Source organism: Dryas octopetala, chromosome 2 (assembly GCF_963921425.1).
Source record: "Dryas octopetala chromosome 2, drDryOcto1.1, whole genome shotgun sequence".
In the NCBI taxonomy this organism is placed as follows: domain Eukaryota; kingdom Viridiplantae; phylum Streptophyta; class Magnoliopsida; order Rosales; family Rosaceae; genus Dryas; species Dryas octopetala.
In genome coordinates this window covers 19,675,905-19,817,695 of record NC_141367.1, presented here as the reverse complement: position 1 = coordinate 19,817,695, position 141,791 = coordinate 19,675,905, and the positions used below count along the sequence as shown (strand labels likewise).

The following is a 141,791-nucleotide window of genomic DNA, read 5'->3' as shown; positions in this document are numbered from 1 at the left end:
GTGTGTGTTAACAGAGTGTTTTATATTAAGCTTGATATACATTAAAGAATTAAAGATTTTGGGATTTTGGGATCAACGGTAACTCAGCAGTTACAACTGCTCAGGGCAAAGAATTAAAGATGATTCCACAAGCATAAAACACAAAACAACAACTATAGACATCCAAAGAGGGATTGAGATTTCTTATTGAATATTTAGTGTTCCTGGATGATGGATCTCTCTCTCTCTCTCTCTCTCTCTCTCTCTCTCTCTCTCTCTCTCTCTCTCTCTCTCACACACACACACACAGAGGGGCATGGAGACACAGACAAATATGTTGAGAGAATCACTAAATAAAGTATCACAAAAGAAATAAAATCGAAGTTACACTGTGAGAAGAGGCTCCAGAACATACCATAAAGATGGTTGAATACTACTTTTGTGGCTCCAGTGGCTTCAATGCACTCCAAGAGAGCAGCAAGAGTGCTTTGGGCTCTGATTAGCACAAGTTCAGCCCCAAGGGATTTCAGGGACTGTTGCAAGTGAGCAAGAGATTGTTTCAGCCACCACCTCGAAACTCGACCTGGGTAAAACTCTCCTTCCCCTTCGGGGCACCATATATAAACAGGAAAGACCAAACCATCCCTAGCAGCAGCAGCTAAGGCAGGATTATCCTCAATCCTGAGGTCCCTTCTAAACCAAACTATGGTCCTATTGCTACCCATTACAGTAATTCAGTTTCTTCAGGATCAAATTTCAGCATCAAGTTCTATAAAACTCTCAAAATCCCAGCAATCAGATTCATTGGTGCTAAATCTAAAATACCCAAAAAGCAACCGACAGGCTTCATACATAGTACAGGTTGGAAAAACTACTAAACAGTCTAAACTGCACACTCTCCAGCTAAACAGGACACACAGAAACGCTAGCCTATCAGGAAGTCTATTTGGCCAAAAATGTCAATTTTCGTCTTTTACTTTTACAAAATTTTTACTTTGATCTTGTACTCTTATTTTTTAAAATTTTAATTCTGTATTTTTTATATAATAGTAATTAAATTTAAATAATTAATATTATTTAAAGTGGACGAAAAATTCAATGTATAAGCATCAAAGCATGTGTGAAAATAATATTTTGAATTTTTTAATCTATCTAGATGCATATTTAAGTCCTTATTTATTATTTAATATTCAGTTTGATATTAAAACTTATTATTTTTTTTTTTATTGATTGGATATAAAGATGGATATGAGTTTATATAAGTATCCTGGAGTAATATGTCTAAAATATCGCTCGGTGCAATGCATATCAAATTTTTTATCATTAATTTAAATGAGATTAAAGATTTTAATTTAATTTTTATCATATTAAAATTAAATAAATAGGACCAAATCACCAAAGTAAAAGTTTTATGAAAGTACAGAAATTAAAGTGTCAATTTGACAAGATATTTAATAGTTCCAACCTACCTCTAGACTAGTTGAGCCTTCCCCACTAACTGAGAAGTGAAAACCCACCCATTATCAACCAAAACTCTTGAACAGCACAAAATGTACTCTCACACCAATGACAAGTTGACAACATAAAGACTTGTGCAACCCCAGGTGGCTAACACTTGCTCAAGGAGATTCAGAAATAGTTCATGAATTTTGGTGCAACTTGTGTCCTTGAACACAATTCCACATGCAATAGAAGATCAGATTTCATGTGACTAAAACACAAATAGTACTTAATAATACGCAATAAAGAATGTTATCCGCGTTAAAACTAAAGTCTATAATATTTCAGAAAGACAATACTTAAAAAGAGCAGAAATATACAAGAGGGATTTATCAAATACCCAACCCTGTTTTAGTGGCCTATCCAGAGGATCTCAAATACCCAATTTGCAATCACCCCAAACAATATGTAATTCTATAATTATATATGATCATGTGTGCTTTTCCCACCTTTCCTGGACATGGGAAAAAAATAGTACATAAATAAATAAGTAAATGTTAAACAAAGTGAATGAAGGAAATGACTTTTTTGGAAGATAACAGAGAAATGACTTTATGTGAGTGTTTGATTATCCCATTTATGCAACATCACGTGGAGGAGATAGTGATGGTGATTATGGTGGAGGGCACATCTTGTCTTCTTGTGAACCCCACAATGTTAAAAGAGATAAGGCCTCCCTTTAACACGCCACTACAGCATCAAATAGTCTTTACCTTAACCTCAGTGACTCAGTCTCTCAGAATTGCAACTTGCAAGTGCAGCCGAACTGTTGTTTTTCAAAGACAACAGCACACGTTAGAGCTTTGCCAAACTTCCCCACTTTAATCTTGGTTCTGCTTCTAAATTAAGAGAGACTTTAGGTTTTGATATACATCTTTATTTTTGTGCAATTTGGGCCTCACAAGTCCGAATCAAGTAGTGAAGGAACAAGAAACAGGCGCTATCCATCAATCGTTATTTTGTTTTGTCCTGTTTCACTTGCATGCTAACCACATTGGTAAATCTTCATCTACTAGAGAATGGCCTACATGAATAAGACATCTTAATTCGATGTGGCATGACCACCCATACCTAATGTTAGACCATACTTCTCAGGCCTCATTCTAACATATAGATTCACTGATGTTTTCATCCATTTAGCAAGTTACCATTTGAATCCGAGTAATGTTAGAGACACCAAAACAAATCTACAAATTTTTTGGTTTATCATTTATTCAAGCTTTATTGTTACCTAACCGTAAAAATGCACGTTTTGGATCGGTCATTGGATAGGTTTGAATGCGTGAAGTCCAACCTTATGCCACAATTTCAACCCCCCAAATTTCTTAACCACATAGTGTGAGGCTTGAGCATGATTTAACTACATGACAAGAGACCATGAAAGAACTAAACTAAACTACCATCACAACGCATAAGGTAGAAAACATGGGGCCATCTACCATTCAGATTCATGCTACTGACCACTCTTAGGTGACTGATTTTGCACCAAGTTGACTCTGGTCCAATAATCTTATCAAAATCAAATTTTGAATGGTAAATTGATTAATTAAGAGCACTACATTGAACAAGACCAGAAGGCATTTTTATTTTGCAGCAAATGGGTCCCTTCAACTATCACGAATGGAGGCATCTACGTTAAAGCCAAAAATTCCTAGTGATCAAATCCATAACCAATCCATCTAGCTTTTAGTAAACTCAAAATGCACTACCCTGGTAAGTTGTAAATGCAATGCAAGGAGACACATACTAGATGGAATATGAATATCTATATAAAGAGGAGTCATATTATCATTATCCATAACCATACCCAATTTCACCTGAGAAGCATCATGGTATAAGGAAGCCCAAATTCCAGTGGCCAGGGGCCAGGGGCCCCCCCTAATCAGCCTTCCCACGTGCTGATTATTAAATGTATTAAACTATACCTAATTTTTGCCAGTAACATATAATGCACATATTCAGAAACCAGGAAAGAAGCCTAGGTGCTTGTTTAAAACAAGTGCTCAGTGTGCACGGTCCCTAAGGACTTCAAGGTCCATCTCGGTTGGGTCAGTTGCCTGGATCTCATAATGGATGCCATCCAGCTCCCTCCTGAACCTGTCCTTTGATGTTGCATAGAGCATCTTGGCACGGATCCGTGACACAGAAGGTGACCTGGAAAAAGAAGCATTGGTATCACAAGTTCACAACCAAAATTGAAATGGCAAAGCAACTCAAATGGGAGAGAAAAATAGTGTTGTGCAGAAAATAAGGAAAACACAACCATGCACAACATATCTTTGGATGTTACATACACTAACAGAAAACATCTTTCCTCTCCATTCTTCACATGGAGATCACACAGTGACTCAAAATGATCAACAAGATACATATTTTTTTTTCAAGTTTCAGACAAACCAAGTGGACTATGATTATGGACAGAGTGGAGAATCAATCCTTGAGACGACCCTTAACAGCACCAAACAATTAAACTGAACTCAACCCTAAAGAGCCTTTATTGATCCCAAAAGAACAAGAATTGTGCTTGGCTACATGAATCCTTATTTATTACCAATTTAAAAACAAATCAAACTCTAAAAAACCTAGAATAAACCAACACGAAAAGGGTCCTCTCCAAGTGCTTTAGCAATAAAGCAAGTGGGAAATGAAACTCATTTTTATACTTTTCATTAGCACTTTCCCCTCTAAAAATGAGGAATAGAAGTATGGCATCCCATGATTTCATTAAATAAACATCATCATCTCGAATTACACATATAACCAAAAGAAACGTCACTAACATCAATTAGCTTGATTGGAAGAATTGCACCCGCAGTTTGAATCAGAACCAGTAACTTTAAATTGATAATTCCAAAAGAACTAACCATGCAATGAAAAAGATCTTGCTCTTTTGGCAATTCTCTGAAGTGACAAAATCAAAGTCATAAATTGCATATCGGCAATCACTCTCAGGCAATGAAGAGGTGAAATCATCATAGCTTTCAGCCGGACCTCCAGTCTTTTCGACAACAACCTCTTTTTTCTTCTCATCAATTTTAAAAATCACATAGCGAAAAGCCTTCTTCCTCTGCAGTTCCAAGAACGTGCTTTTGCAGTGCTCAGCAACACCCATGCCAGACGAAGCATTTCCCTAAAATGAAAACCAAGTGTTAAATACTTGCTCCAACCAACATTAACAACCAGTTGTCATTTTTGGAGAGCATAACAAAATCAAATTGCACTTCGAAAGATCATTTAACAAAACCGTGCAAGTAGAACAAGCACCAGGCCACTATACAAGCTTAAATCGAACATGCATAATGCTTAGCTTAGCCTTCCCAAACTTGAAAGTTACCATTTGAAATCACACATGCATAACAAAGTTTGAAATTTCATGGAGCATAACAAAATTTAAAATTTGTAATTCCAATTGTGTGGATATTGAATTTCATTTTTAACATTTGGAGTCAACAGAGCCCAATGATCACTTCCAAAAGGCCAAAACCACAGGCATACGATGCAACCAAATGAAAAACTTCAATGATAATCCAATTTTTCAATTCAAAGTCCAAGTCCCATAACATGCAATGAAAGGAATCACATAAATTAAGAGTTTAAGCTTTCAACAAAGAACCCGAAATTAAAAATAATAATAATAATAAAATAAAAGGTTTGCAATAAGCAGATTACTAACAAGTGACGTTAAGTGTAAGTGAATCGATAATTGACCAACATTAAGTGCACCAAAAAGGAACAAACCCAGTTATAGATTCATAATCAACAAACCCAGTAATCAGAGCTTCATGGCACTAAAAGGGAGCATGGGTACGAATTCATAAACCCAAAAGAGAAAAAAGAAAACAGATCTGAACAAGTAATGGGCGGAACTTACTCCTCTGAAAGCCATAGCTGTTGTGGTCGCAAAGAGGGCGAGAGAAATGGTTTTTAGAGATAGAGGAAGAGAAAGAGTGTATGGAGAAGAAAGAAGGAAAATAGGCAGCCACTGAGAAAAGAAAAGAAAAAGAAGAGCAAAAAGGAAGGGGGAAAGGAAAAAGATTCGCGTTTTGAGGGGGAAAGGCTAAAAGGCGCGTCGTATATGGATATGTGTATATCTCAGTCTCAGTCCAAGACTCCAAGTGTATTTTTATTCTTTTTTCCAAACAAGGGACAATGACCCCCCTGGCCCCCTGTCATGTTTTAAAGAGGAATTTCTGATGATCTAAATTGTTTATGTTTTAGTATATGTTTATGAAGTTTTAAGTTTTTGGGGTTCAGAAATTATTTAATATGGTATCAAAGTCAGGTTTGTAAAAAATTCTAAGCTATTCTCCAATTATGTTGATTTTATGTTTATAAGTATTTGTCTGGTCTCACCCGTGTAAGTCGAGACTGTATGTAAGAGAGGGTGTTAGCTTGATATACATTGGTTGCCCATTCCAAAACAGTTTAAGCTTTTGGGACATATGGTTATCTAACATTGTCCACAAGAAACTAGGGTAATTTCAGTATTTATCGCAAATATTGTATTATCTATTTATTTTTTATGTCTTAATAATTTTTTATTTATTTAATTTTTTGAAGGATGATTCTTAAATATATACCTAAGAGGTAGAGAATTTGATTTTCAAACAACATACAAATGAGCTGCACAGTAAATCTCTTAAATAAGTTTATCTAAAAGAAACTTTTAGTCGTATTAGATTTTGGGATTGTTCATTACTGATCTAATTAACAACCATATTTATGTTAGATTTATATAGGAATCTTTGTGGACCATCATCCATTGTATAATATACATGTTTTTTTCTTTTTTACATGTTACAAATTTGTCTTTATATTTAAGGTTAAACTTTGAATCTCCCTCTCACCATTTAACCTCTTTTGTTAAAATATCATATTGGGTAATGTTTGTTTTCATATAAAGTTGAAACATAACTCTCAACTTCTCAAGAATCAAACGGTCCGACATGGAAGAAACTATTCGAACAAATCCAGTTTTGAGTTCAAGGCAAAACTAAATGATTGTCAATTGATCAGCTATTGTAAATATTACTTAGTTACATCCAACAATTAAATTTTGTACAAATGACTTTTTATTACTATTAGCCTACAATTTAATCATAAGGCCCAAGTAAAGCTAAACTTATAAAAATGATTATATTCAAGTCTTTATTTTTGGACTGAAATTATATTCAAGTCATTACATGCCAAGTTGTAGGGCATAAGTGTAGGCCTAAGCTATTTCGACCATCCTAAATTGCTGAGTCGACCACCTTATTTTTAAATTTTAATTTTACCCTTAAAATAAAAAATTTCAATTTTATTTATCAAGTCATTCGACACTTGTCTGTCAAAATGTTTGTAGTTATTCGGCACCTAACTGTCGAACATTGGCGGAGTTTTCAATAAGCAACCACTGAATGAAAATAAAAAAGGCATTCGACAGTATTCTGCCGAACATTGTCATTATATTCGGCAGTAAGCTGCTGAACTCCTTAGTATATTTCGGTAGCATGTTGCCGAATGGATTTGAGTGATTCCATAATTTTTTATAAGAAAGGGTAAAATAGAAAAAATTTGTCCAAAATATATTTGAGTGGTCAACTCAGCAATAGAGGGTGGTCAGAATAACTTCCGCTATAAGTGTATCTTTGCAGTTTACTAATAAGTTGTGGTTTGGAATGTACCGGGATAGACACTTGAGGGTACCAAACACCCACGCTCAAACAGGCCCAAGTTAATTACCCAAAAAAAAAAGCTCATTTGACACTCTAAAGCCTATTAAACACATAGACAAGCCCATGCCATAATTACCTACCAAAATAGTCCACTGATGGCCCGTTTGGTTCACGAAATTGATTTCTTAGGAAATCAATTTCTTTGCATTTTCTAGGGGGAAGAGAATGTGAAATTCTCTTTTCTGTGTTTGGTAATCTTGAGAAAATAAACTAAGAATTAGAAATGAAAAGTGTTAGTTTTCTAATTATACCTTCATCTATTATTTATTTTGAAATAATAGCAGGGTTAGTTTTGTCCAAAAAGAAGCAATAAATGTTTTCCAAATCAGGGGGAAAACAAAACTCAAATTGGAGCAAGAGTTTCATTTTTCTCCCAATAAGGGCATCAGATTCCCTTGAGCCAAAAATTGATTTCCTGTACTTACCAAACGTGGGAATGAAATTGATTTCTTATTTTCAGGCCTCTAAAACTTGAACTAAACAAGCCCTCAAAGTCTAAAGCTTAGTAATCCCTTAATTAACTCAAGCTAATTGATATTACTTGTTAATTTACAATAGGGTCATTCCGAGGAAACCTTCCATAGGACGGTCTTATATGTCCAATGTGTCGTCCCATGAAAAATTTTCTTTACCATGTCACAGACTCACAAGTCACAAGAGAATGGCTTTTTTATACGTTAATTTTAGCACTATTTCCTGCTAAGGCGATTTTTTGTTCTTCCCTTTCATTTATTACTGACTTGTCTGGGATATAACTTTTGTTTTATTTCTTCACAAGTGGGGTTAACAATGTACAATGGTCGTACATGCTGTCCTACCTTAGTTGAGAGTGTTACGCAGTAACCGCCCCTTTCCATTACCAAAAAAAAGAGATTACCTAGCAATTGATTGACTAAATACAGAATTACAGATGCAGTACTACTACAACCTACATCTAAAACACCCGTGTCTCCACTGTTCAAATTGATACAAATGGTTAATTACATGAAGAGGTAGATTAGAAGAGCAAGGGTGAAACTCATGGGTTGAGTGTCCAACTTCAGCCAGTGCATATTGCATTCCCTCTCTGGAGATTGTGTTTGAGCGCTCAGCATCATCCATATGCAAAATTAACTTAACAAAACTCTTTTTAGAGAGGAAGCATCAAACAATTGACTTGAACCTTATTTCTGAAGAGGTTGTGATAACCCAATTTAAAGCTTAGCTGACAGAACAGTCACTTTAATTGGATTTGGTTCCTTAAGGAAGAGATATCAGGAATTGAGGGAGGGTTTGGCAACCATGCAACTTGTCTACATATCAGAGGGAAACCAAAGGGAAGAACAGCAGAGAGGGATAAGAAATCATTCAGGCCTTCTTGTAAACCAGATTTTGATGAAGTAAGTTGATTCTGGTTTGAGCTTGAGATAGCCTCTACGGGAGGATTTGCAATGAAAATCTTGGCTGTAATTCAATCCAAGAAATTGTGTCTATATTAAACTTCAGCTTTTTAAAGCCCGACTAAAGTTCCTTTAGAATGGTTATGTTGTGTTTGAAGCATGCACAGAGCTTTAAGATGTAATTCATCATTTGTGTACTAATCTAGAGAATTATATCATCACTGTGACTGTCTTGAAGTGTTAATCCATGGACATTTGCAATATCAAAACTTGAATAACAACAATAACAAAACTTGAACTGCATTTCTAGATAGTATCTCAAACAGCAAAAACACCCAACTTAAGAAAATAGTCAAATACAAAAAGAAATTCATCTTAGAGTAAAATAAAGAAATTAAGAAGCTATCTAGGCAGATAAAAAAGAAACAACTAAAGCTCAGACGAGCCCACTGCTCACCCATTCCCTAATAATCCTCATCATCATCATCTTGAGCAGCAGAGTTGAAAGCATTCAACCTCTCAACCAACTTGGCCTTCCTCTCCTCATAAGTGAGCTTCTTGAGGTTGAACCTCTTGTGCTCCTTGGGCTTCTCCTTCTCAGTCTTCTGAATCGTTGGGTCAGCTCGGATCGCAGCATGAACTTTCTTGTACATCTCCTCAATCCCATCAGCCTCAATCCCCTTCTTGATGTACTCACTGAAATGGGTCTGGTACTTCTCTGGCTCATCCTCCATCAAAGTCCCCATATAAGCAGCAACATGTCCACCGTAGATGTACTTCCTGTGGACCTCAGAATCAAGCTGCTTGTTATCCTTGGAAAACCCAGCAAACCTCTTCTCGCTGTGAGGCACATCGAGCCCGCCATCCAAAGCCCCTTTGAGAGCTCCGAAAACGCGGTTCCCAGTGGTCGTTTTGATCAGACCCACATCGAGAAGAGCCCGGAAAGGCCTTCGGGTCTCACCCGGCTCAACAGAGAAGTCCTCACCGGAGGCCTCGACATTGCCCTCGTACTCAGAGTCCATCTCCAGCATCTTGAGGACTCGGCGAGCCAAGAGAAGTCCGGTGCAGTAGGCGGCGGCGTAGTTGGTGAGACCCACGTGGAGGCCGTAGCGGGGGAGCTCGTGGGCGTAGGCGGCGGCGAGGACTATGTCGCCGGTGATGGTGGCGGAGAGGATTTGGGCGACGATGTCTTTGTTGGTGAAGCGGACGACGAAACGGTACTTGGGGGTGTTGTACTTGTTCTTGTCCTGGTTGATGAGGCGGATTCGGGCTCGGTAGTCGGTCTTGCCCTCTCGCCTACGGCGGTACTTGACCTGGAACCGCTTGAAGTAGGCCCTGGATTTCTGGGACTTGACGAACACCATTGCAGAATAAGCTCAAGATCTGCGGCTAAGAGAAATGAGAGGAAAACGCTAGGGTTTCTAGCAGAATGAGTGAAGAGTGCTTATATATAGTTTTGTTTTTGTGGAATCGAGCTCAAGGCCCATAACAAAGCTATTCACAAACAAGATTGGGCCTAGCATAAGATGACCTAATTGAAGGGCCATACCTAACATTTGGCTGGTTGGAAAAAAGTTTGGAACAAAAAACAAATGGGCTTAATTTCATTGGAATCTATATTATTGGGTTTTTATATATAGTTTGGCAATGAGCAACCCATTCTCCTGTTGTTAATTTGGCTCGCATTTGAAGATTTCCTGGTTCATGGGGGATTTCCATGGTATTCTAGGATGAAGTTAGGAGTCCAAATAGGTGTTGGAAGGTTATTAATTCCTGGTGCGTTTTGGACTTCATTTTGGGCAAGTTTTGAGGTTTTCCTTGTGTATAAAGGAAACTTATTTTCTACTCAAAGTTAACTTTCTTCCTACTTTATCTAGGATTGTACTATAAGGCCTATGGTTATAAATAGGACCTTAGGGGCTTAGAAAAACGTGAGAGAATCAGATTAGAGTGAGCAAGTCCTTAGGATTCTTGGGAGGCACACAATCTAGAATTGGTGAGATCAAGATTAGGTAATTAATCTTGGGTGAGAGATCTAGGGTTTTGGGAAACACTTTGTGAAAGGGTGTACAAGGGATTTGGAGATTGGGTTATGTGATTTAGTCCAATTGTAATCTTAATACTTATTATTCTCATAGTAAAGAACGGAGATCTCTCCCGGGGACGTAGGCAGGAATTTTGCCGAACCTCGTAACAAATCTCGGTGTGATTGTGTGTGCTTGTTGGTTTATTATTTTCTGTTTTCTTGGCTGTGTTTGTTATTTATCTTTCATCGAATTATTGCTTGTACGCCGTGACGGTGAGAATTAGGATTTAATTCTCAAACTACATCAACATCTCCAAAATAATGGAATGGGCATTTTGAGAATTAGAAGTGAGGTTTGTCAATTCTATCCATTCTTACAAATCCAGTCCAACCTAGGATGCTAAGTCCCAAGCCCTAATAACCTGAAATTTGGGCCCAATTTTAAGCCTCAAAAGTCAAGACCTTAAGTAGCAAACCTTCAAGTACTGACCTAAAGCCCTTATTAGAGGCACCAATTATTGCTCTAACTTAAAAAAATATATATCAACTTATGTCGCAGTATTTCATTTATGGACCCACACTAGACCTCATTTATTTATGACAAGTAAGAAACTGATATGTTATCTGCCAAATTAGTTGGACCAAAAGTTGAGATAATAGTTGATACCTCTACTATTATTAAGCACCTCATGCCTCAAGCTTGAGCTTGAACCCATTTCTCTTAGCCTTAAACCTCAAACATTGAGACTTAAGCTTTGAACCTTGATCACTAAACATTGAGCCTCGAGCATTGGAATCTAGTCTTGAGCCTTGGACTTAGAACCCCAACTCAAATATCTATCGTTGAGCTACAGATTCAAAGGCGCAAAACTCAAGAACTAAGACCCCAAAGACAAACTTTGAGCACCAAACGTTAAACTTCATACCTTGATCCTAAAGTCTTTTACATTAAGTAAAGGTGTACAATGAGTTGGGTCTGCTCGTTTAAGTAGGCTCAATCATGCTTCGGGCCATGCTCGGCAGGTGTATTTAATAATTGAGTGTTGGATCCATTCAAATTCGTTTTGTGCTTGTGTCGAACCTTAAAAGGACACTCTGATTACTTGTTACTCTGATTACTCGTTTAACTAAATTGTATTTATTTAATATATATACAGGCTCATTCAGGTGCAGACGTCTGCAACCAGCGGCGAGCACTCGGCAGTGCCATTTTCTTCTTCTCCCAAAATTTCGGAGTTAAAACTTAACATAAAACCTTCACAAATCTCATTTCACACCCTTGGAGGGTATGAGGTAAACCGTCAGGAAAATATCCTAAAAAATCGGCGGCGGAAGCGGTGCCGAGCGTTGTTATAAAAAATGGACTACTGAGCGCTCGGCAGCACGTTCGTTCGTCCACACCTGGATAAAATTATATATATAAATACTTGAAGTGGGGTTTAATGTGATTTTAGGCCCTAAGAACACAAATGTAGTGCCATTAAACCATAAAGTCTCATTTGTTTTAAAAAAATATTTAATTAAATGACACATACGCCAAATATATTAATAATAAAAACGAAACTCAATCAATTCATAAAAACCACTAAACTAGTTATTTTATGAATTGATTGAATTTCGTTTTTATCATTAAAATAACAATTTGATTGTTTAAAAACGGCTCGGTCTAGCCTGACTTTGGGTTTCTAAATTGAAGAAAATAAACCTAAAAATCATTTCTACTTAGTTATTTTTTATATCTAATTAAGACTTTAAAACATGCTTTATGTCTCATGTGGTATTGGATGATGTAAGTTTTAGTGAAATGTCCATAGCAATATTTACATTTCACGTAAAGTTTGAGGTGTTGGGCTCGAGCCGCCCTCCATTGATGGGTTCAAAACCCTTGGCTCAATCTGACCTGAATGTTCGGGTTGTGCTTAGCCCAATTTAAACAGGTCGGACTCGTATCGGGACATGAGGTTGCCCATTATACACCTCTAACATTGAGTCGCATACCTTAGGCTTGTGCATGTGAACCCAAACCCTGGGCTTCGAGTCCCAAAGCCCTGAGAGTCTGAGACTCATACTCGAGTTCTACAGTAATTTTTAACACAATAGAATTTATTCTTTTCTTTAATTCTTAATTGAAGTCTTATTTTCACTCTCATTTTATTTTAATGGATCATGACTAGGCATGCTGCATGCATGAACCTAGATATATATCGTTAAAAAGATAGAAAAACATGGATTTCCTCATTTTCTTCATCCCAAACCATTTGACAATAATTTTTTATTTCGTTTTTTATTTTAAAGGATGAACACTTCCAACAAAAGACCACTAATTATGAATACGTCACTGTAAAGGACATTTTAGAAGAGAGCAGTTTTGCTCACCTCCTTTAAGTCAGGTGTATGTTCACCTCCCATCTAAAATGCTGCCATGTGTTTAAAAAATTAACCATGAGTTAATCTATTGTATTTAATTATTTATGATATTATAATGATGAGAGAGAAAAATAATTTGACAACTCTTTTCTACTTTTATCCTTATCTTTTATTACTCAACTTTTTTCCACTTATCTCTCTGCTGCTCACCTCCTATTAATTTTTATTTTCTCTTTTATTTAATTATTTCTAATAATTTTTGTTTCTTTTGTTTTTTTGCTCTTCTCCATTACGCCTCTAGTATCTAAAAAACCACATGCATTTAATAATTTTTGCTTTTGTTTTGTTTGCTCTTTTCTAGTATGCCTCAAATACCCAAAAAACCACATCCAATTTTTTTGGGTCTTCTCATGTATACACCTTTTATCTACTTTTTTAATTAATTAAAAAAAATAATCCAACAACACATTTTTTTTTGCCTAAGAATTCTTCTTTCTTGTCTCATACATGACCTTTTCAGATCAAACAAATTCTTAAGTCAATCCAAGGTGTTGCAGCATTTGAAGAGATAAGAATAGTTGCAACGACATAATTTTTTTTTTTTTTTGAACTCATGTAACTTTTTTATTGGATTTTCTATGTATGTAAATGAGTTGTTTTAGATTTTTGTTTGGCCAACATTTTAGATTAAACTTTGCAAATGAGTTTTTTGTTCGAATTGCAAATGTGTTGTTAGAATATTTTTATTTTTTAATTAATTAAAAAAATAGATAAATGTATATACATGAGAAGACCCAAAAAAAGGATGTGATTTTTTGAATACTAGAGGCGTACTGGAGAAGAGCAAAAAAACAAAAGAAGTAAAAATTATTAGAAATAATTAAATAAAAGAGAAAAGAGAAATTAACGGGTGATAAAAAAAAGTTGAGTAATAAAAGATAAGGATAAAATAAGAAAGGAGTTGTCAAATTATTTTTCTCTCTCATCATTATAACATCATAAATAATTAAATACAATAGTTAACTCATGGTTAGTTTTTTAAACACGTGGCAGTATTTTAGATGGGAGGTGAGCATATACCTGAGTTAAAGGAGGTGAGCAAAACTGCTCTCATTTTCAAAAAAAAAAAAAACCACGGATAAGATTATATATAGAACATTCAACACTTAGACATCTAGAATTTTTTGAATTCAAGAACAAATTTACCTAATGCCATTGATTTTCTCAATCGAATATCAATCAGTGGTTTGATTTGTTCTTCTATTTAATGCAGACACGTTTTTTCAAAATGCTTTATACATATATATAGTCTGTATGGTCGTCCTTGTACACTCTTTACATGTCTATATGCAGTTAATAATCAAATAGCTTTGTTTGGACTTTGATTGGTTCTCAAAATGCCAGTAGACGAAACATATGCATGCATATGTGATGGCGCCAAGATAAACGTACTGAATCATGCTCGATCTATAAAATAAAGCTTCAGTTTCTTCTTAATCGATTTGGAATTAATATGCTTAATTTGGTCAAAAGCATATATATCAATATGGTAAACCTGAATGAAATTAACCCAAAAGAGCATTACAATTTACAAGTCATCTTCTTTGTCCAATATGGTACAATACAGATTTCACAACTTATAAAATTCACTTGGTATCTAATTTGATGAAGTACGTACAATCTTGCTTTCATCCCATTTACAAGTCTCTTTACCCAACCATTGTACCAATTAAGACAATTAAATCATACACTCATGTTGATGTCACGCTCATCTCTCTAAGAAGTTTTTTCTTCGGAGTAGTTGTAATGCGACCATCTCTACCAAAATTGAAGAGATCGAGTCATTTATGTAAGAGAAGGTCGCGACTGCCCCTATTTAAGAATATATTGTCCCCTCGATCTAATCCCTGCTCACCAGATGAATATATCTCTATATATATCAAAGTAAACTTTAGGGCTTGGTATTCTATTCAAAATTTTTTTTTTTAAACAAAAAAATAAATTTTAGTCAAAAAAATATGTTTGGTAGACCATTTTCGAAAAAAAAATTTTGAAAAAAATTTAAAAACATGCATGATAAAACATCATTTTTTTTTATACTTCCTTCTTTCTTAGCTGTCATCATTTTTTAAATTTAAAAATTATTTTCAAATTTTATACCAAACAAGTTTTTAAATTTTTAAAATTAATTTTGAAAACTCACATTTAAAAAAAAATCTTAATTTTTGAAAAAAAAAAAATTTGAGTAGAATACCAACCGGACCATAATTTTTGTTGGGTCAAATTAGAACGGTGAATAGAAAAGCCATATATCCCTCTCTCTCTCTATATATATATATATATATATATATAAGATAAATCAATGATGTGATGGCTAGTAATGACCATAAAATATAGTTTTATAGTGCAAAACAAACGTGCCATACATGAAAGAAAGCTTTCTTTTATTTTCTCTCTTTAAGGTGAATGCATGCGTGTAGGTGTTAATATGTAATATATTAATTGTAGTGACTACTGTCTGATTGACTAGCAGTTTGCGAAAAGTCAAGGAAATAAAAGGGAATGCTATTTACAGTTTCCAAATACCTAATAGGCTAATACCTCCTGCACTTTTATGAAAGAATGAAAACAATATTGTTTTCATTAAGGTAGTGTTATATTTACAGTACTCTAGCTCACAGATAAGTACGAGAGCGCAAAAGAAGAATGCTTATAACGCAGTTAAAAAAAAAGGAACAATAATAAAATTCATTTGTATTAATTTTTTTTAACCAAATTGTTGATCATATTTTCTTTCTTATAAAGGTAAAATCTGCATAAAATCCACCTATAAATGCAAGTGGATCTCATTTTTATAAGAAATATAATTAACATTAACTATAAAAAGTGAATAACAATGTGATACGGTAGAAATAGCATTATTCTGGAAAAACAATCAGGCAAAATGTCTCTATCAGCTAGGTACGTAGACCAGGTTGCTTGGAAAAGATGGAGGCCGGAGACATTAAATGAATGACTGGTATATTCAAAATTAACGTAAATTAATAACGATGAAAGTAACTGGGCCATGAAGGACAAGCGAAAAGAAGAGCCATCAACTAAGTAATGAATTAATGATCGATGACTGACGAATATAAAATGAAGTTAGGGTTTCGTCAACATGAATAGATATTGAAGACTTGGCCAAAAAAAAAAAAGAATAGATATTGAAGAAAGTGGGATGACTAGGGCAACATTAAATTAAACAGGACATGGGAAATTGGGTAGAAATTAAATGCGCGCACTTAGTCAATTGAAAAAGTTAAACCTAAATAAATTATTTTCCAAACATGGATGGGACCGCAGTCTGATTTTCATACTATAAGTCTATAAGTCTATGAGACAGTTGATGAATCAAAGAAATTCGTGGCCGGATAAAATATCTCTAATAGTCAAATCAAATTAATCAATATTGGTATTTCTCTCATATACAATGTACCATGACCATGATGCCTTTACGTACAACATTGCCTACTTTTCTTTTAGCCCTGTCTCTTACTTACACAGTTACACTTACAAGATGCATCACTAAGTACGTACTATTTTTCTCTCTATATTTACTTAGTCTCTTGACATGTGTCAATTGACTCTTAAGTTGTAGTGAGTCTTTTAAAAAGAATTTATTTTTTCTAAAAAAAGAGTGGAGGAGCAAAGTGGGTGGCTGAAAATGAAGATATAATTTTGTATTTTTTTTTTTCAATTTTTAATTATTATATTGTACTATTTTGCCTCTAAAATATAAAATTTTTAAAATTTCACCATAACTACTTTTTTCTTTATATATTTTAGCCTCTTACCACGCGCTCTGTATGTGTCAATTGTCATTTTTTATTTAATGGTTGTATTTTATAACTATATTCTTATTTGTTAATTAGATTGTTTTTATGTGATTATTTTGTTGAATGAATGGTACTTTAGACAATCTTAATTTTTGTAAAATCTATAACACCAAACTATTTTTCTGACTTTATAATATTAAAAATAGATAAGAGTATATATATATATATATTTTTTTTTTACAAAATGATATACACCCAACATTGGATATCATGGAAAAATTGTTAATTTCGTAGATGCTGTTGTTAGTTTTATTTTTGTAAAAAAATTGTTAAAATGGAGAGGTATTATAGGAAAGTTAAAGAGTCTTTTAGATATACATCTATTGTCAATACTCCATTTTAGAATAGGCCTAGTAGGTAAATAAATGTGTGTGATAATTTTTTTTCCACGTCAGATAATAGTTTAGGCATTAATTTGTGGATATTTACAAAAGATGTCATTGCTCTAATTTGAGTAATATTTAAATGTCCATAATTTGAGGCATTTATTACTCCTAATTTTGAATGTTTTTATTGATGAAATTTCATGATTCATGCATCCAATTCAAAAAACATTTGTTACCAGTTCACATCAACATATAAATACTTAAATACAAAAAAATTAAACACCCAATATACATATAATATACCTATAATATAGATTATAAAAATTAATACAGTAAGCCTCCACTTTGGGTTAAAAAACAAAAAAAACAATAAATATATAATAAAAATATAACAAATCCATCACAATACAAATATAGCACTAAGATATATAAATACAAATACTAATACCTTGGACTTAGGTACATAAAACAAAAGAAGAAAAATAAGAAGATACATATCACTCAGGTCAAGAAGAAGATACCTATCCGCCTAAATCCAACCTCCTTTTGAGGTATATATACCAATGGTTTCATCACCTCTTACTCAGGTAGAAAAATGTGGAAGAAAAAAAAAAAACCAACAATCATAGAGGGCTTGGTGTTGAAAAAAAAAAAAAAAGATCAAAGAAAAAGATGGGAGAAAGAAGAAGAAGATCGAAGATTGATGATGAAAAAAAATAAAAGAAAAAGAAGATCAAAGAAGAAGAAGAAGGTCGAAGAAATCACAAACACAACAAAGCAAAATAATAAGTTACTTACCTAGAGAAAAAATGGAACAACTATTGTTTTTTGGCCGAGACGACATCTTGCAATGATAGTACTCTCCATTGAATTTTAGAATATTGCAATTAACCTAAAGAACATGTGAGAAGGAAGCTTAATGATGTTTGCAATAAGTAGAAGACGTTTCTTCTATATGGTAATACACTAAATTGGACAAGATTAGACCTATTTTGAAATTTGAAAACGAAAACTAGAAATGGAAAATCTTAATATTCAACTTCATAAATTAATGACAATTGATTGCAAAAACAAATTATGACAACACCTTGAAATAAGGCATTAATTGACAAAAATAAAATTTACCTTTTTTAACCCAAAGGGTAAAAGAGAAAATCACAAAATGAATTTTCTGCAGAAAATATATAATCCTATGTGGCAAATTCAAAAATGGGTGTATATCAAAAGGATGAGGTAATATCAAATTGAGCCTCATAAATAGATGTATCTCTAATTAACTCAAAGTTAAAACCTTAATCTTGGGTGTGAGAATAACCATTGGAACTATTAAGTTTTCACAATTTGGATGCTATTTGGATAAATAATCGAATAGCTTAAATGAGTGCTTTGGATAGATTACATTAAACAATATAGGTTAATTCTTTATAAGTTAATTCAATGTTTCATTTTTTTTTTTCGAGTCACTTCTTACATTCTTACATTCTTATAAATTTGTTTTCATGCATTACATTTGAGAGAATTAATTAGAATTTTGGACCAATCATATCAGACCCCCGTCATTCACTTTCACTGCTTGAACTAATTTCAAGTGACACTTTCATAATTTTAAATTACAAGTCAGTTAAAATAATATATGTAATATGAATCACCTAACAAGTGAACGAACCGTTAATTAATTAAGGGTTAAGAGATCGATATGCAAGTTTGAAGTTTCTATATATTGATGTTGGACTTTTTATGAACTAGATTTCCAAATTGACAGCGGCAGGCAGAACCAGATCGAATGTAACTATGTAAGTCAACGATATATTGAGACTGCTTCAATAATAGCTATTGAGACTGCTTCAATAATAGCTAGATGCGCAGCGCTGATTTCATTGAACAATACAACACAACACAGACGTACGTGTGCATCTTTCCTGTCATATATGTAGATTTGACTAAAGGCTAGATAGCGTTTTATATATACATATATAATTGCCACCAAATTTAAAATTCTTGAAGTTTCTCGTTGACCAAGCATGCAAATATTGGTTTTTCTATCTACTTGTAATAAATAAATAGTACGTTATATATATATAAATATGTTATTCAAATTGCCACCCTGGTGGCCGGCCTGGTGGGGCAATGAGCATATTCGATAGTACTGTTGCTTGATTTGAAAGATTATAATCATGAGATGATCAAGTTGCTTATTGAGTCATTGACCAATTATTTCAATGAAATTGGGTAGACAAGGTATAAAATTAATTTACTGTATTTCTAATTTCCAAAATTCAACTATACTTTTTCAAATGGACTCTCTCTCTCTCTCTCTCTCTATTCCTATCTATGTTTATCTATCTTTTTTTTTTTTCGCTTAAAATTCTGCTCAACATGCCAATTCTTATGCATAGATTGTCACCATTTGTCCGTACAGTCAATGTTTTTTTTTTTTTAAAGAACATAATTCTTTTTTTTTGGCCAGGAATTAAGAACATAATTCAAAATTGAACATTTAAAAAAAAAATTATTGAAGTTTATGTAAGCATTTGATCATCTTATAATTGAGTCATACATATATATTTAATTGTACGTCATTCATGAAATAGTCAAAACATAACATTGTGTGTTTTCAATTAAGATTATGTACGTATGATTTATGTAAGTATAACGTCATTTTAATATATAATTCACAGGATGGTGTAAGGACACATTACATATCTACAATACATACAAATGCACGCTTAGTTTCATTAATTGTATGTTCAAATGCAACATATCATACAACTTTCAATGATATGTAAAGTAGAGTGTTATTTGCACTTCTTAGATTACAATGACGTTGCTTAAGTTTACAAGCGTGTAGGAGTGTGAATTACATAATAGGAGAGCGCAGAAAGCTTTCTCCTCAAATTAATCCTTAGTTATGACCTCCATAATTGCATGAATGAAACTATATTTATATATATATTTGTATCATGCATATGTTCCATTTATTATTATTTTTTTTTGGCCAGGGTTTCATTCATTAATATTAATTGTATTATATTAGCTAATCGACCACATATATATATATATTGTTGAGAAAGAAATCTCACATTAAGGAAACAAAGAATTGCCTTATCAATTAATTTTATAATAACTACATGCTATATATGTACCATGAAAAAACATGAGGGGCCGACTTAAGTATCAGCTTATAACTAAAAAGAATATTAAAATGATTGATTGTTAGTAAAAAGATGATGAGTAAATTTAATACTTGTAAATGTAAGGATCGCCAAAAAAAAAATATTTTTGGTAGTTAGTAGTGTTGAGTAAATATATTATTTATATTCAGATTATCTGCATACACTTAGGGGGGTGTTCCCAACTCAGATTTTAAAGGAGTTTAATAAATTTTAAAATCCATAGAATCTATCAAAATCCATCAAAATCCATTAAAATCCTTCACTTAATGAAATCCATGACTTTTTGAGGACACCTAAATTTCATTGGAATCCATTAAAATCTGAGTTTGGGACACCTAAAGTTCATTGGAATCCATTAAAATCTAAATTGGGGACACCTAAATTTCATTGGACTTTTAAAATCTAATGAAATCTAAGTTGGGGATACCCCCTTAGTCTAAGGGAATTCTATATGAATTTTTTTTTTGTTAATTTTGTATAAGAAGCTAATTTGAAATGAGATTCTATTTAGAAATTTGAGATCTTATAAAAGAATTCTTTATGCATGAAAATTTTTTAGCATATGATTGACATAAATAATTTTCGTATAGTTTTATAGGATTACACGTTCAAACAAAGTGTGTGTGGATAAGAGAATGGCGTACTAGTGCTGGGGACTTAAGTGGCGCTAAAGTCCTGGGATTTAGACTTGAGAGCGCGCGCCATCTTCTTATGATTTACTGGAAGGTATTTGATCATAATCGTATGACTGAGTCACCCACCAATCATTTGTTTTTTCTTGTTTTTTATTGGACAGTACCACATACGCACTCACATGCGTCTTTCCTTGACCCTTGAACAATATAATAATGTCAGTCAACATTGTTGACTTTTATTTTTCTATCACACTAATTAAATTCAATGATAAATTCATGAAAGCTTATAGTTTTTGTTTTTTGTTTTTTTTTTTAAACCAATCTATTACACTACAAAATCCATTATCTTCATCAGAAGTTTTGAAAACTGGATCACATCATTCGGTTGAACTATTTTAAAATGTATTTTGTTTAGTGAATATTGTTTTTTTTTTATTAATTGTTTAGTGAAATAATGGTTGATTCTATAAATTTTCACCCAATAAATTACTCAATACATGTAACTCCTCTTAAAATTCTTCTAACTTCTTGTCATAAAAGATTTTTTAATTTCGGATTTTACCAAAAAAATTCATTTATATATCCCTTGTCGCCATAGCCTCCTTGACCATAGTTGTGCTAAAAGGACCGTGATAACAAAAGAGGGGAGACTAGGGACGGAGCTACACGTGGGCTTCAGCCCCCTTAACCCACATGTAACTATATACATATTTTAGAAATTTTTTTATAATTTTTATAAAAATTTTAAGAAAAATTATATAATGGCCCCCCACTTAATATTTTTGAATTCTTGGCCCCTCCAGAAAAAAATTAATGGCTCCACCCAGGGGGGGAGAGCCAAGGGAAAAGGGGAAGCTCTCCATATCAAGGGGGAGTGGAGATTCTACTCTCTTTCCTTTCGATCACGATGGCAGGGAAGGGATGAACTGAATTTGTTTTTCAAAAATTAAGTTAATAAGGGTAGAATTAGCATTATGATTTTTTTTTATTTTTTTATTTATTTTTTTTTTAAGTTAAGAGGAAATGAAGGGAATACGAATCAAACTTGTCTTGAATGTAGAGTAATAAGTTCTTTAATATCGGCCAATCACATTTGGTCTAGTGGTAGTATACAGCCTTTCTTTTATGAGATAAGGTCCTAAGTTCAAAACTCATAATTGCCTGTTGTTTTTTTTTTTTTTGCTTCGCATAACTGTCGGTCGTTGATGATAAAAAAAAAAAGACCATTCTGATACACGAAAGAAGGATATTTGTTGTCATTGGCATTATGGATTTGTTTTTTCTTGCCATGGGTGCAAATAGAACTACTCTCTAGCTAGTGGATCAAAACTAACAAAATATTAGTCTATTTAAATTGTGAATTAGTTGACTTGATTACGATTTATGAGAATTGACTGATTTAAATAAATGCAACTTGGGGTTATAAATGTTTGGAAACCTAAGCTCGATCTATCTGTTAAATATAAGATCATTTTCATTTTTTTATCTGATATAATGTGATTTATCATTAAGTCACTATTATTTATCAATCATTTTGAAAAGAATTAAAAATTATAATGTTTGTTTATATCAACAAAACGTACCATGAAAAGGATGATCGTAATGGATTAATTATTAAGAGGGATTAAGAAACCACTTGTACATCTGGAAAGAGTAGGCACAACCGCACAAGTGTGTTTATGTTTTTTAAAGAGGTTACTCAACAGTTTTGAAGATTGAAGTACTCAATATCATTTGATTGGGTTTCAACTCCCCATCTGATTTAAATTATGTTATTTCCTTTGTCTTGCTGTGAATTTAATCAAAGAAGGAAAGAGTTGCCTTGTTCCTCTGTTTCTTTGATTCCTTAATTACATACTTTGCCATTTTTGGACGCCAGAGCTGGTTCAATTTCCTTAACTTCTATACAAGTAGGGTACTTTTATAATCCAACTAGCTCTTCAACTTAATGGGAATACCATTGATATTTGATAGCAGAATGCTTATATAAAATTGAGTGGCATATAAGCTGTTCTTTGACCAATATGACAAGCTAATTATTTGAGTGGCATATAAGCTGTTGTTTGATATTTTATTAACCTGTCCATATGCATCTAGTATTTATACAACTGTATGCCTCATGAAGGGGGTACCAATGTACTCATAGTCTGACGACATAACAATGTTGTCAAACTATATCAAAATTTTACATATTGCCAGACTCTTTAACAAGAAAACAAAATCGACGTACTCTATTGTTATATCGCTATACGGTTTGTGAGCTACAAACAAAATTACATAAAAATTTGTACTACAGTACGGACCCATATGTAATATGAAATGTCGGATGTACAATATACGGTGTCAGCACCAAAGAAAGCCTCGTACAGAAAAAGGTTATTGTTGTTGATGCAAATTTCCGTGAGATAGATGCAGCAACTTAGAGATAGTGACCTGGCTGATCCGAAGTCTTGCTGGATGATGACGTGAGATGTTGATTGGGATCTTCCTGCAAATGAACACAAAACCAAAGGAGATGGACCGTTGTGGTACCAGCCAAACACGCTCCGATGATGAAGTCAGTGATGTGTGTTTGGTGGTGTTTGAATAAAAGTGAGAAAGAACAGGGGATGAACTTGGGAGAATGGGAAGAACAAGGCAAATGTTATGGGTTTTCTCAAAGGTTCAAGTGTGTTTTTGGTAAGCCAAAGTTTGTGCAAGTGTTTGTTTTGTGATGGCTGGGATCCTTGGCTTTGTGCATATAAGTTGGTTTATATAGACAAGGGAAGTTGTGGAGAGTAAGCTACCTGCATGTGGATGAATGGTTGAGGGGGATCCACGCGTTCGGTCATGAATAGCAGCATGCACAGCTACTCACCTCCTTTGCATTCAATGCTGCATTGAATGCAAGGATGGAAGATCAGGTGGAATGCCCCAATAGTCATGGCTGTGAGCTGGAATGTCTCATCTGTCAGAGAGTCATGTCAGGTGCACTTGAGTATGACGGTTTGCCCCAACGTGATCTTCTTTAGAATGGCGGTGGGAGGCCGAGCTGATCCGAACACATGTCCTCACGTGTAGACGTGAAACTCATGTATGATCGGATCGGATCGGATTTTAGACAAGTCGGCCAAGCCGATCAGGTAGGTAGTGCAGTGATCCCCTCAAGTGAAATCCGGCCGCAACTAGGATTTGAGATGATGATCACCAAAGCCGAGCCGATCCGAACTGGGAATGGAATGAACTGAGTTGATGTGGTGACGTGGAGATCCAAGTCTGATCGTGATCGGTCATTGGGCCGGGCCGAGCCGAACCAATGGTTGAGATGATCAGGTGGTGACAAGATTGTCGAAACACGTCTGATCATGATCGGTCATTGGGCCGGGCCGAGCTGAACCAATGGTTGAGGTGATCCGGTGGTGATAAGATTGTCGAAGCACGTCTGATCGTGATCGGTCATTGGGCCGGGCCGAGCCGAGCCAATGGTTGAGATGATCAGGTGGTGACAAGATTTGTCGAAACACGTCTGATCGTGATCGGTCATTGGGCCGGGCCGAGCCGAACCAATGGTCGAGGTGATCCGGTGGTGACAAGATTGTCGAAGCACGTCTGATCGTGATCGGTCATTGGGCCGGGCCGAGCCGAACCAATGGTCGAGGTGTGACTGGAGAAAGATGATCTCCAGATCCGAGCCGAACTGATGGTGCCGAAAAAGATGATCTCTCGAATTCTTAGTGGATCCCAATGTCGATTCGGATCGGATATGGGTAATTCGGAGATAAGAGCCGATCTCATATGTACATGCTGTTGGCGTTGCTAAGCTGAGATGATGATATAGATGGCTGGGTCTGACCAAGTTGACCATCAAAGAGTCTGAGCAAAAATGGGACCTGGTGTGCCACGTGTTGGTCTGTGTTTGACCATTGAATCCATGTGGATTTATCCACAAACAATTGTCAAAGCTATATATAGTACGTTTGGCTGCTTCAACCATGTAGCGTCACTGGATTACCTAATTAGCTTATTATTTTATGAGATCATGGGGAGATTTTTTGCGTCTGCTGCTCGTCCTAGCTTGGTGTACTTTTACTAGTCACTATATGACAAACCTTGTAATATCTACATATATATGCAACTCTCAAGCTCCTTCCTGGAAATTGCTACTGCTTTTGAATATCTCTCATTGTCTTGGTCCATTCAAAGTACACTGTACACCTTTATCTTAGCATATATAGAGCCAACCAAGCCTCAAAAATATTGAGCTAAAACTCAAAGTAAAATCATTTCTTTATCATTTGAAAGAGAGTGTGAGAGCATAATAGTTGAAAGATGGTGAGAGCTCCTTGCTGTGAGAAGATGGGGTTGAAGAAGGGGCCATGGACTACTGAAGAAGACCGGATTCTAATATCTTACATCCAAAAGTATGGCCATAGCAACTGGCGTGCCCTGCCAAAGCAAGCTGGTAATTAATTAATAATTACAACTACACTTCCAGTCTGGGTTTTTTTTTTTTTTTTTTTCTAGCTAGCTCCAAAGATTTCTAGGCAACAAACATATGATCAATCGCTTTAAGTACTCCACAAATATATATGTAAAAAGTAGAGGATTAGTTTTCCTTGTTTTAATGCATTGCGCATGATGACACTGATTTTGTACTGTTCTATAATATCCCACTTCTTGCATTTTTTTTTATGTTTATGTTTCATTTTGATGTTGAATTAAGCAGAATATCAATTGAGACACTTTAAATAATAGCCAAATTTTGTTTGGTGATGATTGGTGATTTGAGCTTTGGAGTACTCATACTTTTCATGACATGTATTTCTTTTAGGCTTGTTGAGATGTGGGAAGAGCTGCAGACTCAGGTGGATAAACTATCTGAGGCCGGATATTAAGAGAGGAAACTTCACAAGAGAAGAAGAGGAAGCTATCATTAGCTTGCATCAAATGCTGGGTAACAGGTATGTATATGCATCAACTTTTATTGCATGAAACTTTTGCAGGCTTAATTTACTTGCTGCCAAGAATCAACCATAATTAAGCATGAAAAAAAAATCAAATTCCTAAGCAAATTAAACCACTACTTTCACTTCTCAATCTATTCTGGTGTACAATACAGTTAGGTAAAGTACAATTTAGTATAGTTTAGTCCAGTCCAATACCGTCGGTTTAATACCATGTACAAACTAAATATATGGTCTTTGTTTTTTTCTTTATAATTTTGGCTGGATATGATTGGATATAGTTACCTATATATTTATCAAGTGAAATATTGGCAGTAGGACTAGTAGCCGGCCATATATTGCTTTGAAGCAAAGGATTCTACTCCTTTTGGCCTTAAGTGGGCACTGGCTGCTATAACCACAATAATTAATTTCAAGGAAACATGATGTAAACTATGTAATACTCGATCGTTTCTCGAACACATAAACAAAGGCAAGTTGTGATTCTATAAAAGAATAGCAAGTGGAGCCAAATTAAGATTCTAGCTCTAAATTGGAAGCCATCCACAATAAAAACTGTGAATCACATGAAGCCATGCAGTTAACAATTAATATCTGCATTGCTGTTTTGTGTCTCACAAGTCACAAGTTACAGTCACATATTGAAATACAAGCATCAGTTTTTTGTCCTTACATAAAAATTGCCAAACTCATACGCAAATATTGTATTTTATAATTAATTATATTAATTTATTCCAATTTCCAGGTGGTCAGCAATCGCAGCAAGATTACCAGGACGAACTGATAATGAAATTAAAAATGTATGGCACACCCACTTGAAGAAAAGACTTGATCAACACAACAATAGCAATACCAATACCAAAGCTCACTCTGCAAGTACATCACCAACATGTAGTTCCAATGTCACAATCCAATCTGCACAACCTGCAAATATGAGTCAAAAATCTGAGAGTCCAAGGCATACATCAGAGTTGTCACCACAACCATCCTCTAGTGAAGATTCCTCGGTCACAAATGCGTCACCTGCAACTGATCAGGACATGATCAAAGGCGAAAACACAGACGAAATGTTCCTGGAAATCGATGACAGTTTCTGGTCAGAGGCACTTTCAGCTGATAATTCCAGCATCCCCCAATTAGAGTTTTCAGAGGCCACATTTTTTGATCAAACACAACCCCAGTTTCTTCCAATGAGTTCAAACAATTCAGGGGATTTGGGAGATGGTTTTGGTCCAAAGATTGATGATGGCATGGACTTTTGGTACAACCTTTTCATTAGAGCTGGCCATGGGGGCACACCAGCATTACCAGAATTTTGATTTCTTTTTTTCTTACTTTGGAGGTTAGAAAAAGTTTAAATATATTACCTCTAATTTCACCATTAACATCACTAGGACACAAGAAATTTCCAATATGGGGGGCAAATTAAAGCTGTCCCCTTTGTCCAAAAGTTAGAGTGATATATCATATATGCATTGACGAAGAAACTAAAAGGGATACTGGTGGAGATTTAAAAGTGTAGGACAGATAGAAGAATAAAGTGAAAGCCAAAAAAATTAACTTGGGAACAGTTTTGTATAGATATTAGCTAGCTAGCTAGATTTTAGTGATTTTGGTGATAATCCTCCTTAGCATTTTAATAATAAGTCTATGCTTCTTTAGGTTAGCATGGTCAAGTTTGTGTGACGATGATGATGATGAAAAAAATGATGTAATTGAACTTTATTCTTTTCCCAAAGAATATATATATATAATTATATATATACATATACTAATATACATGAATTCATATTTAGATTTGATATATGTGATTTATATGCATTAATGCAACAATCTGTTTGGTCATATGCTCTACTCGGGAAATGGGATTCTCTACCAATAAAGCAAATGAAGACTTTTTTTTTTGGCCAAGAAGCAAATGAAGACTTGAAATAACAGAGTTTTAGCCACAAACACAGTATTTCTTTTTTTAAACAGAGGGTTTGAAGTCTACCAAAAAGTGGTATTGACCTCATACATTGACCACTAATTTAATAATCTCATCGGCAGTGTGAACATATAGAAGTCAAATATATACACAAATTTTGTGATCCAAAATCTTTTTATTCATATTACCCATTTTAGTTTGAATGCAGGCACTGAAAAAAATCGTGGCTTAAAGTTTTTGGCTCGTAGTGCCAGTCCAAGTCCATTAACCTATTTTCTTAGCATTTACTCATACATATTGAATTGATCTCTTTTTACTTTTCAATGAAATCACATTAAAGTGATCTTGGAAAAACAGAGCAAGTTCCGAACCTTAGTATTATTGTTTTGATCTTGTTTGCCATTACATTTTCAAAAGGAATTAACCTCCCCTTTTGCATTTCTGCACCCTCTCTCTCAGATAGATTCCGAGATAAAGTTTTGGATATATTATTGTCTAAAACTATGTAAATATGAAATTCTTTCCTAATATGAAATGAAAGCATATGCAGATTAACGTGAAATGTGAAAGAGTGTAAAACGCGCTCATAATGCTCTCTCACATATTGAGCCTTTTTTTTTGGTAAAACATATTAGGTATTTAGTTTAATTATTTTACTAAAACGACACCAAATAAATAATCTATTTCATCAATTTTCAATCTCATTCTAACGTGTTTCTCAATTCCCTTCATTCACGTGTCCCACCTTTGTCCATAGCTCTGTCCATAGTCCATACCAACATTAGCATGCTCTCCAAGCCTCTTCCAACGCAAGCCATGACTGGTAACTTGGTAAGTGATTTCTCTCTTCTTTTTTCATCCTTGTCTCTTTTCTCTCTTCATTTTTCATCCTTTTCTCTTTCTATATTTGTGGATGTGCTTTTTTATTTTCTTATTCTTACACCTATGGAGTTGCTTTGTAACTTTTGTTCCTTTACAAATCAACCGATGAAAAAAGAGAATTATTGAAAAAAAAAAAAAGGAAAAGAAAATGTTCCCCGTGGGTACATTTTTTTGGCTCCGTCAGTAGGACAGTGTCAGTTTTTCCAAATGATACTTTATTAATAGGAGTGGTCATAAAGGAGCTAGGAAATGCAAAAGTAGAACCAAAAGATCCATTAGTGGCCCTACATAGCCTTACTTTAAAGTCGTCAGAGAAATTTCTAGTCTTGATTGCTGCTTCTGTATGAAGCCACTAAGTAAATGAGAAAGACATTCAGTTCCACGAACAGTAACAGGAAGGTGTGATTTAGGGGAGGGTGGCTGGTCTTTATTGCGTTAAAACCCATTGATATCTACTTACAAAGAAGGCAAACCGTTTGGCAGCTCGATCAAAGAAGTTATTGAAAATCAAATTGGGTGATAGGTTCTGATCTATGATCCTAATAGATTATTGGGTCAATTACATTTTGCACCCTTCAAGTATAAGTTGTTTTCACTTTGTTATCTAATGTTTAAAACGTTTCAATATAAAACTTAAAGTTTATGAAAATTACAAAGTACTTTTTTGTTAATTTTAACTGCATATAGTATGTGTGAGATTCATTTACATTGATATGGATAATAAATTTACGCTACGTGAACAAATAAAATAAATAAACAAAAAAGAAATAAAAAAAAACAGCTAAATTATTATATATTAAAAAAAATTAAAAGATAACATTAAAACTAAATATAAAAAATGATCTCCTTCATCCATACCTCTCCCTCCCCCCCCCTCATCTCTTTCATTCCCAATTTTTCGTTTTTTCAATTTTTCAATTTTTAATTAATTGTTAGTTTTTTAACTTATAAAATTTTAACTGACTTTTTTAATTATTTTTTTTTTCGCATGATGTAAATCTACTGTTCACATCAGTGTAAATGAGTCCCACACATATATGTTATATGCAGTCAAAATTATCAAAAAAGTTAACAGAATGAGCACATTGCAATTTTCATAAACTTTAAGTATCACATTGAAACGTTTTGAACATCGAGTACCAAAGTAAAAAACAACTTATATTTGAGAAGTGTAAAATGTAATTGACCCTAGATTATTTGTAGACATAAAGAAGGTTTCAAATTTAAGACATCTTCCAGCATTGAAAAGAATAAAAGTATCCTCCGGTGTCTTGAGTCAATTCTTTTAGACCAAAGCAAGAGGAGAAATATTTGTAGTTAATCTCTTTTTGTTTTGGGCATTAGGCGTTGGCAAATAGACCCTTCCTCTGATTCTCATAATCACCCCATGTGAGTAGAATGTGATGGGTAATTGTGGAAAAGGGATGTATATTGACCACCCCACTGTTGAATTTTTTGGGCAGAGAACATACACAAGCTATATAGATAATAACTGTTCCCTTTCAACATTCCCAACTGCATAACTCACAATATAGATTGCCAAGGCCAAATAGGCCAGAGAGGTAATTTAAGTCGCATGCGAATTATTGGGACTGCTTGGAGTCTTGGTAATCATCAACATAACTAGAAGCACTAACAAATTGGAATCAAGGCAGATATGGATCATTTTACATCCCATAGACGTTCAAATAAGCAATTAACAAAGGAAAAAAAAAAAAAGTCAAATATCCGCACTTAAGGGATTCAACAGCAGTAAAATCCACAGAAGCAGCCTCTCCATCATTACAGTTCTCTCTATCTTAACAATGGCATTATTCAAAACTTTAACCTACTTCCATTCGACACACATCGCAGGGAAGTCAACTTACAACAACACTAAGGAATAGATGAGAACATTCAAGAGAGGCAAGAGTATGCCAAAGCTTTTTCCTCACTGAGCTCATCTGCGGTTGCATCCAACTTCTTCCTGGAGAACTCGTCAATAGAGAGTCCTGCACAATTGTAAATCCAAAAGATATTAGAACTCCAGATATTTCATATTCTGTTAAATTGTCAATGAATGCAGGAGCTGCAGGCTCTTACCTTGAACAATCTTCCAGTCTCCGTTACAGCAAGTGACTGGGAAGGAATAAATGAGACCAGAAGGTACATTGTATGAGCCATCAGAGTACACACCCATGGAAACCCAAGTGCCCTGAATGCATAGTCAAATAAATCATAAGCATGTATGCATACGAATAACATAATATAGTGAAGATCAGGCAGAATCACACAAACCTCTGGGGTTCCAAGTACCCAATCACGAATGTGGTCACAAGCAGAACTGGCAGCAGATAATGCACTGGACAGCTTTCGGGCCTTGATGATCGCAGCACCCCGTTGTTGAACAGTGGTAATGAATTCTCCTTTCAACCTACCAAAAAAGGAGTGCTTCAATATAAGTAAACCTAAAACAGGACTCAAGTGAAAATTAATTAATTAATTTATTTTTTTGCATTCCCATACCATGCATCATCAGCAACAAGCTCACGAACAGCTTTCTCTCCAGATGGTGTTTTGACAGTTGCATGGTTGACATCAGGATACTGAGATGATGAGTGGTTTCCCCAGATAATAACATTTTTAACATCAGAAACTTGAACATTCAATCTCTCTGAAACCTGGCCCAATGCCCTGTTATGGTCCAGTCTAGTCAGACAAGTTATGTTTCTCTCAGGGATAGATGGTGCAAATTCCTTCAAGATCAATGCATTAGTGTTTGCAGGATTAGCAACAACCAAAACCTGCAAAAGAAAGGAAATAGATTAATAGAAGGGAAATTTGTAAATGTTAAATCAATTTGAATTTACAATGCAACAAGAGTCTTCATGTTGTACAGTAAACCTAAAAACTCTTATGCCATTGATATGATGAGTTTGTTTGCATAGGGCCATAAAAACCCATCAAAACTTTTATTTTTTTTTTACAAAGGGGTCCTGATCACACCCCTCACGCAGAACACAACATTCACAATGCTGCATCTGCAGGACCACCCTCAGGATTTTTATTTAAGAAAACAATGAAGATGCATAAGATGCATAGCACCATTTCAACTTTTAGCTTTCATGGGTAATCAGTTAATGATTCGACATGAAGATGTAGTTGTGAATATAAATGGTGCAGAGATCCACAACCTAGTAACTATATTCCTAAGAACTAATCGCAGACCCAATAATCTTGTTGCATTTCAATTTTGTTGGGAAGAAAACCAGTTACCTTGCAGTTAGCAGCTGCATGCTTCTCTAGTGCAGAAGCCTGAGACTTGTAAATGGAAACGTTCTTTGTCATGACATCCTTTCTCTCCATGCCTTCTTTCCTTGGGAATCCACCAACCATGACAGCAATGTTGACTCCAGTGCATGCCTCCACAACATCAGTTGTAGCAACAACACCTGGGGTACATAACAACACAAGTATCACATCACAGTCCATGAGTACATATGTCGATGAAAGATCAGTTCTTTGATCCATCTTTACCTTTAAGAAGAGGGAAAGCAGCATCCACCAACTCCATCTTCACGCCATTCAAAGCCTCAGCAGCAGGTGGGATATCAAGCAGGTGCAGAATCACCGGTTGGTCAGCTCCCAGCATCACTCCCCTGGCGACCATCGGTACAAGAGCATATCCGATTTGTCCTGCAAATCGAACAACATTTATACTTTCACACACCGCTCAAAAATCAAAATCAACATCACAAACACATACTATACGATTCAAAAACATCGATCCAATCACTACTTCAGCGATCCTACTTGATCGATCTAATTACTATAGGATTTAACAACATCAAGCGCTAGATCTAAACTGTGAGTCAAGCATATGCAAAATTACAACCAAGAAAGCGATTAAAACTTCGTTTCCGAAGACAATCGTAGATCTAAGAAGATCAAAGAGCTAGTTGAGATTTTGAAGAAACAGTAAAATTATGGATGCGTTAGCGTTACAGTACCTGCGGCTCCGGTAACGAGGACGCGAACTGGTTCTTTCGCCATTGATTCTGACTGGGGAGCAAAGAAGACGAGCGAATCGATCTCAGATGGTAAAGTGGATTCGGAGAATGTGAGCGAGAGAGTTTCAGTGAGAGTGGGGAGGAAGTGGAGGTATTTATTAATTATTGGTGCGGAAATGATAATGCCAAGGAACTGCGATACGTACAAGGGGATAGGTCAAAACGACGGTGTCTTTATTGTTTGTGAAGGGGTGAGGAGTAAAACGAGGGCGTTTTTGCGGATTTGAAATTAAGTGGACGCTTAGACGGCGTCATGTTTGGACTTCGACCCGATGACTCCGTGACTGTGGAGGATGCATGGTGCGCGTGCTGCGGATGTGGATGACAGGATGAGGATGAGAAGGAATATTCCGTTGAGATTCGATCTCATGATTGATGTCCTAACGACAATCGGCATGATCCATGCGTAGCCCATAAAAAGTAGTTTAAAGTTCCTAACTATTGGTCCTTGTTAGTTGTTAGAGCTGACGGTGGTTAAGGCTACAACCAAGAAGTCAAAAGATGAGTGATAAACCAAATAATGATAACAATTGTAAATAAAATAAAAATGAAGAAAAAAAATGGTTATGTTCTTTGTTGGATTATTTTTTTCTGTTTTGTTTTTTCTTCAAAAGACAAGATTGTTTCATGGTGGTTAAAAATTTGCATCAATATTTGTGGTAAAAAATGTTGTCGATTTAATACATTTGCATTTTTATAAGGAATATAAAAAAAAAAAAAAGCCTATTTTAAATAGGTAAATATGGTGGTGGTGGTTTAGACGGTGGTAATTGTAGCAGCTATATTGGCATGAGTGATGGTTTTAGTGATGGTAGTGGTGGCGGTACGAGGATGGTGGTAGATAACTGGTGGCAATAGTAGTAGCAATATCAGTGATAGAAGTGGTGGTGGTGGTGGGAGCGAGGTTGTAACATTGTCGAGAAACTGGTGGTGGTGGCCAAGTGTCATGGTCCACACTTAGAGTTGTGGTTCCGTGACATAATATGAAGAATGAGGGGTTCAATGGCGAGAGTATGTCCATTTGGTGAATAGTGGTCGAGTTGTACTAGTAGAAGGGTATTTCAGTAATTTGGCAGTTTATGGATCTTCTTATTGGAATTTGAAAAATCTAAAAAATACTCGTGAACTCAAGGGATCAAAACGAGTCTAACACAATTAATGGATCGCTAATCGAAGTTTAGATGAATTGATTATGAGCCATTATGACTCCTTACGCAATTTGATGTTTCCTCATGATTTGTGAAGAAATGCTTATTAGGGGGAGGCATGGTGTAAGGCTCTCCACCATCTTCGACGCTAAACGAGCTACTATAGGAACATTTGGGGACTTAGGGGACGAATATATGACTTCCCCGAGGGCGGTCATGTATTTCCTTTGGAAATGAGGTTCCACGGACAATACAAGCAAACATGGGAGCTTGTATTGCAATGCGCGTGCGTGTTGACGAGGCTACATGAGAGATATGCTAAGGCAACACTATATGCACAACATGTGAGTTATATGTGAACTCTCGAAAGCTTTATGGTGCACCTTAGCCATGTAGTACTCAACGTAAGCATCAGCTTGGGTTCTGCCATGCACTATACATGATGCTTGCACGCATGGGAAAGGGTGACCTCGTGCTAACAAGAGAAGGCGAATGTGGGAATTGGTTATGAGTTGCTCACTCAGGTGGCATGCTTGCATGTTTGCTTGTATGTCCTACTAGCCCTTAGTGCCATGACAAATAGAGATGAGAGAACAAAGTGAGATTCGACGTAGAGAATGGAATGTCAGCAACATGAGAACCTATCTATAGGGAGAGTGTGTCTTGGCTAGTAACCTTGGAACAGGGAAGCAATCATATAGTTGTGATGAGCGAGAGTAGTTCTTGTCGGGAACCCTCATAAATGGTATCGGATTGGTCTAAATCATGAAAGAAGCATACGAGAGAGATAGGCTAGCCTTGATTAAGAGGAATCTTGACATTGCACGGTCATATTTCGTTGCTTGAAAAATTAGACTCTGACACCAAGCATAGAATTTGGTGGTAGTGTTGCCAAGAATTTAGTGGGTGCTAAATTCTCTTCATAGAATTCAATGGTTATTCTACTAAACACTGTCTATAACGTTTGGTTGTTTCCTACTAAGTGCTAAAAATGGACTTAAATTTGAAACCTTTAGTAGCCAACGAATAAGGAATACCAAATGTATGAATGGTGAATATTAAAGGTACAAATGATGAATATTAACTTTTGAAATATTGATTACTAAGGGGGGTATATTCAATTCAGACATTTAATGACTTTTATTAAATTAAAAAGTCAAGAGGTACTCAATAAAAACTTTTATAGACATTTTAAAAGTTTATAAAAGTCAGAGAATACTCAATCAAGACTTTTTAAAAGTCAATAAAAATCATATAGTACTCAAAATGTCAATACCTTTCAAATTAATAAATTTTAAAAAACTTTTAGCATTAAAATACAAAGAACAAACCTGTATTTCTCTTCCACTCCCCCAGTGACATTGAAAGACTTTTTAGTCACAGCCTGCATACTAGCTTTAAGGCCTGGCACAACCTTGCCCATGAAAGGACGGTGAGATACCTCTGGTTGTATGCACATTGAGGCAATTGCTGCTACCTTGGCCACATTATCCCATGAGACAAAAAGCAACAGAAAGGCATGGGCCCGATGGTTCGTCGTTACCATGCATGTTTCCCCACGGTATTCTCAATCCACACAATCACAGACTCTTCTAGAACCACCGAGGAACAACGTAAACGATTTCGAAGCTTTCTACGTACAAATCCCTTCTGTCCTCTACGGTGTTTGGGTTCGTCTACAACACTCTCCAACTAATCTCCAACGCTTCGAAATCGCTTTCGGTGTTCCTCTGGTTTACTATAAGTGTCTGATCCTTCGTGGTCCTCTTCCTGCATTTCACTTATGGCTACGGCTTCAGGTAAAGTTACAGTTCCCTTTGCCCCCAATTTTCTCGATCGCTGCATTTGAAATCAAAGTTATAACAAGATATATAATGCCGAAATGAACGAGTCATTCTTTTGCGTTATGATGGTGAATGATCAAAATTTCGTACAAGCCTTAAATTTTAGGCGGAATGGTGAAGTTTTAGGGAAGATTTGTCTGATTATGATGTTAGTTTGTTGAACCATAACATAATGACACGCTATTTATTGAAAATTAAAAAGTATTGGGTATTTTTTTTTTGTTTGAGATGAATAATAATACCATATTACCAGATGAAGATGGATAGGACTCAAAGCTTAGGACTTTTGTTTGTATATTATGATTTTTAAGATATGAGATTGCACCAATGCAAAACTGAAGTATGACTCCGAATGGGTAATGGGTATAAGCAGGATGAGATTGGAAATGGCATTTCAGTTGCCCACTTGTGCAATAGTTTGTGAATGAAACTGTTCTCATTTGCTACTTTTAAAATGTACTAGTTTTTCCCAATCAAGTTAGTTGCCCAAGTAAACACTCTTCAGTAACAATGTCATATCAAAATTTCAGTTTTATGTAATTTGGCTTGTTCTTTGGGGTTTTCAGTGGCTTTCAAATCAAGGGAGGATCATCGGAAGCAGATTGAATTGGAGGAAGCACGTAAAGCTGGGCTAGCGCCAGCTGAAGTCGATGAAGATGGGAAAGAGATTAATCCTCATATTCCTCAGTACATGTCATCTGCGCCTTGGTATCTTAATGCCGAGGGACCAACTTTCAAAGATTCCTACACCCTTTCTCTTACTGTAATGTCAAAACTGCATATGCTTACAGGGTGTTTTGTTTCTATATCTGTTTAGAGTTTGAAACATCAAAGGAAATGGAAATCAGATCCAAATTATACAAAATCCTGGTACGACAGAGGTGCAAAGATTTTTCAGGCTGATAAGTACCGGAAGGGAGCATGTGAAAAGTATGTTGACAATGTATTGCTTGCAATATTTTTTTCGGTACAAATATTGCTTACAATATTGGTTCTTGATTGTTTTTCCTACTATTATCTTGTGTTATCTGCACTAAGTTATTGCTAATTAAATCTTGAATATAATATTTTCTGTTGATCGATAATTGTAAAGGGTGTTTAATGATAAAATCTTTCCACTGGGGAAGTCATTCTATGCACAGTTGATAATTGGGAAAATGCTTTTCATTATAGGGAAGGACAAGATTGCTGATGGTGTGATGAGCTCAAGACATTTTTATATCCACCCATGTTCAACACTGGTTTGTTAACTGATCAAAGAATTTACTTGCATTTACTTAATAGTTTTCAAATTTAAATTCATGAATGCATTTTTATACTTATCTATTCTTCATCGAATAAAAAACTGTGATAAATACTGATAATTTGTTTTGGTATGGTGGTTTAGCCAATGCATATATAGCTGTGGTCCCTAGATTAGAATTTTATTACTGTATCAACTATTGACCCCATCTCTGTGTCAAATTGCCAGTCTTTTGTATGTGTCCAAAACTCATTGACAATTATAAGAGTTGGACCTCTGATTTGAAAATTTTATTGTCCAGGTAATAACTAGTTGCAAGAAATGCTGCATAGAAATTTCTTTTCCATGGACTGTGAGGCTCAGTCACCTTGTAGGACACATGTTTCCTTTCAATTGACTGAATTTATACTTTTAGTTGAATTTTCTTGATCCAAAATTGAGTTAGATCGAACCTAGAAGGAACTTGAGAACTACAGGAGTGCTCTGCTCCTTGCTCCATTGCCAATTTACCATTACTTTTAGTGGCTGTTGAGGAAGATGGGATGACTGCTCAATTTCCTTTTACTGTAGTTATTGAAGCATATATATGGACATAGTATATACCAAATCAAGTTTTTGTCTTGCTTTCTATAGTCATATAATTTTGCTTGCAAACAAAAGTTTGTTTATCTTCTTTTTTTATTTTGTGGACAGGATAAAAAATTTTAGCTTATGACAAAACAATTTAAACTCTTCCGAATAAGATCATGCCTTTTCATCTGTATTCTTTCTCATATACTGTGGTATAGTTGGGATTCATGTTTTACCTGGGTTTTTATCATTTTGCTATTGGCAGCTGTGGGGCCATGACGCATAATGCAAAGTCCTGCATGGAGAGGCCTAGAAAGAAAAGAGCAAAATGGACTAACATGTACATTGCACCTGATGAAAAGATAGAGACTTTTGAGCTGGATTATGATGGCAAACGGGATAGATGGAATGGTTTTGATGCAGCAACTTATGCTCGTGTCATTGAGAGATACGAAGCAAGGGATGAGGCTAGAAGGAAGTATCTGAAAGAGCTGCAGCTGAAAAAGTTAGAGGAGGAAAATAATAAGAAGAATGGCGAGGGGGAGGTTAGTGACGACGATGAGGATGAAGATGCTCTGAAGGTTGATGAGGCCAAGGTTGATGAAAGCAAACAAATGGATTTTGCAAAGGTTGAGAAGCGCGTTCGCACAACTGGTGGTGGAAGCACTGGCACTGTCAGGTGTGTATTGCAATTTTGTTTTCTTTCTCCTTGTTTTGTCATTTACTTGTATGTCGTTTAATCAGAAAATTTTAAATTGTGTGTATCCTTCCTCCGAAGGACTATGCAAACATAATATTTATTTTATTTTCTCTTGGTTTAGAAATTTGCGTATTCGGGAGGACACAGCGAAGTATCTTTTAAATCTTGATGTCAATTCCGCTTATTATGATCCCAAAACTCGGTCCATGCGTGAAGATCCTCTTCCTGATGCTGACCCGAATGAGAAGTTTTATGGAGTGAGTACCTCTGGAAATCATGGACGATAGTTGGAATATCTTTTTAACTATTTTCTTTAACATAGTGAGTGTACAAACAATTCTGAATTTTCAACTTGCCACTGTCACAGGGAGATAACCAATATAGAGCGAGTGGGCAAGCTTTAGAGTTCAGGCAGCTCAATATTCATGCATGGGAAGCCTTTGAAAAAGGACAAGACATCCACATGCAAGCTGCTCCATCTCAAGCCGAATTGCTGTATAAGAACTATAAGGTCATTAAGGAGAAGTTGAAGTCACGGATGAAAGATGCCATTTTGGAGAAATATGGCAATGCAGCAACTGAAGAAGAAGTTCCGAAGGAGCTTCTTTTGGGACAGAGTGAGAGACAAGTTGAATATGATCGTGCTGGCAGAGTTGTAAAGGGCATGGTATTAGGAAATTAAATTCATTCTCAAATAATCAACTCTGTTTTGTGATTTTTCCTTGCATTGTTTATTTTATCATATATCCTTACACTACAAAAAGGCTTTGCTTTAGGGGTGTGTGTGTGTAGCATCATTGAATGCTTGGGAAGGAAACTCACATTTCTTTTCTTCTGGTTTTCTTTTGAAGGAGACATCCCTTCCGAAAAGCAAGTATGAAGAGGATGCTTACATCAATAACCACACAAGTGTTGGGGGTCCTGGTGGAAGGATCACCAATGGGGTTACAAGTGTTGTAAGCAAACAATTCAGAACAGTTATTGCACTGGTGCTGCTGGAATTGAGGCGGCTGAGGCAGCAGTAGACCTAATGAAGGCAAATATTGCCCGTAAAGCAGCCTCTAAAGGTTTGTACCTTCATATACATTTTTGTTTAGTTTTTTAAATTTGTAAGAACACTGTTTTTATTGTCCTTCAGGACTACTTTAACCATATTGAAAAGTTTGTCTGATTTCGTGTATTGTGGTTGATTCAGCATTTCCTTTATTTCACTGAGCCTGAATGCATGCAAACATTCATATACAATTTTCGCTTATGATAGTGCTTCCCGTTTAGTTTACCCTCATATCTGTTGTCTCTTGAGAAGCCTTGTTACTTTGTTTATGTTTTGAGACAAATACTTACAATTTTGTTCTGATTGGATCTTCAAAATTGATGCAGAGACATCTGCTCCAACAGAGGAGAAAAGGCTTGCTACTTGGGGAACTGATGTGCCTAAAGATTTGGTCCTTGACCAGAAAAAACTTGATGAGGCTCTGAAGAAGGTGACTTTGTGGGCTTAATTTTCCAACATACTGCTTTTAGTGTGATTATATTTGTTTAAGATGAACTTGATGTGACGCAAAGTTCACATCAGCCTATACTAGCCTTTATGTTTCTGAACTGCGTTGGTTTTTTGCTCATGTGTGTTTTGCTTTTGCCAGGAGGATGAGAGAAAGAAGGAAGAGAAGGATGAAAGAAAGCGTAAATATAATGTTAGATGGAATGATGAGGTATACATATCTCATTATGCCTTTATTTGTGATATATCGTTTTATGTTATAACTTCTTAGTTTTAGGTTTTTTATTTTTATTTTTTGTTTTTGCTTGAGTATTGGGCTTCTTTGATAGATGTCTTTACACCATGCATTGCCTTTTGTAGGTTACTACTGCTGAGGATATGGAGGCATATCGGATGAAAAAGATACATCATGATGATCCCATGAAAGATTTTCTGCTCTAAGAGTCAACTGTGTTTGCCTTTCATCTGGGTACTGTAAGCTTGAAAGCCTTAATTAGCATATTCTTGATTAAGCTTGGAGAAACATTTACAAAGCCTGCTGTTGTCTGAGCTCGCTAGACATTGCTATATATTGTGTACATCTGTAGAGCAAGGAAACTGTAGAGAAAAAAGGAAAATGAAGTTAACTGTACTCTTTCTCATGGATATTGGATTGAGTTCTTTCCTCAATATTCAGAGTGATGCCAAATTGCCAATCGCTTCTAAATAGCTAGCTCATGTGATGTACTAAATAATTAGGGGTGCATAATACCATGGTAATTAATTGAATGATTTAAGATAGTGCCATATGAGCATCCTATGGTACTATAATAAACCAATATGTAGATCACAACTAAGCCAATAGAGTCTTAACTTTAATTTCAACAATTACTAATTAGTGGCAGGTCACGCCAATTAATTTGGATAGTTCTCAATAAACACGCTTGTCACGCTTATATGTGGTTCCTTTAACATCGCTCTCACAAATTTCACACAATTGATCATTAATTTGCCATGTCACTTCCAGCCTTGATATCACAACGACCACCACAGCAACCTTCAATGATTGACCTTAAACAAGTAATCAAGTAATACATTATAGACCTGTGTACTCTTTCATACGCACACACCAACATCTTTGATTTATATTTTCGACCAATACATCAATCCACAATAAATCATTCCATCTATATATAAAACCACAAGAGAGAGAGAGAGAGAGAGAGAGAGAAAAAAAAAAAGAACCTAAAGTTTCTATACATCTTCACACTTTCTGGAACCATTGCTTGATTCACTTCACTCGAAAGCCAAAACAAAAAAACTGGCAAACCTTCAAGCTTCTTGCATCACTTGCATATTTTATATAAAAAAAATCAAACAATAAGAAAGGCAAATGAATTAAATCATAATTAATGTAATCATTAGGAACTGCGAGCCAACATCTCTTGGAATTCAAGCATGGACCTCTCCTTCTGCAGCTTCATCTCTTGCCTAAACTTGTTAATGAATTCCTCTGCCCTTTCATCCACTACCCTTAGCTGTGGCGACTTAGCAACCACTTCCCTCCATGCATCTTCAACACTATACAAACTCTTTTTCTCACTTTTCACAACCTTGTTATCATTATTTTCATCATCATCAAGCACTTGCTTGCCTTTGCTTGTTTCTGCTGCCACTGCAGGTTCTGCAAAGAGCTCGTCTATGTGTATGGCAGCAGCGTTCTTATTATGAAGAACCTTGTTGTGGTGCTGGTAGCTAGAATTTCCCTGGGCATAGCCGATGTGGGATTGAAAGGTATCATAGTGGTGGTTGTAGTATTGGTTACGAGTTGAAAAGGTAGAGGTAGGTTTGGTGAGAGCGCGTAGTTTGGATGGGACAAAGAAGCGGAAACAGCGCGAGGCAAGGAGGTGTCTGGTGGTGGTTTTGATGGTTTTGGGGATGTTGAGCTTGTGAAGCTTTGATTGTACCTTGCTGGTGAAGCTCTTCAATGCCTTTTTAGCGCGGCTAAGCTTCCTTGACATCGAAGCATTGGGTTGTAATGAAATCATTGTTTTCTTCAAGAGATGATAGGGGTGAGAGAGAGAGTTCTAAGCAAAGATTTTGTTGCAAAAACAGGCAACGAGGGCATGAATTATGATGCTTCTTATGGAAAAAGCCTTGATTTCCTATTGTTCTATTTTGGTCTGCTGAATGACCTTATTTTTTGTTAAAATTGCTGTAATGCCATTATACTATAACAGCAGCCAGCAAATTAATTAAGATTCAGGTTGTGGATTCCAGTGGCAGAGCAGCGATAAAAGTTCAATTTTGAGGTGTTTGCTTTGCCAATGTGGTTTTCACTTTCGGCAGCCTTGGAGGGCCCAGCTCGGAGCTAACTTGGGTCCTAAGTTTGGTGAGAGACCAAAGCCAAAGCATGGTACTTGTAAAGCGCACTCATTTTGGTTTTTGGGTTGCATGGTGGGGTTTCCAGTATGTCACCTTGTGTTTGTTTTGTTATGAGCTCCTGCAATTGTGTGAATTGAAAATACAGGTCTTCTCTTCCACTGACCAACTAGTCGTATGGGTACAACTACTGTGGAATATTCTCTCTCCTTATAAGTTATATGGTAATGTAATGTTGTTGGATAATCTCGCATGTTTTGTTGTCAGGTTATCGCCAATGACCATTTGGTCTAGTAGATGACACTCAATCTTTTTTTTGTAGGAAAATGTCATGAGTTCAAAACTTATGGACGACAGTTATTGATAAAGAAAAATTGTTGTCAGTTATCAAACTGGACCATATATATAAATAAGAATCACTTTATCAATATTTAGATTGACGGTGACATAAAAAATTTCCCTAAGTTATATAATACAACGTTTGTGATACAAATTCTTTTCACATGCATTTTGGTTAGTAGAGAGTGAGAGATTTGGATATTTTACAGGAATTTTGATAGCCGAAGTAACATCTACTTCTTGATGAGGGTTGAACTACAAAGTTAATGAAAAAGAAAAGAAGAAATAGCAGGAAGCATTTTTTAGTTGGGATCAACAGCTAGCTTCTCTTAAATGAAATTTGATGAATACTATGCCCTCATCATTAGTGCAATTTAGCATAGAAATAAGATAGAATAACCCCAATACCATTCCTTCAGAACCATATACAGCTAATTCTAAACCTTAACTATAAGTCACTTTCCAACCAGGCAAAGGTGACGCCTTGTGTGCTTCTCTTCTTTTTTCTTTTAGCTCATTCAAATCTATGACTTTGGCCAACATGTATGGAGGGCAAGTCACTTTGCTTTTCTAACTTGTAAAGAATGCAACCCACCTTGAAATTGCTTTTCAAACTAAAGGAGTGGCCTGTGGCCATATATGGCCATTTTCCTTGAAATTGCTTTCCAGGTCAGTGTAGCTACTGAACAGAAAAGAAGAGACTTCATATAACTTTTCACACAATCTTTCTGTGATATCGATCTCATTGCTTTTTATATGCATAAAATTGCCAACTTAAAAGAAATTTTTTAAGTTGGCATGCTTTTGATGTAAAACGCAGGCAAGGCTTTGAATCATACTGTTGAGGTATGATTTAATTGTGGTGATATAGCATGTGTCAATTAGAGAATATTAATTAGTACTCCATTACTAAAATATAATTAAACTCTGCAAACCACCATATCAACCACGTACTGTAGCATATTTGTCCTTTTTTATGTGGATTTATGCATTAACTGATTAATTAACAATTTAGCAGATAAAAAATTAATTAACAATTGGAATACAACATTAAGGCATATATTTATTGTTTAATGCGATTGGATCGTGATCAACTCCATTGGATCTTCTTCATACCTTGATTACCTTCACCAATATTTGTCACCATTTTGTCATGCATTGATCACTTCCAATAGCAACTTTATTTTATCCTTAATTATTACTATTATTTCTTTCCCTTTTTCTAAATTAGACCGGTCAGAGACAGACAATCTACGCCGGGTCTAGGAGATTCACAATAAATTTTACCTCCTTTGCTGCCTAGTTCCAAGGGTTGAACTGGAAACTCGAACTCGGATGCCTGTATTTATAGCTACACCTCCGAACCAACTCCTCCAACACCTTGGAGTTTCTTTTCCTTTTTCAATGACATGGATTTGTATAAATTTGGATATAAAATACATAGAATAATTCTTCAATTCCTTAAATTAACACTTACAACTATAATTAAACAAGAAACACACCTACAATCAAATATATATTTAGGAAACGTTTGGCAATAGAAGCCTCATAATAAAATTTATTCTAAGAAACTAGTCATATATTAGCTATAATTTTTAAATTATTAAGAAATAAGTTGAAAATAAATTTAAACAAAGAAAGGTTCGTGTCCTTATAATTTAAAAATCTAAGAAACAAAAAGACCCCCCTGGCCTCTGCCCTACCCCTACTACCTCCCCATCTCAACCCGCATTGCTAGCCACAGGTAGTCGGCTGCCCCTCCCCCAACTCCCTTTTTCATAACAGAGACCTTAAGATGGTTTAGGATTTTGCTGGCTTCCAGATGGAAGAGTTTAAATCTAAGAAATTTTTTTGGGTGAAATGTTATTGAGCTAATCTTATCAAGTCTTAATCTTGACCCAAACCAATAACTAAGATTATCTTATGTGCGTTAAAGAAATTAGACGGGTTGAAATATTGAATAATATTACATGTATCACATTTATTGTAACATTTTTTTGGTTGAACATTTATTGTATCATTATTTCCAAAAAAGAAAACAACTCCAGTTCTTGGATGCTTCTCCTCTTTTGAATATTTAAGAGAGATATATGATATATATATATACTTATGCGCCCTTATTGCTAAATCTGTGTAGAGGTGTAATATTTTCTCCGGCCATGAAAGTAAACCAGCATTTTGTCTCGAGGAGGTAGGTTGTCCTTGATCAGAGGGTGGCTATGAAATTTGTTCATCCATGAAATGGTTGCAGGAAATTTCAGAGGGTCCAAAATCTGCATGGAACCTACTTCTTCCCAAACAGGCAGCCAGTAAGAGATCCACCCTATTGCAATGTCCAAATACCCAATGCTCTCCCCTCCCAAAACCTTCTTTCCCATCAGCTCTCCCTCTATGCGTTCCAAGGCTTCTATGGTTGAATTCAAAGCCTTTTCTTTTTCTTCTCCTATGTACACGATTAAAGCTCTATGTGCACCATTCAAAACCTATCTCGGGAGCAAGAAATTCAAATTAGTCAATATGGAGTTCAATATATAATCACAAAAACATTTGTACCAATTATTAATCTACTTTCTCATATTTATTTATGTAAGTAAACATTACCTTCGTCCAGGGCAGAGTTACATGTGACTATAGCAAAACTTAATGCGGTAATGTAATTGCAATTTTTTTTAATCAACAAGTACATTCATTTATAAAGTAGTTTTACTGCATTTAATTACTAGGTAAATTAAGTTGAAACAACCTAATGCTGGCATACTCACGAGTCTCGATCCTCTATATATTGATATTTTTTTTTAATATATATTTTTTGTGTTGATTTTGTGTTTATGTCTAAAATTGTTTGGTTTTAGACTTGTACATAAAGTTTTCTAAGTAAGCACAAAATTAACCAACACAGTTATTTGATTACTGACCTTCTCTTCAGCGAATTTAGCCCAGAATCGTACTGAGGCTCTTTCATAAGGATCTCGAGGCAGCAATGGCTTCTGTTTCCATGTCTCATCAATGTATTCAAGAATAATGTATGACTCGGCCACCACCTTGTGGCCATGAACCAGCACTGGAACCTTTTTGTGAACCGGGTTCAGTTGTAGAAGAAGAGGGCTCTGCTTGATGAAGATGTCTTCTTCTACATACTCATAATCAATACCCTTAAGCTTCAGAGCCCATTCCACTCTACGTGAAAATGGACTCACCCAAAACCCCAAAAGCTTAACCTCCTCGGATGCCATCAGATTCTAGTTCAATTAGATAATCATGGCTGTTGTTTGCTCTTATATATATATATATTTGTGCTGTTGTTTTTACTAGGAGACGCCATATTTGACTGAAAGGGAAAGGGAGTTGCGTAAACGTATCATATACTTCCATTATTTTTACTTTTTTAGAGGCCACGAACCCATAAATTTGGGGGTTGGGTGTCCAGAGATGAAGCTTTGGGTGTTCATAGAATTAGTCTATCTAGTTTCTTACACTGGGCTCTGATGCTATATGATCCATATGAGTCTATTGGGCCATTTAATCCAATTAATGAAGTCAGGCCCAAGTACCCAACTACCTCCCCTCGAAATCTAATTAAACGATTAGTGAGTTGAGACCAGAGTCACACAGTCTCACACTACTCTCACCTCCTCACAGAGCTTCATTTTGTAACGGTTGAATTCCGATAAGGCCGAGCAGCAACGGAGCAAGTCCCAGGAAGCTCTAATCTTCCGCCATGGCCTCGTCGGCCACCGTCTTTCTCTGCAACCACGCGGCAGCCGCAGCTCCGTGGCCACGTGGCAGCAGAACCAGGACCAGAAGCTTCCGGAGGCGGAGGAGCTCCGTGAAAGCAACTCTCAGTGCCGCACACGACCAGAAGACCGCGCTGCAGTACAGGAAACTCGGAGACTCCGACCTAGAAATCAGCGAAATCACTCTCGGGACGATGACATTCGGGGAGCAAAACACAGAGAAAGAAGCTCACGAAATTCTCTGCTACGCGTTCGAACATGGGATTAACGCATTGGACACTGCCGAGGCCGTAAGTACTTGGGAAATTACTGAACTGCCCTCAACATTCTTTGGTTCATTTCCGATTAAATTTTGAACCTTTGTTGTTGCAGTACCCGATTCCGATGAGGAAGGAGACACAGGGAAGCACTGATCTCTTTATTAGCAGCTGGCTCAAGTCTCAACCCCGTGATAAGGTATTTCATGGTCACTATTTCGTGAGTTCCACGCGAGATGATCAGTTAAGATAACAATACTCTATTCGTACTGATAAAACATACGGCTTAGCTCACTAGTATGTTTTGCAAATAAGGTGATTTTGGCAACCAAAGTATGTGGGTATTCAGAGAGGTCGAGTTATCTGCGTGACAATGCCAAAGTCTTGAGGGTGGATGCTGCAAACATTAGAGAAAGTGTGGAGAAAAGCCTTAAGCGCCTTGGGACAGATTACATTGATTTGTTACAAATTCATTGGTAAGTTCACTGACCAAACCCCATAAATGTACAAATTTACATGATATATTCTTAGCTGATTCTTAGCTGATTTAAGAGTGTTGAGAGTAATGTAGAGTAATGTGGAGTAATGTCCCACATCGGAAAACTAAAATTTAGCATATATGCTTATAAGGTCTTGGATCTCTCCACCCATTACCAATTGATTTTGAGTTGGATGCTCAAATTTTATTATGGTATCAAAGCATGGATAGTTATCCACGTGTAAGGCTAAACAGCCACACATGCTCCACTTCACCCAATACAATTTTACAATTTGTCCACGTGTTAGGCTCAAAATCTAGAACTTAGCATATGCACTTATAACGTCTTGAGCCTCTCCATTCATTGCCAATTAGTTTTGGATTAGATACTCAAATTTTATCAAAAAGTGTTTGCAATTTTTAATTACTTCTTTAATTTAACTGCAACACTGCAACTTGACATTGACTGCGCTTAAATAGCAAAGTTGTTTGTTTCTTGACCCATTTAGTACTATTTTGAATTAGATGTTTCTCTTAAGCTTCTTCTTAGCTCTACCATTTTATATGCATGAACTGGGATCACACTTTTCTATAAAACAAAGCAGAGTACCCTGGGAAGTGGGAAGGACTGCTTTTCATGCTTTTCCCTTTTTGTTTCACTTTTTTCTAATTGAGCAATCAAATCATTCTGTTCGAGGACCGTTTAGGTGCTAAATGGAAATTGGTCATGTGAGTATGTGACATTTATAATTTCATAAGAGCACTCTAGACATCATCGGACAAGTTTGCCAATTTTATGAATATTAAATGCACAAGGAAATCCATTGAGAAAAGTAAGTAGAGAATAATAATTTATTCTCTATTCTTTTTGTCTGAAAACCCTCCAAATTGATTCACAGTTCAGAAATCAAAGAATTTCTATTCATGAATCACTTAAATACAGTGGTAAAGGCAGATGAAGCAGTAAACCAACACTGCGGCTGCAAGGCATCCAATTTGTCTCATGATATGTTGGAATGGCACGTTAACATGTTTGTCTTCACTTTTCAGAAAAGAATCTGGATCTTAATTAATTTAAGGTGTTGGGTTTATGAAAATTAAGTGTTTTGTTTAATCCAGGCCAGATCGCTATGTGGCACTATTTGGTGAGTATTCTTATGATCCTTCAAAATGGAGGCCGAGTGTGCCATTCGTGGAGCAACTGAAGGCTTTTCAAGAACTTATTGATGAAGGAAAGGTAACAACTATGCAAACCAATGATGTAAATTGAAAAAAGTAGCATCATTATCATAGTGCTCTTAAGTTTAGGTATTTAAGTGAACTCCAAGTGGCAACTGCAATTATCTGGATGGAACATATTTGGGTATATCAGTAGGCACACTTATAACTGGAAGAAAAGTGAACCTTGAATTGTAAATTCTGGGATGATTCATGATTGTTGTTAAATAAACCAAGTGTCATATGTTCTGTATATCTGCTTGATGTCTCTAAGCTCCTTTAACTTACATGATATAGAATCCTTTTGAACCGTGTAGGTACGCTACATTGGTGTTTCCAATGAGACTTCATATGGAGTGATGGAGTTTGTACATACAGCTAAAGTTGAAGGACTACCAAAGATCGTCAGTATCCAAAACAATTACAGTCTGCTAGTTAGAAGTCGTTTTGAAGGTAAGCCAAATTCTGATGCTATGAGTAGAAGATTCAAAGATTACCTTTCTTCAGGGTAATATTAATAAGCTTGCCAAGTACTGTTGATATTTCTCTTTTAAATGGTTATTGGTTTGACAGGTTATCCATGGTGATGAATAGGCTACTTGGTACATCAGATTATGTTTTTGAAATACTCTGATTTATCTAAAATCGTAAGGGGATATGTCTTGATTTTCTGTGATTACTAATTTACAATCTAGGTCCTTTGACCCACAATTTAATTGAACAATATGATTTCAGTTAGATGTATGCCTGTCTGTTATTTTGTTTGTCTGTCTTTAACTAATCTTTGCTAAACTTGTTTTTTTTTTTTTTTTTTGGCCATTTGCTAAACTTGTTTAAATTAGGAGATTGGACTTGTTCGAGTGCTAAGTTATATCTGCTTCACCTATATCCTCTCTTTATATTGGATGTCGATATGGTTGGGCTGTGTATCCAACCTGTTTCTTTTAGTGGTCTGCACCAATGTTGTGTATTGACACTGGACAGTGAGATGTTTATGATGCTGTGTTTACCTTTTCCTTCCCTGTTTTTCTTATGTTAGTCTCTTATCTTGAAGGAGTTTGTAAATCTATTACTTGATTATTTGCAGTTGATCTTGTTGAAGTTTGCCACCCACAAAATTGCAACATTGGCTTACTAGCTTTTTCCCCACTGGCTGGTGGAGCTCTGTCTGGAAAGTACATAGATATCAATTCCGAAGCAGCCAAAAAAGGGAGGCTGAACCTCTTCCCTGGCTACATGGAAAGATATAACAAATCTATTGCCAGGGTATGTTACTATCTCAGATGCCTTGGAGTTGGGGATATGTAAATCATGTAGAACATGGCTAAATTCAAATTTAACACCAAATAACATGGACAACATGGGCTCATTTGGGAAGAACGATTTCAAATCTATTGATTTAGTTAATATTAAGGACCAGTCATTTGGGTGGTGATGAGTTTATGTTCTGAATGTTAGATTGCTGGGGAAAATTTCCATTACAGCTTGTTGGTTGCCTGCCTTAATGTTACTTATTTCTGTATTCAGGAAGCAACAATAAAGTATATCGAGATAGCCGAGAAGCATGGGATAACTCCAGTTCAGCTTGCACTTGGATTCGCTCGGGACCGGCCATTTGTGACGAGTTCAATCATTGGTGCAACATCTGTCGACCAACTGAAAGAAGATATTGATGCCTTTCTGTTGACTGAGCGGCCTTTGCCACCAGAGCTGGTGGCTGATATTGAAAGTCTTTTCAAGAGATACAAAGATCCTGCCATTCTTTGAACAATATAGCCTAGAAAGTATAATTATTATTTTCTTCTTGACACATCTAATTTATATGAAGATCAAAGGTCAATGATGTTCATACCCCTTGTTTTACCTGGGGACTTTCGATTTTGCAATGACCAACTAAACATCAGATTAACGAAGCTTCATCTTGCCCTTTTTGGATTACTGTGTATCTTTCTAGTTTCTTTTTTTTTTTTCTCTAATTTGCATACAAGTTTCAACAATATTATTGGGGGAACAATACTTGGGTCACCCCACCCCCCCCCCCTAAATTTTGATTTCGGTAATGCCGGTACATAATCGGAATCGTTCACTTTTTAGATCACTTATTATAGATCTTCTATATACTAAATCAGAAATCGTTTGGTTATATAACTGTTGTCGATTAAATAAAAAAAAAATCACTCTTTAATTAAAAACTATTTATTTATTTTATTTAATTAACAATAGTTATATTAGGGGTGAGCACGGTACGGTATGAGACGGTATGAGCCTCATACCGATACTATACTGAAATTTTTATTCAGTACGGTATGAACATTTTTAAAACTAATACCATACCATATCAGTGTTCTATAAATTCGGTATGATTCAGTATGGTTTCAGTATGTGCCAATATTTAAAACTTTTTTTTTTTGTCAAAAAACAACATTTAACAACCAAAAAGACATACTGTCAATCCCTTGCACTTTTATTCTTACATATTAATTGTCAATCATTTATTAGTAATTGTCTAACTCTAATCTAATATTCTTACATATTAGGTTAGTTAACTTTTTTACCCAAATGTCGCTGGGGATTGGGAATTCGATGTGGGCAAGTCTACTATAGTCTATAGACTTGCCCAAATAGTCATTAATATGGCGACACCTAATTAAAAGAATGTTAAATAATTAAATTAAATATAATTCGGTATGGTACGGTATATTACGGTATTGAAAGTTTCATATCGATATCATACCGATTTTGAATCGGTACGGTATGTAATCGGTATTGTTTTTCGGCATAAAATTGACACGGTACAAATAGTATAGGTTCGGTTTCGGTATTTCGATTTCAAATGCCCATCCCTAAGTTATATAATTAAACGATTTCCGATTGATTTGATTTTTTGTAGAGATGATCTTTAATATATTATCTAAAAAGTGAACGGTTCTGGTCATACACCGACATTGCTGAAATCAAAATTTGAAAAGGTGAAATAATCTTGAGGTACCCTCAAAAGGTGACCCAAGTATTGGTCTTATTGGGGACTCATGTCTTTGGACCTATTTATTATTGTTTTAGTCAGTCATGTCATTTATAAGTTTGTGTCAAATAAGAGAATAAGGACACGTGGTATCACACTTAGAGAGAGAGAGAAGATACCACTTGTTTCTTTCACAAGGACATGTAAGTTTTTCCCATCAAGTAATGTTAATATGGTGTTGAGTTCGACACGTGTTAACATATTATACTGAAAATTGTACCCTTAGCTGCAAAATTTTCTTTAAACAATGTATTTTGTGTTAATCTTTTATTTTTGAAAAGTAGTTTGTTTCGTTGGTGGACGTGGAGGAAGAGAAAGGAGTCGCGCCAATATCTCACCCCCCTTTCTTTTGAGCTGCAAACTTCCCTAAACATGTGATCGCTTACTGCCCTCTCATTTCGACTCTCTCTCTCTCTCTCTCTCTCTCTCTCTCTCTCTCTCTCTCTCTCTCTCTCATTCTCTCTCTCTCTGACTCTCTCTCTCTGATCGATCTGCCAATTTGCAAAACCCAATTCGCTCAGACACCCAGAAACTCAATATTCACATCTTCTGTAAAATTTCATGGTGAATATAATGTGGGTTCGTTTCCCTTGACATTTCTTCATGTGGGTCACTTCGCGGTTCGAAAAAAGCTATCAATTTCGAGAAGTTGGCGTTTAATCGGGGTTTCGAAGTTTCGAAATGTACATGGTATTTGTTCCTTAGCATTCTTATTTTGTTATAAGGATTACTGGGAATTTTGATGAGAGGCCAAAGTAGAAGAAAGCATATGCATCTATGAAGACTGGGGAAGGGAATTTGCCGATGCAGTTGTCGGTCGAGCTTGCTTGTTCTTCGGCGCTTAATTCCTTACGAGAGTTTCAGATGGAATGGCAGATCCTGTTAGCTATGGGAATCATGAGCGTGATATTGAGCAAGTCAGTTTCCCTATCACTGCCCTCTTTCTTTTTTCCTGAAATTTTTGGGTCTTTGTTTGCCTAGAAAACAGAGTGGCCCATACAAATACAATTTTTGGGTTTTGCCCTATTCAGTTTATTTGTGAAAAGAGGTTGTGTTGTTTTTATCAGCAATGATAAAATTATAATTATGTTATGTAGATCATGTGGTTGTCAAATAATGCATAGAAACCCAGATATGATAGTTTTAGAAGTCAAAGCATATGTACCATGGGAATAATACAAACATAATGATAACAAAAACCTTTTTTTTTTTTTTTTTTGGTACAAAGGAGGTCGTAGGGGCGGGGAGGTTCGAATTTTGGCCTTGGATGTGTGGGGGTAAATGTTCTCTACCATTAGAACTACAGCCCCCACAATGCTAATAAAAACTTAGACTATAGGACAACAATATAATTATAAATGTCATCTTTCCCTTAGTTTGCAACTAATGATGGATGACATAGGGAAGAAAGATACTTAGAAATGTGAATGTTGAACTGATGAATTGATGCACTACACATTCAAAAAGGACAAAAAAAAAAAAAAACAAACAAAAAGAGGAAGGTGTAACTAGCATCTATATGTACTTGAATGTTGATGTAAATGGCCCTTTTTCTCATGTATGGAGAAGCCTTCTCTTAAGTTACCTGCATTACTCAAACAATTTGTCTCTTAATACTGGATTTGAGAAGGGAATTATGAAAAGCCAACTTCATGGTAGGAATTTAGTATCTGGCAATGAAATATTTTGTCTGCATTTTCATAAAGACTGCAGTCTTTCAACACCATCACTTTTATTTGGTTAAATCTATTTGCTTTAAAAAAGGTACCCAGTTAAATCAATGTTTATCCCCTAATATTTCTCCCTCTTATGAAGGCACTCATTGCATTAAAAAAAGGTACCCAGTTAATCAAGTATAGCCGGAAAGGGAAGCCAAAGCTTTGTCCATTCAGAATTTCTACGGTGAGCTATTTCCTATACAGTAGGGATATTGAATATATATATATATATATATTTTTTTTTATACCAATGCATTTTTCATGTTACACATTCTGCCCATTTAGTTATTCCTGGCTTGTGCCATGTATCTTGGTGGCTCTGTACACATATATTTTGTATTGAGCAACTAACTTTTTCATCTATCTATCAGTGCATCTCCTTGGATAATTATTAATTTATTATATATCTCCACCGCTTGAATGATTTCAATTTTAGTATTATTAACAGGATGAAACTACTCTAATCTGGTTATCACATGGAGAAGAGCGAACTTTGAAATTATCTACTGTCTCGCGACTTATCCCTGGACAGAGAACAGTGAGTTAAATACCCCACTCCTATGAGCTATTGATATTATAGATTCCAGTTCTCTGGTCCTGCATTTCAATATAATTTTGAGCTACTTTTGTTTCCTAGTTGACAGAATATAAATACTCTTACTGTTTATTTATAGGCTGTGTTTAGAAGATATTTGCGCCCAGAAAAGGATTACTTGTCATTTTCTCTTCTATATAATAACGGTGAACGATCACTTGATCTGGTCAGTAAAATCAAGAAATATTAGTTTCAAGTTTTTCTATTATGGTTAGTTAGATGAAAAGTTTACATCCAGTAATCATCTTTATAGATCTGCAAGGACAAAGCTGACACAGAGGTCTGGTTTGCTGGCCTTAAGGCGTTAATTTCTTCAGGACAGCGTAACAGACGTACTAAGAGTGATATTTCTGATGTAAGTTTCTCTTTTAAGAAAATGAATTCTTGAAGTTTTATGTTTATTCTTGCTCTTTTTGTCTCTCAGTTCTTGTTCATTTTGCACAAATGAGTTTGCAACAATTCTCGAATTCTTTCCCTTATTTTGTGACATTAATTACTACTTTAAATCTGTAGTACTAGTGGAGTATGTAAGCCTTTGAATTAATATTGATGTTTGATTGGTTAATTTAGTAAAGAGTATACAAGGTTAGTTGATCTTCCCCCTCAAAAAGGGCTTAATGTTTTTCATGAATTACTTTAGATGGTTGAAAATATCTGCTCCATAGTTGTCTGACAACCCTTTTACATTTCTTAGGAAATTGGTTGTCTTTTATTCATATATTTACTAAATTATATGGTTTGCAGATTTGTTTTGGCAATTGTTTTGAACATGAATGCAGTTATTAATGTAGTATCCATAGTTCAACCTTGAAGAGATCTTCTCTTCTCAACTATGAATAACATTACTGCATTAATAACTGAATTCATGTTCAATTCAATTGAAAACACCTATCTACAAACCATATATAATACAAATATAATAAGAAAAGACAACTAATTCCCTAAGGGATATGAAACAGTTGTCTGACAACTTTGGAGCAGATAATTCTCAGCCATAGTACAACTTTTAACTTTTTAAGAGGTCTTCTCATTGTCAAGAATTAGATCAGTATGGGCAGTCCAGAAATTGCAGCATGAAACTTGGCCCTTTCAGCTTACAGGAGCATTAATTCTTCTTGTGGATAAGTTTTAAAATATGGAGCTGCCGAAATTTAAATTACAAAATTGAAAGGATAATTGAAAAGCCATGAAACCTGTGACCAAATATATGAATTGAAGTTTTTCTATGATATAAATTATATAGAAAATAACAAATTATTAGACTATATGGTACAATAGTGTACATTGTGATGTAATTAATTTCTACCATTAGTGCATTAATATATTGATTGTTTCCTTCACACAAGTCATGCATTATGAGAAACTGTTATCACTCGTTCACAAAATGAATGTTACCCAATTGACTTGGTCTACTCAGAATTATTCTGTGTTATCCAATCACGTTGTTTGTTTTTATTTCAGCTGCATGAAATTGACAGCGTTAATGGTCGTCCGTTTGGTGCGACCATAGAGTACACTTCAAGCGCTGCCCGTGGTAGGGTGTCAGTTGATTCTCGTGAATCAGTAAGTTTGGCAAGCTCAGATGTGGGTTCAGAACGTGCAAATATGCAACTAAGAACAAGTGCAGGAGATGGTTTTCGAATTAGTGTTTCAAGCACTCCTAGCTGTTCAAGTGGAGGGTCTGGACCTGATGACATAGAATCACTAGGAGATGTTTATGTGTGGGGAGAGATCTGGTCTGATGGAAATGTACCTGATGCATCTGCGTCAATCGGTACAAATACTGATGTGCTGATTCCAAAGCCCTTGGAGTCGAATGTTGTTCTTGATGTTCATCAGATTGCTTCTGGTGTGCGTCATGTTGCTCTTGTAACAAGGCAAGGTGAGGTTTTCACCTGGGGAGAGGAATCCGGTGGAAGACTTGGTCACGGGATTGATAAAGACTTTAGTCGTCCTCGCCTTGTTGAGTTCCTGGCAATTAATAATGTAGATTTTGTTGCATGTGGTGAGTATCACTCATGTGCTGTATCTACGTCTGGTGATTTATTTACTTGGGGTGATGGTACACATAATGCTGGACTTCTTGGTCATGGAACTGATGTTAGCCACTGGATACCTAAAAGGGTTACTGGTCCTTTAGAAGGACTTCAGGTTCTGTCTGTTGCATGTGGCACATGGCATTCAGCTTTGGCAACTGCCAATGGGAAATTGTTTACATTTGGAGATGGAACATTTGGTGTTTTGGGGCATGGAGACCGAGAGAGTGTTCCATATCCAAGGGAAGTACAGTTATTGAGTGGACTAAAGACTATAAAAGTAGCATGCGGAGTTTGGCATACTGCAGCTATTGTAGAAGTTATGGGACAGTCTGGTGTAAATGCTTCATCTAGAAAGTTGTTCACCTGGGGTGATGGTGACAAACATCGTTTGGGTCATGGAAGCAAGGAAACTTATCTTCTTCCCACCTGTGTCTCTTCACTCATTGACTATAATTTCCACCAGCTAGCATGTGGACACACTATGACTATTGCCCTCACCACATCAGGTCATGTGTTTACCATGGGTGGTACTGCATATGGTCAGCTAGGCAATCCATCTTCTGATGGAAAAGTACCTTGCTTAGTACAGGATAAATTAGTGGGTGAATTTGTTGAAGAAATAGCATGTGGGGCATATCATGTTGCTGTCTTGACATCAAGAAGTGAAGTACTCACTTGGGGAAGAGGTGCTAATGGAAGACTGGGACATGGGGACACTGAAGACCGCAGAACTCCAACTTTGGTTGAAGCTCTCAAAGATAGGCATGTGAAAAGCATATCATGTGGCTCAAACTTTACGTCAAGTATATGCCTCCATAAGTGGGTCTCTGGAGCTGATCAATCAGTTTGCTCAGGTTGTCGGCAGGCATTTGGTTTTACTAGAAAGAGGCATAATTGTTATAATTGTGGACTGGTTCATTGCCATGCTTGTAGTTCCAAAAAAGCACTGAGGGCAGCATTGGCCCCCACTCCTGGCAAACCACATCGTGTATGTGATGCTTGTTACGTGAAACTTAAAGCTGCCGAGGCCAGTTATTCTTCAAATGTTAGTAGAAGAGGTACAATCACCCGTTCAATGGATAGCAGGGAGTTTCTAAACAGGGGAGAGGTGAGATCTTCAAGGGTTCTGCTTTCTCCCACTATAGAACCTGTCAAATATCTTGAGATCAAGTCGGCAAAGCCTGGGGCCAGATCTGAATCTCCTTCTATAGTCAGGGCTTCCCAAGTTCCATCCCTTTTACAACTAAAAGATATTGCATTTCCAAGTTCATTGAGTGCTCTTCAAAATGCTTTGAAGCCTGTTATGCCAACATCGCCTCATCCCACTGTAAATTCAAGACCTACTTCACCATATTCAAGATCTTCTTCACCATATTCAAGAAGACCAAGCCCTCCACGGTGTGCAACTCCTATATTTTCTAGGAGTGTTATTGACAGTCTTAAGAGGACAAATGACATGCTGACTCAAGAAGTATCAAAGTTGCAAAGCCAAGTACTAGTTTTACACCTTTTGTACATAAACATTCTTGTTTGCATCATTATATTGATTTGTACTATAGAAATTTCATAACCAAGAAGCTTTCTCTCAGTAAAATTTCCTCTCTTCACTTCAGGTTAAAGGTCTAAAGCAGAAGTGTGATGCTCAAGATGTGGAGATACAGAAACTACATAAAAATGCTAAAGAAGCTGGGCCGTTAGCTGTAGAAAAATCTTCCAAGGGCAGAGCTGCCAAGGAACTTGTCAAGTCTCTCACAGAACAGGTTTCTAAAATTTACTCAATATTCCAAATGTCATTTTTTCTAACAGCTCACATTGTACAGAAGATGGTCCTGGCAAAAGCACAGTGGTAATGTCATCGTAACATTAATAATTAAGAATGTTAGATAAGGTTTCCTATATGTATAATGTACACAGAAAATTGTTTACTTATAATGCCTGCAAATTGGTTCTGTATCTGAAATATTTTAATCCAGAAAATGATAGATATAAGGACCATTGTTTTATTATGTAGTATATACACTGATACAAATGATTTGACAAGTAATAGAAAGAATTTGAATAGGTATTATAATCATAGGGTAAATTAGCTTTTCAATAAAGCAAAATCTTTGTGGCACAAACTGTATCATTGACAGGACTACAATGACATGGGAAAAAAAAAAAATCATCTGCTCTTTTTATGCCCCCCGCCCCAATTGATTCAGTTATTGTTGAAATATGTTTTTATTTGTGCTTGTGGTCCTTTCTTTATTGTGCAGATAAAGGAATTAGCAGAGAAGCTTCCTCCTGAGGTTTCCAGCAGTGAAACCTTCAAAGCATTGCATGCCCAAGCTGAAGATTTTATAAAGGCACATAGACCAAGCTTAGAGCCTGACCAACAAAAAGCAGGTGGTAAAACTTCCATGGTTGTTGAGTCTTCTAAAATGGAAGACAACAGAGTGGAAGACCAAGTAGAGGCTGAACATCAAAACAGCTCAGAAAATCCCCCGAGATCACCCGAATCATCAAAAATGAGGTCTGCAAGTCAAAAGGAAATCATTGAACAATTTGAACCGGGTGTTTATGTAACTCTTCTTCAACTACGAAATGGTGCTAGGGTTTTCAGGCGTGTTAAATTCAGGTAAATATTTGATCTTACAAAATTCAGTAGTTAGAAATCTGCACCTACATGTACATAGAAGCACAGATACTGATTGAAGCAAGACTTTTCTATTATTATTAACTAAAAATCCATTTTATTTTAAGGTTCTCATTATTTGCGTGTAAACCATTGCAGTTTCTTTGTCACAAAAAAGAAATTCATATATTGATTTATCATAAATAGTTCTTCTTCAACACACATGTGACTAAGTTCCTCTTTTGTAGGAGTCACATTGTCTGTGCCTGCATGTTTCATTCATTTCATAAGTTAGTTAAGTATTATGATACTGCAATGCACCCTAAAGTCTTCAGTCATTTATATACTGTTCTCTTGTAATTTTCTTGCACCTAATCTCCAATATTTTTTGCAGTAAACGAAAGTTTAGTTCGCAACAGGCAGAAGAATGGTGGACTAATAACAAAGATAGGCTGCTTAGGAGATACAGTCAAGCAAAGGCAAGTCCTGCTCCAAGTGTACCAACCAGCACTCCAGTAGTACCCACTCCAAGTGAATCAACCAGCACTCCAGAAGTTCCTGCTCCTGCTGAGGAAAACAGTGAGGCAGCCTCACCTTCCCAGACATAGTTTCATAACTTAGTCTCTTGATTTCAGTATGGTATAGAAAGTGGGTAAGTAGGATCAAGAATCTGCTTTAGAATCGCAGTGTATGAATCAGCTAGGTGTAAACTGTAAACATATCTTTGTTTGGAACAAATTAGAGAACCTTTTTGCTAGTGGAATGATAGATATGAGTTCTACTTCATCATAAAAAATGAGCATACTCATACTTAGAGGGACAGGAGAGTTATGGCATAAAAGCTTCATTGTGGCATTAAAATGATTGAAGACTACTAGAGGTCCTGTCCCTCTGAATCTAAAGACTTATTCCCTAACAGTTAAAACTGAACTGACAACTAGTGGTGCTGCCATGAATTTGGGAGTGGAAAAATTCTATTTGCCTATGTAGCATTAGATTGAAAAGCTGGAAAAATCATATTTGCCTCTAGATAGTTAGCACCTTCACATGGTGAGTGAAGGTGCTAACTATGTATGGGATCAGTTTCATTGACCCTTAATTTGTTATACATTGATCTTTTTTTTTTTTGGCCAAAGTTATACATTGATCTTAAGTATGTATTTGTGCTTGTCTGCCTGAGTACAGCTTGACTCAACCCAAAAACAAAAATTTCTAAAGTTGATGTGTTACCACAACCCATCCAATCCCTACCCCCACCCCCACCCCAAGGCCTAGCCCACTCCAGCCTTGTAGAGTTGTAGGCTAGCTCCACCCTTGAATATCAAAGCAGGTTTTATTACATGATTGGGCCAAGTTCTCGGAAAGGGGTGACCTATAGGCTAAAGCAAGAGAGCTTTAATATCCCGGACGATACTTCCAATTCTCTCAGGAATGTACCCTATTGACTAAGGAAAAAAAATTATATCAAGTTCAGGTATTAGGTATTAGGTAAGTCCATGCGTGTAAAATTAAAGTATTTAATTCAAAATTGATTGACGGTGAAGAAACTCAATATCTTATATTCTATTATGTGAGGCTTTATTTTCCTGTGTGGGATACTACTTTCAACAACTTGCGTCTGGTTCACTCACCTCAATTTGTAATGTCACAACACAAACTCATTAAGCAAAAAACATGCTGGAATACAAGATCTAAAAGGATCTAAAAACTTTCTCCAAAAATGTTGTCTTATCTTTGTCGTGCCAAGATGAGAGGGATCATGAGTAAATCTTTCTTTGCTTTGTGGTTTGATGAAAGCTGGAGAGATATCAGAGGAGTGCTAGAGGGTTGATGAGAGAGATGGGAGTGAGTTATGACTTTGGTGTGTGGGTTGGGACTTGGGACTTGGGATTTGGGACCTGGGAGGTTATGAGTTTGGTGTAGTATGGGTTTGGGAGTTATGAGTTTGTTGTGGATGGGCTGAGAGAATTATGAGTCATGATTTGCTTTTTTGGCATTTTGATAATATTAATTTAATAATTTGTTTAAAATTATAACTTCGAAAAGTTGATTAGCTTTACGCCTTTACCTAAAAAGTAGTTCTCTTTGAAAAAAAAAAAAAATACTCATAAAGATAAAAGATATGATATTTAGATAGGCCTACAAAAATAAGTATCTGCATATGATATTTAGAAATACTCATAAACACTCATTAGCTTTACCTACAAAAATAAGTATCTGCATATGATAGGCCTTTGTGCAATTAAAGATAAAACGTAACCTTTCCAACATCTTATCCATGCAAATTGGTATATACAGGCCTTAATCTTGTCCCATTATCCCATATCTCGAACATATTTTATATTTTTTGTTGTATTATTGGTGAGACTTAGATAGTAGATTCTTAATTAAAGATCACCTATTTTTCTGTATTAAATTTATATTCAATAACAATGTTGAGATTTGAATCCAAAATCTACATATTATTTAAAAGCAGGACTGACCATTAGTTTACAAGGTGGTTGGCAATGTCATTGTCACTCTCATTAGACCAACCATTTCTTGTCTAAATCATTATTAGGAAATTGTAAAAAAAAGAAAAGAAAAAAAAGGCTGTATTCACACTCTAAAAAATTCTTGTTAAAGTTCTCATGTCACTTTATAAGTTTATATCATATGAATTGATAGATTTAACACTGTTTCCACAGTTTTCTTTTTGCAATTATTATTTTCATGTTGTTTATCTAGGTTCTAGATATTAGATAATAAAAATAATAAAACGAGTATTAAGATTTTTTTTTTTCCTGAAGTGTAAAATGTAAATAATCAATGCAGTAAAAAATGTGACTTTAAATAGTTACGGCCTCATTGACTGTTAGATTTAAATATTTTTTTTGACGGTGTAGAATTAAATAATTATTTTTGTTGCGCGTTGGACCCTTAAAATTCTTCGTTGCTAAGGAACTCAATTATATTTCATCATCCACTTATTTTCCAGGGAAGCAATCCCTGATTTTCCTGGAAATAAATTAGTTTCAAATTTTGCTTCTCGTTGATTATAAACCCTAGGCTCCCATTTCTGCTTCAAAACCGTAAAGTTATTGCATTTCTTGGTGGGATTTGAATGGGGCTACAGCAATCCAAAGAGGAGCTGCTCTACGAGCAAGTTAGCTATGGAAGCATCGAAGCCATCAAATCCCTTTGCAGAGAAGGTGCAGGCCTTGAGGTAATAGAAAAAGAGAGAATTTTTTATAGTGATTATACTGTAATTATAATTTTGTTTATTGGTAGTGGTAATTGTGGAAAGTTTTGGGTTGTAATTGTTGAATTATTGATGATTTTGGTGTTTTTGGTGGTCAGTGGATTGATAAAGATGGGAAAACCCCATTGATTGTGGCGTGTATGAATCCCGGGCTTTATGATGTTGCGAAATGCTTGATCGAACTTGGCGCAAACGTCAATGCGTATCGCCCTGGTAAGTTTCAGTACTGGGTTTAGAGCTTTTCTTGCTTATCCTTGTATATTTTATTTTATTTCCTATAACTATTGATATGAAATTAATTACAATTTGACAATTTCTCTGTTAGTTTGAATATGTTGATTTTTAATGTACTTATATAGTGAGAAGAAAGAATGGTTAATGAGGATTAGAAAGAAAAATGGTATTTAGAGATCATAGATATTGAAGAACTTTACCAACTGCCAAGGTTGTGTTGTCACCAAGAACCAAGAAAGTATTAAAAGAGTGGTCAGGACATAGTTGGTGGCCACGCCTTTCCTCTAAATTGCAGATCCTAATTTCAAATCCTCCCTCCAAATATTTTGTGATTATGTGGAACTCATGTCAGATCCACATGTATACTGCAATCATAATGGCAGTAGTGTCTAGATCTTCAGTATTACAGTTGTACTGAAATTAATTCCAGGACAGAAAATGAAACACTAAGATTAACATATACTTCTAATTTTATTTCTTTCTGATCTCTCTCTCCTCTCTAGAAATTTTATTGGGTAAAAATGGCTGCTTATTGTGTTATACAAAATGTATAAGAAACTTCCCTTGTAATCCACAGTCTTCTTAATAGATATTATTGTTAACATATGCACCCTTAAATTTGGCTTGCTTCAACATTTTTATTCTTTTCCCTCTTCTCAATGCACTTTAGGTCGTCATGCGGGGACTCCTCTACATCATGCAGCTAAAAGAGGGCTGGAAGCAACTGTTAATTTACTCCTTTCACATGGAGGTATGCTGCTTTATAATCAATTCATCTCTGCAAGGTCTTATTTAGAATGAAGTTTAAAGATGATGATTTTACAATAACAAATGCAGTTTGTTTTCTTCTGCTGTCTTGATTGCATTAATGTATAATCTGTTGTCCAAATTTTTCAGCAAATGCATTAATAATGAATGATGACTGTCAAAGTCCTCTTGAAATTGCTAGGGCGAAAGGGCACATCAATGTTGTCCGTGCAATTGAGGTATATTCAAACTTTAGTATGAAATGTTACTCTATGCATATTATCCACATTCCAATGTTGCATTATGCTTTTCGTTTTCTTCTTTTAAGATGGTTCTTCACAATTTCTTTTTTTTCCTTTTATTTATTTATTTATTTATTTTTTTTTTGTAGAGGCATATTTGCATATTCTCCGGTTGGTTGCGGGAGTTTTATGGTTTTGGATTTCTTGAAGTACTTGCTCCTCAGTTGCTTTCAAGAAAAGTGTGAGTATTATGTACAACTGATGTCATCGTGAAGTATTTCTGTTTAGTTTTGCTTTTGTATCCATCTACGCAGTATGTTGTCTAAGCAGTATAGGCAGATTGCTTGACCTGCTTTGAAGAAATTTACACAGCTTTCACATATTTTAATCATCGCATCTTTGATTGAGTATTTCTCGGAAAATTCACATGATATTTATTTTTTGCAGTTGGGTTGTTGTTTTACCATGTGCTTCCCGCAAACCTACCAAGCCTTTCAAGTTGGAGCTTGCTATATATCCTAGTATGCAGGTATTACTAAGCATAACCTTCGATTTGTAGGTAGAGCAGGCTTTATATTTGATTTTTAATTTTTCTAGACTTTGTGCCTCTACTCATACACTGCAATCAAGTCCTTTTAGTGTAGGCTATGTCAAATGGTTGCTTTCAGATGATATCACTGGCACTGGGTTGATTTTAATTTGATCGCTGTTAATTTGAAGTTATATAATTGCTATCAATATTCTTTTCTTTTTCTTTTATACTACATGTTCTTAAAAATAATTTCTTTGTTGCCATCAAATTAATTGCTGAGCTCACGCCTTTTTTTGGGGGTGAAAATAAAAATGCTTTATCTTTTTTTTTCAATCTTGACTTGGGTTGATTTTAATTTGATGGCTGTTAAATTTTGAAGTTATATAATTGCTGTCAATATTCTTTTCTTTTTCTTTTATACTACATGTTCTTAAAAATAATTTCTTTGTTGCCATCAAATTAATTGCTGAGCTCAGGCCTTTTTTTGGGGGTGAAAATAAAAATGCTTTATCTTCTTTTTCAATCTTGACTTTTTCTAGTTGATCCAAAAGGCTGTTGAACATATGCATATGTCCCATTAGATTCCCATCTTCTTCCATCTTCAGTATATATGAATTCTGCTTCAAATTGAACTTTGTGGTTAAGCCTTTAATGCAGTTGTGGTGCAAAATATCAATTCATAGCGTTGTTGATAATGTTATTAACAATACCTAGTTAGATTATGTTAGCAGACCTAGATTCTATATCTTTCCAAGCACCGTCTGTCATCTTAGTAGTCCTACCTTCCTTTCCCTTAATGCTCTCACTAACCCTTGTGGAACTAGGATGGCTTTCACCATTTTTTGCCAAAGTGTGGAACTTCCCTTTCACCATCTTGAATTGTGAGTCAATATTCTTGTCATGACTAAACATGAACTATCAAATTTGAACCTTGGTCTAATACCATATGTTGGGTATAAACCTCCTTGTCACCACAAATAATGATGGAAATAATAAAGCCAAGACCAATAAGTACGCAGTATACTCAACTTCTGATGAGAGAGAACAAATTAGTATAAGTACATTTCCGTTTTAGAGTTACTCCTTAACTTGAACCTTAACCCGAACCCTGTATTACTCTTTCTCAAGTTCCAGTGAAGTAAACTCCCGCTCAACCCTTACTCTCAACTCTCTATTGTGATTCTTGGTTGAGATGCTTTCTAAGGCTAGCACACTTCCCTTTTGTAGCCTCTCAAAGTGGAAATTCATGGGAGTCCCCATTTCATTGAATAATTTGCCTTGGCAGATGAATTGTATCAGGTAATACCTGAACTAACCAAATAGACCTCCTGGAGAAAGCAAGACTCTTGTATTCTGTCAAGTTCAACCCCTCTGGCTGAAACATTTCCTGTGTGAATAACCAAGGAGGATCCTGACATTTCTGTGGCTTCTCCTTGGTTTCAAGTGTTCGCCAACTCCGGGCTATGTACTGTACCATCTTTGGCTCTTTCCTGAAATTTTGTCAGGAGGCGGTTAATATTAGGTCTGTTGTTTAGTATATGTTTTGATGTCTAACTATATGTTTTGATGCCAGTGACCATTTGGTCTAGTGGCACATAGTCTCCCATTTGTGGGAAGAGGAGATCTTGAGTTCAAAAATCATGGACGACAGTTGATGATTGATAAAAAAATGCTATGGGTTTCTATCAATTGCCACTAAAAGCCTTCTGTTCTGACTTCATATGTTTGCAAAGTTTCATAGCCATTGTTCCTTGATATTTAATTTATACTGTGTAGAAGACAAATAATGGGCTCTTGTTATGTGGTGTTTTGTAGCTTTATTTTCAGGTTTTGTATATTATTGTTATTTGTTTGTGTGTTTGTCTCGTTGTGTGTGAGCTTGATTTACGCTATTTGCTCATTTCCTATTGCCTTGACATTTTGATAGAATTAGTTGTGCAACATTATTTATATCTACCTTTCTCTATCTCGATTGATATATCTGGGGTGCACATTTTTTTTCTTCTTCTGTGTTCTGCATTCTTTGATAGTTTATTTAAGGTCAACTAATGGATCTCTTTGGTAGTGTTCTTATATTGAACTCTTTCTGAATAAGCAGGATGCCCGACCACGTATAGTTGTTGCATTATGGAAAGTCAATCTGGAAGAATCAAAGTCACGCCATTCTGATCCTTCAGTTATGATCATTGATAACTCCGCAAGTAATTCCTTGATTCCAAAACAATTCTTTAGGAGTAATTTTAAACCTTATTTCTGTAGGCCATAAATATGGGAGTTGATGTCACATTTGTTTCCTAGCCCTTTTTAATTGAATTCTATGTCCAAGATAGTCCCAAAAGGAAGGAGGCGGAGACGAAGCATTTACATCTCCCAAGAGGCTAGTTCTAGGCGTCAAACACTTAGGCGTAAGTATGTTGTCTGTTAATTACTTTCAATCAAAATAAATCATGAAAGTGCTTCTCAAGAAAACATAAATCATGGAAGTGATTGAAGAAACACTTAAACAGAAGAAATTGTATATCTTCTATTAAGTGCAGCAGTAATTTACTGATGTCGTTCTCCAGCCTCCTATATATATATATACTAGGCTTGACTTCTAGCTAGGAAGAAAATGAAGTTTAACTGTTGCGTCTGCCAATTAGTTTAGGCTTCTTTTTGTTAATATCCCATTCAAACTCAGCATGCCTTTTTTTGCAGAAACGCGCATTAAACTTGCACCTGCAGATGAAAATGACAGGCAACAGCTTAAGTGGTTTTGTGATGCATGCAAAGGAATTCCTCAGGTAAACCTCATATCCACAGATCTTATCTTCTGCCATGATAGTTCTTTTTTTTAATTTTATTTTTTTTTATCAGAATGGCCATGATAGTTAAATATGATAAATTTGTTGGTGGAACCATGGAAGTAATAATGAAGTTTTTCATGTAATTTTTTAAAAATGTTTGTAGATCTTATAAATAAGCACTCCTTTTCAAATTTTTTACTGTCACCAACACCAAAGGCTGTGGGTACTCCACTACTCCTTGTCACAATTTGAAACTCTGTAAACTTTATTGGTCAAAAAAAAAAAAACTCTGTAAACTTTATCTTGCAGACTTAGACACAGGAGTCCCTAAATTGTTTAGGTCACCTATATATATATATATATATATGTATTACATGCCAGTAATACAGTAACTATCTACTCTGCTGCTAAAACCATGTCTCTCTGGGTTTGGACATAGGATAATTTAATTGAAATTTCCCAATTGGAAGTGTTCTAAATCTTATATGATCGACTTCTTTTTCATTGAAGGAAAACTTTACTTAAGGATAGAAGAACTGTACAAGGAAATTTTGTTAGATTTCTTTTTGGATATGAAAAGAGATAAAGCATCCTTGGAGAAATTATATTTTTTCCCGCTGAGAGATACCTTGGGGTTAGCCCAAGGGGTGAGGGAGAGCGGGGGAAATGGGTTAGGATTAGGATATGTAAAGAGTTCAATCCCTTTCAATGTAACCAAAAAATAGTCCAAGAAAAGAATACAATTCAGCCTAAAGCCCATCTTTTGCCACTGAGAAATGTTTAAATTATAAAACATTTGTTTGGGATATATAATATCTAGATAGTTGAGCTTAATTATGCCATGACACGAAAATGCCGCCATCCCTTGAAAAGCTTTTATTACATTCTCAAACAATGGACTGGGTGATGTTGGCATTTAAGATTATGACCCCTCAATGAGAACTTTGTGCTAAAGCCAAGGAGACAGGCAAAATGGAATATGTGCAAAATAGAATTTTAAAGAGCTGAATGCCTCCCATATGTAGAATGGAGTCCTGACTTATTAGACAATGAATATCCTATCGTAGACTATTATGGTCTGTAGAGAAATATCTACGAACAGAAAAGCACTCAAAGCCATGTTTCAGAAATTCATCTCCAAGTACTCTCATCCCATCCTATTTCTGATAATCATTTTGATATGTACTCTTCATTCAATTATAGTCTCTGTATTTCTGAAAACGCCATGCTTGTCTTATGCTGCTTCTGTACGTGGACCATGTTCTGTTGACACTTTATTTACTAGATTAAGAAAAAATTCAGCATATCAGAAATGCATGTCTTTTACAATTACACAGAAATCAATCTTCAGCATGATGATTGGAAGGTTATTATAAATTAAATTTTTGGAAATTTTCAGGCACAGCCCGCATTTTTGGGTAGTAATAACCAGCCCCCAGTTCCAGCAACTGCACCACCAGATGCAGAAGATTTAGAGTTGACCGTGGCTATCAATGCTTCCATTCAGTCTGCTTTGCAGGAGAGACCACCCTTTCCTGATGCACACCCGACCTATGAAGCAAGTGCATCCGGTAGTGCGAGTACCTCCACAAATAATGGCCAATATAATGGTTGGGATGCACCAATTGCTGCTGCTTCGTCCAAAGTAAGTAGCAGTGAGTTGTCTAGGCATGAAAGTGGCCCAGGTGGTGATTCAACTCAGCACACGGAGATCCAGGACATCTCTTCCATCCAAACAACTCCCCCAGATTCAATCCCAACAGCTCCACCAGTTTCAGATGGTAGTCTAAGTGAAGATCCTATTCAATATCCATCAATTGATTTTAGTCCCATCGAAATGCCATCCCCAATTGTTGAAAGTACACCTGCTAAAGCTGATGAAAATAAAGGTGGAAGTTCTTCATGTGTGATCTGTTTGGATGCTCCAGTGGAAGGTGCTTGCATCCCATGTGGGCATATGGCTGGATGCATGTCTTGTTTGAATGAGATCAAAGCTAAGAATTGGGGTTGTCCTGTCTGTCGGGCCAAGATTAACCAAATCGTAAGGCTATATGCTGTATGATCATCAAACCAGAATGTAGTGAAGCTCTACATGGTTACTGCAACTTGAACAGCTTGAAGGATCTTTTTGTGTTTGTATTAATAGATGAAGTTTTATGTTTGGACCCGCACCTGAGGTTTTTGTACATATTATTACTACATAATATTATTATGTTTCACCATGCTTGCTTAATCAGGTAGCCAGCTGCTTCTCTTATTTGCCATTTTTCATGGTTGTGAGTTCTATATGTAAATATACGCATATCTACTTTCATATCCACTTGGGCTTCTAATGAATTCAGGTTATGAGATTTACTCTCCATTTATATATGCCCACATTTTTACATGTACTAGTGAAATTTGGGAGAACAAACTCTTTTCACTTTTGAAGCCTTAAACTAGCTAAATTGATAGAATTTCACCAGTGAAGGTAACACAACCTCAGACTATGCAGAGGGCTGTGATATAAGTACAACCACATTACATGGATAATAAATCTAAAGCATAAGGGAAAATCATTAGTAATTAACAGCTGGTATATAAACATGCGAAACTACTATTAATAGTAAAATTAACGACCAAAATTCCCAATTAATAGTTAGTATTATCCAAAGTATGAAATAAACTCTCTCAAGCCATGAATATTAACACAAATAAGCCCGACGAGCCACCCTTCATGTCCTGACTAATCAAAAATACCAAAAACTTATTCTAGCTGACGTGGTCTATTCTAAACCCTTGGATTATTGAATGATTCAGATTTTATGAAAGGTAGAGAACAACACACTTTTTAAAGGCAGGAGATTGGGATCCCTTATTGGCTTATTGACTCGTTCTCTTAACTGAAAATGAAATCTTTCTAGTTCCATAAGATGTGCTCATCACTAGTTTCCTAGAGTTTTTCTCTGGTAAGCATGCAAAATGAGCATAAGTGTGAGCACATAGCTTGACAGCCATTAGATCAGAAGCTATATAATGATCTGACGACTGTCAATTGACTGGCAAGCCATGTGCTCATTCTACATGCATGCTCACTAGAGAAAAACTGAGTCTCCTATATATCTTTCGTCACCCAAACTTTTCTGCCAAAGCACGTCCACGCAATATTGATCTATCTTTGCCAGTGCTTTCAATTCTGATATCTCTCTTGGCACTCCTGTATTGTAAAATGATGATTGTGTTTTGTTTAGATAAATATATACAAGACCTTTCATTATCAACAAGTGACTCTGTGGCCCAATGGATAAGGCGCTGGTCTACGGAACCAGAGATTCTGGGTTCGATCCCCAGCAGAGTCGCTTTTTAACTTGTTGTTTTTAGTTTACATTAAACAATACTTTAAATAAAAACATTATGAGGCTTTTAACCATATGTCAGGATGGCCGAGTGGTCTAAGGCGCCAGACTCAAGTTCTGGTCTTCGAAAGAGGGCGTGGGTTCAAATCCCACTTCTGACACTTTCCCATTGGTAATTTTTTGGGGCTTAGGATTCAATTTCTTTTTTGGTCCTCTTATTTTTATTTAAATAAAGTGAGGATTTTCAATAAAATAAATTTATTTCGTGGTAAATAATATATGTTAATCAAGAGAATGTGCCAAGAATATGCTAAGTAAGAGGATTTATCTTGTGTTGCAAACTTGCAAGAATATGCTAATTTATAAGATTAATTTTGTATGCCAAGAATTCTAATTAATAGTCGAATCTAGTAGTGCGGACTTATTACTAAGTAGGGATTAAAATGAAAAAATTATTTTGTATAACTGTAATATAGCTCGTGTATAACTAAACAATTGAATGTATGATGAGTTTATACTTGTAAATTATAATATTAATAATATTCATCAATATTATAACAAGTAGCTGTATTACTGCTATACAGAATAGTTTTTAGGACTATCTCGCGTGCCAAGCATATAAAAAGAACGGCAACTTTCTTAGGGTAAAATGTTTGGGGGACCAACTTTTATTTGTGTCAGACGATGGCTCCTGTCTGTTTCAGCAAGTGATTTCGAAGAATTAGAAGGGAATTGCATTTATTTTGCAACAAATGATGTCTAGAGTTTATCTTCTTTAGAAACACATGCGTCTCGTGAGGCCGGTGTATTGTACCTAAATAGTGGAAGAATTGAGCGATCATTTCTAAATGTGGACATGTCAATACGGTCTCAACTTAGTTGGTCGACTCCAAGTTTACAATCTCAACCTGTTTGGTTCACTCGAGTTTATAGTAGCTAGAAAAATGTTTCTTAAGAATGCTGCTTCCTTCTCAGTTTTTTTTTTTTTTTTTTTATTGGCTCATCAATTCTTATAGTTGTTCCTTGCTATGAAGAAAAAGAGTTTTAATGCAATAAATATTTTATATAACCAGTGACAATAATTTATTAATTTGTGATACCCGCATTGTTTATTAATTCTAACCTTCTTTTTTTTTTTTTTTCCGCCAAATGTCAAAAATTGCTGTTTTTTCTCTTAGTTTTGTGGCATCCTCTCTTGAATAGAAGCATGAGTACGTGAGGCTGGGGTTAAAGGGAAAAGAAGCCTAGCAGTCAAGTCATTGTACAGGGATAATGAAATCAGTTAAGATTTATCATGGTAGCTAGTCAATCCTTAAGTAGAGTAAACAGTCAGTTTTGTTTCCTAGATTTTAATTACAAGGTTACATTATGCTTAATTATAATATATGTTGCAGGTTTTGGTGATTTGCATTTATGTCCGAGTCTGATCAAAAGGGAAATGGTAATTGTACGTACTTTGACATAATCTATCTTAAGAAGCAGAAACATGCAATTTCTTTCTATGTATGGATTTAAACAAGTCAATGTTTTAGAAGAAGTCCAATATTTTCTTTTCAAATCTAATTAGCAGATCATTAAAATTCTAATTAAGTTTAGTTCTTCGAGCACCTTTTCTCTGCTTTAGGTGTTGGTGAGAAAGCTGATCTGCTTGACTTGACTTTTATATATGCCTTCTTTATTAAGAAAGATGTACACTTTGAGTTTCAATGTTTCATTCATAAAAGGAATATGTAGTTCAAAATGAAGAGACTTGGGTTGTGTGGCTCTATCCTCATCTATGTCCTCAAATCTGTGTTCTAAAACTTGTAATAGTCCTGCACCATTGCATAATTACCTTAGTAATTTCACTCTCAGTTCACGTTTGTTAGGGGAATAATCACAAGTTACTGAGGCTAGAAGTGCTATATAAGTAGACTAAGATGGAGTAGTGGCCAGATGGATCCACCATATATAGTCCACAGAGTAGTACAACACATTATGACTCAATAGCTCTAGCTTGCATGTTGATCTTCTTTTTCAGTCCAAGTTATAGACAGAATTGGACAAGCTAGTTAATCATCAATATAGATAGCACAAAAGCTAGCTAGCAATGGCATCAACAAGTATGAAGTTAGCAGCTAGCTAGCACTATGTCCTCTTCTTTTTCCCCTGCTTTGGTCCCTCTTCTCAGGTACATTAGTGCTAGAGGTTCTTGGATTTTTAAGCTGCATGCATATATAGTATGTATATAGCTACGTTGATATATTTTCTTTTGTCTTATACTCTTCTCTGCATAGTGATTGGCTGCTTAATTTCTCTCACAATCTGAAAAGAGTTTGTTTTGATCATGGGAACAAACAAATTAATGGAACTAAACATTTGTTCAAACCATATATTTTTCAAGGTTAGGCATATAAGTATATAACTATTAATTTTTTTTTTTTTTTTCCATCCAATATCATCATCACTTTTTGTAAATTCACAGGAACAGAACCAGGACCTAAATCAGTTCCAGTACTAGAAGTGATACTAAAAGTAATCATCTAATTCTCTCTCTTTTCTCACAAGTAAAATTTCATAATTTGACATCAAATTAAGTCTTTAATCGCAAATATATGCTAATGCCTAAATTAGGGTTGCAGGGTACTTGGTGTATTTGCTAAGCTAGGCACCCCAGCCTCAAAAACTGCAACATTGACTACCTTTGTGGAATGTTTAAAGAACACTGCAGAGAGACGCAAGAAAATGTTGCATGTTACTGTCCAAATACTTTGACAATCCATGCATCCTACCTCACGAATCTTTATTATAAGAGTGCTGGATGCTTCAACTGTGACTTTAATGGCACTGGCGTTGTCACCCTGACCAATCCAAGTAATTAAGACAATAATTAAATTTATTTATATTGTATATATATAAAGGGGCCTTCCAATAAATGATCCTTTATTTAGTGTTAAATGATGGATTCTCATGTGGGGCCTACATGGGTCGTTTTGTGTCAATCCGAACCTTCTATTTTTTACATCTCCATTGATAGATTATTTCTGTAAAAAATCAGCCAAATCAGAGACCGTTAAGATACCTAATTTAGATCAAACAAATGGATGAACAACAAATTCGTCTATAAACAGACCGCTTAATCAAATGAGTAAACGGTTTCCGATTTGGCTGATTTTTTGTAAGAATGATCTATCAATGAAAATGTAAAAAATAGACGTTTCAGATAGACACAAAACGACTCGTGTAGGCCCCACAGGGGGATCCCTCATTTAACACTAAATGAGGGATCCCTTATTGGAAGGGTCGTGTATATATATAGATTTGATCACGCGCAAACGTGCCGTGGATTCAGACCAAAAGAAGAAGTCCATTTTCTTTTCAATGTAATAGATCATTAAAATTCCAAGTTTAGTTCTCTGAGCACCTTTTCTCTGCTTTAGGTTAGTGTATGTGTTAGGGGGAGAGCTGATGCTTGACTTTTAAATCTATCAAACTTCAACTTAACGTAGCTCGATACAAGCTCCATTAGTTGTGTTTAGAATACAAGCTTATGATTAAGTTTTTTTCAATCTATGAAATCCACATTAGAACTAAGTTTGGTGGGCAAGGTTCACACTACAGAATACTTTAACATAAGTGCATTCAAGAATATGATGATGAGGATTTGGAGGCCCAAAAGGGAGCAGAAGATTTGGGAAATGGATGACAATCGGTTCCTGTTTGTGTTTGGAGACATGGAAGACAAAAAGAGAGTGTTTGATAATGGGCCATGGCATTTTGACAGAGCCTTGGTGGTTTTGGACTACCCAGATGATAATGGGACTACAAACCCATCTGCCATGAATCTAAACTATGTAGGTTTTGGGGCTCAAGTTCATAACTTGCCATTGTTGTGTAAGAATTTGGTGTGAGGAGAAAGATTGAAAACTGTTTGGGAAAATGCATGGTGATTGATCAAGGGAAGGGAGGAGATTTATGGGGGAAATATATGAGAGTGAGAATGAAATTGGGTATCACAAAGCCAGACCTCATGGATGGAGACAATGACATTCATTAGCAAATACATTTGCCTATTTGTTTGTTTGAAGCATCCAATTGCAAAACCAGAATTTGCACAACTCAAAGAGAGCAACCCACATGCCATTTGCAAAGTTGAATATACAGAGAAACAAGTCACAATTTATGAAAAATAAGTTAAACCCAATTTATAGTAAGAGTTGCATGCAGCCCAAGGTTGTTTGTTACTTGAAACCTTGGCTTAAGTGAACCACCCACAAAGCCAGCAACTTGCACTGATACCCTTTTATAGTGAATACATGTCAGAATTTATCTATAATATAATTGATAAGTCACATGTCATCTCAACAAAACACATTAATATAATGATTTATTCTATGCCCTTCCTACTAAAATTCAAGCCTCAGCAGTCAGCAGCTTTTGATTATTCCCCCACAAAGTGAAATGAGAGTGAAATAACTAATGCAATTATGCAGGACAATTAGAAAATTATCCAAACATTAACAAACTAATTAAAGGGATACATTTCAACCCAAGTCACTTTTTGTTCTTGATCACCAACCACTTTTCAAATCCACAAATTTGGAAATTAAACCAAAACAAATGCAATCAAATTTGAATTACCTATTCATTCCTCATTTGGACAGTCATTCTTCTTGTGCCCCATAATGCCACACCTGTGACAAACAACTGGAAGCCCTTCATACTTGAAATCAACCCAGCATGGCTTATGCCCTTCAACAGAGATCTTCATGCCCCTCTTCAAGGGCTTGGTCACATCCAACTTCACTTTGATCCTCATATATTTTCCCCACAAATCCCCTTCTTGCCCTTTATCAACTTCCACACCTTTTCCCAAACAGTTTGCAATCTTACTCGCCACCACCAAGTTCCTACACAGCAATGGCAGTCCATGGACCTGGACCCAGAACGCCACGTGGCAGAGCTTCATAGCAGATGGGTTTATGGTCCCAACTGGGTTGTCCACCACAACTATGGAGGTGTCAAAATTCCAAGGCCCATTCTCTAGCACTCTCAGCTTGTCTTCCATGTTTGGAAACACAAAGAGGAACAACCGATTGTCGTCTATCTCCCGAATCTTCAGCTCATCCCTCGGCCTCCAAAGCCTTGTCATTGTGTTCTTGAATGAGTTTATGTTGAAGTATTTTGTTGAGTGAAAGTGAAGCTTGCCCACCAGAGAGAGATCCAATGTGGTCTGCAGGGACTTGAAATCCTGGGTTTTCACATCGAGCAACTCCTCCTGCTCTGCTTCAGTGAGTGTGAGTTTCCCGGAAAACTTCGAAATCACCTCCTCCATTCTCTTTTGAAATCCTTGGTTGTCTTCTACTGGTTTTGTTTTACTAGAAAGGTGAAAGAAACCCTATGGCTAATTTTGGGGGGAGATGACTGCTGTTCGTTTTTACTAGGAAACTTTCATTTAGATCATTTAATTGTATAATTTACTAAATAGAATCTTATGATTTTTAAAATTTTAACTAAAGTCTAATAATATTATCATGAACAGATCCACTAAAGGACAAAGGTGGTTCCCTGATCACTCGCCCGCCGGAAAACCCTTGCCAAAATCGCTGGTTTGACCCCTCAAAATCACCACATGTAAGTACGCTCACAACTTGTTCGACGAAATATCTGAACGGTTTGACCTCCGGGATAACATTTCTGGGTCCGTCACTGAATATTGTAACTATTCAATGTTACATAATTTTAGTTATAAGTTTATATTTTTTTTCACACATATCAGGCACCAAGCTCTTGACGGCCATTTTCGTGTGTTTGACAATGCATTTTTACTTATTTCTCAAACCCTGGTTTGTAGGTTTTAACTCTAATTTTAAGAATATAGTTAAAACCTAACATGCAACCTTCACAAACCTCATTATATACTTTAGGAATGTATGAGGTAAACCTGTACCATATGCCCTCAAAAAATAAAAAAATGATGATATATTTTTTTAACAAGGCAATAGTAAATGCACACTCAATTTCCTTTTATTAGACACTATTTTTTTACCTCACACCCTATTTTCTTTTTAATTTTATTAACTTCTTAAAACACACCCCAAAAATTCTTAAAATATCCCTATTATACAACACAACTCAGCATACCCCCACCACCCTAACCTCGACCTCGCCACCCACATCCGGCTGTATCGCCGGCGACCGGCCAGCCTCCCTTCCCCTTCTCTCTCCCTTTTCCTCTCTCCCCTATTTCGCCTTCCATATGTCTCTTTCTCTCTCTCTTCTTTGCCATTCTTTCACCCATCCTCTCTCCTCTGTCTATCTCTCTCTCCGATCTGCTACAGAGGTCGGCGACCTTGCAGCCTACAGGTCGATCGACGACCACCGATCTAGAGATTGGCAAGTTCGCCGACCTCTACAGTAGATAGACATAGAGAGATCGATAGAGGAGACAAGAGAGGTGAGATAAAGGCAAAGAAGAGAGGGAAAGAAAGAGGGAAGGAAAGATAAAGGTGGGAGAGGGAAAATGAGGTGGTGCGAAGAGAGAGAAAGAGAGAGGGAGCGCCAGAGGTTTGCCGCCGATAACGATGACAGCGGCGCCGGAAGTCCACCTTGGGGTTCTGTTGTTTTATTTTCATTTTGGGTTAAATTTATAATTTCAAAATTAAAAGGAAAAGGTGTGTAAGGAGAAGAAATTGGGTGTGCAAGTGTGCATATAGCAACACTATTTTTCTTTTGGTAAATAGCAAATGACGTTTTTTTACTAGGATTTTAATATTTTTTAATTGAGGGATTTCAAAATTTTGAACCAACTTTCGGATCAATCTATATTTGATTGACTGTTTCTATTATGTTGTTGCTATAGCAAATACGTCTATTTTTGGTTTTGGATATTTCAAATCCTTTCCGCAGGAGGTTTGGACCCTTTTTTTTTTTTTTTTTTTTTTCTGATGGTTGGTTTGTTGATGGTTTTTGCACTCCAAAGTAAAACATTATTACTTAGATTTTCTTAAAAATATGACTTTATAACATTTAGTTTTTATGTTTTTCATTGGAGTTGGTTGTGAACTTTTAACTTGTATGTTATTATGTTAAATATCTATTTATTTACATTTGGGATGTGTGGATGATGATCGAATGCTAGAAATTTGTATGCTTAAAGTAAATTAATGTGAAAATGTTAAATGTTGGATAATTGAATATTAAGAATGGGCCTAAAAGAAGTTGGGCTTTATTGTTTGAAGAATATTGTTGAGTCTTGAAAAAACCAAACTAAAATGCACTCGGTGGTTTTAGGCTACCATGGTTTGGTGATGGTTTTGGCCCAAATTCGAACAAATCCAAAGAGTGCTTATCCCTAAGCCTGATATTGGTCGTCAAAGCTGTATGATAAAAAATAATATTAATAATAATTTTAAATTTGTGCATGTGGCTTAAAAATAAATTGAACTTTATGTGGGGGTTTTTTGCGTGAAAGACTACATTTTTTTTTTGGTAGCTTTTGGCTATTTTTTTTAAGGAGATTTAGAGTCCAGTTTATTTTATGAGTTTTTATTAGACTAAGACCGGTAGTAATTTAGGGTTTTTAATCAAGTTTTTTTATTTTTCTTCTTTAACGGCTTTAATCTCAGAGTTAAATCCTAACATGTAGCCTCTACAAAGCTCACTTTAAAAAATTCAGGAATGACTTTATTATGAATTAAAAAAAAATTTCTTACAAATTAAAGGACTTTATTATGAATTAAAAGAATTTTCTTATAGGTCCATTGATTTTAACTACTAAATTTTAATAACTTTTTAGTTTAGGTATCAAAATTAAATAACATTTTAGATTAACTACTAGTTGAAAAGTCAAATAAAATAATAAAGTAAAAGACATTAAAATTTACAAATATTACATCACATGCCACTACAATAAAAAAATAAAAATAATATTACATTGATTTATACTATATTGTATTAAAAAAAAAAATCAATACAGTCATAACTTAACTGTGACTGTCTTGATAAATTGAAAAAGACAAGTCACACCACTATACTATGTATTATTTTGAGTAAAAGTATTGTTTTGACCTCTATTTATACTATATTATAGTATAATTTCTCTAAAAATAATGCAATTAAGTCACAACTTAACTGTGACTGTTTTACAATTTTGATGTGACTGTTATTCAGTCACATTAAATTTGAAGTTGTGAGTGTCGTACAGTCATAACTAAATGTGAAATTGAGACTACATTAGCAAATTTTCAAGCTAATATAAAAACCTCAAGGGCAATTTTGTCAAAACCTTATAAATTTTAACTAACACCCATCATATGTGGGTCAAAGGACAAAAATGTCAAATAGAAAATGCTCAAATCAAAGGGGCCAACATATTTGTGACCTAATCTAAAAAACTACATTTAAATTTAGTAGTTCAATTGAAATATTATATGGTCTTCATGCTATACCAAAAAATTATTAGAATTTGGTATTTAATTCTAATTTTCTATTTTCTTATAAATTTTAAAAACATCTTCATCTCTTTCTAAAAATTATTTTTTTTTAAGAACCGTGCCTAATTATCTCTTTTTTTATTATTAACCGGCTAATTTTACTAAAATAAGTAAACCTTAAACATTATCTCCAAACGAAAAAACCTTTAACATGGTCCTAAAAATTCCACTGTAAAAAACACTTCTCCCTGCCGCAAACAGGCAATCAGCCCACCACCAGTTGCAAATTCTATGCAGATGGAGATGGAGATGGCCAGCAGCAGCAGCCTTAGCCTGCAGAAGCCATACAAACCATCTTCAAAGCGATTGAAGGCCTCCCAGTCTGATGAGTCATCATCATTATCTAAATTCATGATTAACATTGATGATCTCCCTGACTTTGTTTTGGTTGAAATCCTTTGTCGACTTCCGCTGTTCAATGCAAGTGTGTGTCCAAGCGTTGGTCCACTCTCATCTCTGAGCCTTATTTTGTATGCCGCTTTCTATGTCTCCAATATGATCTGCATCAACAGCCCATTATGGATAGTACTCTGGTTATGTTTCCCTATAGTAAGGATACAAATCACAAAACTCGAGCACTTACAATGTCCAAGTTTCCGGGGTTCAAAACAAGCAGTTTCTCTCTGAGTTTTCTCCCTTGTTTTGAAGGTCCTCAACCAGTTATGGTAGGGTCCTATAATGACTTAGTTTTTTTCTGCGCAACCAAGTTTTATCAACGTGATTATTACCTCTGCAATCCATACACCAAGCAATGGGTTGCTCTCCCTCCCACCCCTCGAGTCCTAAAGAGGGATGTTCATGTGGGATTCATCTGTGATCCCTACTATAAGTATACAGAAGATATTAATGGTGAACATAGTACTTCTAGTAATCCTATCATCAAGCTTAATGCTGAGTATAAGTGGAAGGTTGTGCGAGTATTTCAAGCTCTGTTGTCAAGTGGTCATGCTTTTCATGTGGAGAGCTTCTCTTCTGAGACTGGTGAATGGAGAGAGTCCGTTGTATTAGTCTCAGAATTTGTACCTTTGTTCTTTAAATCAGTCGTTTCTTGCAATGGAATGTTGTATTTGCAGAGTTTGGGTAGCTCTTATATTGAGTTATTCAGTAGTAGTACTAGTACTGATGATATCATTGATAAATGTCGTTTCATTCCGTCAATAGGCTCAGGACTAATGTGTCTAGGTGTATGCGGAGGGTGCTTGCGAATGTGCCCTTTCGGTATTGGTTTTCATAATCCCTTGAGTGTTTGGGAGTTGAAAGAGATGATTATGATCATCAGGTGGATGGTGTTGGATGCAATAGTAAATTGAAATGGTGTTTGATAGCGGACAGAGTTTTATTGCACGACAAGGTTTTCAATTGCAAAGATCCTTTGGGTTTCCAACCAAATGATGAGGATATTATTCGTAGGAGAAGGTTAGAGAGAGCTACAAATATTACATTTGATGCATATACCTATTGGTATAGTTATAGTGGAGACGCCTACCCATTTGTGCTCCCATGGTGGCCTACACCAGTTCCTAGGCTAGACTACCACAAGACCAATATCAACTTGTCACAAGACCAGAATCAGAACTATGATCCGTTAATTTCCTCTGATGTTGATGCAGTAGTGGATCCAAAACCAAATGTGCGTTTCAAATTGAAATTTACTTCAATTTCTTTACTTCTAATAATGTGCCAGATGGTGTTGAAGTTAACCTTATTCTGATCATAAATATCCTGCAGGTGCAGATTCAACAGCATCTACCATTACAATCCGGAGAAATTGGTCGTAGAAGGGCCAGAATGCGTTGGACACAACAACTTCATGAGGCGTTTGTGGAAGCGGTCAATCAGCTTGGCGGTAGCAAACGTGAGTAACACTAACACATGTTATCATGTTAATTATCATATATGTCTGTCTGAGAAGTACAATAGAACAGAGCTTCTTATGAATTATTGTCATTCTTCATTGATTGACTACTAATAACTTAATTTAACAAACAGGAGCCACTCCTAAGGGTATCTTAAACCTCATGAAAGTTGAAGGCTTGAAAATCTATCAAGTAAAAAGCCATTTACAGGTATATATGTTAATATATATATCCTTGATTAATTAGTTCTGTTCCATATAACAAGCTGGTGATTGGTTTTTATAATTGGTTTGCTGCACTTTATCTTTATGTATTTATATATATATATATATATATGTTTCAGAAATATAGAGCAGCCATTTAGTTACAAACCAGAGTCATCAGAAGGTAATCCCATCACTTCTTTGGAAAAAGGTTCACAAGAGCAAGTTGGAATCTGAAGAAAGCAAGGGTGGAGATGGAATTGTAAGGTTGGGGGCTGAAATATTATATTCAAGTTTAGAAAATACATGGACACTCAAAAGTTGCATGTTAGAGTTTAATATTACTTATTCTAATTCTAACCTTTTTCTATTATTCTGAAATGCATCGATCATATGGTATTGGCTGTAATCACAATTTTTTGGATGGGGACCGTATGGTATTGGCTCTGATCACGATTGCTGCTACACTCAATGGGTACTGGCTACTTTATATGACTTAATTAGGAGATGGATTTAAACTCTCATACGGAGCAGCAGATCAAAACCACTGAGTGAATAATCCTCATGCTTAATTAATGTGCTACAATTACATCCTTTTAGTTATTATTGCAAATTTGGGACCTGGCTGCTGGGAATTAATGTCTTGTAAATGCAGGGAAACAAATGATGATTGCCAAACTTTTGGAAAAGATCAGATTTGCATTTGGAATATTTGACACAGCTTGTAAAAGAAAGAAGATCAAGGATATAATATTTACAGTTCGCAATTATTCCAGAATTTCTCAAACAGCTTGGCAAATGATTCTTGCTATTCTTGAATAAGCATGTGAGTTTCTTGAATTTTTATTTCCAGGGGAGCATTGCTTAAATAAGTTAAAACATAAACTCTTTCTTTCAATGTTCAGCTATTTGCAGTTCAGGTCAATCCTGATTTAATACTGATAGTACAGGATGCAATATGTTTTAACTCAAATTCACAGAAAAAATGTTATTTATTGGATTTTATTTTGAGTCTTGATATTCTAGTTGTACCAACTATTTGAGCTTAAAATGTAGAACGTAAGGCATGCTCTTGTATGTTTGTGATATAAATTGTCTATTATAATGATGTGCAGTTTGGAGTATTGAGGACTAAAGATCCTTTGACCCTCCCACATCTAAGTATCAACTAGCCTTTTAATCACTGGCTTATGCAATTTGCCCTTTTGTCTCTATCACCCTTTTTCTTCTTTTCTAAACTTGAAACTTCAATTCCAACTAGGGCTGCCCATTGGTTTGGTATTTACCGAACCGATCGATTACCGATCGAAATTTTTTTGTTTGATAAATCGATTTTTTTTCGCCAAAAATCGAAAATCCGAAATTGAAAAAATACCAAAAAAGTTGGTATACCGACCGATTATTGAAATTCATTATCGAAACACACCGAATCGATTTTTACCGAAAATTTCGAATTATTTTCCGAAATTTAGTTATATATATCATACAACTACATTAATATACTTAGTAGCTTATGGTCTATGTATACTAAAATTATTATAGTATATACCATATACTCTATACTATATTAAATAACTTAATACCCTATTTAATATATAATTTATTTTTATTTTTATTTTTTATATAAAAAATATAAACATAGGAAGGCTGAAATGACACCCCTTATGGTTTAAACACAAGACCTCATGGAAAAGCTTGCTATGCCTTACCCACTAGACTAACAAGCTCTTTTAAACCTATTTTTCATATGTATATATTTATACACATTTTAGATAATAAAATTAATATTAGCCTAGCTATATTTTAGATAATTAAATATATTTTACATATCAATTGTAGCATATATTATATCAATTGAGATTCGTATATGGTATATAGACTAGCTATTTCATAATTATTTCACTTGAACCATATATTTATTTGAATGATATATTTTTATAAATTATTATACCTTATTTTAATTGAAGCTAATAATATTTTTATTACACCAACACTTAGCCGTTTCTTATTTCAACTTACTTGATCACCGTTGTCTAATTTCAACGATCGAAATTGTTTATTTTCTATGTTCATACTCAACGATCATCCCTGCAAAAAATCATTCAAATTATAATTCATCTACCCGTTCGATTATCATTAGAAAAACCACGATCGTTTATAAGTTCGACCACCGTTACCTAACTTCTACATCTCTGATTGAGCTAAATTTATACATGGATGATCTTTGAGTGGGGAACTAAAAAATGAACGGTTTAGATCGTTGGAAACATGATCGAGAAGTGAGCTTTTACATATAAATACACTTGAAGACTATAATTATATTAGTTTTTTCGTGAAACATTGTCGTTTCAATAATTGGGAATACTACAACATTATTACAACAATCTGAGCCGTTCATTTTCTATGTTCATACTCAAAGATCATCCCTGCAAAAATGCTGAGGTCATTAAAATTTGAGAGATTTTTTAATAAGACAGTTAATTAGAGTCATCCGTATGGTGAAGTTTCTACTAATATACTGGTATGCATGTGTCCTTATTTCAAATAAAACACATGACAATGTAGGACTGGTTGGTCATTGGTCCTACAATGTGTGTGGTACGACTGCCCCATTGAAGACATTACCATTTGGCCACCAAAAGAGCTATTGCTATCTTATTGATTAGAAGTAGATGAAACTCCAAGTGAGCATAAATTTGAATAAATGAAACGTGTTACCACATTATTTAGTAGTCATGAAATTCCCTTGAGTGTTTGGGGGTTGAAAGAAGATCATGATCATCAAGTGGATGGAGTTGGAGGCAAAGATAAACTGAAATGATGTTTGATATTGGATGAAGTTTTATTGCACGAGATGGTTTCCAATTGCAAAGATCCTTTGATTATTGAATATGAAAACAACATCACAGGAAGAACATTAGAGAGAGCTACAAATATTCCATTTGATGCATATCCCCATTGGTATGCTGGAGACATATGCTTTCTCATTTGTGCTCCCATGGTCGCCACACCAGTTCCTATACTAGACTACCACAAGACCCGAGTCATGAAAAGTTGGACCTCATGAAAGTTGAATCTCATATATGTACAATTATCTTTAACATGCATTAGTTATCTAGATTCTGGAGCGCAAATTGTTGTCAGCTCAGGTGGAAGAACAAACTCATCCCCGAGGTGGACACATCTCCGCTAACTGAAGATGAGAACTAATTCATCTACGTCCTCTATTCTACCCACAACAAAAATTGGGCAACTATTGTCAAAGAAGTAACCATTGGGTTGTGAGGACAAACTTCTATTCTCCTGACTCTTCTCAACTAAATGCATCCTTGCAAGAAGGTGGGTGGGTAAAGATTTTTATTTTAGAACTATTTAGTTCTCACCAATATCTCAAAATGTTTCCCAAATTATATCAATAATATAAAACTATTTCTTGTATTAAAAAAGTAGTATGAAGACAAATTGTGTACATTATACATATATTAAATTCTCATATAATTAAGATGAATATATGATATGACACATTCTTTGGGTGACATTACACCATTAAAACATATTCATAAGAATTTTGTGTAATCATCTAGATCATCCAATAAATTGAAATAATTTCAATAATTAGTTATATGTAAGAACAAATAATATGAAATCAATAAGAAAAGTTAAGTCATGCATACTTACTCATTAATATTATCAATATCATGCATGATTCACCTCCAAAGCCCATGTCTAAGAGATCATCTTATCACCACATCTTACAATTAATTTATTAAGGACATATGAAATTGCAATTCTTTATACTATGTTTAAGCGTACGTCAAACCGCTCCTAATTAAGTGCCACAACAATCTCGATCTCTTCACCAAAATCCTTGGTCTCCTATTGATATATATGGACAGTGATCGAGTAATGCACGACGGCATTTGTAACTTTACTTTTATCAGTAAAGCACACAGATCAGTCAACACTTCGATATACGAGATTTTTAATTTCAACAGTCAATGATAGCAAGAAACCATAAAATAAAAATAAATCAATATAAAAAAGTAAAATCATGGATACTTACACCCGATTTCGTTCGAATTCTTAATAGTAATCTCAATGTTGATGGTGGATTCGAAGACGATATCATAAGAGGTAAGAGTGCACCAATCTTCAAGTCTTTGGCTGCTAAAGGATAGGATTTGCCACTCACACGGCCTATACAATGTTTAAATTGAAATTCACATAAATTCTTTTATTTTTGGGATTTTATTTGGAGCCTTGATATTCCAGTTGTACCAACTTTTTGAGCTTAAAATGTAGAACCTAAGGGGCATGCTCTTGTATGATTGTACATTGTCCATCCTAATGATGTGCAGTTTGGAAGGACTAACATCCTTTTACCCTCTCAAAGGTCTGGTTTGTAGAGGTAGAGAAACTTCCAGTTGTGTTAGCAATTCAGTTGGCATCATGCATGTGCTTCTTAAGTGGCAGCGTTTCTCATAGTAGTTTGCTAGCTTGACCATTAATAATTAATTAGGACCATTCTGAAACCATTTTCTGCACTTTGAACTATATATTGTTTCTCTGGAGAAACCTTGAAGTTTTGGGCTGTGATCCTTTTCAGATAAATGAGTGGATAAATTCTTATTGATCTACTGTGTTTAACTGTGTGACTTGTGAAGAAAGCAAAAGAGCAAACTCAATAAAATTTCACCCAACTTTTGGTAGTTCTTTGGAGTGATACTTTTTTCTTAATTACAATGACGAATAAAAATACGTGGGCCATATTAACTACCATTGTTTATACCATCCCGGTCATAGCCCACATGAATAATTTTTGGGTTCAAATTAGTGTTCTCAATCTCCAACTCATTTCCATCTCATCCTTAGCTCATGGATAGTTGTCCACCACTGAAAACCATCTTAATCAAACATATGACTGCATCTCATTGAAAGCTTAATTTGGGGGCAAAGTAATTGGAGCACGTACTATAAAAAGAAGCTCACAAGGCAATTTCAAGGATCCCTCTCCAACACACATGCACAATCCCAAGAACTCACGACAATGCGAATCTCCTTACAAGCTTTTTGCTCTCAACTTAGCCCAGTAGCTTTTATTTCTCAAATTTTTCAAATTTCTCTTTATTTTCATTTGCATAGCCTTTCAAGTCCTTTTTAGTTGTATTTCTTTATGCTTATGTAATTTCTTTATATTTTGGGTTTTCCAAGAATTCATCTTATTCTTTAAATTTATTTTTGTATTATTTTTCATTCAAGCTTTCTTTTAAATTCATGTTGCTCTTTTATTTACATTTTGATTGTTCAAAGTCCTAGTCGATTTAAGCAAGAAAGGAATCTAGATAAGCTTTTTCTCGTTCCTTTCCTATCGCACAATCGTTTTTAGAAGTTAGATTTTTATTTAACGCAACAAATTTATTTTATTAAAGTTTTCATTCACTCATTTTTCTATTTAGCTTCTTAAAAGTCGAATAGTGGCACATCCGCGTAAGGTCGGAAACCTCGCCTTACACACGGCGAGGCGTGTTTCGACTAGACGCTCAGCCCTCCACATGGCCAAGCAGTTTTGTGTCGAAACAACCATTTTGTGGATTATCTCTTTAATAGAGATGAGACCTACTAGTGCAAGTCTCATTTGGATGTGTCTCACCTTTATTAATTAGAGAGATGGTTCACAATGTGATCAATTAAAATGGTCCCAATAGCATTACTCATACCATAACTATAATGCTGTAGGGAGAAGCAAATACAGATTATGCATGGTAAATGAAGACCAAAACTGAACAATTAAGGAGGATACGCCCTATGGTACTTGGCTGTTCCTTCATACTGTTCTTGAAAAGCTTGGTATACAGCTCATTCATTTGGAAGGGGAGCACCAGAACAAAGAAATGGGGACTAGTTTCAAACCATGCTGTTGCCAAGCATTTAAACAAATGTGCCAAGCATTTAAACAAATGTGAGGCCATGGCAGTGGGCAGCGGCGGACCCTGAAAATTTTATTCGTAGAGGTGAGATTTTCATATAAATTTTTCTTAAGAGAAAAAAACTCTCATATATTCCAAATTATTCTTATTTTAATTTATATCTCCAAATTATTCTTGTTTTAAACTTTAACCACTTAATCGAACAGGTAAACGATTTTTGATTTGGCTGATTTTTTGCAGGGATGATCTATCAATGAAGATATAAAAAATGAATGGTTCGGATTAATACAAAATGACTCGTATGGGCCCCATAAAGTGATCCCTCATTTAACACTAAATAAAAAATCCCTTATTGGAAGGCTCTCTATATATATATATATGGTCCGCCCTGGCAGTGGGTTGTAGGGTACCATGCATGTTGGCTCACTTTTAACTTCATTAATAAGAATATCTGAATAAGGGATTGCTCTTTTGGATTGTCAGCCACATACCATTGGTGGTATGCTGGATAGTTACGTTTCCTTGATTGCCACTAACCCTTTGTTTTTTCTGGGTTTTAACTTTTATATTTCAAAATTGGGAAAAGAGTGTGATCCAGTTATGAGCCTTACAGATGAATAAAGCATCTTAGGAATCTAGTAGCAGGGCCCAATGACTGTATTTTGTTGCACTTTTTACTTCACAAAAATTTATATATCATCACCAGAATATTACCCTTCTATATAAATGTTGTCAACCACAAAACCTATTGGATGGTCATATTCCCACTTTTTTTTGGCTATGGCATATTCTGTTACTTTTTTGTGATTTAGTTGGCACAATATTACCTAGGTCCTATGTCTAGAAGGCCCACCCAATAGGAAATTTCCTAGTGATGATTGTTTAAACACATATCCTTGAGGCCTCGTTTGGGCCAGAGAGCCCTTTTACTCTTTTAGTGATGTAAATAAGTTCTAGTGCTGGCTCCTTTGTTACTTATTGGCTTTTGGTTATATTCCCAAGCCTTCAAGTCCTGAGTTCGATCGACTATAGATATGTATCATATGATCATCCTAATTATGATGAGGTATTCTAAAATATCATCCTTATGATGAGGTATTCATACCTCTGTTATGGTTTTTTTGGTGCTAAAAATACCTCTGTTTTTTCTCCTAGTTTTTTTTTTTTTGGCCAAGAAGTCAAAAGGCAAAGACACCAAGAAGAAACAACTTATCTTCATTCAGTGTGGAGGTTTCAAGTTTGATGTAGAACCTATGCATGAAACTTATGTATATAACTTGTATTCTTATGATTTCTTTCCGTTCTTGTTATTCTTTGGGAAAAAAAAAAAGAAATAAAACTCAGTTCTATCTAGCTATTAGGTTTTGAGCTGACAAATTTGAACAAATTGGAGAAGCTATGTTTGTACAGTTGCCATTTCTTCTACTCGAGGCCTAGATCATGTGTGGATCTTAATTTTTTATAAAAAATAATTACTCATTAAAACATCTTTGCTATGGTTTTTAACTTTTAATACCATTATTGTTAATATATAACAATCAAGTTAATTTTATTAACAATCAGGTCACTTTGAGTTGGTATCAATTGGTATTAGCTATCAAAGCAATCCAATGGTTACTAATTTTTTAATTTTTTCAAAACTCTCTTAAACTTTTACGCGTGTCTCTCTCTCCCTCATTTCTGAAATTTATCTTCTCTTTCATCACTCTATTTCTTTCTCCCCAATCACTCTCTGTGTGTTTTCTCTTGCTCTCTCGCTGCAATTTTCTTCGACGGCGTGTGTGTGCATTGGGCCATGGATGGCGACGAGAGGACCACCCCTGAGTTCCTCTCTCTTCCCTCTTCATCCATATGAGCTCGAAACACCTAACAACCCCCATACCCGATCGGAGCCCCGATGTTGACTCAGATCCCGGCCTTGTCGCGACGTTGTCAAAGAACAAGCCAAGTTCCTCACCATAACAACGCCTATAAAGTTATTGGGGAAGCCAACTCTACCCTCGTGCCTTCATTATCAGTAGTAGGTTCTTGATTTTTTTTGTTTAGTTCAATTTCTGAAACTGCAGTTTCTGGAACTATAAGTGAACTGAAACTACAATTTCTGGAACTGTAAGTGAACTTTTTGCAGTTTCTGGAACTGAAAGTGAATTGAACTGCAGTTTCTGGAACTGTAAGTGAACTGAAACTACAGAAACTGCAAGTCCGCAACTAAAATAAACTGCAATTTATTGTTATGTTTCAGTTTATTGTAGTTGCGGACTTGCAGTTTCAGTTTCTGTTTTTTGGTGATGCGTTGATGCTGGTATTTTAGAAGATGTCTGCATGTTATGTTTTTGTTATGTCTACTTTCGGATGGTATTTTGGGATCTAGTGGTGGTGGTGGTAGTGTGGTGTCTGCATAGTATATATTTTGGGATCTAATGGTGGTGTGGTGTCCGCAAATGAAGAATGATGCTTTAGACAGTTTTGGTTAATAAAATTAAATGCCAGTACCTATATATTAATGGACTCTTTTTATAATGCATGTTAGGGATAAATGATTCCCCTTTAAGATTAGATTGGACAGGTTAACTCATCAAATTTAACTATTTAAGGTATATTAAGGAAGAAATGAAGGCTAACTAATAAATTTTGTCTAAGTTGAACGAAGATAATGGATAATATTTGTCATAAGGGGTTAATATCCTACCATTTTAAGGGGATTGGAATGAATAAGTTTCTCTCATTACTAATTCATCTTCTTCCTTTAGCTTAGAGTCTTAGACAAAAGTTAAAAGTTAGTCTATATTTCTTCCTTCAATATACCTTGTATTTAGTGAGTAAACTTATCTAATCTAATTCTGGACACCAAACGCGTTTGGCCTGAATCTCACATCAGTTATATGCTAGCAAGATTTAGGGTATTTAAACAAGGCCAAAGAATTCAAATGTTAACTGGAGGTAGCATTTTTGGCATTTTTTAAAATGGTATTAGGACAACCCAGTTCATTGTCTATGTGAATCTCAAGTTCTCAATACTATATAAGGAATCATAATAACCAAGAGGTTTCAGCAAGTGCGCACTGTTATTGATTTCCTAGCAGCAGCTACTGCAGCTTTGCACACACCGAGTTATTAAAGCTGCTGCTGAATTCTGGGATCATCGATCCTTGTTAGATCATATTTACTGAATTTGTCGATTAGCCTAGTCAGCAGTTAATGTATGATTAGTAATTTTAGTTAACTAATTAACTAATTTATGATTAGTGATGTGTTTTTAAGAGGAGCTTATGATGTTGTAATTGATTAAGAGAGAAGAGTTCGTCTTTTGTACCAAATTTGTATGATGACGTACAAACATATTTAATAGTGAAAAATTTATATCTTAAATAGTGAAAATTCAAAAAACGTTTGTGGCTGCATGGGCCCTAAGTGCATGTCATGTTAGTGCCGAACTTCCACACATAATTAAGGTGTATGACTTAATGCACATCTTCGTAAGTCTGAATTCTTAGTTATTTTTGTATTTATCAACAAAATTATGTTATTTTTAAAACAAAAAATTTAATTATTTTTTTAATATAAATCTTAAAACCAACAAATTTAACCGTAAACGTCAAAAGGATGCCATTTTGAACAAAAACAAAAGAAAATCATATTTTTTTTCGGTCATCATAGAAATAGAGAATCATATTTTCATTCTTGCAAGAGCCTGATGCGGGTCCACCCAAGAATTCTTCAGTGTGGGGCAAATATTTGATTACATCCGTACATAATATATCTTTAAATTTAGAGGGCTTTTTTGGTCGGAATTGAAAATTTAGAGTTAGAGTGCTTGAACAGCACTTTTTGTCACCACCATAAACTTATACCTACCAGGCTACCACCAAAGCAGTGAATTCTATGTTTAAACCTGAAAATGGTTTAATTAATTTTGTCAAAATCTAAGGGCCCATTTGGTATCCCTCTCAATTTTTTTTTTCAAAAATTAAGATTTTTTTTTTTTAAATGTGAGTTTTCAAAATCAATTTTTAAAATTTAAAAAACGTGTTTGATATGAAATTTGAAAATAATTTTAAAATTTAAAAAATGATGACATCTAAGAAAAAAGAAAGTGTAAAAAAAAAATTGAGAAAAACGATGTTTTATCATTTTTAAAAAGAGGCATGTTTTTGAATTTTTTTCTAAAAATTGTTTTTAAAAATGGTCTACCAAACACTTTTTCTTGACTAAAACTTGTTTTTTTGTTTTTGAAAACAAAAAATAGTTTTTAAATAGAATACCAAACAGGCCCTAAGCTTTTCTTCATATAATATCCCATATTTGAAAAGATCAAGACATGATATCTCTTATGCTAGCTACTTTGCTTTTTTTCTTTTTAATAAAAGAGAAAAGTAAAGTGGAAAAATGCGGGTAGCTAGGGTATGCTCTTTGCCCCCTGCCCCTACTTCCCGGATCTTGATTTTGATCTCTTGCTGTAAAATTGAAGTTTAACCCTTTTGTTAAAGAACAAACATACATAATTATGCTTGTACTTAATCGAATATTATGAAGATTACGCGATTAATTAGTTGGCGTGTAATCAAAGTAATTCTACTAATCTCTCACTATTATACTGGTGGTGAGTGAAATAAAGAAGAGAATACGAATTGTTGGATTTTGAAACTTGATTCTGCAATCAATTATATCAGTTAACATATTGGATAAGCCAAAGTCTGCTGTCTGCAATATGTTTATGTTGTTGATAGCTTACTGAGATTATGATGTGTAGGTAAAAGAGTGATAAATTTATAACACTTTTTATGTGTGAAGAGAGTGTGAGTAGAATAAAATTAGAGTATTGATAACGGCCTAGTATTGTAGGAATGGTGGAAAATAAAGTAAAATGCATTAATTTTTTAATGTATCACCAACTGGAATTAAACAAATTAATTAGAAAAGGTAGAGCTGGAGCATATTCTTCCATAAACAAATTCAGTAACATATCCTTGAGCAGGAGTGTTTCATTCAATGATATCTAAGTTTGATATGAAAAGGTTTAAGGTCAGATGGCTGATGCTAAAGATGGAGTATGCAACTCAAAACTATTACTAATGAGTGGAGAGCCTTGATCTTATATATTGTTGTACAAAATTCCATGGAGGGACACGTTTTCTAGTCACTTGTAATGCAATTAAATTAAATACACATTATACGTGAATGCTCATATTAAGTAACATAAAACAAGCATGATCGTTGGACTTAACATGTGAATTGCAGCGTGCACTATATATACAAACCGACCATCCATTGTATTTTGGAAAACGGACAACCATTTTAGTCCTCCCATCAGAGTCATCACATGCACAAACAATAGTTGTGTTGATTTCAAAGTTTGTACTTATTATTATTGGCCTTGGCTCAAAACAGTCAACATTTATAGAATGACTAGCACCGGCTTGACCATGACATTCATTTCAGGTACAAATCTTGGACTTGGGCACCATGAAACATGGCAGTGAATAAGCCTCTCTTCTTGGGCCAGCAAAAATGATCAACCCAACCTGTTAGATCATGTTTAGTGGATTATGATTAAATATGAGCGAAATTTATGCTTTGAAGGCATATTGTAGCAATGTCCGTTTTTCTTAAGATTTTATTTGTTATTGACTGCTGCTATTTATAGAGAATTATGTGTCTCTTCAAAGTTGTGTTTCTTCAAAGTTGTGTTACAACTCTTCAAAACACCACTTGATTTAGGCTGCAATTCTCAATTTCGTCTCTGACTTGGTTGGCTTGAGCTGGAAATTTCCTACTCGATCAAGTTGCCTTCACAATTCTGCTATGTTCAGCCAAATTAAATTCATTATTTCTTTCTTTTTTTTAATGAGAATTATATGGTACAGTCATTACATCTTACACATTTAAATTTAATAGTAAAAAATTATACCCTAATAAAAGAAATGTGAACCAAATCAATATTCAAAAATTGAAAATGTCTGTACGTTTTCTCTTTCTTAGATTTTGAAAAATCTAGTAGAATCTACGCATAACTCATCTCAGAGATGTGAACTAGAAGAATACGTGATCCATGTGCAAGAATTAGAACAGAAAGAAAGTGTCCAATAAAAAAGAAAAATAGAAATCGAGTCAATGTGGTTAGCACATATATTCAAGACTCATGAGTGCAATGTTTGAATAAACTCATCTAAACGTTGTGGAGTCATGTAATGTGGTTGTTAGAAGTGTCATGGTACGGTCCTCGTTTCTTTCATAGGCTAGGTAGATAAAGTCATCATATTTGCACTGGGTTGACATATATACAAGTCTTATTCTTTTGTAGGGTTATTTTGGTATTGACACAAGAATTTTAATCACATTTTCGTCCACATAACAACTAGCATTATAAATTTACCATTCTTTTGCTCGTATATGTATGATAATTTCTAGGGGTGGCAAATGATCCGATAAACTGTACCGACCTCCTTAGACAACCCACCACTTTTTTCTAAGATACTACTCCAACAAAGCAAAAGAAATTTGGAAAACTAGCAGTTTTTTATTTCCTTTTAAGGATTTTTAACCATAATTTAAGAATATTAGAAATTTAACCATAAACATTCCTCGAGCTCCTTTAGAGAAATATTCAGATAGTCCTTGCAATGTGCTTGAATTTTGTTGAGTAGTACTCGAGAAGAATTCAAGCATTACACGATGAGAGTTTGAGCACTGCTCAAAGATTAGATTTTTAAATTCTTAAAATTTGCTAAAATTTTTTTAATGGACACAACTTTTAGTTAATTTTTCATATTTCCCCAAAACAAATTACCACCATTTCCTCAATTGAATGCAATCCCTTTGAGTGGCAGCCCCTTTTCATTTGAGAATGACTTGTGTGCTTGACTATATATATATATATATATATATAATGACATTTTCTCATTCAAAATATTATTAATGGATCTTGATATGACATATCGGGATCTTGACATGAAAGAGAACAAACGACGAAAACCATATGAAGTATGGCATGATTAATCGAAGCTTGAAAAATTCTAACATTGATAATTTTTTTAGTGTATAGTTAACTCCTAAGGGGTCAGGTCGGGTTTTATATGGTAGATTAGATCCTTCAATAATTGAATGTTGAAAACTAGCACTAGGCATACGACGCGATGGATGGCAGCTGAAGTCTGAATTCTAAAGTCATGATAAAAATACAAAGGTACAAGTTGGTTTTTTCCTTGATTTTGCAAGGAATCCAATGAAGTGTCTTTTATTTTATTAAAGATGTATGAATGATAGATTTTGAGTTTTATATATAGAGTGATAGAATTAGAGCATCCAACCCAAAATCAATTGGTAATGGGTGGAGAGGTCCAAGACTTATAAGCACATATGCTAAGCTCTAGTTTTCCGATGTGAGACATTACTCCACATTACTCTCAACACGCCCCCGCACGTGTGGGCGTGTGGCGATATTTTGAGCCTTACACGTGAACAAATTGATTGGGTGACGTGGGAGCATGTGTGGCCGTTGAGCTTTACACGCGGATAACCAAGCTCTGATACCATGATAGAATTAGAGCATCCAACCCAAAACCAATTGGCAATGGGTGGAGAGGCCCAAGACTTATAAGCACATATGCTAAGCTCTAGTTTTCCGATGTGGGACATTGCTCCACATTACTCTCAACATAGAGAACAGTTTTGCTCACCTCTTTTAACTTAGGTGTATGCTCACATCCCATCTAAAATGCTATCATGTGTTAAAAAAACTAATCATGAGTTAATCTATTGTATTTAATTATTTCTGATGTTATAATGATGAGAGAGAAAAATAATTTGACAACTTTTTTCTACTTTTACTCTTATATTTTATTACTCAACTTTTTTTTATCACCCGTTAATTTCTCTTCTCTTTTATTTAATTATTTCTAATAATTTTTGCTTCTTTTGTTTTTTTGCTCTTCTCCAGTACTCAAAAAACCATATCCATTTTTTTGGGTCTTCTCCTATATACACATTTATCTATTTTTTTAATTAATTAAAAAATAAAATATTCCAACAACACATTTGCAATTCTAACAAAAAACTCATTTGCAAAGTTTAATCTAAAATGTTGGCCAAAAACAAATCTAAAACAACTCATTTGCATACATAGAAAATCCAATAAAAATGTTACATAAGTTAAAAAAAAAAAAAAAAAATGTCGTTGCAACTATTTTTCTCTCTTCAAATGATGCAACACCTTGGATTGGCCTAAGCATTTGTTTGATCTGAAAAGGTCATGTATGAGACAAAAGAGAAGAATTCTTAGGCCCAAAAAAAATGTGTTAATGTTGGAATATTTTTTTAATTAATTAAAAAAGTACATAAAAGGTGTATATAGGAGAAGACCCAAAAAAAAAAAAATGGATGTGGTTTTTTGGGTACTGGAGGAATATTGGAGAAGAGCAAAAAAAAAAAGAAACAAAAATTATTAAATGGATGTGGTTTTTTGGATACTAGAGGCGTACTGGAGAAGAGCAAAAAAAACAAAGGAAGCAAAAATTATTAGAAATAATTAAATAAAAGAGAAGAGAAATTAACGGGTGATAAAAAAAAGTTGAGTAATAAAAGATAAAGGATAAAAGTAGAAAAGAGTTGTCAAATTATTTTTCTCTCTCATCATTACAACATAAAAAATAATTAAATACAATAGATTAACTCATAGTTAATTTTTTAAACACATGGCATCATTTTAGATGGGAAGTGAGCATACACCTGAGTTAAAGATGTGAGTAAAACTGGTTCTTATTGTCTTACATTAATTTTTTATTTATGAGATATATCTGTTAATCTGAATACAACACAATTAATAAATATATTAGGTTTGTGATTTAGTGATTTTTTTTTTTTTTACAACATTAAAATTGCATCAAGTCAAATAAAAAGAAAATAATAATCATAATAAACATAGTGGATCATTTGTCAAGTCATCTAATACCATGAAATAAACTTATCGTGTTGGAATTGATTAATATTGGTACACAAAACCAATAAATTGACACAATCCAAATATGATATAACACCACTCAATTGTCACAAATGTTAAATGTAATTGGTTTTAGGAATGTTGTCTCTCATCCATATATTCCAATTCAAATTAAAATCCCTGAATGCGCACACCCATACTACAGATGTAAGGATCGATTAAATCTCTGAAATAATCAAATCAAGAGGGCCCTTCCAATAAGGGATCCCTCATTTAGTGTTAAATGAGGGATCACCTTGTGGGGCCCACACGAGTCGTTTTGTGTTAATCTGAACCGTCCATTTTTTACATCTTCATTGATAGATCATCCCTGCAAAAAATCAGCCAAATCGGAAATCGTTTACCCGTTCGATTAAGCGGTCAAAGTTTAGGTGTTTATAGAGGAATTTGTTGTTCGTCCATTTATTTTAAACTTTGACCACTTAAAAGAACGAGTAAACGATTTCCGATTTGACTGATTTTTTGCAGGGATGATCTATCAATGAAGATGTAAAAAATGGACGGTTCGGATTAACACAAAACGACCCATGTGAGCCACACAAGGGGATCCCTCATTTAACACTAAATGAGGGATCCCTTATTGGAAGGGCCCTCATCAAATCAATACATATGAATCCTCTCAACCAACTCATTTAGTACTGGAGGGTTTCAAATCGTCTTCTCGAATATTGGAAGTATATACCTTATCATTTTAAGTGTTTACTAAAATTATTATATATTAGACTATTTATTTGATCACAACTAGATATTTTTGTAATTTTCAAATTATCAAATTTTTTGTTAGAGCGATCATCAAATGAAAAGACATAAAAAACATATGGCTTCCACCATTGGAGTGGGTTTCACAAGTGATATACCTCATTATGGTTTAAATGAAGTATACCTTATTTGTGTGTGTGTGTGTGTGTGTGTGTGTGTGTGTGTGTAATATATAAAATTATGACTTGTTATAGGATGACCTGAACACAAAATATCAAATCATTCCATACGTGTTTGAAAATTTAAATTTGCAGTCATTCTCTCTAAAAAAAGACTGTATATATATATATCTAGCCATTCAAATATAATGTCACTTGAAAAATTGGATTGGTTTTACAAACCTGTAGACTCATATGTTTTTAGAATTGAAAGACGAAAATGTCTTTTTTTTTTTTGGGTACAATGGAGGGCTAACACCCAAGAACAAAGAAAAACTACATAGGAATTACTCTAGCAGAGGCTACATGAGCCCTATCATCAGCAAGAATGCCCATAAGAGGGGAGGGAGGAGAATCCAAGAATGCCCATAAGTAAGGCCTGTCATTAGAAGAGTTGTACCTTAACCTATTATACTCTTAACCAAGAACCAAATGTCACTATTCTTCGTTATTAATTTGAACCAAACCTAAGATTTTACTGGAAATGTCGTTTTAGATCATCTGCAAGCAAGCATGTTATCAATAAGTGAAATCTTATTTAAATATGTGTCCTACTTTAACATATGAAGATTCAGATTAAATACCAGCTGAGAATGTTTTTCCATCAAAATGAATACTAAGCGAGTGAGATGTATTTTGGTTCGAGCCAAAAATTTGGTCCGAAACAGAGAATTTTTTTTTTTTACCGTCGATCAATTAGTTGTTTTAGCGAGCGATCGACAGTCTATCAATCAAGTTGTGATTGCTAGTTGTGACTGTATGAAGTTCAATAAAAGTTTAGGATTTATACAAGTTTAAGACTTCAAATTTAGGCTTGAGAGCTGAAGCCCTATAATCTAGAGACTAAATATTAAAGAATAAATCTTACTCAAAATATAACACTAAGAAAACAACTACTAAAATGAAATAAGTTGTGGATGTGACTCGTCAAAGATTTGTGACGATCATAAATATTTGGCAGTTTGATTGATAGAACAACGTTTTTCCCTAACAGTTGAAAATTTGGTACCTAAACTAAAATGAAATAAAAATTTGATTGTTAAAATAAAGGTAATTTGAAAAAAAAAAAAAAAACTTGGGTGTGACCTTAACACCGCCACATAGTATTACTAATCCACATGTTACGATTACATTAAAAAATTACTCGTAATTTAATACCTGTAGTCAATGGACCTATTTAATATTTGGTAACATATCATGCAAAATATCTTGCAAGAAAATATTACTTCTTGAGGTTTAGATTATATCCTATATTTGTTTTGACGTATTTCAATTCTAACCATATATTAGGTTATGAATTTATGAATGTAACGTCATACATATGCACTCAAAAAATGTTATGAATTCATTTTCTATTTTGCTTACCCACATATGACTATAAAAATAAGCAGTAACACTAGAAAAATAAGGAGAGGATCTTGATACATGACATTGTTGACAGACCCATGCTTAAGGTGTAGAATATTATATGCAAGTTGGTCCTGAATGAAAATGAATGGAGGGCAAAGAAGTCATTGAGGAAAAGGTATTATCAATCAATACAAAAGGGTGAACAAACAAAATCATGTTATTCCCTCATATTTTTTAACCCAATACCTTTATCCTGTCTCCATCTCCATCATCTCTTAATTTTTCTCTCTCTACCTCACTGTCAACCTCTTTCCATTCCCACAGAAGCCCTATTCACCATTACATATCTCTCTCTCTCTCTCTCTCTCTCTCTCTCTCTCTCTCGTTATAGGACTCGAAGGAACTGAGTTGCTCCCCCTTTTTTCGGAAAAAATATCTGGCCAATCTCTCGAAATGTTCCCATAAAACAAAGGTAACAAAAGCCACCCCCACTCCACATCATAAGAACCTTTCAAAGGGTGTTTCTAGGATTGATCAAACAAAGAGATTCAAAAGAAACCTAGGAAGCGCTAGCTAGCTAGGAAGATAAGAGGAAACAATAGATTATAGCCCTACTCATGTAGTACTACTCTTTTCTACTTCTATATATCGTTCCTATATATCCTCACCATACCTCAAAACCCACCTCACCAATTAGCTTGGGGGTCATGTTCATGTTCTGCTAACTTCTGAATCTAGTATTTGGGTTTATATCCATGGATTCACTTCAAGAATTTGACCCTAATTCAAACACAAACAGTAGTTCAAGCATCAATATCAACATCAACATGGCCACCAACGCAATAAGCTCTTCATCATTAGTTGCAGCAGCAGCCTCACCTTCATCAGCAACATCTTCATCAACACCAGCGCCGCAAAACCCCGCCACTCTCAGCCGCTACGAGAACCAAAAGCGGCGGGACTGGAACACCTTCGGGCAGTACCTCCGCAACCACCGGCCGCCGCTGTCACTCTCGCGCTGCAGCGGGGCCCACGTGCTGGAATTCCTGAGGTACCTGGACCAGTTCGGGAAGACCAAGGTGCACACCCAGTTGTGCCCTTTCTTCGGGCACCCGAACCCTCCGGCGCCGTGCCCCTGCCCTCTGCGCCAGGCTTGGGGCAGCCTCGACGCCCTCATAGGACGCCTCCGTGCTGCCTTTGAGGAGCACGGAGGCAAGCCTGAGGCGAACCCCTTTGGGGCTCGCGCTGTCAGACTGTATCTTCGCGAGGTTCGCGAGTCTCAGGCCAAAGCAAGAGGAATTAGCTACGAGAAGAAGAAACGCAAGCGCCCACCACCAGAGACTGCTAGTACTACTCTTCATCAACCATTGCCTCCAGCTCCTCCTAGTGCAACTCAGTAAGAAGCTCGCTCTATGTATGTGTTTGGTCTCTTTTCGGATCAAAATCTTCATCATTCTCTTCTTTTCGTTATCTATATGTTAATGGGTCGGTATCTTTATCTCACACATTGCATCATTGCGTTGTTGATCCAAAATAGAATCCACTCTGCTGATCGATGTTTTCTGTCCTAATTAATATTGTTATGCCTTCAAAAACGATGCTGTTTTGGAGTCAGGTTAAGCGTTTTGAATTTAAGATATAATTGATCGAATACAAGTATCAATCGATCGACGTTTCAATATAATTAATCATCATACCAACATATAAAATGTCAATAGATAATCTGAACTCAATATTGTTAATGACTTTCATTATCTTTGTAGTTGTTTTTTTACATCGGAGAGAATCCAACTTCAATCTATTTGAACTCTAATTCATTGCTCTACTAAACTGAAAGGACTTATTGATCAGAGAAAGATCCACATTCGAAAAATTATAGCCTTGTTTAGTGGTTTATAATTAAAGTGTTGGGCCTCTCCACAGCTTATTGGTTGAATGATTCAATTTTCTTCAGCTATCAGAACATATTTAAACGTGTTAGCTAGGCTGTCACCCTGTATGAATTGTACACTTGTTAGGGGCATTTGTGATGCTACAACTGCGATGACGTATTAAGAGACAAATCTCACATTTAATTAATTAGATGCTCTAATTTCCTTCACTATTTCCCCCTAGTTTTAAGTCTATCTTTTATGTTGCCTTTTTCAGAAACTATGCTTAGATTGACAGATCTTGAACTGTTGCGTAGTACTCCACGATTCCATAATGCAAACAGCAGGTAGCAGTAGTAATACTATTAGCAACAGGAGTGGGAGTAATGTGTATGTACTAGCATGAGGGTCTATGTGACTTTAGCATACAATATGTCATAGTTATATGTACTATAAAAGGTCATTTTGTGACGAGAGTAGTAGCTTTGCAGATCATGTTCCACGTCTCTTTTAGAGTTTCTTTCATTGTTTTTTCAAGTTTTTCTATTTATTCTAATTTTTTAATGGGTGTTGGCAAATCATTCAGCCATTGGGTAGGTGGATATAACTTTTCAGGGATCGATCATGTGTCAGATTTGTCTAGCACTAATACTATTGTATATATATTTTTGGGCTCACCTATAGCCTATAGGCTATAGAGGTCTTTTCTCTTTTCTCCTTCTGCTTCCCTCAATATATTGCTAGCTTTTCCAGTTTCCTCATCGTGGAAACTGGGAGAGTGAAGAAGTAGTACTGAAAACCCTTCAATTACTAATGTTAACTGGGTTAGTATCCTTTGCTAGCTAGTTTAAGTTGCATGGTGGAGTGTCTGCAAGTGATGAACCTCCATGAGTCAAACTTATTTTAGTATGCATGTGGGAGATGGGTTTTACTTTATTTTTTATGTGGGAGATGGGTCTTTGCCAATATGAGCTGTGCTTCATTTATTGTGCAAATCCCAACCCATTTTGTCCAATATGTCATATCACTATTGAATGTTCCCTAAAGAGTAGAAATACATTAAATAAGTCAAGTATATCTTACATGAACCCTAATTATTAAGTAGTGATATCTTAGCTCAAGCTCAGTGTCATAAACAAGCTAACTTTTTATCTAAGAACTCAAGCATCAACAAGAATGTCAAGAAGAGAAAAAATGTTACAAATGAAATAAGTACTATATTATCAAGCCTTATGTTAATGATAATTAAATAACTTAATTAATTGAAACATCTAATTAGCTCTTATGTTATCAAGCATTATACATGTTCATGAATCTTAGCTTGCTCACAACAAAAACATGAATATACTTGCGATTGTTCACTTGTTTGTAGAACTAGCCTTAGTAATGAAGAGAATAAATTCCTAATTTGTTTTGACTTTTAATTTAAGTCATATATTACGAATTCAAGAATTTTTTGTATCATTTGAAGTTTACTAGTAGCAGACTTCTTCTATTGAGGTATATCTCAACTTATTTATGTTAAAGTATATCCTATTAGGGCCCACATGAGTCGTTTTGTGTCGATCCGAACCGTTCATTTTTTACATCTCTATTGATAGATCATCCTTGCAACAAATTAACCAAATCGGAAATCATTTGTCTATCTAACTTTGATCAAATAAATTGACAAACCAAATATTTTCAATAAAATCGTCCATTTGTTTTATCAAAGTTAGATAGGCAAATGATTTCCGATTTGACTAATTTTTTGCAAGGATGACCTATCAATGAAGATGATCTTTGCGAACGGTTCGGATTGACACAAAACGACTAGTGTGGACTCCAACAAAGTCATAGAAAGGAGTCAAGAAAGGTTCAAAGCCCCGTAAAGAAAACTACTAATTGGAAAATGAAAAGGATTACAAGAAACAATTTATTTATGATACCATGAATTTTATATTGTTTTATTTGCAGTGGGTTTACTGTACCTATCAATTAAACTGAATTTTTATCACAAGAGGGCATTATTTTGTCTGACTTGGTTATCATTATACGTCATATATTTGTATATATAAATATTGTGTATATCTTTAATTAAGGTTGGTATGGGTCCCTTTTGATACTTGTAGAAGCTTCCTTTTTTGTACTGTTTGTGATGCATAATGAGAATCAAAACGATCATATGAATAAAATCGTTAACATTCTTTGACGTAGAGAAATAATAATTAATTAATTAGTCTAGTGTGTACATGTCATATTGGCTTGATGCTCATCACATTGATGGAACTGTGAATGTATACATACAAGCTAGCTCTTAAAAGAATATTACCTTCTTATAGACAGTTTAATATATTATATTATAAAATTGTTAACTAAGATCACATATATAGTTAAACAAAAATTTAATTAATTAATAATTTAAAGTGAGTCTAATAACATAATATTGCAGATTTTTTTATAAGAAAAATTCTTAGATAAATTCTTTAATGATAACAATGTTCTTTAGTTAAACTTGTATAAGTTTTGAGCTAAGGTTACTTATTAAACATTTAGCGCATCTAAATAGTTAGTGAACCTTTAGGATCAAGAGGTGTGCATGAAAAAAAGCACTTTTAGGTGTTGTTTCGATCTTTCTTTATTTTTTGACCAAACAATAAGCAATTTCCATGGGAAGTTTTGAGTCATGATTTGCCTTTTGAATACAGATCATCATGTTGCTCTTGGGATTGGAAAACATGTCAATTATATCGACCATCTATGCGTAGCTAGCTATATATAGAAAATGAATGTTGGTGAAACGAGAACACCAAGAAAGCTACCTTGTTGCTAACCCTATTATTCAATACCTACCAGCAGGGATTAGATTACAAGCGAAGCTAACAAAAACTTTTGATCTCATGTTTTCTTGCTCCAAGTCTACTGCTCAAACAACTCATATATCATTGTCTTATAATTTAGAACACGGTTTCATTTTTTATATGGCTAAAAAAGAGGTTGTGAATGAATCAAATTAATTTCCATAAAATTGCTTTAATTTTTCTTTGCTTTGATATAAAATGAGTCTCAAGGTGGGTTTTAAGAATTCATTTTGGCTAACTATGTAAGAATAGCCACATGAGCTAACATCGTTTGCATTGTCTTGTACTGAATCTTTTTAATGGGTTGATGAGGCTCCTCCTTAGTTGGAGTCGTATTTCTTAGCTGATGTAACTGCATAGCTCTTTCAATAAAATTGTATTAGCTCTCAATTAAAAAAAAAAAAAAGGTTCAGGATAGGCAAATTATTATCATGGACCCCCAAACATTTATAATCTTAAATTCTATAAACTTCTTAGGGTAAATTACAATTTAATACCTCAACTTTACCTCGGATTTCAAGTTAGTACCTCAAGTTCAAAAAGTTACAATTTCATACCTCAACTTTCATTTTGTTCCAAGTTAATACCTCCGTTAGTCTTGCCGTCAAAAAGGCCGTTATCTGATGACGTGACACACCACTAAAAGGCTTTATTTCAATTTAGTACCTCAACTTTATCATATTTTTCAAGTTCATACCTCAAGTTCAAAAACTTGCAAATAAATAAATGTTTTCCAGTTTTTATGTCAACTTCACCCCAACTTTTGACCCATCAAATCTTCACCAAAATCAACAATTTTATACTCATTTTGAAGCTATGAATCTCCTCTTTATAACCATATAGAAATAATTCAAAAAGAAGCTATGAAACGCGAAAGAAGTAGTCACAAATTAGGCTACCCGAAATTGTCAATTTGTTTGGAAAATTTGGCACTTTCGGGTAGCCTACTTTGTGACCAATTATCATGGGTTTCATAACTCATTTTTGCATGATTTTTATATGGTTGTAAAGATGAGATTCATAGCTTCAAAATGAGTATAAGATTGATGATTTTGGTAGAGATTTGATGAGTAAAAAACTGAGATGAAGTTGAAATAAAAACTGGAAAACATTTATTTATTTACAAATTTTTGAACTTGAGGTATGAACTTGAAAAATATGATAAAGTTGAGGTACTAAATTGAAATAAAGCCTTTTAGTGGTGTGTCACGTCATCAGATAGCGGCATTTTTTACGGTAAGACTAACAGAGGAATTAACTTGAAACAAAATGAAAGTTGAGGCATGAAATTGTAACTTTTTGAACTTGAGGTACTAACTTGAAATCCGAGATAAAATTGAGATATTAAATTGTAATTTACCCAACTTCTTATATATTATGATCAAATTTTGTGAGTACTGAGTACTTAGAAAAAAAAAAAATTTCACATATATGAATGTATATAAAGAGTCAAGGTCACCATTTTTATAAGGGAAAAAAAAAGTTTTTAGTCCCTATGTTTAACCTCAAAAATATATTTGATTTGGTCCATGCGGTTTCAAAATTCCACATTGGTCTCTATATTTTATGTTATTTGCAATATAATCAGGACAATTTTAACAAACTCAAAATTTTCAATTTTTGTTTGAAAACTAAATTGAAGGTTACGTATATTATTTTTTGTCATTTTTTAATAAAACTCGCAAGTTTAAACAAATTACTAATTTTAATTTAAAAAAAATTTCATGTTGGTTAGAAAAAATGTTCTAAAATTACAAACAATATAAAACACAAGGACCAAATATAGAATTTTAAAACCACATAGATCAAATATATTCTCGGAATAACACAAAGGGACCAATTATTTCTTTTCCTTTTTATAATTTGCATTGAATTTTTAGAATCTCATAGCTGAGCCTGATGTCTACATTCAAACAACTCCCCTTGAGCCAATGGATATTGATAACTTTTGTTTTTTTTTTTTTTGGCCAAAGATATTGATAACTTAATTGTGCCAGGATTGTATCTTGGGAAACAAAAGAGGAGGCTCATTTTTTCAAAGGCTAGGGGAGATCGATTAATTTACTGAACCAAGATGGAGATCGATTGCATGTTAGAGTTTGAAGTCTATCTCTGTAATCCAAATTGACTTGGAAACCTACTTATTACAATTTTTCAAATGACTTCAAACATAGACATGCAAATAAATCTTTTTTTCTTTTTTTTTTTCCATTTCTTAACAAGAAAGAAGAGATAATTTAATGAAAGTAGAGCGGGAGAAGACCCTCTTTAAAATGCCAAATCTACGCTACAAGCGTACACTGATCTAATATATGAGAGTGGTTACAATACAAGTGTCCGCATCCCATGCAAATAGATTGGATATCTCCAACAAACTATACCTTAAGAATAGAAAATGGTGAATCCGTGAATCTAAGAGCTCAAAACACCAATTTACTATATATACATACTAGTTTACATGTTAGTAAGTTCCCAAATATATAGCCTAAAACTCTCTATTTTGAAGTCATAATCACACAACCTCGTTGGAGTAACTTTTCATGAACAATAGTACCTAAAATTAGAGCGAAACAAATACAAGAAAAACTTTCATGCAATAGAAATATGATTAATTTAATATCTCAATCTAATAACATGATAACATTTATATTTTTATATTTCATCACATAATAATTTTTCTAATTTTAAAACCGAACTATTTTTTGGAGTATCAAATCATCCTTTATTCTTTATAAAAAAGTTTTTTCCAACAAATACACAATGAAAATGCAAGGGTACAGAATTCCACACGCTTGATCTGAGTTCACTGCTTCAGTCACTTGGAGTGGAGTCAGTAGTCAGGAGTCAAGAGTCAGGAGTGGACAAAACAGAATTAATGCATACTCTCTTAGTCATTGTCGCACGTGCTGTCCTGTCATTCATGTCGGGCCAGCCTCTCAGACTCAAAACTAATAATTGAGAGAGAAAAGGGACCTTAATTTGGAAATTGCATGCACCTCTCTAATTTCCGGTCAATACCATGATCCCAGTCTGATCTCTCCACGTGGCTTCATAAAGGCCGTCCATTCACTGTCGCTAGCTCTTTATATATGGATTTAGGACCATGAAAAAGGTTCATAGGCTTCGCCTTGTGGCTCGATAAGTTGAGAGTTGGGTCCATATATATTGAATTCCCAAATGTTTAACGACGTTAAGATTGTAATGGGCATTTTCATGGCCCAAATATATAATTGCCTAAGCCCAAATCAGACAGCACATTACAAGACCTCAATTGGATAGTATGCTTCATATATTGACTTAAGCCGATGGGCCGCCATGTATGACACTAACTAACACAAAGAAAGTTAATTAAAACTCTTGGGATTAATTGACAAAACAAAAAAAACTTTTGAAATTAGTCGAAGTGGTGAGAAATATGTTAGGCTTGAAATAAATTTAGGGCTCTCTAGATATGTCCTTAAAGTTAGTCGATCCAAGTGGTAAGAATAAGAGAGATATTAAATTAGGATTAAGATATTCATAATTTAATTATCTCCCATATAAAAAATAAATAAATAAATAATCTTCATATTAGTGTAAATATAAATATATTATGTGATAATGTTCTTTATTAAACTTTCGAGAGTTTATAAATTTAGTACTCCGACTTCCAATGCATTAGAGCACATTTGAGTTACCGAAATACAAAATTATAGTATAACATCCATATTTTCTGGTGCAATGGAGATGTCTCATGATGTTGCCTTGTAGGTATCTAAATTTACCACTATGCAAAATCATTCTCTCCCACAAAACTTTTATTTTAGTCACCGACAACTTACAAAATCATAAGGAGATGTCTCGTTTCAGTCATTTGGTGTTTACAGATTAAATATGTTAACTAATTACATTTAATGTATTTTAAATGAAGAAAATGAAAGATGTCTTCTAACTTAAATGAATAAAATAAACGTATTAGTCATAAAGAGTTGATATCTAAAACTTATCTCCACTAATCCCACCATTTTTGTGGGGATTGAAATGAATAAATTTCTTATATCAACTCCTTAAGACTAATTCATCTTCTTCTTTCAAATTGGAAGAAAAACTTACATGCACTTATGGTATACAACTTGTGTCTCATATTTATTGTCATTTGCTATAGATGTATAGTGTATACCACTGGTACATGTATATAAGTTTTTCTCTCAAGTTAAAAGTTTTTTCCTTTAATTAATTAGGTTTAGTTATGAGATTTTGGATGTTCAAGATGAACAATATAAATGAGACTTTCGTCTTTCATGTACATTCATGTGATTTTTATTTTTCTATAAGTACTCACAATTTCATTATAATAAACTAAAAATAATAATTATAACATAACAAAACAACAAACAAAACATAACCCAAACAAAAATTCTATAATTTATTTAGTTAAATTAATTGGGCATTTGTGTACTTTGGGTTGTGGGTTTAAGAAATGATGGGCTTCTAGAATTGGACTATTTTTATTTTGGAATCGGAACTTTTAATTTTTTTATATTATTAAAGGGCCTACAAAATTTGGGTGCCCTTGACAGTGGAGGTCGAAGGGACCACCTACTCGGCCTCCCCTCAAGGCCAGCCCTATTTTGATTACACATTAAATTTTATTATTTAATATATTTAATTTAATCTTAGACGCCAGCCCAAGTCTAAAACAAAAACACAGTAGCATAAATCACTTCTTGGTTGTGGTCGACCCAACATGATCATAAGTCATAACTCATTATTCATTAGAGCCTTGACCCCCACTTCACCACACAGTACTCACATGCTAGCTTTCCAGGTTGGCCAATCCATCTTTTTTAGGAATTTAGAATTTTCAATCTTCATCGTATGTGCTACCTTAAATACTTTGTTCGGTATATATATATATATAAGTACATTATTTTAAAATTTATTTTACAGCTCTTAATAATAAATAAATTCACTTAAAAAATTACAATGATAGGTCTACTTTGTACAAAAAAAACTTACGTTATGTCTATTTCGTATTTTTTGCGCTAAGCGCTCGGTGAGAGATTTTTTTTTTTTTTAACTAGACAAAGTGCTACTGTCGCACATTAATACAGTGACAATTAATAACACTATAATATATGTGTTTTTTGCAATTCAAATAGCTATTGTCGCTCAATAGCAATTATTGTCACTGTCTGACAATAATAATTGCCGAGCGCTCAGTGGATGGTACCAAGTGCTCGGTGAAAATGTCAAACACTCGGCTCATTAAAATAGATTAATCTGTTATCGTGTTTTTGTAAATAAACCGGTCGGTTATGGGTTTTTTGATTTTGAACTTAAAAATAAAAACTTCTTTATATAACTTAGGGCCAGTTTGGTATTGTTATGTGAAAAAACAGCTGTGAGTTAAAACAGCTGTGAAGTAAAGTCAGCTGTAAAGTAAAGCAGCTGAGTGTTTGGTAAAGTATGTTTTCAAAAGTTCTGTGAGTGCAAAAAACAGTATCAAAGTATTTGGTAAATGTTAATGTAAAAGTGTTGTAACTGTGTATAATTACTAAAATAGACATAATACTAAAAGTGTCTTTCACTTATTTTTTTGGTAAAAATAAAATGTTTTTTACTTGTTTTTTAAATTTTTGGCTACAAATTTTTATTAGCATTAATTTTTCTAAGAATAACATTATTAAATAAGTATGTGTATTATTTTTTTAGGTATATTATAATTTTAATCGTGCAAATAAAATAAAAATATAGAAATTAATGAGGATATTATGGGTAAAATAAAATATTCATTGTTGCTGTGATTCACTGCAGCTTTCAAAAACACCTAAAAACCTGCTTTCTATTTTTGTTGTGGGGAGTTGAGAATTGTAGGAAAAATCAGTTTTTAATTTTTTTACCAAACACCAAAACTGCTGTAGGTGATTGAGAATTGTCATTCATAGCAGCTTTTAGGTCTTCTACCGCAATCCCAAACGGGGCCTTAAACAACTCAAATCGTATGTATTATACTTTATTTTTAAAATATGATTATTGTTATTGTATCAATCGCTTAATTGCAGAAAATTTTGGACAGCCATTTGGAATGAGGGCTGCTATTTGCACACCCCTAAATTTCTTTTTGCACACCCTTTCTGAAAAAAAAAAAAAAAAATTCAAGAGAAAAGACCATTTGGCCCTTCCCCACACACCCCCATCCCCATCTCCCCCCCGTACACACCCCCTTGCTCTGTTTTTTTTCCCTCCGCCCGATAACCACCTTCCTCGCACCAGCAGCACCACCACCTTCCTCGCACCAGCAGCACCACATTCCTCGCACCACCACCACCGCGCGCCACCATCTTCCTCGCAGCACCACCACCTTCCTTGCAGCACCACCACCGCGCGCAGCACCACCCAAAACAACCACCATAACCAGCTCGGCAGCCCCTCCTCGGCTCCTCTCTCTCTCTCTTTCTCTCGCTCTTTCTCTTCTCACCCAAGCAGACAGCCAAACAAGTTAAAAAAAAAAAAATTGCAGCAGGTTCGGCGGACCAGTGCCGAACCCGGTAGTTTCATTCGATAAGTACCCGCCGAATAGAATAGGATTGTTCGGTGGATACCTACCGAACGAAACCATTTGGTTCGGCACTGGTCCACCGAATCCGATCCAATTTTTTTTTTTTTTAAGTTTTCTTCTCTGGCGCGCGACGGTGAGCTTGCTGGAGGAAGGGAGGTGGTCCGGGCAAGGGGAAGAAAAAGAAGAGAGGGTGGGGTGGTCGCCGGTGGTGGTAGGCTGCTCGGGGATGGGTGTGTGCCGGAGAGAGGAGAGGTGGGGAGGAGGTGTGTGGGTGAGGGGGTGTGTACGGGGGGGAGGGGGGAGATGGGGATGGGGTGTGTGATTTTTGGGTGTGTGTGTTTTTTTTTTCTGTTTAGGAAGGGTGTGCAAAAAGAAAAATTGATGGGGTATAAGGTCTTTTCCTTTAAGTTTTTTTTTTTATTTTTTAAGAAAAGATATATAAAGAGAAGAAAAAAGTGTAAAAATAGCAGCACTCTTTAAAATCTAGTCGGCAGTACTCCATTAATTCAACACAATGCTTGTATTTTTTTCTAAGCGACTTAATGCTTGTAGTTGATTTGCTAGTCTTTGTCAGATCTGTCGGCGTGGCTTCTCTTCAATATTTAATTATTAACATCCCATTAATTGCATTAATTGCTCAGAACTTCATAAGATTATTATATCATATACATCTCGATCAGTCAATTGATAAAAATAGTAAACCACATTATCACGATTCACGATGTTTAATAGTATAATCCTATTACAATACAATATATACACTTATTTTATGTGTTTAAAAGTCCTATACATATTTATTTCAAATTTTTTTAAAAGAAGACATAGAACAAATATAACATGAATTTTATTTCTACAAAATTAACATAAAAATTTGAGCCTTTTATCAACAATTCCACAGTAACTTTATGAGAAATTATCGATTGGTGTATAAAAAATTAGTCCACACACACTAATATCAAAGATTGTTGGTAAACTCTCGTACCTGTTTGGCAACTCCAATGGATATGGTGTGTGCAGATCAATATGTGTGATCAGACTCATCATCGAACTTCACATTATTAGTGACTGGCTGTTAACAAAAATTTAAAATTTTGTTTCTTATCAAATGTGATATTCACTTCACATTATTAGAGAGATTTTAAATTTAAATACCCTCTAAAAAATATAGTAGTAATAATGTCTCTACTATTAAACGCATTGAAGAAAGGGTAAGAAAACATTTTTTTGGAACTTCATAGTAAAGCGCATGTTGGTAAGCGCATAATTGCTATAGAATTTTACTATGATATTTACGTTCTACTACTATTAAATTTGTTGTTTATGTCCATACTATATATGCACGATCAATACGACACAAGGCCGAAGCTGAGGAGCCGTTTCAAACCCCAAAATGTCTAAGATTTCCAAAATTTGTATACCCTTTATACAATTATAAAATTTTTTGTTTAAGTTATATATTATTCATTGTTTGGACATGTAATAAAAATCTTAATTTTGAGTTACTATAATAGTTTTATGACTATTTGTTAAAGAGAAAAAAATTAATTGAGTGTGCGTTGATGGACAAGCATCGCCTCGGACCCCCAAAATTCAGCTGTAGCCCTAAATTACGACATCATTTAAAATTAATCATAGAATTTAAAAATGAGTATTCACAATGTATATATATTAGAATATAATTAATTAAATGCTTGCATTTTTTTTCACCTTGAATACAGAAAATTTAAGTTGATAATGAACTGGCGGGCACCCATAAAAGTTGAGTTCTCGTAACAAAAAAAAAATGTTGAGTTCATAATTCTGAATAAATATACCCTATGATCAGACCTGAAAGTGAGTATTGCATTTATCAATTATCATTGACAAACAATGGGACGTTGTGCTTGTGCAGATGGACCATAACGACCTTGACGTTAACAGTTTAACACACACACCAAGTTGCCCCTCTGTTTCTCAGACTCATCAGGCTCAGTCACTCAAATATAGAATAACGAGACCACAACTCTGTGAGATCTGATCTCTCTCTTTTTTGCTTCCTTCCATTTCCTTTTATAGAAGCACCAAAGCCTCTCACTTGTTAGATCCTTTCATACAAAATTTGCAAAAGCAGGCACCTTTATGGACCACTATCGTATACCCACTTCGTTATTCGATCCAAACCCAGTAAGCTCTTGCTCTATCTTTGCTTTTTCTTTTTTTAATAAAGTTTTGGTGTTTTCCTGGATCTGGCTAAATTTGCATTCTGGGTCTGCTTGATTTGGTGGGTTTGATTGATGCTTACTGATATGAATTTGATAGTTTCCTGAGTGCATTAATTTGGTACTTTGTTTTTGTTATGTAAATTGGTGAAGAGTTGTTGATGCATTTCGATTGTGAAGTGTGATTTTTTTCGTTGGATCTTTGTCCCAGATCTGTCACCTCCACTTCATTCACTGGCTGTCATTGTTTCCATATAATTTCAATGGAGGAACATGGACAATTTTCATTTTCATTTTCATTTTCCCTTTTATGCTTGGGATCAATCAGTTTCATTGCTTGTTTGTCAATTTATTGGATACAACTGTACCTGGGTAACATTAAATAGTCTTTCTGCTTTATCAATTAAGGGTCCATAGATTTTGACTGAATGCTTGAAATCTTGTGAGGGGAATTAGCAACTTGCCATACATTCTTAGAATACTATGTTCTGACAGTGGGTTTTGCATAGGTGCTTGTTCACCAGAGCAATTAGGCATGGCTGTTAACTAATGAATTTTGCGTTTCTAATAGAGGGTGTTTGGTCTTTTGTGTCCATACTGTCTCTTTCTTTCGGAACTGGTTGGGTTTAGGATTGGTTGGGACGGGGGAGAGGTACTCAGTGGCTGAGTGGTAGGATCCAATTTTCTTTTCTTCATGTCGTTAATTTTCTATTACATGTTTCATATGATTACTTGACTAGTTGAGTATTCTATCTTGACTTCCTTTCTGAACATTTTGATTGTCAGCATGAGCAAGATTTTCTTTTTGTTTCTTCTTAGTTGGTGCAACAATAAATTGCACCGTCAATCTTTGGACTTTTGATTTGAGTATGTATGCAAAACAAAACTAGCACCTCCTATTATTCCCATATGTGCTGCAAGTTTTGATCTTTTGTTTGGTAATGTTTGTACAGGTTATTGGTTATCTAATCTAATGGATCATTGAGGCAATTTGTGTGGCATTGTCTTTCATATGAGAGCTTTGGAAAGGCAACGCTTGCCATTTGCAATAGTGAGTTTGACAGGGGATTTTTATGTACTTAAGAAGTAAACTTTCTCTTATCTTTTGAAGAAATCCAAAACTACATAATGACAAGGGGAAGATCCGATCCGGGCCAAAAGAAGCGTATAATCTTATCTCTGTGTACTGTGGCAATCTTTCTTGGTTTCCTATATGCATATTATGGATCCCTTTTTGGCTCTCAAAGCCGTGGTGCATCAGCTCTAGAATATGGCAGCAGATCTTTGAGAAAGCTTGGCTCATCTTATTTGGGTGGGGATGAAGATAACGATGGCAAGCAGGATGAATCTTCAACAAAATTTGGACAGGAAGATGCAGACGATGATGTTGTCGTGAAGAGCTTCCCTGTGAGTTATATATTGCTGAACTTGGAACCCAGCATCTTCTAATCCCCTCCCCCCCTTTCCCTCCCAAACATCCTCCAAATGCCCTCTTCTTTTGATAAAAAGTTTTTATCTTAAGCTGTAAGGCTTGGCATGTTTTGTTTAACATGTAGTGCCGTGTTTTATTTGTCTATTCATTATTTTTTAAGGTTTGTGATGATCGCCATTCGGAACTTATTCCCTGCTTAGACAGAAATCTTATATACCAAATGAGATTGAAGCTGGACCTGTCTTTGATGGAGCACTATGAGAGACATTGCCCTGTTCCTGAAAGGCGGTTCAATTGCTTGATTCCTCCTCCACCAGGGTACAAGGTATTGCTGTGCTAAAGCTGAGTGGTAATACTGGTGTTTACTATATTCTTGTTCTTGCACTTATCTTTTATTCTAGGATTATGTAAATAGTGAACGTACTTGTTGTTAATTTGATATTACAGATCCCAATCAAATGGCCCCAGAGCAGAGATACAGTATGGAAAGTAAACATACCTCATACTCACCTTGCACATGAGAAATCCGACCAGAACTGGATGGTTGTAAAGGGTGAAAAGATAGTGTTTCCTGGGGGAGGCACACATTTTCACTATGGAGCCGATAAGTATATTGCTTCAATTGCAAATGTAAGATTGCTTACCCTCAGTGTCTTTGCCAAAACATGGATTGGTGGATGACATTTTCTCTATAAAGATTTTTGTGAACTTCCACTTGAAATTGGCAGTCCTTTATAGGATTTTTTGTTCTTTTGTATACCCATTTTATATGGGTTGAGTTCTTGTATTTATATCTTGGGGATTTCAAATTCAGATTCTTGTACATTAAAACATTCTTGTGTTTCATGGATGAAGCAATAATAGTGTATTTTGTTTTGGATTGGCAGATGCTCAACTTTTCAAATAGCAATTTAAACAATGAAGGAAGGTTACGAACAGTTTTTGATGTTGGCTGTGGAGTTGCAAGTTTTGGAGCCTATCTTCTTTCATCTGATATTATAGCGATGTCCTTAGCACCCAATGATGTCCATCAAAACCAAATCCAATTTGCTTTAGAAAGAGGAATTCCAGCATATCTTGGTGTTCTAGGGACCAAAAGGCTTCCTTACCCAAGCAGATCTTTTGAACTTGCTCACTGTTCCCGTTGTAGGATTGATTGGCTTCAAAGAGATGGGATCCTTCTTCTTGAGCTAGATAGGTTGCTCAGACCAGGAGGCTACTTTGCATACTCATCTCCTGAAGCATATGCACAGGATGAGGAGGATCTCAAAATATGGAGAGAGATGAGTGCCCTTGTTGAACGCATGTGTTGGAGAATAGCTGCAAAGAAAAACCAAACTGTCATTTGGCAAAAACCACTAACAAATGACTGTTATATGGAAAGAGAACCTGGTACTCAACCTCCTCTCTGCCGATCTGATGATGACCCTGATGCAGTTTGGGGTGTGCCTATGGAAGCTTGCATCTCAACATACTCTGAACGTGAGTGTTTCCTGCTCATGTGTTGTTTTGTTCTTAATTTCATTTCCAAGTTGTTTTTATCATCAATCCTGTCGGCTATTGGAAACTGGTTTGAGATAAACTGGTATTATTTAATTAGCAATGTCATTGTGCCATTTAAGGAGATATTGGCACATTGCCAATTAGTTTGGTTCTTTATCAGCCAAAACTGGACAAAACCGACATCGAAATTGCTCAGAAGCTAAACTAGGAATGCAGGAATACAATTCCATATAAATGTCCTTGTATTAGGTTATAACTACTTCAAATAACTACTATCTGTCTATATGGTGATATGCCTTAATCAAGTAGATTCTAACCTGCCTATAATCTTTCTGCTAACCAATGTTTTTCTTGGCATAATCAGATGACCATAGAGAAAAGGGGAGTGGATTGGCTCCCTGGCCAGCTAGATTGACAACCCCTCCTCCTCGACTTGCCGATTTTGGCTATTCAAATGAAATGTTTGAAAAGGATACGGTAATTAAGTGGCAGCATTCTGTTTACATGTTTAGGTTGTAATTCGCATTGTTTGCCTTGTGAGGATACATATTCAGAAAAATGTTAAATGAACTCATTGCTTTGGTATTGCTCTTATTGTGCAGGAACTTTGGCGACACAGAGTTGAGAATTATTGGAATCTCTTGAGTCCAAAGATTGAATCAAACACTCTGAGGAATGTGATGGACATGAAAGCAAACATGGGGTCATTTGCAGCTGCTCTGAAGGACAAGGATGTTTGGGTGATGAATGTTGTCCCTGAGGATGGACCAAATACGCTTAAGCTGATATATGACAGAGGCCTTATAGGCAGTATTCACAGCTGGTATGCAATAAATTTACTGAAATATGTAAAGCATGTCGATTTGATTGAAACAATTGATTTAATATTATGTTCATTTAAGGTCTGTTCCATCATGTTCTCCACACTTAAAGTCATAAAACTTTTAAAGAAAACTTTCATTTCCTAGGTAGGGATGGATTGTTATGGTAACAGGCTGTAGTTCAGTACATGGCCTTTCTAGACTTAGATTGAAGTTTGGATGAATGTGGTAGAATATTGTATGATGGGTTAACTGGAATCTCTTTTTTTGACAGGTGTGAAGCCTATTCAACGTATCCCCGGACTTTTGATTTACTCCATGCTTGGACTGTATTCTCTGACATAGAAAAGAAAGAATGTAGTGCTGAGGATCTGTTGCTTGAGATGGATCGCATGCTCAGGCCCACTGGTTTTATAATCATCCGTGACAAACAATCAGTGGTAGATTTCATTAAAAAGTATCTACCGGCGTTGCACTGGGAAGCAGTGGCAACAGCCGATGCCAGTTCAGATTCAGACCAGGATGGAGACGACGTTGTGTTTATTATCCAAAAGAAAATATGGCTGACAAGCGATAGCCTCAGGGATTCAGAATAGGAAAATGCCTCTTCATTCCCTGCTTCCCATTATTTATCTGCTGCTCCAAGGGATTCAAAGGATGTCCCAAGCAGTGATCTAGTAAACAGTAAATTTTGTAGCATTAAGTGATGTTTGCACCATTCATCTTCTTTTTAGTTTCTTTTTTATACATTTTTTCTTTGGGTTCTCTTCTTGTTATATTGATTTAATTGATAAAGCGCGGACTAACTGCATCTTTTTTTCCCCCCCTCTATTTTGGATGTTGTGTAAGCTACTTTGTTATTGATTAATAATCAAATCATAGAAGATGTGCTGAAGAAGTACATAGATTTGTTGCTTCTAAATGGTTAAACATAGATTCTGTGCCTTGCTAAATGTATTTCTTGCCTCCTATCAGTATTGCAGCTTATATATGCCTGAGTCTATGAAACATTGAAGCAGTCCTACATGAGAAATAAACTCCCTCATGCAGCTAGAAGTTTATAACTCTAGAAGGATTCTTTCTACAACCCCTTGTTTCTACTCTCTCTGTTTTCTATTTCTCTGTCTTTTTCTATTTGTTATTTTTGGAAGACAGCGTTGTAAATGCCATTAAGCCATGTCTCATGATGATGACATTTTAAATTTTAGTTCAAGGATGGCAATAATATGATTAGCAAGCGAGAATGGCAAAGTCCAATTAATTGCTAGAAAAACAAGAAGAAAACAATTAAAAAAATTCCAACGCTGGTCTAAGGTGGGAAATGTAGAATGCTGCCCAAAACTCACTAAAGTTCTGATCATAGAGAACATTTATCCCACATTCATGATAATGGGGAAAAACATTTACATATATAACCTTTATTTTGTTGACCCAAATGTGTTAAATCTGATGGAACTTGACAAGTTCCCTCCCTACTTTTTGGCTGCACCTCTCGAATCTATCCACTCTAGCACATATCTATGTCATGTCATACTTTAACATTTAGCATTTCGTATTTTAACCATGTATAAGATGTTTTTTGTATTTTGTTTGTAAATTCTTTTGAAAGCATATGCATGTGTTGATGTATTTCATTTGGTGTCTAGTAGTCATCTGTTTTCCTCCATTGCCCAAAGGCCTCAAAAACAAGCTCTGGCTCTTACATGTGTGATGTCCAATGTATGTGCAATGCTTTAACCACCTCATTTACGGGGACATCTATCATGTTGTTGACTTGAACTTCCCCATCTAATGGGGCACATAGGACCCCAGTTTTGAGTTCACGAGCCTTCCATATAGGGCTACTCAAATTCTCTTTTCTCTTTGTCCTTCCTTTTTGTTCTCTTATGTAGTTGGAATTGAATATTCATCCAAGACAGCATGTGATTGTTGTTGTCATCCATCTGATGACATGTGGCATCAGAAACTACAACCCTTGGATTTGTCTTGCCAGATGAGAGTTGGGCAGGTTTCAGCTCTAAATTTTGTACAAACAAATTAATTTGGAGTATTTCTCAACTTCTCATATCTATAACCCAAATAGTAAGGATATCACCTTAATTTTCTCAAATTCAGAATATTGATGCTCAATAAATTACATATTTTGTACTCATTAATCTTGGAGAAGATACCAATGACTTGATGGTTTGATCTAGACCTAACTTACATTTGACACCAAAAAAAAAAAAAAAAAAGAATTTATTACTTTATAAAGCGATATTTGAATTTGAGACATTCTCTTTAAAAAATTAATAATGTCCATTAAAATAAATCATAATTTGAAATTATTCAAAATGATGCAGACTCTTTGTCCAATAATTTTAGAAACTCTTAAGCCTTTAAAAATATGTGTAAAATTTATTAACATTTAGGTTTTAGGGTAAATTAATCAATGAGTATACACCTGCATTGTGTTACTATTATATATTTTAAAAATAAAAAAGTGGCAAATTAATTTCCATAGCCTTCACAGAGATTTTACCGCTGCATTCAATTTAATGCAGATATAGTGGAAATGGTCCATCATGATGCCCTGGTTCTAAAGCAACCTCCACACTACTCTCAATTGTTGCCAATGTTGTGGAACGAACCATGTTGTGGGGCTTATGCCTCATTGCATGTCTGTTTTACATGATTGATTAGTTTGAGATAAATAATAATAATAATTTTAAAATGAATTAGAAGGAAAATAAAATGTCACATCGATATAAAGAAAAGGATTGTCACCAAAGTCAATCATATTTTCTGCTTACAGCTATTACTTTTCATGAAACTTAACTTATTGTAAACTTTGTTGAATTTATCTACTTCTTCGTCAAAGTAAGACATACTTATTGTGAACTTTGTTGAATTTTTAATATATCTCCTTCTCAATGCACTTTTTCAAATGGGATATTTCAATTTTTAAGACATACTTATGTGCAACTTTTGAAGGGAAAAAGTAAATAAGAAAGAAAAATGCTTAGAGGAAGGATACCCTAGTAGTAACTATCAATCCATTTGGAGATGAGTTGGTTAATCTATATCTTTCTATATATACAAAGCAAACATCTCCGGTTAATAAAAATGTCAAGTGAATTCTTTTATTAAAAAGGGTATAATGGTAACTCAACAATCTTTTAGATAAAAGAATTAACTAAAACAAAAATAGCAAAAGAACATGTTGTTCACTGACATTTTCTCCCTATTCTTCGCCCACTAACCTAAAGTTATATCTCAAAAAACTTATTCATTTACTATTATGGGTTAAATACAAAAATAGTTCATGAATTTTATACTGATTTTCAATTTAGTCCACTAATTATAAAAATTGTCAATTTAGTCCATGAATTTTCCAAGTTGTACCAAGTAGTACAAACGTTAACTTTCATCCAAAAAAGTAACGGAACTGATCACATAAAAATGTGATGAACGGACTAAAAATGCCCCTGAAAGTGTAGTCACATGATGTGCACCTGATGAGTTTCGTTAACTTTTTTGATGAAAGTTAATGTTTGTACTGCTTTGATATAACTTGAAAAATTCGTGAACCAAATTGACACTTTTTATAGTTAATAGATCAAATTGAGAATCACTTTAAAGTTCGTAAGCCATTTTTGTATTTAACCCTACTATTATTTATCAAAATTATCCATTTAGTTACACCACCAAATACCATGTACTTTATAATAAAAAAACAAATAAGGGAACAATTTTCTTAAAGGATTTAAATTTTGCCTCATATGTCAATTCAGGACATGAATTATGAGTTGTACCAATTTGCCCCCTAAACTTTATTTTGGATGCCAATGTGTCACTTCCGTCAACTCGATTGCAAATTTCGTCTAAAAGTTATCATGTGTCAAGCACGTGGTCAATTTTTCAGGGGTAAATTCATTAATTCACTTGTAATACAATTTCATATATAGAAGTCAAACCACTTCACGCACATGACCGTTTTTCGAATGAAAAATGTAACTGGACTAATGAAAGAGGAAAATTGGTTTCAAAATTGATGTTAAAGGGGTACATTGATACAACTCATAATACGCATCTTAAATTGACATTTGAGACAAAGTTTAAGTCCTAAAGGACAATACTTACGTCACCCTTAGGTTAGACCTCCATATTCACCACAATTCATATAGGCCAATTATATTCATACACCAGTTATCCAAACATACTTTAGCACCAACCCGCCCAAACAACCTCTTCACATCCCTTCACCAAGTTCTCAAAGGCATCAAACCACTAGCGACTACGGCGGTGTCCGACGACGACATCATCCAAAAACGGGACCCCTCACACTCATCATATCTCTCTTTCTCTCTCTCTCCCTTTCTCTCTCACTCTATCTCTTTCTCTCTTTCTCTATCATTCTCTTAATGGCACTTTTGATTTTTGAATAATTAAACAAGACTAAGGGGTGAATCTTGTAGATCTTGAAGAAACGAAGAGAATGAGACCAACCTTGTCTCAAATGGCAGTATGATTTGGTTGGAAAATACAAAAAACCGTTGAAAAATAATACTTTAGAAAATTGATTTTTCATGTAGGTGGATATCAGAAAACATAATTGGTACATGATTGTAAAGGGGAGAGGGACGAAGAGAATGGTGGCTATCTTGCCAAAGACTCGCCAACGAAGGAAGGAGTGGTGGATAGATTTTAATGGATTTTAAAAGAATTTAAAGGGGGTGTTCCCAACTCAGATTTTAATAGATTTTAAAAGTCTAACGAAATTTAGGTGTTCCTAATTAGGATTTTAATGGATTCCATAGAAATATAGGTGTCCCCAATTTAGATTTTAATATATTCTTTAGAAATTCAGGTGTTCTAAAAAATGATGGATTTAAGTGGTGAATTTGGATGGATTTTAATGGTTTTTTTTTTTTTACACATAACAAATTTTATGAGAATTGCAGCTATTTTCCTTGGATTTTGATGGATTTTATAGATTTTAAAATCTATTAAAATTTGAGTTGGGGACACCCAAAAGTCCATAGAAATCTAAGTGTATTCAATTCAGAATTTGATGGATTACATAGAAATCTAGGTGTATTCAATTTAGAATTTTAAGGATTCTATTGAAATTTAGGTGTATTCAATTTCTCATGATTTTTAAAGAATTTCATTAAGTGGTGGGTTTTGATAGATTTCAAACATAAAATAAAGGCTATGAGAATTCTAACATTTTCCCCTTAGATTTTGATGTATTCCATGGAATTCCATAAAACTCATAGAATTCATGAAATATGCAGGAGTCTATAACTCCTTTCAAATCTATTAAAATCTTAATTGAATACACCCTCCTTAATTATTGGCATTACAGTATGTATGTTTGGATGATTTTTCTTCTTTTGTTTGTTTTAAAAAAAAAAAAAAACAGGTGTGTCTATGCTGAACATAGAGGTCCACGCCAAGGCTGACTTAAGTATTGTCAAATAGAAAAAGATTGTAGGCATGCGAGTGAGCACACCAATGAGTCTAATATTTAATACGTAAATTGCTTGATTCGATTATTAACAATACATAAATACTTATGTGTATCGATTTATAATATAATTTTATAACCCCGTTCATTTTTTAAATCATCCTTTAAAAATGAATTATGCAATATTTTTTTGCCGCATGGTCGTTTGGTGTTTGAGCCTTATCTTTTATCTTTATATGAAAAAACTCCAACTTTTATAGCAAATTTAATTTAGATCAATAAAACATTTCAATATTACATAATAATCATTGTGATTTTTTTTTTTTCCATAGAGGTCAATGATTTTTGAAATTTTATCATACTTTTAGTTGATAGGTCAAATCCAATTGCTAATATCATGTATTTTGGTGTGCTGAAAATACCAATTTGCCCATTTTGTTTTTTTCATTACTTATGGGTGTGAATATATGACGTTGGTTTAAGGTTTATAAATGAGATTTAGGGTTTATAAATGAGGTTTAGAGTTTAGATTGGGGTTTAGGATAAATTCTGCCCAAAATTCAAGACCTAAATTCTAAGCTGTTTTGCTACATAACAGTCAAACACAAATTTAATACAAATCTAAATTTGTATGGTAGTGTATGTTTATTGATCTATTGTAATATTTTTTTTTATTTTTATCAATGGTGACTAAAATTGAATTATGAAAAAGTGCATAGGGGAACTTGTTATTTTTAAAAAGTTTTATTAATTTATTTGTAAATGATCCAACTTATATTAAACTTCAACAATTTCACAGAAACATATATTTCATTTTTCTAATTCAGAAGAGGGAAGGGCAAAAATCCAACTTTTATTATGAAGTTGCTTCATTTAAGAAGGTATAGCTAGGACCACCAATCCTTGTGAATGACAATGAAGAACTAACATATATCCATAAATCCATTAGGACTATTACACATTACATGGAGTGTAGGGTTTCCAAATGTAAGTGTGAGGGTCCCAAATGATCGATAAAGCACAGTTTAGATGTAGTCACATGCGACCTCATGTGATTAGATGATGGGCATATTGTAGGAACAAGGTTTAGGAAGGGGGTGAGCCGAAAAAGGAAGTGATTGCAATTTGCAAAGAAATGTTTGTTTGGGTGTGTCCCGGTTTCAAATCAGTTGCTGGAATTAAGGCGGAAGTCAAGGCTTTGTGAATGTGTTGAGTGATGAATCATTGTTTAGTAGGTGTAGGCGTGTAGCAAACAAAAAAAAAAAAAAAAAACGACAGAAAGTCATTGTTTGGGAAATTATTCTGGACAGTTTTTCCTAATGGATGCGTATCTCAGTGGTCCAGCTAAGCACCATCTATGCACCGTTGTTTGTTTATATTAAAACTAAGTTTTCTATATAAAAAAACAAAGATTAAAACTAAGTTTTATTTATTAATGTCTTTGTTGTGTACTTTGTTAGAGAATTTTGTCTGCTTGAAATGTGTAGACCAAATTAATGAATTTGATTTGATGTTAGAATAAGAAATTGAGCACAAAACACATATAGGTGATGGGTACATATTACATAATTGGAATGGGTTATACATATTTGGCCAAAAAAAAAAAGGAATGGGTTATACATATGGCCTATGGGTGGCTCGAATGGTGGTGTACATGAAAGGACCACTTGTTAAGTGGGGCCCTGCATAACTGAGTTTCTAGATTCCTAATTCTCAATTTTTTTAAATTACCAAAAGGATTGTAAATTTCTCAAAAAACAAGAAAAAAGATTCCTAAAAGCATTGAATGAAAGAAAAATCCTCCCTATGAAAAAAAAAAAATAAGAAGAAAAACTTCATAAAATATTAGGATTCCTTGTCCAAGAAAAAAAAAGTCTTTGAAGAGTTAAAATAAACAATGCCCTTTGAGTTTCAATTTAAAAAGCATTAATGAAATTCGCTCTTCAATTAATTCCTAAATTTGAAAGCTAATTTAGTGGCTCAGCTAAATTGGGTGGGTAGGGTTTATTTTACTACTTTTGTTCTAGTGGTTCAAATAAATATGTAGATTTTGATAAATAAGATTAAACCTAAAGTCAACATAAGTTCCTCGATGTTTGACCTTGAAGCTAGTAAGGTCGTCGACATTATCATAGGTTCACCGGTAAAGAAGGGAGAAAGAGATAGAGTGAGAAAAAAAGAAGAAGAAAGAAAAAGATATATAGAGAGAGATGAGGGAGACAGTGGCGGTGGGCGGTGGAGGAAAGCGACACCATTGGCATTGGGCGGAGAGCGCTTAAAAGAAGCGAGGGTGAGTGTTGCATGGGAATGGGGGTTTAGGGTGAGTTTTAAAGTACGTTCAAATTTTATGATTACTACGAGTTTGTTTTATTTATAGGGTTATATCAAATAATGATCAACACAAATTTACTAATTTCGTATTGAGTTTGAAATGTGTTATATTGTTAATTAGGTCTAAGCTTGCTTGAACTTAACAGTCTTAACCCACAAGTCACAACAGGATCTTCCCAACCCATTTTACATGCCCAGATCAAACTCGAATAGGAAGTGTTTAAACCCCTCCGAAAATATCTTATCATGCACTAAAATTTCGTAGAAAAAAAAATATATAAAAAAAACAGAAAAATAATACACAGACAGGCAGACAATCACTGAGAAAAGAAACTAAAAACAATACAGTAAACTAAAAAGTAAAAAAATCATATAAATAGAAAACTAATAGAGAGTGATGGAGCAAAAAAAGAGTCAAAGGGAGTTGCAACTTTTGGAAAAGGAATGGTAAAGAAAGAGGGAATGGGGGCAGCATCAGAATCATAACTCATGAACAACACCAGCAAGTGCTCCTCTCCTCCACTTCTTCACCTACTTTCTTCTTCAACACCCAACAACAACAAACTCTCCTCCTTCTCCCTCTCTACTCTCTAGGGTTTCGCATACTATTGCCCTCTACTGCACTCCTCCTACGGTTCGTACTTACACACACACACACACTCTCTCTCTCTCTCTCTTCTGATTTGAACTCTGATTTGCTTTTGCGTATTTGGGTTAATCTAAAGTTGGGATTTTTATTGTACGACTCCATCGCTGTCTGACCTGTCTCTCATTGTCTGATTCTTTTTGGTTTGCTTTTGCTTTTGTTTTGTGATTTTATTTTGTTGGTTGATCGAAGTTATGGGTTTGGTTGGTGGGAAATTGTGGAGTGGAAAGTGATTTATCGGTGGCGTATCTTCATTGGGAAATTCGGAGTTTAGTTTATTGGATCGTTAAGTAATGTTCTTTTTTCCTGTTTTGGTTGGGATTGGAGGTTTTGAAATTGATAAGCTGAATCTTGGGGTTTGCCTGTCTGTTTGATTGTAGAGAAAATGTGAGAAAATTGTAACTTTGGGGTGGTGGATTTGCTTTCTTTGAATAGTGTGCTTTTGCTGCAGTTTTGAAAAAAAAAAAAAAAAAATCTTTTTTGCTGATTTAAGGGCCTGTTTGGTCGTAGTTATAATCGAAAAATGAAAATGGATGAAATCTGTTTGTGCTTGGCAGGCAGATTTGAAAAGCTGTTTTTCCAGAATATTCGTCTGAAGTCCATTTTTAGGACCGGTTGCTTATTTATTTATTTATTCTTGCTCACGGTTGCTTATTTATTTATTTTAATCTAGTGATCCTTTTGAAAACAAAAGAGGGCCAAAGGTGATGAGTTTATGCAATCTGATACTCTGCATGGGCTTATATTGAGTAGCTATTGAGTATCACATTGGTAATATGCTAGGGGATCTTGGGTATATAAACAGGCCCTGTGAACCCAAATGATAACATGCATTACTGAATGGTTAATAGATATACTTATTGATGATGTGATTTGAATTATACTTGGTTGGTTGACTGGTCTTCGGTTTTTTGTCAATGCAGGAAACATGCATTGCACAGTGTGGTAATCAATGATGCATGGGTCTAGAGATGTTCTATGAGACTCTTATATCAAGACTTTTGTACTCTTTAGTAGTTGGGGGATAAAATGCACATTTGAAAGATTGGGTTTACGTGGTTGGCATTAAGTTGAGGGAAACAAATGGAGTTTGCAAGGTCTTTGTTTAAAAGGTTCAAGTCCAAAGAGAAGGTGAAGTCTTCAAAGAACAAGGATGCTACAGGAAATGGTAAAGAGGGGTCAAAAACACCAACAACAGAAGCAGTTGCTTCAAATGTAACCAAGCAGAAGGTTGCAGCTGCAAAGGAGTATATAGAGAATCATTACAAGAAGCAGATGAAAAGTTTGCAGGAGAGGAGGGAGCGGTATGAATTTAATGCTTCTCTTTATACCAGTGGTGGTTTGATGTTATCAATCTTGTTGTTGAGGTTTTATCTATTTTTATTACTCAAAGTGATGGTAGGTTATACTTTTAATACAGACGTAATATGCTAGAAAAGAAGTTGGCTGATGCTGATGTCTCTGAGGAAGAGCAAAACAACTTGCTAAAGTACTTGGAGAAGAAGGAAACAGAATATATGCGTATTCAGAGGCATAAAATGGGCGCTGATGATTTTGAGCCATTGACAATGATAGGAAAGGGCGCATTTGGAGAGGTATTTATTTTTCTTTAATATGTAATACAGTATCATTTTTGTCCTGTGGTATCCACATAGTACGACATGATTTTTTGTGTGTTCGTAACATGTACCGTTTGAATAGCATTTGCAGTCAGTAAAGGTCAATGGCTGCAAATTAAGTTCTATATATCTTATATATAAGTATATAAACATTTTTCCTACAAAATTTTACATCTAATGTCTTGTATCCCCCCCCCCCCCCCCCCCCGGCCCTTCCCTGCCCTCCAAAAAAGAAAAAAAAAAAAAAAAAAAAAAACCTTCTCCGCCTTCTCTATATATCTATATATATATGGTGGAGAGCCCTTTGGGAGGAAGGTCAGGAGAATAATAATTTTAGCTTTGTATGCATTATGGTTATCGCTTTGTAGTTATGACATCTGTTTCTGGGTTTAGTTTGCATATGTCATGCCTGGATTTAGTTGTCCTAACTCTTGTGTCATATTAGCTCTGGTTAGCATCCATCCATGAATGGTTATGAAAAGATGGGCTTTTGCATGTACAGTGCTTAGATTGTATGGTGTTTCTAGTTACTGGGGCTTCTGACTGTTTTTGCCATACATAACTCACGTCGAGAAATAAACGTGGCCTTTTTTAATGCATTATGCCTTGCAACATTCTAATCAATTTTTCCATGTGACCTATTTTCTTGCTCTGGCTCAGGTTAGAGTCTGTAGGGAGAAAGCAACTGGTCATGTCTATGCAATGAAGAAGCTTAAGAAATCAGAAATGCTTCGGAGAGGCCAGGTATTCATCCTTCCAGGCCTTACCTTCAATCTATTTTAATTTTTCTTCACCGGGCTTAGTGCTAATTTATATTTTTTCTATTTAGGTTGAGCATGTGAAAGCTGAGAGGAATCTACTTGCAGAGGTTGACAGTAATTGTATTGTCAAGCTCTATTGTTCCTTCCAGGATGAAGAGTACTTATATCTCATTATGGAATATCTTCCTGGTGGAGATATGATGACTTTATTGATGCGCAAGGATACACTGACAGAAGATGAGGCTAGATTTTATGTTGGGGAAACGGTCCTAGCTATTGAATCCATTCATAAACATAATTACATTCATAGGTAAATTGATGCTATTAATATGAATATGTGATGGGAGACATTTAAATGCTTTTTATCTTCTTCTTGTGTCTTATCATGAGGAATGTCCCTTTATGTGTTAATATGTTACAGAGATATTAAGCCTGACAACTTGCTGCTTGATCGAAATGGCCACATGAAATTATCGGATTTTGGATTATGCAAACCATTAGACTGCAGTAATCTCCAAGAAAAGGATTTTTCTTCGGCAAACAACCTTAGTGGGGCTCTTCAGAGTGATGGGCGCCCTGCAGCACCAAAACGTACACAACAGGAGCAATTACAGCATTGGCAGAGAAACAGGAGGATGCTTGTAAGTTCTAGTATCATGTTCCTGATATGCCATATCAATACTATATTACTGACAACGTTAATACAGATTCATGAGTTTGTATCCCATGCCATTATTGTAAATGTTGAAACTCGATTACACTCAACCATGACTTTATCATTAAAAAAAAAGAATTGGGGTCCACTTCATGAGTCCTTTCACTAATTCATTTCTGTTACTCTATTCAAGGAAAATCACTCTCTTCTGCATTTTCAGTATCCATATGTTTCCAACTTCCATACTACTTCCCATGTCTATTTTCATCTCCCTGTACCCCATTTCATTTTAGAAAGTTGATCATTTCAATATTTCAGAATAGTGCATTCTTAGTTCTTTCTTACATATGACCCGATCTATCTCAAATAGAATTTCCTCAATTTCTCATCAGTATCAAAAAAATATTTTGAAATATCGTATAGCTAGAGATATCTCAAGTTCACCCTTTGTGATCTTATGTGATTTGTAGTTTCCTAACCATCCTTCATGTTGCAGGCTTATTCTACTGTTGGAACCCCAGACTATATTGCCCCAGAAGTTTTGCTGAAGAAAGGATATGGAATGGAATGTGATTGGTCAGTGTATAAAAACTGTTTTTCTTTTTCAAATCAATCTTTCTTGTGATACATGCAGATGAGATATTGTTTATACTGTCCCAGGTGGTCTCTTGGGGCTATTATGTATGAAATGCTTGTGGGATTTCCACCCTTTTATTCAGATGAACCCATGTCAACTTGTAGAAAGGTAATCTCGAGAACACTAATATTTATTTTCATTTGAGATGTTGACATATACCCCGCTATGCCATTAGGGGACATTTGCAGTAGATATGACACTGGTAAGATGCAGTTTTTTAGTCATGGTCCTCATGGATATATCACATATGGAGCTTGCTTTCTAGTGATTGGAGGTTGGTGTTGGTTCTCATTAAGTTACTTGGATAACAAGAAAGGAACAGAGCATCAAAAACTCCAAAGACCTCATGGCATGGGTAGCATTGTCAATTGTCATAGATGCTTTTCTTTCAGAAAATATCCTCATAACTTTTGTGAAATCTAATTTTTGTTTCCTTGTTCATTGAGGTTCTTGCTTGTGTAAATTTCAAGCTACTAACATTTCATACGGTGCTTATTCTATTTAGGGTTTAGTGCCAAGTATTTCTTTGAGGCATTTGTCAGTTATCCACACATAATTGTTTTGAACATGAAATCACGCAGTGAAAGGGTAGTTATTCAGTCAACTGGCCCATTTCTGTCATACATGAAGCTGTCTTTATTGGTTGTCTTCTGATCCTTATAGAGTCTCTTCATATGTATGTATAAAAAGTTTAATTTCTTGGGGTTATGTCTTAATTATATTCTCTTCCTACTCTTAGTTGACCCATTCTATTTATTTTTGTCCGTATTGTCATTTATGGTTGAACAGTACCTCTTTTGTCAATTATGCAGATAGTTAATTGGAGAACTCATTTGAAATTTCCTGAAGAAGCTAAGCTCTCTCCAGAAGCCAAGGATCTTATTAGTAAACTCTTATGTAATGTTGATCAGAGGCTTGGAACTAAAGGCTCCGATGAAATAAAGGTGTTGTGTGGTGTGTTCTGTTCTAGATTCTCTAATCTACCATTAGAATTTGACTGGTAATTGGTGGAATTAACTAGTTGGCTCTGTTATTTTTAGGCTCACTCCTGGTTTAAAGGCATTGAATGGGACACATTGTATCAGATGAAGGCTGCATTTATCCCTGAGGTCAACGATGAATTGGATACTCAGAACTTTGAGAAGTTTGAAGAGGTAGATTTCTAGTTTCATGCATGCATGTGTACATACACTCAAATTGGTTAGCTACTCTCAGGAATGCTTTGGCTGACCCTTTCTGTCCCTTTTTTCTTATTTGCTGGTGGTAGGCTGACAACCAAATTGAAACTTCAACAAAAGCTGGTCCATGGAGAAAGGTTGGTACATATAGTTTCAGTAACCTTCTTTTTTCTTTTCTTCTTTTATCTAAACTAAACATTTGTACTTGAAAATTTTCTTTGGAGTGAATGATTAGTTCCTTTCTACATCAGGTATGCACTTGATTGTAGGATCCTGAGGACATTTGTCATAATATATAAGCAATGGGTTCATAAATTCACCATCTAATAATATGGTGCCTTTGGTGTAATTGTGTTGGTCAGTGTGTCCATAATATATAGTGTCAACTTTTTAGGAGAATGAGTATTGAATAATAATGAGCTATAGCACTAACATAGGAGCTATGTGCTTTGTCTGATTTGTAAATTATGAGGTATCAATTTTATAATAAACAATGGATTGGCTTTGAAAGATTGCTAATGTTTTTGTTGCTGTTTCAACATTTTCTGTAGATGCTGTCATCGAAGGATGTCAACTTTGTGGGTTACACATACAAGAACTTTGAAATCGTAAATGATAATCAATTGCCTGGGATTGGTATTACTTTCCATTCTTTATATGTGCTTATCCATGTACTCTTTTACTCGACTTTTCTTTATTGTTTGCATTAATACATGCAGCTGAATTAAAGAAGAAGAGCACAAAACCGAAGAGGCCATCCATCAAGTCCCTTTTTGGTAAGTTCTTCTAAGTTCTTTTCCCGGTTCACATGAAATAGCATCCCTCATGTGGTGGTGGTTAGTAGAATAAAGACTTTCCAATTTTTTCTTAACAACTTAATGAATTTCAAGCCCCCCCTAGGTATAATATAGAATTTGATGAAAGTTGATAATCTTTTGTTGCATCTAAACTCTGAATTATAAATGGCACAACCTCCTTTCCTGGATCCCTTTTACATTAGTAAGTTGAATTTAAGGACTTGAGGAAATAGGATCTGATGAAAAAATTTATTTGTGAGAATGCTGACTCCTGCATATGGGTGACGTCGGTTGGATTGATCATGAATGCTGGTTTATTCTTGTCGATAACGTGAATCTTTATTCTATTTGTTTATTTATTTTTTTAACTAGCCAGATGAAACCTCTTGTAGATGGTTGGCATTTCATGAACTATGATATATATTATGAATTTGAAGCTGAGTGTTCCATTTATTAGGTATGTCCTCTTTTTTCTTATTAATCTGGTTTTTTATGCAGATGATGAGTCAGCTATGGTTGCCAATCAACCTGTTCAAGGCAGCTTTATGAAACTCCTTCCTCCCCAACTAGAAGTCCCTGAGAAACAGAGTGAATCCCAATGAAGTGCACTAGTTTTTCTCATAACTTCCAGTGGCTGTAGAGATCCAACCAAAGAGAATGTTTTTTGGGTGATTAATTTATCCTTAGTGCGAAAGATGGAGGGGGCAAAGGCCTCAGAAACAAATGATTTGGCATATTAGTTAGCTCTTTGATCTGCTATGCTTTTGCGTTTTTTGTCACATATTTTGTGCAAGTATATATTCTTTGAAATTGCTGTGTATTCTTTATTTTTACTCCCTTTGTCAAGATGCAAAAATCTGTGTACAATGGCCGCATTTGTTCATGTATTTAATTTGTGTTGGTGATAATCGTACCAATGCTATATAAAGAAAAAGGTTTGTAATTGTCATCAATGTGCCTCTCTCTGTCTTCGTCGTTTTTAAACACGTACATGTCAGCAATCTGTCCAGTGAGATCTCATAGTGTTTGAATGCCTTATCTTATTTGGGAAATTATTATGTGTAACTGTAATATTATGTGGAATGTTAAGTAGTGTTATCAATTTACTCAAATTGTAATGTGTATGATATAAAAATATTTAAAACTCTATCCCTAAACAGTATTCTTAAAATTTATTCATGATATTTTAATCACTTGCTTCTCTTCTTTCTCTCATATTTTTTATTTTGTAAGTTTTTTTTTTTTTTTATTCTTTGGGTTTGTGTGAATTACTTTTTTGTAGTTGTGTATTAACATTTCATAGGTAAAATGTTGTAAGCGACTTATTTTTACGTGATTATACCTTGTAAGTTGTAACTGACGAATAATGGGTTGAAATTGTCATATCCTCACAATGAAAAGTGAGTGACATGTGAGTGTTAGAAGTTTTGCATCAAGTGTTTGAATTCACTTTAAGTGGACTGGGTTATCAGGCTTTGATCATATTGACCGCTTTTATCGGTCTATTATCCATTTTGGATTTGAAAAAAATGACCCTTATAAATATTAGGCTTATTTACTATTTTGGCCTCGTGAAAGTAACTTCTAATCTAATTTTATCCCATAAGGTTTATTTTGTATTATAATATTTCTTGAAATTAATTCCTGTGTTCTTTTTTTCTTTGGTCAAAATAATTCTCGTGTTCCACTTTATCTACTTCCATCAATTCTAGCAAACTCACCGTTTGAAATGTTATGTCATGGGCAAAATTGTAAGGGAGGTGGGGCGGGGCTCAGTGAAGGGAAGGGAAGGGAAGGGAAGGGGGAGGGAGGTGGGTTGGGGCTCAATGAGAGGGAGGGGGTCGACACTAGGGTGGGGGGCGATGCTGGATGAGATCGAGCTGGGTGAGGGCGGCGCCGGTGCTAGTTTGGTGGCTAGGCTGGGTGGGTGGCGAAGCTAGGTGCTTGGGCTCGGGAGGGGGGCCTCGGAGGGGGAAGGGGAAAGGAACTTTTTGAAAAAAATAAAAGAATTAGGTGATGGGTGATTGGAATTACAGTTTTGCCCATAATAGCTCAACATTTCAAATGATGGGTTTGCTTGAATTGACGGAAGTGGACAAAATAAAACAGGAAAATTAGTTTCAGAGAGTAATGTGATACAAAATAAGCCTAAATATTACTCCCAATAAAAAAAAATTTACTTCTAAAAATATTTATATTTCTTTCATTATCACTATGGTTTGAGCTAGGGGTCGACAATGGGCCGGGCCGAGCCAGCCTGGCCCAAATTTTTCGGGTTTGGGCAGGGCTCGAGCTTGAATTCTAGGAGCCCAATAGGGCTTTCGGGCCGAGCCGGGCTTGGGTTTTAATACACAAGCCGAAGGCCCGCCCATCGGGCTTTGGCTTGCGGGCTTGGAAGGCCGGGCCAAGCTAGACCTGAACGAGCGGCCCAGAATGGGCCCAAAGCCTGTTTAGACACATATATATATCTTTAATAAAAAAATATAGGATTTTGGCTATGTTGTGATTTGAACATGAGACCTCAAATAACAAGCTTCAACTCTTAACCAACTGAGCTGACTAGTTTATTTGTCTAGTTTGTGAATCATAACATATTTAATAGCTCTTTCGTTTGTTTACTTCAATAAATTATTAATATGTTTATTAAGTTATTATATAATACTATTATGTTAGTAATAGTGTAATACCATAAATAATAAACTTTTAAAATTATATACAACATTACAACTAAAATAAAACATAAAAGTACATATGTTTTATTATATATTTTATTACATATTTTTATAAACAAATGATGCAATTGTGTTTTTAACAATTCGAACCGTTCAAATTTTAGTTCTCCACTCAAAGATAATTCATGCAAAAAATGAGCTCAATCGGAGATGTAAAAGTGACATAACGGTGGTTGAATTAATGAACGATCGTGATTTTTCTAATGATGATCGAATGGGTAGATGAATTTTGATTTGGCCGATTTTTTGTAAGGATGATCTTTGACTATGAACATAGAAAATGAATGGGTTAGATTGTTGAAATCACGCTGTGGTTTTCATAATTATGGAAACAACAAGATTTCAACAAGAAAGTTATTATAATTATACTCTTCAAGTGTATTTATATGTAGAAGCTCACATATCGATCGTGTTTTCAACGATCCGAACCGTTCAAACTTTAGTTCCCCACTCAAAGAAAATACTTGCAAAAAATTAGCTCAATCGGAGATGTAAGAGTGACGTAACGTGGTCGAATTAATGAATGATCGTAGTTTTCTAATGATAATCGAACATTCGAACGGGTAGATGAATTTCTTTGGCCGATTTTTTGTAAGGATGATATTTGACTATTAGCATATAAAATTAACGATTCAGATCGTTGAATTAATGAACGATCATGGTTTAATAACTTTAATTATAGTTATATTATAAAAGTTTATTATAATAATTTTAATAACTTTAGTTGTAAATTTGTAATGTTGTATATAAGTTTAAAAGTTTATTATTTATGGTATTACACAGTTTACACTATTATTATTTACTAACATTATATGATTATAGTATTATATAATAACTTAATAAGTATATTAATAATTTATTATAGTATACAAACGAAAAACTTATTAAATATGTTCTGATTCACTAATTAGACAAATAAACTAGTCAGTTCAATTGGTTGAGAGTTGAAGTTTGTTCCATGAGGTCTCCTGTTTGATTCATAACATAGCTAAAATTATATATATTTTTATTGAAGATATATTGTGTGTAAATGGGATTTGGGCCGGGTCTAAGCGGGCCGGACTTCGGGCAGCCCGTGGGCTTCAAAGGAATGACCCAAGTCCAGCTCAATGACTATTCGGACCGGATCGGCCCAAATTTCGGCCAGATGGGGCTTCGGGCCTTGGGCTTCTTTTCTGGTGACCCCTAGTTTGAGCAAATAATCTGCTGCGCATAAAACGATCTTGGCCGTTGGTTAAAAACCGAACGCTAATTCCAGACCCGCTTCCCACCAAAAAAACCCAGACGCGCTAAATTTGTAACCCGTTTCCGCTATCCAGCGCTCGGTCCGCTCCATTGAATTCTACAACTTGAGCTACAGCCGACAATCTTCATCGAAGCAAGTCCAACCATCTCTCCTTCCTCTTCAGGCTTTCTTTCAGCTCTTCTTCTCGGTCGTCAAAATGCAGGTAACTATCTCTCTAAACCCTAACTAATTGCTGAAAACCCTAATTTATCTGTTTGTTTCCCGAGAAACAAGAGAGAGAAAATTAACATCCTCAAGCTCTTTCCTTTTTGTATGTTCAGGCCAGCGATAGGTTCAACATCAATTCCCAGCTTGAACACCTTCAAGCTAAATACGTCGGAACCGGACATGCCGACTTGCATAGATAGTGAGTATAATCTTCTCTGTTCCTTTGAATTTAAATCCTTGTGTGTTTGTAATTCTTTACATGCTATTTTGAAATTCTTAGATTCTTGCCTTTTGGAATTTTGTAGTGAATGGGCCGTGAATATTCAACGTGATAGCTACGCGTCCTATGTTGGGCATTATCCCCTTCTTGGCTACTTTGCTATTGCTGAGAATGAGTCTATTGGGAGGGAACGCTACAACTTTATGCAGGTTCCCTCTACTCTCTTGCTTTGTTGCTTTTATCACTACTCTTCTAGTCTTCTTCATGACTTCTGGTTTTGGTCTCAACTATAAGAATAATTGATTGTATTGGGTATTTCTGTTTTCTGAGCTTTAAGTACTATGTTCTGGATATATTTTCTTGCACTGTTGTAAGCGCTTTCGAATTTTCTTACTTGTTGATAGTATAAATGTCCATGTTTGCTTTGGGTGTGTCGCCGGTGTGTGTGTGTCATTCTCATTTTCACTGTAGTGTACTTTCAAATATGTGCTTTCCCAGTGTAGTTTTTGATTCTAGGTTTGTGCACAAATTTCATGTGTGAAGTGATTGTAACGTATTGTGAGGATGGATTCAATATATGTGCGCTGTGAGTTAATGATAGGACTCTCGCGGGAAGAGAAGAGAAGTAATAGTTTCTTTGGAATGAACTTTTTATCACCTGGTTAAAGCTATCTTATTAGGTCGTTTTTCTGTAGATTATTTCTCCTTTTGTTTAGCATTCTCTTTGTTGTTTGGTGGGCTTCAGCAACCAATCATGGGAAGTATCCTCCTCCGATAAGGTTTAGTGGCTAAAAAGTTGTATGGTCAGTTAAGCAGGCATGGATTGAGATTTGAACAATCTTGCCTGTTGGAGTGTAACCAAAAGAAGGATATTTTTGAGTTTAAATAGGTACCTTAGACAAGAAAGGATACTTTGGGTAATGCATTTATGAGAAGTTCCAGAAAGTTTAGCTTAGTAAAACATGGAGAGAAAGCTCACTGGGTGGTTTTGTACTTAACTTGTGTGTAGCAGGATTAGTGGCTCTACCATGTAAGAGGAAATTACTTACTACTCTAGAATATAATGCAAAAGGACATACGAAGACTCACTTAGTTGTTAACAAGGGGATAAAGTATTGTTGAGTTGATTTGAGATTGTCCACTCTTAGTCTACCTGGCTATGCATCCTAGTTGTGAACTGCACTATTGCTATCAGTGACTTCCTACAAGGATGGTGTCATTTAAGACTGTGATGTATCCATTATCCTGGGAGAAATGAGTCCAGAAGTACATCTTGTTACATATTGTGAAATAGTTAAACTTAATCAAACTCAACTCAATTAAGTATTATCCGTATTGCCTGGGTTGACTGTGCAAATTAAGTGTTTGCACCCCGCATGCATCTTGTTGCCATAAATGGTAAACAAATACCACAGAACTGGAACAGTTCCGAGCCCCACAGCCCCCCCCCCCCCCCCACACACACACACACAGCACCGCACAGCTCGAGGCACCACTTGCTCCAGTTGACTTGACCCCACCCTATTCACCCTAGTCTGACCTGTTGCACAATCCCTTCATATTTTTTCCCCTTCTTTGTATGCTTATCATGTTGGTGCGTGTTTTTTCTTTGGTTGTTATTTAGAGCTGATGATGGGTAATCTAATGGTTTTCTTAAACATATGGTGATCTTATTATACAGGATATTGGATAATACCTTGGACTCTTGGTTATAATTTTTGAGGCCTAGTACTTATCTAAATAATAAAATTGTTTGTTGATTCTTATTCTTTGTTTATGGTGCAGAAAATGCTTTTGCCTTGTGGTCCGCCCCCAGAAAGAGAAGACGATTGAGAATATTGTCACAAGGACTTGGCCGCTTATGATATCAAGGTGTCCTGTTTACTGGAAGAAGTGATCCTATGTACTGGGTTTTACCCCCTCTCATCTGTTTTGCCTTTTGAGGATTTGCTAGAACTTAACACTTTTCAATCACAAATATGTAATGCCTTCATGTGCCCTTATCAGTACTAAACCATGCCAAGCTGTATGTGACTAATTTTCTATCGACATATTATTCTTTTGGCATAAATTCAATTTAGACACATAATTATATATGCTATTTCAACGGAGTCCATGAACTTTCAAATATTTCAAATATACACTTGATTTATTATGTAAATTGAAAAATAAAATTCCGTCTATTAATTTATTGAGAGATCAGTTAAATGTCAGCTTGACTTTTGCTAACGGCGATTAATTGGCGACGTGGCACCAACTCAGCATACATTTTCCACCAAATGAGCAACACATGTCCACTTGACACGGGCCCACACACCCATTACCTCTTTCCGTTCGTCGAACGCTCTCCTGACCATTTAGTCTCCAAAAAACATCACGTTTTCCTCCAAATTTGAATATAAATTTTTCACTTGTGTTCAACAAGCGAGAAAGAGATGATGAGTTTGTGGACCCGTGTCAGGGGTTAGGTGGACCTGTGTCGCTCATTTGGCAGGAAATGAGCGTCACGAGTCCATCTAACCCCTGACACGGGCCCACAAACTCTCACTTTCTCTATTATTATTAAATTGTGGGCCCGGTCGCTCATTCGGCGGGAAATGTTTGTTAAGATAGTGCTACGTCGTCAAGTAATCCCGGTCAGCAAAAGTCAAGCTGTCATTTAATTGATCTCTTAACAAATCAATGGACAAAAATTTATTTTTCAATTTAGATAATAGATCGGGTGTATATTTGAAATATTTTAAAGTTCATGGACCCCGTTGAAATAGCTTATATAGTTATGTGTCTAAATTGAATTTATGCCTATTCTTTTCTATATCACAGCTGTCAGATTCGAGAATTGAGAAGGGAGATACGTCTAATGAGTCATTGATCCAACTAAGCTGCTTATAAAGTCAAAAATAGGATATTGAGGGGTCTAAGCTTTTGTACTTAAAAATCAATATCTTGTGATTTGTTATGCACTCACAAATTCACAATGTGAAGTGCAAGAAGCTAAAGAAGAGTCCAAATAAAAACTTGTTGCAATGATCCCATTTGACCAATGTGGCATTAACATTAGAACTATGCTAAAAACAACATGCACGAGGGCACTTGCCAATCGGTGACGTGAAAAGAGAAACAATTGTTGTCTATGATTGTAATATTGGCATTATTTAGAGTTTAAAAATTACTGTGTCAGCATGTCACATGGTGTTATGGTTATACATAATAATATTTTGATAATGTGTGAGATTTATTGTGAGACTGATGCACATCAACTATGGACAATTCTTTCAATCTGTTGTTTAACATTATAAATGAATTGTAGACTATAGTGAGCTTCACCAAATTTTGGGTCTGTTTCTGTAGGCTAATATCTCCGAATTGCATTATTGAGAAAGAGTAAAAGATTTCGACCAAAAAAAAGAGAAATAATAAAAGATGAACCTTCAATTCACTCCAAAACGACAATTCTAACTGCCCACAAGGTCCCACAAACCACACTTCAAAGCAGTTGAGCGCGAAAGAAAAACCTACTATTCTGTTTACAGAATCCAATGTTGGACTTCTATACTCACTTCACAAAACCACCACCATAGTTCCAAAATAGCAATGCTCATAGCCTCATTGACAGAAACCCATTCACCAAGAACCTCAAAAACCCATGAGCTCCATCCAAGCACTGCTCAAAACCCTCTTCAAGAACCCCAGTAGCATCAAATCCCAATCCCAGGCCAAACAGCTCCATGCCCAAATCCTCAAAACCAAAGGCCCTTCACCTCCTGACCTGTCCTTTGTACTCTATGTTTACTCAAACTTGAACCTCTTACATGACTCCCTCACTCTCTTCAACACCCTCCATTCTCCTCCCACCACTTTTTCTTGGAAGTCCATTATCAGATGCTACACTTCCCATGGCCTTTGTTACCATTCCTTGGCTGCCTTTATAGAAATGAAGGCTTTTGTTGTATACCCAGATCACAATGTGTTTCCTTCCGTACTAAAATCATGTACATTGCTTAGGGACTTGAGGGTTGGTGAGTCAGTCCATGGGTGCATTGTTCGGCTTGGTTTGGATTGTGATTTGTATACATGTAATGCCCTTATGAATATGTACTCCAAGTTGGAGAGTTTGGGTGAGATTCGTGGGCAGAGATTTAGTGTGCCTCAATTGCTTGATGGAATTCCTGAACGAAATCGAGTCGGTAAATTTGGGAGCGGTTTAGGTGGTTGTATGGACTTGAATGGTAGAACTGTGCCTATGAAGGTAGAAAGCGAGAGACTTTTTGATGGGAATGCGAAGAGAAAAGTGGGTAGTGGTGAGACTTCTTATAGTAGTCAATCAAATAAACTGGTTAATGAGTTGCAAATGCAGGATATGGAAATTGGTAGGAATGTGGATTTGACTCCAATTAGAGATGTATCTCCTCAATTTGATGCATACGGCGAAGTTGATGATCAATGTAACCGGGACATTAATAAAGTTTATAAACAAAACAAAGGCAAAAGAGTTACCAAAATGGATAGTGTGAGAAAGGTCTTTGACTCGATGCCAAAAAGAGACATTGTTTCCTGGAATACAGTGATTTCAGGGAATGCACAGAATGGGATATGCAAAGAAGCTTTAGAAATGGTCAGAGAGATGGGGAACGCCAACTTGAAGCCTGATTGTTTTACTTTGTCTAGTGTCCTTCCAATTTTTGCAGAATATGTAGATGTTATCAAGGGAAAGGAAATTCATGGGTATACCATAAGACTTGGATTTGATGCAGATTTATTCATTGGGAGTAGCTTAATCGACATGTATGCAAACTGTACTCGAGTGGAAGATTCGCTTCGGGTGTTCAACCTGCTACCTAAGCGTGACGGCATTTCATGGAACTCGATTATAGCAGGGTGCGTGCAGAATGGTATGTTTGACGAAGGACTGATATGCTTTCGGCAGATGTTGATGGCTAAAATCAAGCCCATGCATGTATCCCTTTCAAGTATCATCCCAGCTTGTGCTCACTTGACAACACTGCATCTGGGGAAGCAGCTCCACGGATACACAATTAGGGGTGGATTCGAGGATAATATATATGTAGCGAGCTCTCTGGTGGACATGTATGCCAAATGTGGTAGCATCAGGATAGCAAGATGGATTTTTGACAAAATTGAGCAACGTGACATGGTTTCATGGACAGCCATGATTATGGGATATGCTTTGCATGGTCATGCCCATGATGCTATTTCCTTATTTGAGCAGATGGAAGGAGAGGCAGTAAAACCTAATTATGTTGCATTCATGGCTGTATTGACTGCATGTAGCCATGCTGGATTGATAGACAAAGCTTGGAAATATTTCAATAGTATGACTCAAGAATATGGGATTGCTCCTGGTATAGAGCACTACGCTGCTGTTGCAGATCTTCTTGGTCGAGCTGGAATGTTGGAGGAAGCTTATAACTTTATCTCTAGCATGCATATAGAACCAACAGGAAGTGTATGGTCAACGTTGTTGTCTGCTTGTAGAGTTCACAAGAATGTTGAATTGGCTGAGAAGGTTGCTCAGAAAATATTTATTGTTGATCCTAAGAACCTGGGAGCTTATGTGCTACTGTCAAACATATATTCTGCTGCTAAGAGATGGAAAGATGCAGCGAAATTGAGAATCTCTATGAGGGATAAGGGAATGAAAAAGATGCCAGCCTGCAGCTGGATTGAAGTTAAAAACAAGGTTCATGCTTTTGTGGCAGGAGATAAATCCCACCCTTATTATGATCGAATAACTGAAGCTCTCGAAGTTCTTCTGGAGCAGATGGAACGAGAAGGGTATGTGGCCAACACAAATGAGGTGCTCCATGATGTCGAGGAGGAGCAAAAGAAGAACTTGTTGTGTCACCACAGTGAAAGGCTCGCTATAGCATTTGGCATCATTAGCACTCCTGCTGGGATGACAATTCGAGTAACAAAAAACATTCGGGTATGTGTCGATTGCCACACAGCAATCAAATTTATATCGAAGATCGTTGGGAGAGAGATAATTGTCAGGGATAACAGCCGGTTTCACCATTTCAAGGGTGGAGAGTGTTCCTGTGGAGATTATTGGTGAGAGAAACAATGAGCTCATGCCAACCTAATTAAGCCTATGCATCATAATGTATAGGCAAATTACTCAGTGCTGTGGGAATCGTTTGCCATAGTGATTGACATATTGAGGAAAGGGAGCCTTTAGAGAGAAGATGACAGTGCCTTTCCATCAGGAAGCTTACTAATTAGCGCGGAACAAGGAATTCAATTTAGGGAATTAACCTCCCTCCCTCCGAATTCCTTCAGTTTGTGAATACTTTAAATCTCTTTTGCAGTCCTAGTCTATACAAAAATTTCAATGTTAATGGATAAAATTTCTATTCATTATAATTACAAATTATCGCTGTCATTGAAGGAGGGAGATGTATTAAAATAAAATTGTCATATAGTAATATCATTGATATCTGGCTCATATTTCATAAAGCTACATAATAGCATCAGAATCTAGAATCTAGAATCTTTGTATCAAATCTCAACCAACCTAGTTCAGTCCATAGACTATGTATTGATTATCAAGATAGAGATGCTATACAAAATCTTGAATTCTTCATATGTCATGGCTGCTCAGGGAATGATAAGATACCTTTATGCAATCCTTGTACAAGAATGCAGAGAGATAAACAACCTTTTTTCGGTGGTTGAGTACGAATTTAACTATGAATTATCAACCAATGATTACAATATTGTTCAGATACTTCTACCTCATGGAGCACCGCATTTGTGTTGGCCACATAACCCTTATTTTTGTTCACAGAAGTATTTTTGTTAATAGAAGTATCTCATTTTGGTGATTGGCTTTTGAGCTCATTACCCATCATGATTCATGAGCACTAGTCTTGAACCTCAATCATGATTTTAGTTTGCTTGGATTTTTTTTTTACTGTTAGGCTTTTGTTTTATAGACTTGAATCATAGTCATCATGCCTTTTTTTATATATATGGATTTGGAGTCCGGCTAATATGATGGACTAATTATGAGGTATTGCTATGAGAGACGATTTTATTAGAGCTTTTAAAATTAATCAAGTGACCTGTCAACGGATAGGGTAAAAACCGAGAAGATGAATAAAACGAGTTTGGGGGGATTTTTTTTTTTTTTTTCTAAGGTTTGTAATTTAAAACGGTTATTGGGTAATAAAATGCGTATGGATGAGGTTACAAAAATGTCATTGGATTAATCTTTTTTTTTTGCCGGGTCGTTGGATTAATCTAAAGGTTCTTATAAAATAATCTCTAAAAACTAGTCCCTCATAGTAGCCATCATGTATAAAATACATGAACAAATTTGATTGGTTTTTGATACTGAAAACCTAAAACCGATTCAATTAACTTGGATTTTTTAAATTTCCATACAATCCAATCCAATTAAGCAAAAAAAAATCAACTAAATTAAATTGGATTAACCGGAATAGTTTAGATTTTGCACAACCCTTATTCCATGCCCTAACCCAATAAACAATGTTTAGGTCAACTCATTTACCAACTACTTCTCTAATTGTATACTAATGAAAGCCACACTGCAATTCGGTGGGATACGTACATGGACATAGACTCAGTGACAAACGTTCCCTTGGATTTTTCAAGCTTATAATTTCGTTTTCTTTCCTTAAATGATTTAATGGAAAATCCTTTTAAGCAATAGCATGTTTGTTACTTGCAAGTGTCTACTTTAAACATGTTGGGCAAGCAGCAATCAAAAGTGAGGCAAGGGTGGCAACATCACCGGTAGTTGCACACTCTTATTAATTCCGCTATTTCCTACTTTTGGTTTATAATTTCGGATAATTGGAATATGCTGTACCCAAAGATTAAAATTTTTGTTTTGAAGAAATTTTTAATGAAAATTTTGACAGAAATTTTTGTGGAAATTTTGATTTCAACAAAATTAGACAAAAACGATGAAAATTGATATCAAAATACGAAAATTTTGAATAAAACTTGACCATATATTTATTTAACATATTATCTACTATATTGATAAAAAATATTGAAAAATCAAATTATACAATAGATTTCATGTGATATAAGAGAAATATAATACGCACTGAAGACAAATACTATTAAATAAAATTAGTATATTTTTTATACTCTATAATCTATACACTAACTTTAATACTAAACCATATATACTCTATATACTCTAATACTTACTTTATAATATATGCACTAAGCTCTATATACTCTATATTATTTAAGATATGATATAAGATATTAGGATTTAGACCTTTATGATATTTTTAATTATTTTCTATATAGAAATGTATTAGAGTTTAAAGTTTAAAAACAACTAAACGAAACTCCAAAAAAGTTAAACCAAACCCCAAATCTTTTTTTTTTTTCTTTCCAATTGCCCAAAGGCTCCAAATCTTAATCAACCCTAAAGCCTTTTTGTTTTTTTTCCTTCCTTTGCTTTTATCTTCTTTTATTTTCTTTCCTTCCTTTTCCTCCTTGCCCGTGAGCCGTGACTCTCTCTTCATTTTTCTCTCCTCTCATTTCTCTCTCCCAGCCTGCGCACACAATAGATCTCACACCCCTCTATCATCATTCCCACCCAAGCCCTCCCCGCCTCTCTTCCCCAACTCAGCCCATCCCCGACACACCCCCCTCACCTGGCCCCTCCTCGCCTCTCTCCCCCTAAACCCAGCCCATCCCCGACAAACCCCCCTCACCCAGCCCCTCCCCGCCCCTCTCCCCCTAAACCCAGCCCCTCTCCCCCCAAACCCAGCCTCTCCCCTCCTTTTTCCCCCCAACCCAGCTTCTCCTCGACCCACCCCACCCCACCTAGCCCTAAAGCCAATATTTTTGGTGAAATTTCATAAATTTCTCGAAATATTAATGAAAATATGTTGGTATTTTGATAAAATTTTTCCCTTTCTAAAAAACGAAATTTTCGGCGAAATTTCACTGAAAATATGAAAATTTTTCAAAATATTAACGAAAATATGTTGGTATTTTGATAAAATTTCCCCCTCTCTAAAAAACGAAATTTTCTTCTTTGGCTGTACCATTTTATAAAAGTATGATTATGAAAAATAATAACTTTTAT

General features: G+C 35.2%; 17 protein-coding genes and 2 non-coding genes across 21 annotated transcripts in view; 12 read left to right on the top strand and 7 right to left on the bottom strand.

The window, feature by feature from the left end:
• Positions 1 to 906, bottom strand: part of CRY2 (cryptochrome 2) — a 4,625-nt gene extending 3,719 nt beyond the window's left edge. The window contains exon 1 of one of the 2 annotated variants that reach the window (XM_086231942.1): positions 395 to 906. In XM_086231942.1, coding sequence (XP_086088068.1) covers positions 395 to 704 — 310 coding nt within the window. In that variant the 5' untranslated portion in view covers positions 705 to 906. The remainder of the gene's footprint in view (positions 1 to 394) is intronic. The other variant, XM_086231941.1, reaches the window with a different exon arrangement.
• A 2,320-nt stretch (positions 907 to 3,226) lies between these two features.
• LOC147293853 (actin-depolymerizing factor-like) lies at positions 3,227 to 5,509 on the bottom strand. Its single transcript, XM_086230755.1, has 3 exons — positions 5,351 to 5,509; positions 4,344 to 4,609; positions 3,227 to 3,633 (listed from the first exon to the last, which is right to left on the bottom strand). Exons 1-3 carry the CDS (start codon positions 5,363 to 5,365, stop codon positions 3,483 to 3,485), a joined length of 432 nt encoding a protein of 143 aa, XP_086086881.1. The 5' UTR covers positions 5,366 to 5,509; the 3' UTR covers positions 3,227 to 3,482.
• Positions 5,510 to 8,859: 3,350 nt separating this feature from the next.
• Positions 8,860 to 9,994, bottom strand: LOC147293852 (large ribosomal subunit protein uL18-like). Its single transcript, XM_086231475.1, has one exon. It carries the CDS (start codon positions 9,937 to 9,939, stop codon positions 9,040 to 9,042), a length of 900 nt encoding a protein of 299 aa, XP_086087601.1. The 5' UTR covers positions 9,940 to 9,994; the 3' UTR covers positions 8,860 to 9,039.
• A 15,221-nt stretch (positions 9,995 to 25,215) lies between these two features.
• On the top strand, positions 25,216 to 27,688 carry LOC147293851 (transcription factor MYB30-like). Its single transcript, XM_086231748.1, has 3 exons — positions 25,216 to 25,421; positions 25,791 to 25,920; positions 26,669 to 27,688. The coding sequence occupies exons 1-3, from the start codon at positions 25,289 to 25,291 to the stop codon at positions 27,240 to 27,242; spliced, it is 837 nt and encodes a 278-aa protein (XP_086087874.1). The 5' UTR covers positions 25,216 to 25,288; the 3' UTR covers positions 27,243 to 27,688.
• Positions 27,689 to 30,340: 2,652 nt separating this feature from the next.
• C-NAD-MDH1 (Lactate/malate dehydrogenase family protein) lies at positions 30,341 to 32,907 on the bottom strand. The gene is made up of 7 exons (XM_086231747.1): positions 32,722 to 32,907; positions 32,249 to 32,407; positions 31,988 to 32,163; positions 31,238 to 31,515; positions 31,010 to 31,145; positions 30,815 to 30,926; positions 30,341 to 30,723 (listed from the first exon to the last, which is right to left on the bottom strand). The coding sequence occupies exons 1-7, from the start codon at positions 32,762 to 32,764 to the stop codon at positions 30,629 to 30,631; spliced, it is 999 nt and encodes a 332-aa protein (XP_086087873.1). The 5' UTR covers positions 32,765 to 32,907; the 3' UTR covers positions 30,341 to 30,628.
• Positions 32,908 to 35,712: 2,805 nt separating this feature from the next.
• On the top strand, positions 35,713 to 40,228 carry LOC147293849 (pre-mRNA-splicing factor SLU7-like). Its single transcript, XM_086231137.1, is given in 11 exon segments — positions 35,713 to 35,728; positions 36,340 to 36,502; positions 36,590 to 36,703; positions 37,852 to 38,265; positions 38,408 to 38,543; positions 38,654 to 38,953; positions 39,138 to 39,195; positions 39,198 to 39,353; positions 39,667 to 39,770; positions 39,930 to 39,998; positions 40,148 to 40,228. Coding segments are annotated over 11 exon segments (1,611 nt in total).
• Positions 40,229 to 41,009: 781 nt separating this feature from the next.
• On the bottom strand, positions 41,010 to 41,865 carry LOC147293848 (cotton fiber protein). The gene has a single exon (XM_086234172.1). It carries the CDS (start codon positions 41,812 to 41,814, stop codon positions 41,188 to 41,190), a length of 627 nt encoding a protein of 208 aa, XP_086090298.1. The 5' UTR covers positions 41,815 to 41,865; the 3' UTR covers positions 41,010 to 41,187.
• Positions 41,866 to 44,395: 2,530 nt separating this feature from the next.
• LOC147293847 (putative glutathione S-transferase) lies at positions 44,396 to 45,724 on the bottom strand. Its single transcript, XM_086234179.1, has 2 exons — positions 45,403 to 45,724; positions 44,396 to 44,970 (listed from the first exon to the last, which is right to left on the bottom strand). Exons 1-2 carry the CDS (start codon positions 45,718 to 45,720, stop codon positions 44,611 to 44,613), a joined length of 678 nt encoding a protein of 225 aa, XP_086090305.1. The 5' UTR covers positions 45,721 to 45,724; the 3' UTR covers positions 44,396 to 44,610.
• Positions 45,725 to 46,079: 355 nt separating this feature from the next.
• Positions 46,080 to 50,112, top strand: LOC147293846 (NAD(P)-linked oxidoreductase superfamily protein). Its single transcript, XM_086231946.1, has 7 exons — positions 46,080 to 46,511; positions 46,594 to 46,677; positions 46,794 to 46,954; positions 48,076 to 48,193; positions 48,492 to 48,627; positions 49,262 to 49,440; positions 49,702 to 50,112. The coding sequence occupies exons 1-7, from the start codon at positions 46,206 to 46,208 to the stop codon at positions 49,939 to 49,941; spliced, it is 1,224 nt and encodes a 407-aa protein (XP_086088072.1). The 5' UTR covers positions 46,080 to 46,205; the 3' UTR covers positions 49,942 to 50,112.
• Positions 50,113 to 52,050: 1,938 nt separating this feature from the next.
• On the top strand, positions 52,051 to 59,023 carry LOC147293845 (PH, RCC1 and FYVE domains-containing protein 1-like). Its single transcript, XM_086231752.1, has 9 exons — positions 52,051 to 52,113; positions 53,012 to 53,098; positions 53,363 to 53,452; positions 53,589 to 53,675; positions 53,763 to 53,864; positions 54,971 to 57,040; positions 57,162 to 57,308; positions 57,807 to 58,168; positions 58,560 to 59,023. The coding sequence occupies exons 1-9, from the start codon at positions 52,066 to 52,068 to the stop codon at positions 58,771 to 58,773; spliced, it is 3,207 nt and encodes a 1,068-aa protein (XP_086087878.1). The 5' UTR covers positions 52,051 to 52,065; the 3' UTR covers positions 58,774 to 59,023.
• Positions 59,024 to 61,053: 2,030 nt separating this feature from the next.
• LOC147293844 (putative E3 ubiquitin-protein ligase XBAT35) lies at positions 61,054 to 68,309 on the top strand. Of its 2 annotated transcripts, XM_086230620.1 has the most exons (10): positions 61,054 to 61,370; positions 61,505 to 61,619; positions 62,311 to 62,391; positions 62,538 to 62,626; positions 62,779 to 62,870; positions 63,077 to 63,158; positions 65,260 to 65,362; positions 65,492 to 65,566; positions 65,859 to 65,944; positions 67,347 to 68,309. In XM_086230620.1, exons 1-10 carry the CDS (start codon positions 61,269 to 61,271, stop codon positions 68,007 to 68,009), a joined length of 1,488 nt encoding a protein of 495 aa, XP_086086746.1. In that variant the 5' UTR covers positions 61,054 to 61,268; the 3' UTR covers positions 68,010 to 68,309. The 2 variants fall into 2 exon arrangements, with proteins under 2 accessions (XP_086086746.1, XP_086086747.1); XM_086230621.1 differs by lacking the exon at positions 65,492 to 65,566.
• A 903-nt stretch (positions 68,310 to 69,212) lies between these two features.
• Positions 69,213 to 69,285, top strand: TRNAR-ACG (transfer RNA arginine (anticodon ACG)). The gene has a single exon. It is a non-coding gene; the product is annotated as a tRNA-Arg (tRNA).
• A 74-nt stretch (positions 69,286 to 69,359) lies between these two features.
• On the top strand, positions 69,360 to 69,443 carry TRNAL-CAA (transfer RNA leucine (anticodon CAA)). The gene has a single exon. It is a non-coding gene; the product is annotated as a tRNA-Leu (tRNA).
• Positions 69,444 to 73,906: 4,463 nt separating this feature from the next.
• Positions 73,907 to 74,596, bottom strand: LOC147293841 (uncharacterized protein At4g02000-like). The gene has a single exon (XM_086231136.1). It carries the CDS (start codon positions 74,594 to 74,596, stop codon positions 73,907 to 73,909), a length of 690 nt encoding a protein of 229 aa, XP_086087262.1.
• Positions 74,597 to 97,448: 22,852 nt separating this feature from the next.
• Positions 97,449 to 99,294, top strand: LSH4 (LIGHT-DEPENDENT SHORT HYPOCOTYLS-like protein (DUF640)). The gene is made up of 2 exons (XM_086230873.1): positions 97,449 to 98,400; positions 99,153 to 99,294. The coding sequence occupies exons 1-2, from the start codon at positions 97,760 to 97,762 to the stop codon at positions 99,163 to 99,165; spliced, it is 654 nt and encodes a 217-aa protein (XP_086086999.1). The 5' UTR covers positions 97,449 to 97,759; the 3' UTR covers positions 99,166 to 99,294.
• A 10,876-nt stretch (positions 99,295 to 110,170) lies between these two features.
• Positions 110,171 to 115,132, top strand: LOC147293839 (S-adenosyl-L-methionine-dependent methyltransferases superfamily protein). Its single transcript, XM_086230619.1, has 8 exons — positions 110,171 to 110,419; positions 111,408 to 111,861; positions 112,047 to 112,211; positions 112,334 to 112,516; positions 112,774 to 113,368; positions 113,754 to 113,866; positions 113,992 to 114,212; positions 114,485 to 115,132. The coding sequence occupies exons 2-8, from the start codon at positions 111,583 to 111,585 to the stop codon at positions 114,804 to 114,806; spliced, it is 1,878 nt and encodes a 625-aa protein (XP_086086745.1). The 5' UTR covers positions 110,171 to 110,419; positions 111,408 to 111,582; the 3' UTR covers positions 114,807 to 115,132.
• Positions 115,133 to 122,411: 7,279 nt separating this feature from the next.
• Positions 122,412 to 129,239, top strand: LOC147293838 (AGC (cAMP-dependent, cGMP-dependent and protein kinase C) kinase family protein). The gene is made up of 14 exons (XM_086231393.1): positions 122,412 to 122,627; positions 123,563 to 123,943; positions 124,060 to 124,234; positions 124,919 to 125,002; positions 125,088 to 125,329; positions 125,441 to 125,660; positions 126,171 to 126,250; positions 126,335 to 126,419; positions 127,124 to 127,255; positions 127,352 to 127,465; positions 127,579 to 127,626; positions 128,041 to 128,125; positions 128,209 to 128,265; positions 128,785 to 129,239. Exons 2-14 carry the CDS (start codon positions 123,723 to 123,725, stop codon positions 128,886 to 128,888), a joined length of 1,647 nt encoding a protein of 548 aa, XP_086087519.1. The 5' UTR covers positions 122,412 to 122,627; positions 123,563 to 123,722; the 3' UTR covers positions 128,889 to 129,239.
• Positions 129,240 to 132,316: 3,077 nt separating this feature from the next.
• LOC147293837 (uncharacterized protein At4g14342-like) lies at positions 132,317 to 134,742 on the top strand. The gene is made up of 4 exons (XM_086234081.1): positions 132,317 to 132,466; positions 132,585 to 132,670; positions 132,777 to 132,900; positions 134,477 to 134,742. The coding sequence occupies exons 1-4, from the start codon at positions 132,461 to 132,463 to the stop codon at positions 134,522 to 134,524; spliced, it is 264 nt and encodes an 87-aa protein (XP_086090207.1). The 5' UTR covers positions 132,317 to 132,460; the 3' UTR covers positions 134,525 to 134,742.
• Positions 134,743 to 136,222: 1,480 nt separating this feature from the next.
• LOC147293836 (Tetratricopeptide repeat (TPR)-like superfamily protein) lies at positions 136,223 to 139,178 on the top strand. The gene has a single exon (XM_086234080.1). It carries the CDS (start codon positions 136,338 to 136,340, stop codon positions 138,765 to 138,767), a length of 2,430 nt encoding a protein of 809 aa, XP_086090206.1. The 5' UTR covers positions 136,223 to 136,337; the 3' UTR covers positions 138,768 to 139,178.
• The last annotated feature ends 2,613 nt before the right edge of the window (positions 139,179 to 141,791 follow it).

Excerpts from the sequence above, each read along its gene's own strand:
- LOC147293839 (XM_086230619.1), top strand. The coding sequence starts at position 111,583 with ATGACAAGGGGAAGATCCGATCCGGGCCAAAAGAAGCGTATAATCTTA. Across the intron at positions 111,862-112,046 it reads TTGTCGTGAAGAGCTTCCCT|GTTTGTGATGATCGCCATTC; the intron begins GTGAGTTATATA and ends TTATTTTTTAAG. Across the intron at positions 112,212-112,333 it reads CTCCTCCACCAGGGTACAAG|ATCCCAATCAAATGGCCCCA; the intron begins GTATTGCTGTGC and ends TTGATATTACAG.
- LOC147293847 (XM_086234179.1), bottom strand. The coding sequence starts at position 45,720 with ATGGCATCCGAGGAGGTTAAGCTTTTGGGGTTTTGGGTGAGTCCATTT. Across the intron at positions 44,971-45,402 it reads CTAAATTCGCTGAAGAGAAG|GTTTTGAATGGTGCACATAG; the intron begins GTCAGTAATCAA and ends CTCCCGAGATAG.
- LOC147293848 (XM_086234172.1), bottom strand. The coding sequence starts at position 41,814 with ATGATTTCATTACAACCCAATGCTTCGATGTCAAGGAAGCTTAGCCGC.
- LOC147293845 (XM_086231752.1), top strand. The coding sequence starts at position 52,066 with ATGGCAGATCCTGTTAGCTATGGGAATCATGAGCGTGATATTGAGCAA. Across the intron at positions 52,114-53,011 it reads ATGAGCGTGATATTGAGCAA|GCACTCATTGCATTAAAAAA; the intron begins GTCAGTTTCCCT and ends CCTCTTATGAAG. Across the intron at positions 53,676-53,762 it reads GTGAACGATCACTTGATCTG|ATCTGCAAGGACAAAGCTGA; the intron begins GTCAGTAAAATC and ends TCATCTTTATAG.
- LOC147293853 (XM_086230755.1), bottom strand. Across the intron at positions 3,634-4,343 it reads AAGATCTTTTTCATTGCATG|GTCACCTTCTGTGTCACGGA; the intron begins GTTAGTTCTTTT and ends TTCTTTTTCCAG.
- LOC147293838 (XM_086231393.1), top strand. The coding sequence starts at position 123,723 with ATGGAGTTTGCAAGGTCTTTGTTTAAAAGGTTCAAGTCCAAAGAGAAG. Across the intron at positions 126,251-126,334 it reads TATGGAATGGAATGTGATTG|GTGGTCTCTTGGGGCTATTA; the intron begins GTCAGTGTATAA and ends ATACTGTCCCAG. Across the intron at positions 128,126-128,208 it reads TAATCAATTGCCTGGGATTG|CTGAATTAAAGAAGAAGAGC; the intron begins GTATTACTTTCC and ends TAATACATGCAG.
- LOC147293846 (XM_086231946.1), top strand. The coding sequence starts at position 46,206 with ATGGCCTCGTCGGCCACCGTCTTTCTCTGCAACCACGCGGCAGCCGCA. Across the intron at positions 46,678-46,793 it reads AGTCTCAACCCCGTGATAAG|GTGATTTTGGCAACCAAAGT; the intron begins GTATTTCATGGT and ends TTTGCAAATAAG. Across the intron at positions 48,194-48,491 it reads AACTTATTGATGAAGGAAAG|GTACGCTACATTGGTGTTTC; the intron begins GTAACAACTATG and ends TGAACCGTGTAG.
- LOC147293836 (XM_086234080.1), top strand. The coding sequence starts at position 136,338 with ATGAGCTCCATCCAAGCACTGCTCAAAACCCTCTTCAAGAACCCCAGT.
- LOC147293852 (XM_086231475.1), bottom strand. The coding sequence starts at position 9,939 with ATGGTGTTCGTCAAGTCCCAGAAATCCAGGGCCTACTTCAAGCGGTTC.
- LOC147293837 (XM_086234081.1), top strand. Across the intron at positions 132,671-132,776 it reads CATGCCGACTTGCATAGATA|TGAATGGGCCGTGAATATTC; the intron begins GTGAGTATAATC and ends GGAATTTTGTAG. Across the intron at positions 132,901-134,476 it reads AACGCTACAACTTTATGCAG|AAAATGCTTTTGCCTTGTGG; the intron begins GTTCCCTCTACT and ends TTTATGGTGCAG.
- LSH4 (XM_086230873.1), top strand. The coding sequence starts at position 97,760 with ATGGATTCACTTCAAGAATTTGACCCTAATTCAAACACAAACAGTAGT.
- LOC147293844 (XM_086230620.1), top strand. The coding sequence starts at position 61,269 with ATGGGGCTACAGCAATCCAAAGAGGAGCTGCTCTACGAGCAAGTTAGC. Across the intron at positions 62,627-62,778 it reads ATGTTGTCCGTGCAATTGAG|AGGCATATTTGCATATTCTC; the intron begins GTATATTCAAAC and ends TTTTTTTTGTAG. Across the intron at positions 63,159-65,259 it reads CTATATATCCTAGTATGCAG|GATGCCCGACCACGTATAGT; the intron begins GTATTACTAAGC and ends CTGAATAAGCAG.
- C-NAD-MDH1 (XM_086231747.1), bottom strand. The coding sequence starts at position 32,764 with ATGGCGAAAGAACCAGTTCGCGTCCTCGTTACCGGAGCCGCAG. Across the intron at positions 32,408-32,721 it reads CCTCGTTACCGGAGCCGCAG|GACAAATCGGATATGCTCTT; the intron begins GTACTGTAACGC and ends TTCGATTTGCAG. Across the intron at positions 31,146-31,237 it reads CTTGTTGCTGATGATGCATG|GTTGAAAGGAGAATTCATTA; the intron begins GTATGGGAATGC and ends CTTTTTTGGTAG.
- LOC147293851 (XM_086231748.1), top strand. The coding sequence starts at position 25,289 with ATGGTGAGAGCTCCTTGCTGTGAGAAGATGGGGTTGAAGAAGGGGCCA. Across the intron at positions 25,422-25,790 it reads TGCCCTGCCAAAGCAAGCTG|GCTTGTTGAGATGTGGGAAG; the intron begins GTAATTAATTAA and ends TATTTCTTTTAG. Across the intron at positions 25,921-26,668 it reads CATCAAATGCTGGGTAACAG|GTGGTCAGCAATCGCAGCAA; the intron begins GTATGTATATGC and ends TCCAATTTCCAG.
- LOC147293841 (XM_086231136.1), bottom strand. The coding sequence starts at position 74,596 with ATGGAGGAGGTGATTTCGAAGTTTTCCGGGAAACTCACACTCACTGAA.